We start from the raw sequence: 144,179 nt of genomic DNA, 5'->3' as shown, positions 1-144,179 counted from the left end.
GGAAAGGTGGGGTTTGAGATCAATCAGTACAGGTATTGGGGAAAGGTGGGGTTTTAGATCAATCAGTAAAGGTGATGAGGAAAGGTAGGGTTTGAGATCAGTCAGTGCAGGTGATGGGGATAGGTGGGGTTTGAGATCAATCAGTACAGGTGATGAGGTAAGGTGAGGTTTGAGATCAATCAGTATCGGTAATGGGTAAAGGTGGGATTTGAGATCAATCAGTATCGTTGATGGGGAAAGGTGGTGTTTGAGATCAATCAGCACAGGTGATGGGGAAAGGTGGGGTTTGAGATCAATCAGTATAGGGGATGGGGAAAGGTGGGGTTTGAGATCAATCAGTATCGGTAATGCGGCAGGTTGGGATTTGAGATCAATCAGTACAGGTGATGGGGAAAGGTGGTGTTTGTGATCAGTCAGTACAGGTGATGGTAAAAGGTGGGGTTTGAGATCAGTCAGTACAGGTGATGGCGAAAGGAGTGGGTTGAGATCAATCAGTACAGGTGATGGGGAAAGTTGGGATTTGAGATCAAGCAGTACAGGTGATGGGGAAAAGTGGGGTTTGAGATCAATCATTACAGGTGATTACGAATGGTGGGGATTCAGATCAATCAGTACAGGTGATGGGGAAAGGTGGGGATTGAGATCATTCAGTTCAGGTGATGGGGAAAGGCGGGGTTTGAGATCAATCGGTACAGGTGATGGGGAATGGTGGGCTTTGAGATCAATCAGTACAGGTGATGGGGAAAGGTGGGGTTTGAGATCAATCAGTACAGGTAATGGGGAAAGGTGGTGTTTCAGATCAATCAGAACAGGTGATGGGGAAAGGTGGGATTTGAGATCAATCAGTATCTGTGATGGGGAAAGATGGGGTTTGAGATCAATCAGTACAGGTATTGGGGAAAGGTGGGGTTTTAGATCAATCAGTAAAGGTGATGAGGAAAGGTAGGGTTTGAGATCAATCAGTACACGTGATGGGGATAGGTGGGGTTTGAGATCAATCAGTATCACTGATGGGGAAAGGTGGGGTTTGAGATCAGTCAGTACAGGTGATGAGGAAAGGTGGGGTTTGAGATCAATCAGTACAAGTGATGGGGAAAGGTGGGGTTTGAGATCAATCAGTATCGGTGATGGGGAAAGGTAGGGTTTGAGATCAATCAGTACAGGTGATGGGGAAAGGTGGGTTTGAGATCAATCAGTAAACATGATGGGGAAAGTTGGGGTTTGAGATCAATCAGTATCTGTGATGGGGAGAGGTGGGGTTTGAGATCAATCAGTAATGGTGCTGGGGAACGGTGGGGATTAAGATCAATCAGTACAGGTGATGGGAAAAGGTGGAGTTTGAGATCAATCAGTACAGGTGATGGGGAATGGTGAGGTTTGAGATCAATCAGTACCGGTGATGGGGATAGGTGGGGTTTGAGATCAATCAGTACAAGTGATGGGGAAAGGTGAGGTTTGAGATCAATCAGTATCGGTGATGGGGAAAGGTAGGGTTTGAGATCAATCAGTACAGGTGATGGGGAAAGGTGGGTTTGAGATCAATCAGTAAACATGATGGGGAAAGTTGGGGTTTGAGATCAATCAGTATCTGTGATGGGGAAAGGTGGGGTTTGAGATCAATCAGTAATGGTGGTGGGGAACGGTGGGGATTAAGATCAATCAGTACAGGTGATGGGGAAAGGTGGGGTTTGAGATCAATCACTACAGGTGATGGGGAATGGTGAGGTTTGAGATCAATCAGTACCGGTGATGGGGAAAGGTGGGGTTTGAGATCAATCAGCATCAGTGATGGAGAAATGTGGGATTTGTGATCAATCAGCATCAGTGATGGGGAAAGGTGGGGTTTGAGATCAATCAGTACAGGTGATGGGGAAAGGTGGGGTTTGAGATCAATCAGTACAGGTGATGGGGAAAGGAGGGGTTTGAGATCAATCAGTATCAGTGATGGGGAAATGTGTGGTTTGATATCAATCAGTTTCGGTGATGGGGAAAGGTGTGGTTTGAGATCAATCAGTTGCAGTGATGGGGAAATGTGGGGATTGAAATCAATCAGTAGCAGTGGTGGGGAAAGGTGTGGTTTGATATCAATCAGTAGCAGTGATGGGGAAAGGTGGGGTTTGATATCAATCAGTACAGGTGATGTGGAAAGGTGGGGTTTGAGATCAATCAGTATCTGTGATGGGGAAAGGTGGGGTTTGAGATCAATCAGTACCGGTGAGGGGGAAAGGTGGGGTTTCAGATCAATCAGTACAGGTGATGGGGAAAGGTGGTGTTTGAGATCAATCAGTACAGGTGATGGGGAAAGATGGGGTTTGAGATCAGCCAGTACACATGATGGGGAAAGGCTGGGGTTTGAGATCAGTCAGTACCGGTGATGGGGAAAGGTGGGGTTTGAGATCAATCAGTACACATGATGGGGAAAGGTGGGGTTTGTGATCAATCAGTACCGGTGAGGGGGAAAGGTGGGGTTTGAGATCAATCAATATTGGTGATGGGGAAAGGTGGGGTTTGAGATCAATCAGTTCAGGTGATGGGGAAAGGTGAGGTTTGAGATCAATCAGTACAGGTGATCGGGAGACGTGGGGTTTGAGATCAATCAGTACAGGTGATGGGGAAGATGGGTTTGAGATCAATCAGCATCGGTGATGGGGAAATGTCGGGTTTGAGATCAATCAGTATCTGTGATGGGGAAAGGTGGGGTTTGTGACCAATCAGTACAGGTGAAGGGGAAATGTGGGGTTTGAGATCAATCAATACAGGTGATGGGGAAAGGTGGGGTTTGAGATCAATCAGTACAGGTGATGGGGAAAGTTGGGGTTTGAGATCAATCAGTACCGGTGATGGGGAAAGGTGGGGTTTGAGATCAATCAGTACAGGTGTTGGGGAAATGTTTGTTTTGGGATCAATCATTATCGGTGATGGGGAAATTTGGGGTTTGAGATCAATCACTACAGGTGATGGGGAAAGGTGAGCTTGAGATCAGTCAGTATTGGTGATGGGGAAAGGTGGGGTTTGAGATCAATCACTATTGGTGATGGAGAAAGGTGGTGTTTGAAATCAGTCAATATTGGTGATGGGGAAAGGTGGGATTTGAGATCAATCAGTATCGGTGTTGGTGAAAGGTGGGGTTTGAGATCAATCAGTACAGGTGAATGTGTAATGTGGTGTTTGAGATCAATCAGTACCGTTGAAAGGGAAAGGCGGGGTTTGAGGTCAATCAGTATCCGTGATGGGGAAACGTGGTGTTTGAGATCAATCAGTATCAGTGGTGGGGAAAGGTGGGGTTTGAGATCAATCAGTATCGGTGATGGGGAAATTTGGTCTTTGAGATCAATCTGTACAGGTGGTGGGGAAAGGTGGGGTTTGAGGTCAATCAGTATCGGTGATGGGGAAAGGTGCGGTTTGAGATCAATCAGGACAGGTGATGGGGAAAGTTGGGGTTTGAGATCAATCAGTACAGGTGATGGGGAAAGGTGGGGTTTGAGATCAATCAGTACAGATGATGGGGAAAGATGGGGTTTCAGATCAATCAGTACAGGTGATCGGGAAAGGTGGGGTTTTAGATCAATCAGTATCGGTGATGGGGAAGGTGGTGTTTGAGATCAACCAGTACAGGCGATGGGGAAAGGTGGGGTTTGAAATCAATCAGTACAGGTGATGGTGAAAGGTGGGGTTTGAGATCAATCAGTATCGGTGATGGGGAGAGGTGGTGTTTGAGATCAATCAGTACAGGTGATGGAGAAAGGTGGGGTTTGCGATCAATCAGTACAGGTGATGGGGAAAGGTAGGGTTTGATATCAATCAGTATCTGTGATGGGGAAATGTGCGGTTTGAGATCAATCAGTATCGGAGATGGGGGAAGGTAGTGTTTGAGATCCATCAGTACAGGTGATGGGTAAAGTTGGGATTTGAGATCAATCAGTATCTGTGATGGGGAAAGGTGGGGTTTGAGATCAATCCGTATCGGTAATGGGTAAAGGTGGGATTTGAGATCAATCAGTATCGTTGATGGGGAAAGGTGGTGTTTGAGATCAATCAGTACAGGTGATGGGGAAAGGCGGGGTTTGAGATCAATCAGTATAGGAGATGGGGAAAGGCGGGGTTTGAGATCAATCGGTACAGGTGATGGGGAATGGTGGGCTTTGAGATCAATCAGTACAGGTGATGGGGAAAGGTGGGGTTTGAGATCAATCAGTACAGGTAATGGGGAAAGGTGGTGTTTAAGATCAATCAGTACAGGTGATGGGGAAAGGTGGGATTTGAGATCAATCAGTATCTGTGATGGGGAAAGGTGGGGTTTGAGATCAATCAGTACAGGTATTGGGGAAAGGTGGGATTTTAGATCAATCAGTAAAGGTGATGAGGAAAGGTAGGGTTTGAGATCAATCAGTACACGTGATGGGGATAGGTGGGGTTTGAGATCAATCAGTATCACTGATGGGGAAAGGTGGGGTTTGAGATCAGTCAGTACAGGTGATGAGGAAAGGTGGGGTTTGAGATCAATCAGTACAAGTGATGGGGAAAGGTGGGGTTTGAGATCAATCAGTATCGGTGATGGGGAAAGGTAGGGTTTGAGATCAATCAGTACAGGTGATGGGGAAAGGTGGGTTTGAGATCAATCAGTAAACATGATGGGGAAAGTTGGGGTTTGAGATCAATCAGTATCTGTGATGGGGAAAGGTGGGGTTTGAGATCAATCAGTAATGGTGGTGGGGAACGGTGGGGATTAAGATCAATCAGTACAGGTGATGGGAAAAGGTGGAGTTTGAGATCAATCAGTACAGGTGATGGGGAAAGGTGGGGTTTGAGATCAATCACTACAGGTGATGGGGAATGGTGAGGTTTGAGATCAATCAGTACCGGTGATGGGGAAAGGTGGGGTTTGAGATCAATCAGCATCTGTGATGGGGAAATGTGGGATTTGTGATCAATCAGCATCAGTGATGGGGAAAGGTGGGGTTTGAGATCAATCAGTACAGGTGATGGGGAAAGGTGGGGTTTGATATCAATCAGTTTCGGTGATGGGGAAAGGTGTGGTTTGAGATCAATCAGTTGCAGTGATGGGGAAATGTGGGGATTGAAATCAATCAATAGCAGTGGTGGGGAAAGGTGGGGTTTGATATCAATTAGTCGCAGTGATGGGGAAAGGTGGGGTTTGATATCAATCAGTACAGGTGATGTGGAAAGGTGGGGTTTGAGATCAATCAGTATCTGTGATGGGGAAAGGTGGGGTTTGAGATCAATCAGTACCGGTGATGTGGAAAGGTGGGGTTTCAGATCAATCAGTACAGGTGATGGGGAAAGGTGGTGTTTGAGATCAATCAGTACAGGTGATGGGGAAAGATGGGGTTTGAGATCAGCCAGTACACATGATGGGGAAAGGCTGGGGTTTGAGATCAGTCAGTACCGGTGATGGGGAAAGGTGGGGTTTGAGATCAATCAGTACACATGATGGGGAAAGGTGGGGTTTGTGATCAATCAGTACCGGTGAGGGGGAAAGGTGGGGTTTGAGGTCAATCAATATTGGTGATGGGGAAAGGTGGGGTTTGAGATCAATCAGTTCAGGTGATGGGGAAAGGTGAGGTTTGAGATCAATCAGTACAGGTGATCGGGAGACGTGGGGTTTGAGATCAATCAGTACAGGTGATGGGGAAGATGGGTTTGAGATCAATCAGCATCGGTGATGGGGAAATGTCGGGTTTGAGATCAATCAGTATCTGTGATGGGGAAAGGTGGGGTTTGTGACCAATCAGTACAGGTGAAGGGGAAATGTGGGGTTTGAGATCAATCAATACAGGTGATGGGGAAAGGTGGGGTTTGAGATCAATCAGTACAGGTGTTGGGGAAATGTTTGTTTTGGGATCAATCATTATCGGTGATGGGGAAATGTGGGGTTTGAGATCAATCACTACAGGTGATGGGGAAAGGTGAGCTTGAGATCAGTCAGTATTGGTGATGGGGAAAGGTGGGGTTTGAGATCAATCACTATTGGTGATAGAGAAAGGTGGTGTTTGAAATCAGTCAATATTGGTGATGGGGAAAGGTGGGATTTGAGATCAATCAGTATCGGTGTTGGTGAAAGGTGGGGTTTGAGATCAATCAGTACAGGTGAATGTGTAATGTGGTGTTTGAGATCAATCAGTACCGTTGATGGGGAAAGGCGGGGTTTGAGATCAATCAGTATCCGTGATGGGGAAACATGGTGTTTGAGATCAATCAGTATCAGTGGTGGGGAAAGGTGGGGTTTGAGATCAATCAGTATCGGTGATGGGAAAATTTGGTCTTTGAGATCAATCTGTACAGGTGGTGGGGAAAGGTGGGGTTTGAGGTCAATCAGTATCGGTGATGGGGAAAGCTGCGGTTTGAGATCAATCAGTACAGATGATGGGGAAAGATGGGGTTTCAGATCAATCAGTATCGGTGATGGGGAAGGTGGTATTTGAGATCAATCAGTACAGGTGATGGGGAAAGGTGGGGTTTGAAATCAATCAGTACAGGTGATGGGGAAAGGTGGTGTTTGAGATCAATCAGTACAGGTGATGGGGAAAGGTGGGGTTTGCGATCAATCAGTACAGGTGATGGGGAAAGGTGGGGTTTGCGATCAATCAGTACAGGTGATGGGGAAAGGTGGGGTTTGATATCAATCAGTACAGGTGATGGGGAAAGTTGAGGTTTGAGATCAATCAGTATCTGTGATGGGGAAATGTGCGGTTTGAGATCAATCAGTATCGGAGATGGGGGAAGGTAGTGTTTGAGATCCATCAGTACAGGTGATGGGTAAAGTTGGGATTTGAGATCAATCAGTATCTGTGATGGGGAAAGGTGGGGTTTGAGATCAATCAGTATCGGTAATGGGTAAAGGTGGGATTTGAGATCAATCAGTATCGTTGATGGGGAAAGGTGGTGTTTGAGATCAATCAGTACAGGTGATGGGGAAAGGCGGGGTTTGAGATCAATCAATATAGGAGATGGGGAAAGGTGGGGTTTGAGATCAATCAGTACCGGTGATGGGGAAGTTGGGATTTGAGATCAATCAGTACAGGTGATGGGGAAAGGTGGGGTTTGAGATCAATCGGTACAGGTGATGGGGAATGGTGGGCTTTGAGATCAATCAGTACAGGTGATGGGGAAAGGTGGGGTTTGAGATCAATCAGTACAGGTGATGGGGAAAGGTGGGATTTGAGATCAATCAGTATCTGTGATGGGGAAAGGTGGGGTTTGAGATCAATCAGTACAGGTATTGGGGAAAGGTGGGGTTTTAGATCAATCAGTAAAGGTGATGAGGAAAGGTAGGGTTTGAGATCAGTCAGTGCAGGTGATGGGGATAGGTGGGGTTTGAGATCAATCAGTACAGGTGATGAGGTAAGGTGAGGTTTGAGATCAATCAGTATCGGTAATGGGTAAAGGTGGGATTTGAGAACAATCAGTATCGTTGATGGGGAAAGGTGGTGTTTGAGATCAATCAGCACAGGTGATGGGGAAAGGTGGGGTTTGAGATCAATCAGTATAGGGGATGGGGAAAGGTGGGGTTTGAGATCAATCAGTATCGGTAATGCGGCAGGTTGGGATTTGAGATCAATCAGTACAGGTGATGGGGAAAGGTGGTGTTTGTGATCAGTCAGTACAGGTGATGGTAAAAGGTGGGGTTTGAGATCAGTCAGTACAGGTGATGGCGAAAGGAGTGGGTTGAGATCAATCAGTACAGGTGATGGGGAAAGTTGGGATTTGAGATCAATCAGTACAGGTAATGGGGAAAGGTGGGGTTTGAGATTAATCAGTACAGGTGATGGGGAAAAGTGGGGTTTGAGATCAATCATTACAGGTGATTACGAATGGTGGGGATTCAGATCAATCAGTACAGGTGATGGGGAAAGGTGGGGATTGAGATCATTCAGTTCAGGTGATGGGGAAAGGCGGGGTTTGAGATCAATCGGTACAGGTGATGGGGAATGGTGGGCTTTGAGATCAATCAGTACAGGTGATGGGGAAAGGTGGGGTTTGAGATCAATCAGTACAGGTAATGGGGAAAGGTGGTGTTTCAGATCAATCAGTACAGGTGATGGGGAAAGGTGGGATTTGAGATCAATCAGTATCTGTGATGGGGAAAGGTGGGGTTTGAGATCAATCAGTACAGGTATTGGGGAAAGGTGGGGTTTTAGATCAATCAGTAAAGGTGATGAGGAAAGGTAGGGTTTGAGATCAATCAGTACACGTGATGGGGATAGGTGGGGTTTGAGATCAATCAGTATCACTGATGGGGAAAGGTGGGGTTTGAGATCAGTCAGTACAGGTGATGAGGAAAGGTGGGGTTTGAGATCAATCAGTACAAGTGATGGGGAAAGGTGGGGTTTGAGATCAATCAGTATCGGTGATGGGGAAAGGTAGGGTTTGAGATCAATCAGTACAGGTGATGGGGAAAGGTGGGTTTGAGATCAATCAGTAAACATGATGGGGAAAGTTGGGGTTTGAGATCAATCAGTATCTGTGATGGGGAAAGGTGGGGTTTGAGATCAATCAGTAATGGTGCTGGGGAACGGTGGGGATTAAGATCAATCAGTACAGGTGATGGGAAAAGGTGGAGTTTGAGATCAATCAGTACAGGTGATGGGGAAAGGTGGGGTTTGAGATCAATCACTACAGGTGATGGGGAATGGTGCGGTTTGAGATCAATCAGTACCGGTGATGGGGAAAGGTGGGGTTTGAGATCAATCAGCATCAGTGCTGGGGAAATGTGGGATTTGTGATCAATCAGCATCAGTGATGGGGAAAGGTGGGGTTTGAGATCAATCAGTACAGGTGATGGGGAAAGGTGGGGTTTGAGATCAATCAGTACAGGTGATGGGGAAAGGAGGGGTTTGAGATCAATCAGTATCAGTGATGGGGAAATGTGTGGTTTGATATCAATCAGTTTCGGTGATGGGGAAAGGTGTGGTTTGAGATCAATCAGTTGCAGTGATGGGGAAATGTGGGGATTGAAATCAATCAGTAGCAGTGGTGGGGAAAGGTGTGGTTTGATATCAATCAGTAGCAGTGATGGGGAAAGGTGGGGTTTGATATCAATCAGTACAGGTGATGTGGAAAGGTGGGGTTTGAGATCAATCAGTATCTGTGATGGGGAAAGGTGGGGTTTGAGATCAATCAGTACCGGTGAGGGGGAAAGGTGGGGTTTCAGATCAATCAGTACAGGTGATGGGGAAAGGTGGTGTTTGAAATCAATCAGTACAGGTGATGGGGAAAGATGGGGTTTGAGATCAGCCAGTACACATGATGGGGAAAGGCTGGGGTTTGAGATCAGTCAGTACCGGTGATGGGGAAAGGTGGGGTTTGAGATCAATCAGTACACATGATGGGGAAAGGTGGGGTTTGTGATCAATCAGTACCGGTGAGGGGGAAAGGTGGGGTTTGAGATCAATCAATATTGGTGATGGGGAAAGGTGGGGTTTGAGATCAATCAGTTCAGGTGATGGGGAAAGGTGAGGTTTGAGATCAATCAGTACAGGTGATCGGGAGACGTGGGGTTTGAGATCAATCAGTACAGGTGATGGGGAAGATGGGTTTGAGATCAATCAGCATCGGTGATGGGGAAATGTCGGGTTTGAGATCAATCAGTATCTGTGATGGGGAAAGGTGGGGTTTGTGACCAATCAGTACAGGTGAAGGGGAAATGTGGGGTTTGAGATCAATCAATACAGGTGATGGGGAAAGGTGGGGTTTGAGATCAATCAGTACAGGTGATGGTGAAAGTTGGGGTTTGAGATCAATCAGTACCGGTGATGGGGAAAGGTGGGGTTTGAGATCAATCAGTACAGGTGTTGGGGAAATGTTTGTTTTGGGATCAATCATTATCGGTGATGGGGAAATTTGGGGTTTGAGATCAATCACTACAGGTGATGGGGAAAGGTGAGCTTGAGATCAGTCAGTATTGGTGATGGGGAAAGGTGGGGTTTGAGATCAATCACTATTGGTGATGGAGAAAGGTGGTGTTTGAAATCAGTCAATATTGGTGATGGGGAAAGGTGGGATTTGAGATCAATCAGTATCGGTGTTGGTGAAAGGTGGGGTTTGAGATCAATCAGTACAGGTGAATGTGTAATGTGGTGTTTGAGATCAATCAGTACCGTTGAAAGGGAAAGGCGGGGTTTGAGGTCAATCAGTATCCGTGATGGGGAAACGTGGTGTTTGAGATCAATCAGTATCAGTGGTGGGGAAAGGTGGGGTTTGAGATCAATCAGTATCGGTGATGGGGAAATTTGGTCTTTGAGATCAATCTGTACAGGTGGTGGGGAAAGGTGGGGTTTGAGGTCAATCAGTATCGGTGATGGGGAAAGGTGCGGTTTGAGATCAATCAGTACAGGTGATGGGGAAAGTTGGGGTTTGAGATCAATCAGTACAGGTGATGGGGAAAGGTGGGGTTTGAGATCAATCAGTACAGATGATGGGGAAAGATGGGGTTTCAGATCAATCAGTAAAGGTGATCGGGAAAGGTGGGGTTTTAGATGAATCAGTATCGGTGATGGGGAAGGTGGTGTTTGAGATCAACCAGTACAGGCGATGGGGAAAGGTGGGGTTTGAAATCAATCAGTACAGGTGATGGTGAAAGGTGGGGTTTGAGATCAATCAGTATCGGTGATGGGGAGAGGTGGTGTTTGAGATCAATCAGTACAGGTGATGGAGAAAGGTGGGGTTTGCGATCAATCAGTACAGGTGATGGGGAATGGTGGGCTTTGAGATCAATCAGTACAGGTGATGGGGAAAGGTGGGGTTTGAGATCAATCAGTACAGGTAATGGGGAAAGGTGGTGTTTCAGATCAATCAGTACAGGTGATGGGGAAAGGTGGGATTTGAGATCAATCAGTATCTGTGATGGGGAAAGGTGGGGTTTGAGATCAATCAGTACAGGTATTGGGGAAAGGTGGGGTTTTAGATCAATCAGTAAAGGTGATGAGGAAAGGTAGGGTTTGAGATCAATCAGTACACGTGATGGGGATAGGTGGGGTTTGAGATCAATCAGTATCACTGATGGGGAAAGGTGGGGTTTGAGATCAGTCAGTACAGGTGATGAGGAAAGGTGGGGTTTGAGATCAATCAGTACAAGTGATGGGGAAAGGTGGGGTTTGAGATCAATCAGTATCGGTGATGGGGAAAGGTAGGGTTTGAGATCAATCAGTACAGGTGATGGGGAAAGGTGGGTTTGAGATCAATCAGTAAACATGATGGGGAAAGTTGGGGTTTGAGATCAATCAGTAATGGTGGTGGGGAACGGTGGGGATTAAGATCAATCAGTATCTGTGATGGGGAAAGGTGGGGTTTGAGATCAATCAGTAATGGTGGTGGGGAACGGTGGGGATTAAGATCAATCAGTACAGGTGATGGGAAAAGGTGGAGTTTGAGATCAATCAGTACAGGTGATGGGGAAAGGTGGGGTTTGAGATCAATCACTACAGGTGATGGGGAAAGGTGGGGTTTGAGATCAATCACTACAGGTGATGGGGAATGGTGAGGTTTGAGATCAATCAGTACAGGTGTTGGGGAAATGTTTGTTTTGGGATCAATCATTATCGGTGATGGGGAAATTTGGGGTTTGAGATCAATCACTACAGGTGATGGGGAAAGGTGAGCTTGAGATCAGTCAGTATTGGTGATGGGGAAAGGTGGGGTTTGAGATCAATCACTATTGGTGATGGAGAAAGGTGGTGTTTGAAATCAGTCAATATTGGTGATGGGGAAAGGTGGGATTTGAGATCAATCAGTATCGGTGTTGGTGAAAGGTGGGGTTTGAGATCAATCAGTACAGGTGAATGTGTAATGTGGTGTTTGAGATCAATCAGTACCGTTGAAAGGGAAAGGCGGGGTTTGAGGTCAATCAGTATCCGTGATGGGAAAAGGTGGAGTTTGAGATCAATCAGTACAGGTGATGGGGAAAGGTGGGGTTTGAGATCAATCACTACAGGTGATGGGGAAAGGTGGGGTTTGAGATCAATCACTACAGGTGATGGGGAATGGTGAGGTTTGAGATCAATCAGTACCGGTGATGGGGAAAGGTGGGGTTTGAGATCAATCAGCATCAGTGATGGGGAAATGTGGGATTTGTGATCAATCAGCATCAGTGATAGGGAAAGGTGGGGTTTGAGATCAATCAGTACAGGTGATGGGGAAAGGTGGGGTTTGAGATCAATCAGTACAGGTGATGGGGAAAGGAGGGGTTTGAGATCAATCAGTATCAGTGATGGGGAAATGTGTGGTTTGATATCAATCAGTTTCGGTGATGGGGAAAGGTGTGGTTTGAGATCAATCAGTTGCAGTGATGGGGAAATGTGGGGATTGAAATCAATCAGTAGCAGTGATGGGGAAAGGTGTGGTTTGATATCAATCAGTAGCAGTGATGGGGAAAGGTGGGCTTTGATATCAATCAGTACAGGTGATGTGGAAAGGTGGGGTTTGAGATCAATCAGTATCTGTGATGGGGAAAGGTGGGGTTTGAGATCAATCAGTACCGGTGAGGGGGAAAGGTGGGGTTTCAGATCAATCAGTACAGGTGATGGGGAAAGGTGGTGTTTGAGATCAATCAGTACAGGTGATGGGGAAAGATGGGGTTTGAGATCAGCCAGTACACATGATGGGGAAAGGCTGGGGTTTGAGATCAGTCAGTACCGGTGATGGGGAAAGGTGGGGTTTGAGATCAATCAGTACACATGATGGGGAAAGGTGGGGTTTGTGATCAATCAGTACCGGTGAGGGGGAAAGGTGGGGTTTGAGATCAATCAATATTGGTGATGGGGAAAGGTGGGGTTTGAGATCAATCAGTTCAGGTGATGGGGAAAGGTGAGGTTTGAGATCAATCAGTACAGGTGATCGGGAGACGTGGGGTTTGAGATCAATCAGTACAGGTGATGGGGAAGATGGGTTTGAGATCAATCAGCATCGGTGATGGGGAAAGGTGGGGTTTGTGACCAATCAGTACAGGTGAAGGGGAAATGTGGGGTTTGAGATCAATCAATACAGGTGATGGGGAAAGCTGGGGTTTGAGATCAATCAGTACAGGTGATGGGGAAAGTTGGGGTTTGAGATCAATCAGTACCGGTGATGGGGAAAGGTGGGGTTTGAGATCAATCAGTACAGGTGTTGGGGAAATGTTTGTTTTGGGATCAATCATTATCGGTGATGGGGAAATTTGGGGTTTGAGATCAATCACTACAGGTGATGGGGAAAGGTGAGCTTGAGATCAGTCAGTATTGGTGATGGGGAAAGGTGGGGTTTGAGATCCATCACTATTGGTGATGGAGAAAGGTGGTGTTTGAAATCAGTCAATATTGGTGATGGGGAAAGGTGGGATTTGAGATCAATCAGTATCGGTGTTGGTGAAAGGTGGGGTTTGAGATCAATCAGTACAGGTGAATGTGTAATGTGGTGTTTGAGATCAATCAGTACCGTTGAAAGGGAAAGGCGGGGTTTGAGGTCAATCAGTATCCGTGATGGGGAAACGTGGTGTTTGAGATCAATCAGTATCAGTGGTGGGGAAAGGTGGGGTTTGAGATCAATCAGTATCGGTGATGGGAAAATTTGGTCTTTGAAATCAATCTGTACAGGTGGTGGGGAAAGGTGGGGTTTGAGGTCAATCAGTATCGGTGATGGGGAAAGGTGCGGTTTGAGATCAATCAGTACAGGTGATGGGGAAAGTTGGGGTTTGAGATCAATCAGTACAGGTGATGGGGAAAGGTGGGGTTTGAGATCAATCAGTACAGATGATGGGGAAAGATGGGGTTTCAGATCAATCAGTACAGGTGATCGGGAAAGGTGGGGTTTTAGATCAATCAGTATCGGTGATGGGGAAGGTGGTGTTTGAGATCAACCAGTACAGGCGATGGGGAAAGGTGGGGTTTGAAATCAATCAGTACAGGTGATGGTGAAAGGTGGGGTTTGAGATCAATCAGTATCGGTGATGGGGAGAGGTGGTGTTTGAGATCAATCAGTACAGGTGATGGAGAAAGGTGGGGTTTGCGATCAATCAGTACAGGTGATGGGGAAAGGTGGGGTTTGATATCAATCAGTATCTGTGATGGGGAAATGTGCGGTTTGAGATCAATCAGTATCGGAGATGGGGGAAGGTAGTGTTTGAGATCCATCAGTACAGGTGATGGGTAAAGTTGGGATTTGAGATCAATCAGTATCTGTGATGGGGAAAGGTGGGGTTTGAGATCAATCCGTATCGGTAATGGGTAAAGGTGGGATTTGAGATCAATCAGTATCGTTGATGGGGAAAGGTGGTGTTTGAGATCAATCAGTACAGGTGATGGGGAAAGGCGGGGTTTGAGATCAATCAGTATAGGAGATGGGGAAAGGTGGGGTTTGAGATCAATCAGTACCGGTGATGGGGAAGTTGGGATTTGAGATCAATCAGTACAGGTGATGGGGAAAGGTGGGGTTTGAGATCAATCGGTACAGGTGATGGGGAATGGTGGGCTTTGAGATCAATCAGTACAGGTGATGGGGAAAGGTGGGGTTTGAGATCAATCAGTACAGGTAATGGGGAAAGGTGGTGTTTCAGATCAATCAGTACAGGTGATGGGGAAAGGTGGGATTTGAGATCAATCAGTATCTGTGATGGGGAAAGGTGGGGTTTGAGATCAATCAGTACAGGTATTGGGGAAAGGTGGGGTTTTAGATCAATCAGTAAAGGTGATGAGGAAAGGTAGGGTTTGAGATCAATCAGTGCAGGTGATGGGGATAGGTGGGGTTTGAGATCAATCAGTACAGGTGATGAGGTAAGGTGAGGTTTGAGATCAATCAGTATCGGTAATGGGTAAAGGTGGGATTTGAGATCAATCAGTATCGTTGATGGGGAAAGGTGGTGTTTCAGATCAATCAGTACAGGTGATGGGGAAAGGTGGGGTTTGAAATCACTCAGTACAGGTGATGGTGAAAGGTGGGGTTTGAGATCAATCAGTATCGGTGATGGGGAAAGGTGGTGTTTGAGATCAATCAGTACAGGTGATGGGGAAAGGTGGGGTTTGCGATCAATCAGTACAGGTGATGGGGAAAGGTGGGGTTTGATATCAATCAGTACAGGTGATGGGGAAAGTTGAGGTTTGAGATCAATCAGTATCTGTGATGGGGAAATGTGCGGTTTGAGATCAATCAGTATCGGAGATGGGGGAAGGTAGTGTTTGAAATCCATCAGTACAGGTGATGGGTAAAGTTGGGATTTGAGATCAATCAGTATCGTTGATGGGGAAAGGTGGGGTTTGAGATCAATCAGTATCTGTGATGGGGAAAGGTGGGGTTTGAGATCAATCAGTATCGGTAATGGGGAAAGGTGGGATTTGAGATCAATCAGTATCATTGATGGGGAAGGTGGGGTTTGAGATCAATCAGTACAGGTAATGGGGAAAGGAGTGGTTTGAGATCCATCAGTACAGGTGACGGGGAAAGTTGGGGTTTGAGATCAATCATTACAGGTGATTGCGAAAGGTGGGGATTCAGATTAATCAGTACAGGTGATGGGGAAAGGTGGGGTTTGAGATCAATCATTACAGCTGATTGCGAATGGTGGGGATTCAGATGAATCAGTACAGGTGATGGGGAAAGGTGGGGTTGGAGATCATTCAGTGCAGGTGATGGGGAAATGTGGGGTTTGAGATCAATCGGTACAGGTGATGGGGAATGGTGGGCTTTGAGATCAATCAGTACAGGTGATGGGGAAAGCTGGGATTTTAGATCAATCAGTATCGTTGATGGGGAAAGGTGGGGTTTGAGATCAATCAGTATAGGTAATGGGGAAAGGCGGGATTTGAGATCAATCAGTATCGTTGATGGGGAAAGGTGGTATTTGAGATCAATCGGTACAGGTGATGGGGAATGGTGGGCTTTGCGATAAACCAGTATCGGTGATGGGGAAAGGTGGTGTTTAAGATCAATCAGTATCGGTGATGTGGAAAGGTGGTGTTTGAGATCAATCAGTACAGGTGATGGGGAAAGCTGGGATTTGAGATCAATCAGTATCGTTGATGGGGAAAGGTGGGGTTTGAAATCAATCAGTATAGGTAATGGGGAAAGGTGGCATTTGAGATCAATCAGTATCGTTGATGGGGAAAGGTGGGGTTTGAGATCAATCAGTACAGGTGATGGGGAAAGGTGGGGTTTGAGATCAATCAGTATAGGTGATGGGGAAAGGTGAGGTTTGAGATCAATCAGTATCGGTGATGGGGAAAGGTGGGATTTGAGATCAATCAGTATGGGTGATGGGGAAAGGTGTGGTTTGAGATCACAATCATTATCGGTGATGGGGAAATTGGGGATTTGAGATCAATCAGTACAGGTGATGGGGAAAGGTGGGGTTTGTGATCAGTCAGTACAGGTGATGGGGAAAGGTGGGGTTTGAGATCAATCAGTACAGGTGATGGGGAAAGGAGTGGTTTGAGATCCATCAGTACAGGTGATGGGGAAAGTTGGGTTTTGAGATCAATCAGTACAGGTAATGGGGAAAGGTGGGGTTTGAGATTAATCAGTACAGGTGATGGGGAAAAGTATGGTTTGAGATCAATCATTACAGGTGATTGCGAATGGTGGGGATTCAGATCCATTAGTACAGGTGATGGGGAAAGGTGTGGTTTGAGATCATTCAGTACAGGTGATGGGGAATGGTGGGGTTTGAGATCAATCGGTACAGGTGATGGGGAATGGTGGGCTTTGAGATCAATCAGTATCTGTGATGGGGAAAGATGGGGTTTGAGATCAATCAGTACAGGTATTGGGGAAAGGTGGGGTTTTAGATCAATCAGTAAAGGTGATGAGGAAAGGTAGGGTTTGAGATTAATCAGTACACGTGATGGGGATAGGTGGGGTTTGAGATCAATCAGTATCACTGATGGGGAAAGGTGGGGTTTGAGATCAGTCAGTACAGGTGATGAGGAAAGGTGGGGTTTGAGATCAATCAGTACAAGTGATGGGGAAAGGTGGGGTTTGAGATCAATCAGTATCGGTGATGGGGAAAGGTAGGGTTTGAGATCAATCAGTACAGGTGATGGGGAAAGGTGGGTTTGAGATCAATCAGTAAACATGATGGGGAAAGTTGGGGTTTGAGATCAATCAGTAATGGTGGTGGGGAACGGTGGGGATTAAGATCAATCAGTATCTGTGATGGGGAAAGGTGGGGTTTGAGATCAATCAGTAATGGTGGTGGGGAACGGTGGGGATTAAGATCAATCAGTACAGGTGATGGGAAAAGGTGGAGTTTGAGATCAATCAGTACAGGTGATGGGGAAAGGTGGGGTTTGAGATCAATCACTACAGGTGATGGGGAATGGTGAGGTTTGAGATCAATCAGTACCGGTGATGGGGAAAGGTGGGGTTTGAGATCAATCAGCATCAGTGATGGGGAAATGTGGGATTTGTGATCAATCAGCATCAGTGATAGGGAAAGGTGGGGTTTGAGATCAATCAGTACAGGTGATGGGGAAAGGTGGGGTTTGAGATCAATCAGTACAGGTGATGGGGAAAGGAGGGGTTTGAGATCAATCAGTATCAGTGATGGGGAAATGTGTGGTTTGATATCAATCAGTTTCGGTGATGGGGAAAGGTGTGGTTTGAGATCAATCAGTTGCAGTGATGGGGAAATGTGGGGATTGAAATCAATCAGTAGCAGTGATGGGGAAAGGTGTGGTTTGATATCAATCAGTAGCAGTGATGGGGAAAGGTGGGCTTTGATATCAATCAGTACAGGTGATGTGGAAAGGTGGGGTTTGAGATCAATCAGTATCTGTGATGGGGAAAGGTGGGGTTTGAGATCAATCAGTACCGGTGAGGGGGAAAGGTGGGGTTTCAGATCAATCAGTACAGGTGATGGGGAAAGGTGGTGTTTGAGATCAATCAGTACAGGTGATGGGGAAAGATGGGGTTTGAGATCAGCCAGTACACATGATGGGGAAAGGCTGGGGTTTGAGATCAGTCAGTACCGGTGATGGGGAAAGGTGGGGTTTGAGATCAATCAGTACACATGATGGGGAAAGGTGGGGTTTGTGATCAATCAGTACCGGTGAGGGGGAAAGGTGGGGTTTGAGATCAATCAATATTGGTGATGGGGAAAGGTGGGGTTTGAGATCAATCAGTTCAGGTGATGGGGAAAGGTGAGGTTTGAGATCAATCAGTACAGGTGATCGGGAGACGTGGGGTTTGAGATCAATCAGTACAGGTGATGGGGAAGATGGGTTTGAGATCAATCAGCATCGGTGATGGGGAAAGGTGGGGTTTGTGACCAATCAGTACAGGTGAAGGGGAAATGTGGGGTTTGAGATCAATCAATACAGGTGATGGGGAAAGCTGGGGTTTGAGATCAATCAGTACAGGTGATGGGGAAAGTTGGGGTTTGAGATCAATCAGTACCGGTGATGGGGAAAGGTGGGGTTTGAGATCAATCAGTACAGGTGTTGGGGAAATGTTTGTTTTGGGATCAATCATTATCGGTGATGGGGAAATTTGGGGTTTGAGATCAATCACTACAGGTGATGGGGAAAGGTGAGCTTGAGATCAGTCAGTATTGGTGATGGGGAAAGGTGGGGTTTGAGATCCATCACTATTGGTGATGGAGAAAGGTGGTGTTTGAAATCAGTCAATATTGGTGATGGGGAAAGGTGGGATTTGAGATCAATCAGTATCGGTGTTGGTGAAAGGTGGGGTTTGAGATCAATCAGTACAGGTGAATGTGTAATGTGGTGTTTGAGATCAATCAGTACCGTTGAAAGGGAAAGGCGGGGTTTGAGGTCAATCAGTATCCGTGATGGGGAAACGTGGTGTTTGAGATCAATCAGTATCAGTGGTGGGGAAAGGTGGGGTTTGAGATCAATCAGTATCGGTGATGGGAAAATTTGGTCTTTGAAATCAATCTGTACAGGTGGTGGGGAAAGGTGGGGTTTGAGGTCAATCAGTATCGGTGATGGGGAAAGGTGCGGTTTGAGATCAATCAGTACAGGTGATGGGGAAAGTTGGGGTTTGAGATCAATCAGTACAGGTGATGGGGAAAGGTGGGGTTTGAGATCAATCAGTACAGATGATGGGGAAAGATGGGGTTTCAGATCAATCAGTACAGGTGATCGGGAAAGGTGGGGTTTTAGATCAATCAGTATCGGTGATGGGGAAGGTGGTGTTTGAGATCAACCAGTACAGGCGATGGGGAAAGGTGGGGTTTGAAATCAATCAGTACAGGTGATGGTGAAAGGTGGGGTTTGAGATCAATCAGTATCGGTGATGGGGAGAGGTGGTGTTTGAGATCAATCAGTACAGGTGATGGAGAAAGGTGGGGTTTGCGATCAATCAGTACAGGTGATGGGGAAAGGTGGGGTTTGATATCAATCAGTATCTGTGATGGGGAAATGTGCGGTTTGAGATCAATCAGTATCGGAGATGGGGGAAGGTAGTGTTTGAGATCCATCAGTACAGGTGATGGGTAAAGTTGGGATTTGAGATCAATCAGTATCTGTGATGGGGAAAGGTGGGGTTTGAGATCAATCCGTATCGGTAATGGGTAAAGGTGGGATTTGAGATCAATCAGTATCGTTGATGGGGAAAGGTGGTGTTTGAGATCAATCAGTACAGGTGATGGGGAAAGGCGGGGTTTGAGATCAATCAGTATAGGAGATGGGGAAAGGTGGGGTTTGAGATCAATCAGTACCGGTGATGGGGAAGTTGGGATTTGAGATCAATCAGTACAGGTGATGGGGAAAGGTGGGGTTTGAGATCAATCGGTACAGGTGATGGGGAATGGTGGGCTTTGAGATCAATCAGTACAGGTGATGGGGAAAGGTGGGGTTTGAGATCAATCAGTACAGGTAATGGGGAAAGGTGGTGTTTCAGATCAATCAGTACAGGTGATGGGGAAAGGTGGGATTTGAGATCAATCAGTATCTGTGATGGGGAAAGGTGGGGTTTGAGATCAATCAGTACAGGTATTGGGGAAAGGTGGGGTTTTAGATCAATCAGTAAAGGTGATGAGGAAAGGTAGGGTTTGAGATCAATCAGTGCAGGTGATGGGGATAGGTGGGGTTTGAGATCAATCAGTACAGGTGATGAGGTAAGGTGAGGTTTGAGATCAATCAGTATCGGTAATGGGTAAAGGTGGGATTTGAGATCAATCAGTATCGTTGATGGGGAAAGGTGGTGTTTCAGATCAATCAGTACAGGTGATGGGGAAAGGTGGGGTTTGAAATCACTCAGTACAGGTGATGGTGAAAGGTGGGGTTTGAGATCAATCAGTATCGGTGATGGGGAAAGGTGGTGTTTGAGATCAATCAGTACAGGTGATGGGGAAAGGTGGGGTTTGCGATCAATCAGTACAGGTGATGGGGAAAGGTGGGGTTTGATATCAATCAGTACAGGTGATGGGGAAAGTTGAGGTTTGAGATCAATCAGTATCTGTGATGGGGAAATGTGCGGTTTGAGATCAATCAGTATCGGAGATGGGGGAAGGTAGTGTTTGAAATCCATCAGTACAGGTGATGGGTAAAGTTGGGATTTGAGATCAATCAGTATCGTTGATGGGGAAAGGTGGGGTTTGAGATCAATCAGTATCTGTGATGGGGAAAGGTGGGGTTTGAGATCAATCAGTATCGGTAATGGGGAAAGGTGGGATTTGAGATCAATCAGTATCATTGATGGGGAAGGTGGGGTTTGAGATCAATCAGTACAGGTAATGGGGAAAGGAGTGGTTTGAGATCCATCAGTACAGGTGACGGGGAAAGTTGGGGTTTGAGATCAATCATTACAGGTGATTGCGAAAGGTGGGGATTCAGATTAATCAGTACAGGTGATGGGGAAAGGTGGGGTTTGAGATCAATCATTACAGCTGATTGCGAATGGTGGGGATTCAGATGAATCAGTACAGGTGATGGGGAAAGGTGGGGTTGGAGATCATTCAGTGCAGGTGATGGGGAAATGTGGGGTTTGAGATCAATCGGTACAGGTGATGGGGAATGGTGGGCTTTGAGATCAATCAGTACAGGTGATGGGGAAAGCTGGGATTTTAGATCAATCAGTATCGTTGATGGGGAAAGGTGGGGTTTGAGATCAATCAGTATAGGTAATGGGGAAAGGCGGGATTTGAGATCAATCAGTATCGTTGATGGGGAAAGGTGGTATTTGAGATCAATCGGTACAGGTGATGGGGAATGGTGGGCTTTGCGATAAACCAGTATCGGTGATGGGGAAAGGTGGTGTTTAAGATCAATCAGTATCGGTGATGTGGAAAGGTGGTGTTTGAGATCAATCAGTACAGGTGATGGGGAAAGCTGGGATTTGAGATCAATCAGTATCGTTGATGGGGAAAGGTGGGGTTTGAAATCAATCAGTATAGGTAATGGGGAAAGGTGGCATTTGAGATCAATCAGTATCGTTGATGGGGAAAGGTGGGGTTTGAGATCAATCAGTATAGGTGATGGGGAAAGGTGAGGTTTGAGATCAATCAGTACAGGTGATGGGGAAAGGTGGGGTTTGAGATCAATCAGTATAGGTGATGGGGAAAGGTGAGGTTTGAGATCAATCAGTATCGGTGATGGGGAAAGGTGGGATTTGAGATCAATCAGTATGGGTGATGGGGAAAGGTGTGGTTTGAGATCACAATCATTATCGGTGATGGGGAAATTGGGGATTTGAGATCAATCAGTACAGGTGATGGGGAAAGGTGGGGTTTGTGATCAGTCAGTACAGGTGATGGGGAAAGGTGGGGTTTGAGATCAATCAGTACAGGTGATGGGGAAAGGAGTGGTTTGAGATCAATCAGTACAGGTAATGGGGAAAGGTGGGGTTTGAGATCAATCAGTACAGGTGATGGGGAAAGGTGGGGTTTGTGATCAGTCAGTACAGGTGATGGGGAAAGGTGGGGTTTGTGATCAATCAGTACAGGTGATGGGGAAAGTTGGGTTTTGAGATCAATCAGTACAGGTAATGGGGAAAGGTGGGGTTTGAGATTAATCAGTACAGGTGATGGGGAAAAGTATGGTTTGAGATCAATCATTACAGGTGATTGCGAATGGTGGGGATTCAGATCCATTAGTACAGGTGATGGGGAAAGGTGTGGTTTGAGATCATTCAGTACAGGTGATGGGGAATGGTGGGGTTTGAGATCAATCGGTACAGGTGATGGGGAATGGTGGGCTTTGAGATCAATCAGTACAGGTGATGGGGAAAGGTGGGGTTTGAGATCAATCAGTACAGGTAATGGGGAAAGGTGGTGTTTCAGGTCAATCAGTACAGGTGATGGGGAAAGGTGGGATTTGAGATCAATCAGTATCTGTGATGGGGAAAGGTGCGGTTTGAGATCAATCGGTACAGGCGATGGGGAAAGGTGGGGTTTTAGATCAGTCAGTACAGCTAATGGGGAAAGGTGGGGTTTGAGATCAATCAGTACAGGTGATGGGGAAAGGAGTGGTTTGAGATCAATCAGTACAGGTGATGGGGAAAGTTGGAATTTGAGATCAATCAGTTCAGGTAATGGGGAAAAGTGGGGTTTGAGATCAATCATTAGAGGTGATTGCGAATGGTGGGGATTCAGATCAATCAGTACAGGTGATGGGGAAAGGTGGGGTTTGTGATCATTCAGTACAGGTGATGGGGAAATGTGGGGTTTGAGATCAATCAGTACAGGCGACAGGGGAATGGTGAGCTTTGAGTTCAATCAGTACAGGTGATGGGGAAAGGTGGTGTTTCAGGTCAATCAGTACAGGTGATGGGGAAAGGTGGGATTTCAGATCAATCAGTATCTGTGATGGGGAAAGGTGGGGTTTGAGATCAATCGGTACAGGTGATGGGGAATGGTGGGCTTTGAGATCAATCAGTACCGGTTATGAGGAAAGCTGGGATTTGAGATCAATCAGTATCTGTGATGGGGAAAGGTGCGGTTTGAGATCAATCAGTTTCGGAGATGGGGGAAGGTGGTGTTTGAGATCAATCAGTATCTGTGATGGGGAAAGGTGGGGTTTGAGATCAATCAGTATCTGTGATGGGGAAAGGTGGGGTTTGAGATCAATCAGTATCGGTAATGGGTAAAGGTGGGATTTGAGATCAATCAGTATCGATGATGGGAAAAGGTGGTGTTTGAGATCAATCAGTACCGGTGATGGGGAAGTTGGGATTTCAGATCAATCAGTACAGGTGATGGGGAAAGGTGGGGTTTGAGATCAATCGGTACAGGTGATGGGGAATGGTGGGCTTTGAGATCAATCAGTACAGGTGATGGGGAAAGGTGGGGTTTGAGATCAATCAGCACAGGTAATGGGGAAAGGTGGTGTTTCAGATCAATCAGTATAGGTGATGGGGAAAGGTGGGATTTGAGATCAATCAGTATCTGTGATGGGGAAAGGTGGGGTTTGAGATCAATCAGTACAGGTATTGGGGAAAGGTGGGGTTTTAGATCAATCAGTAAAGGTGATGAAGAAAGGTAGGGTTTGAGATCAATCAGTACAGGTGATGGGGATAGGTGGGGTTTGAGATCAATCAGTACAGGTGATGAGGAAAGGTGAGGTTTGAGATCAAGCAGTATCGGTAATGGGTAAAGGTGGGATTTGAGATCAATCAGTATCGTTGATGGGGAAAGGTGGTGTTTGAGATCAATCTGCACAGGTGATGGGGAAAGGTGGGGTTTGAGATCAATCAGTACAGGGGATGGGGAAAGGTGGGGTTTGAGATCAATCAGTATCGGTAATGCGGAAAGTTGGGATTTGAGATCAATCAGTACAGGTGATGGGGAAAGGTGGTGTTTGTGATCAGTCCGTACAGGTGATGGTAAAAGGTGGGGTTTGAGATCAGTCAGTACAGGTGATGGGGAAAGGAGTGGGTTGAGATCAATCAGCACAGGTGATGGGGAAAGTTGGGATTTGAGATCAATCAGTACAGGTAATGGGGAAAGGTGGGGTTTGAGATTAATCAGCACAGGTGATGGGGAGAAGTGGGGTTTGAGATCAATCATTACAGGTGATTACGAATGGTGGGGATTCAGATCAATCAGTACAGGTGATGGGGAAAGGTGGGGATTGAGATCATTCAGTTCAGGTGATGGGGAAAGGCGGGGTTTGAGATCAATCGGTACAGGTGATGGGGAATGGTGGGCTTTGAGATCAATCACTACAGGTAATGGGGAAAGGTGGTGTTTCAGATCAATCAGTACAGGTGATGGGGAAAGGTGGGATTTGAGATCTATCAGTATCTGTGATGGGGAAAGGTGGGGTTTGAGACCAATCAGTACAGGTATTGGGGAAAGGTGGGGTTTTAGATCAATCAGTAAAGGTGATGAGGAAAGGTCGGGTTTGAGATCAATCAGTACACGTGATGGGGATAGGTGGGGTTTGAGATCAATCAGTATCACTGATGGGGAAAGGTGGGGTTTGAGATCAGTCAGTACAGGTGATGAGGAAAGGTGGGGTTTGAGATCAATCAGTACAAGTGATGGGGAAAGGTGGGGTTTGAGATCAATCAGTATCGGTGATGGGGAAAGGTGGGGTTGATGGGGAAAGGTAGGATTTGAGATCAATCAGTACAGGTGATGGGGAAAGGTGGGTTTGAGATCAATCAGTAAACATGATGGGGAAAGGTGGGATTTGAGATCAATCAGTATCATTGATGGGGAAGGTGGGGTTTGAGATCAATCAGTACAGGTAATGGGGAAAGGAGTGGTTTGAGATCCATCAGTACAGGTGACGGGGAAAGTTGGGGTTTGAGATCAATCATTACAGGTGATTGCGAATGGTGGGGATTCAGATCAATCAGTACAGGTGATGGGGAAAGGTGGGGTTTGAGATCAATCATTACAGCTGATTGCGAATGGTGGGGATTCAGATGAATCAGTACAGGTGATGGGGAAAGGTGGGGTTGGAGATCATTCAGTGCAGGTGATGGGGAAATGTGGGGTTTGAGATCAATCGGTACAGGTGATGGGGAATGGTGGGCTTTGAGATCAATCAGTACAGGTGATGGGGAAAGGTGGGGTTTGAGATCAATCAGTACAGGTGATGGGGAAAGCTGGGATTTGAGATCAATCAGTATCGTTGATGGGGAAAGGTGGGGTTTGAGATCAATCAGTATAGGTAATGGGGAAAGGCGGGATTTGAGATCAATCAGTATCGTTGATGGGGAAAGGTCGGATTTGAGATCAATCGGTACAGGTGATGGGGAATGGTGGGCTTTGCGATAAACCAGTATCGGTGATGGGGAAAGGTGGTGTTTAAGATCAATCAGTATCGGTGATGTGGAAAGGTGGTGTTTGAGATCAATCAGTACAGGTGATGGGGAAAGCTGGGATTTGAGATCAATCAGTATCGTTGATGGGGAAAGGTGGGGTTTGAAATCAATCAGTATAGGTAATGGGGAAAGGTGGGATTTGAGATCAATCAGTATCGTTGATGGGGAAAGGTGGGGTTTGAGATCAATCAGTACAGGTGATGGGGAAAGGTGGGGTTTGAGATCAATCAGTATAGGTGATGGGGAAAGGTGAGGTTTGAGATCAATCAGTATCGGTGATGGGGAAAGGTGGGATTTGAGATCAATCAGTATGGGTGATGGGGAAAGGTGTGGTTTGAGATCACAATCATTATCGGTGATGGGGAAATTGGGGATTTGAGATCAATCAGTACAGGTGATGGGGAAAGGTGGGGTTTGTGATCAGTCAGTACAGGTGATGGGGAAAGGTGGGGTTTGAGATCAATCAGTACAGGTGATGGGGAAAGGAGTGGTTAGAGATCCATCAGTACAGGTGATGGGGAAAGTTGTGTTTTGAGATCAATCAGTACAGGTAATGGGGAAAGGTGGGGTTTGAGATTAATCAGTTCAGGTGATGGGGAAAAGTGGGGTTTGAGATCAATCATTACAGGTGATTGCGAATGGTGGGGATTCAGATCCATTAGTACAGGTGATGGGGAAAGGTGTGGTTTGAGATCATTCAGTACAGGTGATGGGGAATGGTGCGGTTTGAGATCAATCGGTACAGGTGATGGGGAATGGTGGGCTTTGAGATCAATCAGTACAGGTGATGGGGAAAGGTGGGGTTTGTGATCAGTCAGTACAGGTGATGGGGAAAGGTGGGGTTTGAGATCAATCAGTACAGGTGATGGGGAAAGGAGTGGTTTGAGATCCATCAGTACAGGTGATGGGGAAAGTTGGGTTTTGAGATCAATCAGTACAGGTAATGGGGAAAGGTGGGGTTTGAGATTAATCAGTTCAGGTGATGGGGAAAAGTGGGGTTTGAGATCAATCATTACAGGTGATTGCGAATGGTGGGGATTCAGATCCATTAGTACAGGTGATGGGGAAAGGTGTGGTTTGAGATCATTCAGTACAGGTGATGGGGAATGGTGGGGTTTGAGATCAATCGGTACAGGTGATGGGGAATGGTGGGCTTTGAGATCAATCAGTACAGGTGATGGGGAAAGGTGGGGTTTGAGATCAATCAGTACAGGTAATGGGGAAAGGTGGTGTTTCAGGTCAATCAGTACAGGTGATGGGGAAAGGTGGGATTTGAGATCAATCAGTATCTGTGATGGGGAAAGATGCGGTTTGAGATCAATCGGTACAGGTGATGGGGAAAGGTGGGGTTTTAGATCAGTCAGTACAGCTAATGGGGAAAGGTGGGGTTTGAGATCAATCAGTACAGGTGATGGGGAAAGGAGTGGTTTGAGATCAATCAGTACAGGTGATGGGGAAAGTTGGAATTTGAGATCAATCAGTTCAGGTAATGGGGAAAAGTGGGGTTTGAGATCAATCATTACAGGTGATTGTGAATGGTGGGGATTCAGATCAATCAGTACAGGTGATGGGGAAAGGAGGGGTTTGAGATCATTCAGTACAGGTGATGGGGAAAGGTGGGGTTTGAGATCAATCAGTACAGGCGACAGGGGAATGGTGAGCTTTGAGTTCAATCAGTACAGGTGATGGGGAAAGGTGGTGTTTCAGGTCAATCAGTACAGGTGATGGGGAAAGGTGGGATTTCAGATCAATCAGTATCTGTGATGGGGAAAGGTGGGGTTTGAGATCAATCGGTACAGGTGATGGGGAATGGTGGGCTTTGAGATCAATCAGTACCGGTGATGAGGAAAGCTGGGATTTGAGATCAATCAGTATCTGTGATGGGGAAAGGTGCGGTTTGAGATCAATCAGTTTCGGAGATGGGGGAAGGTGGTGTTTGAGATCAGTCAGTATCTGTGATGGGGAAAGGTGGGGTTTGAGATCAATCAGTATCTGTGATGGGGAAAGGTGGGGTTTGAGATCAATCAGTATCGGTAATGGGTAAAGGTGGGATTTGAGATCAATCAGTATCGATGATGGGAAAAGGTGGTGTTTGAGATCAATCAGTACAGGTGATGGGGAAAGGCGGGATTTGAGATCAATCAGTATAGGAGATTGGGAAAGGTGGGGTTTGAGATCAATCAGTACCGGTGATGGGGAAGTTGGGATTTCAGATCAATCAGTACAGGTGATGGGGAAAGGTGGGGTTTGAGATCAATCGGTACAGGTGATGGGGAATGGTGGGCTTTGAGATCAATCAGTACAGGTGATGGGGAAAGGTGGGGTTTGAGATCAATCAGCACAGGTAATGGGGAAAGGTGGTGTTTCAGATCAATCAGTATAGGTGATGGGGAAAGGTGGGATTTGAGATCAATCAGTATCTGTGATGGGGAAAGGTGGGGTTTGAGATCAATCAGTACAGGTATTGGGGAAAGGTGGGGTTTTAGATCAATCAGTAAAGGTGATGAGGAAAGGTAGGGTTTGAGATCAATCAGTACAGGTGATGGGGATAGGTGGGGTTTGAGATCAATCAGTACAGGTGATGAGGAAAGGTGAGGTTTGAGATCAAGCAGTATCGGTAATGGGTAAAGGTGGGATTTGAGATCAATCAGTATCGTTGATGGGGAAAGGTGGTGTTTGAGATCAATCAGCACAGGTGATGGGGAAAGGTGGGGTTTGAGATCAATCAGTACAGGGGATGGGGAAAGGTGGGGTTTGAGATCAATCAGTATCGGTAATGCGGAAAGTTGGGATTTGAGATCAATCAGTACAGGTGATGGGGAAAGGTGGTGTTTGTGATCAGTCAGTACAGGTGATGGTAAAAGGTGGGGTTTGAGATCAGTCAGTACAGGTGATGGGGAAAGGAGTGGGTTGAGATCAATCAGTACAGGTGATGGGGAAAGTTGGGATTTGAGATCAATCAGTACAGGTAATGGGGAAAGGTGGGGTTTGAGATTAATCAGTACAGGTGATGGGGAGAAGTGGGGTTTGAGATCAATCATTACAGGTGATTACGAATGGTGGGGATTCAGATCAATCAGTACAGGTGATGGGGAAAGGTGGGGATTGAGATCATTCAGTTCAGGTGATGGGGAAAGGCGGGGTTTGAGATAAATCGGTACAGGTGATGGGGAATGGTGGGCTTTGAGATCAATCAGTACAGGTGATGGGGAAAGGTGGGGTTTGAGATCAATCAGTACAGGTAATGGGAAAAGGTGGTGTTTCAGATCAATCAGTACAGGTGATGGGGAAAGGTGGGATTTGAGATCTATCAGTATCTGTGATGGGGAAAGGTGGGGTTTGAGACCAATCAGTACAGGTATTGGGGAAAGGTGGGGTTTTAGATCAATCAGTAAAGGTGTTGAGGAAAGGTAGGGTTTGAGATCAATCAGTACCCGTGATGGGGATAGGTGGGGTTTGAGATCAATCAGTATCACTGATGGGGAAAGGTGGGGTTTGAGATCAGTCAGTACAGGTGATGAGGAAAGGTGGGGTTTGAGATCAATCAGTACAAGTGATGGGGAAAGGTGGGGTTTGAGATCAATCAGTATCGGTGATGGGGAAAGGTGGGGTTGATGGGGAAAGGTAGGGTTTGAGATCAATCAGTATCTGTGATGGGGAAAGGTGGGGTTTGAGATCAATCAGTAATGGTGGTGGGGAACGGTGGGGATTAAGATCAATCAGTACAGGTGATGGGAAAAGGTGGAGTTTGAGATCAATCAGTACAGGTGATGGGGAAAGGTGGGGTTTGAGATCAATCACTACAGGTGATGGGGAATGGTGAGGTTTGAGATCAATCAGTACCGGTGATGGGGAAAGGTGGGGTTTGAGATCAATCAGCATCAGTGATGGGGAAATGTGGGATTTGTGATCAATCAGCATCAGTGATGGGGAAAGGTGGGGTTTGAGATCAATCAGTACAGGTGATGGGGAAAGGTGGGGTTTGAGATCAATCAGTACAGGTGATGGGGAAAGGAGGGGTTTGAGATCAATCAGTATCAGTGATGGGGAAATGTGTGGTTTGATATCAATCAGTTTCGATGATGGGGAAAGGTGTGGTTTGAGATCAATCAGTTGCAGTGATGGGGAAATGTGGGGATTGAAATCAATCAGTAGCAGTGGTGGGGAAAGGTGGGGTTTGATATCAATCAGTAGCAGTGATGGGGAAAGGTGGGGTTTGATATCAATCCGTACAGGTGATGTGGAAAGGTGGGGTTTGAGATCAATCAGTATCTGTGATGGGGAAAGGTGGGGTTTGAGATCAATCACTACCGGTGATGGGGAAAGGTGGGGTTTCAGATCAATCAGTACAGGTGATGGGGAAAGGTGGTGTTTGAGATCAATCAGTACAGGTGATGGGGAAAGATGGGGTTTGAGATCAGTCAGTACACATGATGGGGAAAGGCTGGGGTTTGAGATCAGTCAGTACCGGTGATGGGGAAAGGTGGGGTTTGAGATCAATCAGTACACATGATGGGGAAAGGTGGGGTTTGTGATCAATCAGTACCGGTGAGGGGGAAAGGTGGGGTTTGAGATCAATCAATATTGGTGATGGGGAAAGGTGGGGTTTGAGATCAATCAGTTCAGGTGATGGGGAAAGGTGAGGTTTGAGATCAATCAGTACAGGTGATCGGGAGACGTGGGGTTTGAGATCAATCAGTACAGGTGATCGGGAAGATGGGTTTGAGATCAATCAGCATCGGTGATGGGGAAATGTCGGGTTTGAGATCAATCAGTATCTATGATGGGGAAAGGTGTGGTTTGTGACCAATCAGTACAGGTGAAGGGGAAATGTGGGGTTTGAGATCAATCAATACAGGTGATGGGGAAAGGTGGGGTTTGAGATCAATCAGTACAGGTGATGGGGAAAGTTGGGGTTTGAGATCAATCAGTACCGGTGATGGGGAAAGGTGGGGTTTGAGATCAATCAGTACAGGTGTTGGGGAAATGTTTGTTTTGGGATCAATCATTATCGGTGATGGGGCAATGTGGGGTTTGAGATCAATCACTACAGGTGATGGGGAAAGGTGAGCTTGAGATCAGTCAGTATTGGTGATGGGGAAAGGTGGGTTTTGAGATCAATCACTATTGGTGATGGAGAAAGGTGGTGTTTGAAATCTGTCAGTATTGGTGATGGGGAAAGGTGGGATTTGAGATCAATCAGTATCGGTGTTGGTGAAAGGTGGGGTTTGAGATCAATCAGTACAGGTGAATGTGTAATGTGGTGTTTGAGATCAATCAGTACCGTTGATGGGGAAAGGCGGGGTTTGAGATCAATCAGTATCCGTGATGGGGAAACGTGGTGTTTGAGATCAATCAGTATCAGTGGTGGGGAAAGGTGGGGTTTGAGATCAATCAGTATCGGTGATGGGGAAATTTGGTCTTTGAGATCAATCTGTACAGGTGGTGGGGAAAGGTGGGGTTTGAGGTCAATCAGTATCGGTGATGGGGAAAGGTGCGGTTTGAGATCAATCAGTACAGGTGATGGGGAAAGTTGGGGTTTGAGATCAATCAGTACAGGTGATGGGGAAAGGTGGGGTTTGAGATCAATCAGTACAGATGATGGGGAAAGATGGGGTTTCAGATCAATCAGTACAGGTGATCGTGGAAGTTGGGGTTTGAGATCAATCAGTATCGGTGATGGGGAAGGTGGTGTTTGAGATCAACCAGTACAGGCGATGGGGAAAGGTGGGGTTTGAAATCAATCAGTACAGGTGATGGTGAAAGGTGGGGTTTGAGATCAATCAGTATCGGTGATGGGGAAAGGTGGTGTTTGAGATCAATCAGTACAGGTGATGGGGAAAGGTGGGGTTTGCGATCAATCAGTACAGGTGATGGGGAAAGGTGGGGTTTGATATCAATCAGTACAGGTGATGGGGAAAGGTGGGGTTTGAGATCAATCAGTACAGGTGAAGGGGAAAAGTGTGTTTTGAGATCCATCAGTACAGGTGATGGGGAAAGGTGGGGTTTGAGATCAATCTGTACAGGTGAAGGGGAAAGGTGTGGTTTGAGATCAATCAGTACAGGTGATGAGGAAAGTTGGGTTTGAGATCAATCTGTACAGGTGAAGGGGATAGGTGTGGTTTGAGATCAATCAGTACAGGTGATGGCGAATGATGGGGTTTGTGATCAATCAGTACAGGTGTTGGGGAAAGGTGAGTTTTGAGATCAATCAGTAGCGGTGATGGGGAAAGGTGGGGTTTGAGATCAATCAGTTTGGGTGAGGGGGAAAGGTGGGGTTTGAGATCAATCAGTACAGGTGATGGGGAAAGGTGGGGTTTGAGATCAATCAGTACAGGTGATGGTGAAAGGTGGGGTTTCAGATCAATCAGTATCGGTGTTGGGGAATGTTTGTGTTTGAGATCAATCAGTACAGGTGATGGGGAAAGGTGGGGTTTGAGATCAATATTGGTGATGGGGGAAGTTGGGGTTTGAGATCAATCAGTATGGTGATGGTGAAAAGTGTGTTTTGAAATCAATCTGTACAACGGATGGTGAAAGGTGCGGATTGATATCAATCAGTACAACGGATGGTGAATGGTCAAGTTTGAGATCAATCAGTATTGGTGATCGTGAAAGGTGAGTTGGAGAACAAACAGTACAGGTGATGGGGAAAAGTGGGGTTTGAGATCAATCAGTACAGGTGATGGGGAAAGGTGGGGTTTGAGATCAATCAGTACAGGGGATGGGGAAAGGTGGGGTTTGAGATCAATCAGTACAGGGGATGGGGAAAGGTGGGGTTTGAGATCAATCAGTACAGCTGTTGGGGAAAGGTGAGTTTGAGTACAGGTGTTGGGGAAACGTCGATTTCAGATTAAACAGTACAAGCGGTGGGGAGACATGCGTTTAGTTCAATCGCCGTAGATAATGGGCAAAGGTGGGGTTTTAGATTAATTAGTAAAGGCGATTGGAAAGGGGGTTTGAGATCAATCGATATAGGTGATCGAGAAAGTCTGAATTCAACCAGGAGAGGTAATGTGGAAAGATGAGATTTGAGATTAATCAGGAGAGTCGGTGAGGAAAATTGAGATTTGAGATCAGTGTAGGCAATGGGGAAAGGTGGGCTGGAGATCAATCAATACAAGATCTGGGGAAAGGTGGGCTGGAGATCAATCAATACAAGATCTGGGGAAAGGTGGGCTGGAGATCAATCAATACAAGATCTGGGGAAAGGTGGGCTGGAGATCAATCAATACAAGATCTGGAGAAAGGTGGGTTTGTTGATCCGATTCCGACAATCTTTTATTCATATTTTGGAAGCTATATTTTTCTTATTCATATGCTGTGCTCTTCCCTTTATTAGTACAATCTACCCTCACAGACCTAATCCCCCTGGAGGTTTGTCCCTGGTATGTGGACGAAGTTTAACCTTTTCAGAGCTTCACCGTCCCTAGCTCAGAATCAGCATTATTTGATGATCTGCGGAATGTAGCTGATGTGATGCGCATTGGAGATAAATGCACCAGCTGTAATTGCTGTTTTTTGCCAGTGCCCGCTCCCAAACAATCTCTTGTGTATTGCAGTTGAAAAAAGATCAAAATTCCCTTCGACTAATAAAAACACTTCTTGTTTTGTCATGCACAAAATTCCAGTCATCACTTGGCGTGCTCCGATTGCACCCTGTTAAATGTTGCATGTGATATCTGTGTAACGCAAGTTAGAATATGCGATTCATTTTAAAACCCCTTGAATGCTGTGACTGACGAGGGACAGGAAATGACCCTCTGCTCCATCCAGCTTGTCAACTTGTTTTGTTACTGTTAAAATAAAGGCACGTGAGTAAAATGTAAAAATAAAATAGTTTTAATTTTACTTTAACTCGAGTGTGTTATTAATCAGTTCATCATTTTGTGGGTGATCCGCACTACCTCATTACAATTGAAAGTGTTAGTTAACCCTTGACACGCTGTGTCTGCCTCTCGGAATAAAAAAAACAGGCTTCTAAGCTTTACCTCGAACCAGGATCTCGGATTGTTTAAACGTGTAGGTTTTCGCTGGGCTCTCCCGGGTCATCGGGGTTCTTTCCGTCTGTCACATACACGTCTCTATTTTTCAGTTTTTATCATTTCTGTTGTTGTATTGCAAACAAAAAAGGGGTTTCTGCAATGATAAGTCCTATGAACGCCTTTCTCGAGTGAGAACAGGGTGTCCCGGAGTGTGTTAATATTGGGGCTTCCCATACACTGCAAAGTTTGACTGCAATTAGTTTAAAGTTCTGATCGGTAGAAGAGACGCTTCGGAGAATCTACCCGTTTCAAACGATTGGTTCTTTACTCCGCAAGGTTACACAGCCCCGAATCGTGTTTATGCTTCTTTCGGTTTTAATATAATTCTGTCAGCCAGATGTCCCAAAAGTCCTTGGAACCGTTGAGTGAAAGCTCGGAGTGAAGTGGACACTCAACAGATGCAGCAAATGCCGACTATCATTTGACTTGACCTGCACACAGGATGGAACATGTCTTTCTCTGTATCGCCCAGAAGCGAAATTGTCGGAGGTAATGAAATTAGACGCGTCTGGTCTCCTGGGCAACTCGCATTTATAGCTCCGGCTTTATCGCTTCCTCTGCTTCTCCAAGAGCGGACAACTAACCTGAAAACATCCACCCCCACACACCCCCCACCCCGCCACCATCCCGCCGTCTGCACGTAGCACCTCAAGTGAAAAGATGGGAAAGGGTCTATTCAAAGGTCTACCCGAGTGGTGTGGAGAGCCTGACTTCGTGGGGGAATCTCGCTTCATATAGGACTGCATTACAAGAAAGAGACTTGAGAAGCTGGGGTTGTTCTCCTTTGAGCAGAGAAGGTTAAGAGGAGATTAGATAGAGTTGTTCAAAATAATGAATGGTTTTGATGGAGTAACTAAGTAGAAGCTGTTTCCAGTGGCAGAAGGGTCGGTAGCCAGAGGACACGGATTGAAGGTGATTGGCTAAAGAACCGGAGGAAACTTTTTTTACGCAGAGAGTTGTTATGATCTGGAATGCACTGCCTGAAAGGGCGATGGAAGCAAATTCAATAGTAACTTTCCAAAGAGAATTGGATCAATACTTGAAGGAAAACCTTTTACAGGCTCTGGGCCGAATGGCCTCCTTCTGTGCTGTATCAGTCTATAGTTCTATGATTATATAAGGAATGACACATGAGGGAGAAAGGAGTAGAAGGATATGCTGATAGGTTTAGGTGAAGAGAGGTTGTGGAGGGACTGGTGTGGAGTATAAAGACCGGCATATACCAGTTGGACCGAATGGCCTGTTTCTATGCTGTAAATTCTTTGTAATTCGCATTGAGGGGAGGGGGGAAACTTTTTAAAGAACTCTTTGATTAGGTTTTTTTTGAAGGGAGATGGGGGGATGGGGACAGATTTGCTGTTTGCTCGACATTCAGGAAATCCAATAAATGGACGCGATGGGGTGTCAGATAAGTAAATGAGAGCAGTTGACGTAAGGAAGAAGATGCAGCTTCCTTATAAATAGAAGCGGAGGGGACGAAGGCTCGGTCACAAGTTGGCGAACTTGCACGAACGCTCAATGATGCCCACGTCGAGTTCCTCGTCGGCCAAGGGGTTCCGCAGAGCAATTTCGGAGCTGGATTCCAAACAAGCCGAGGCGGTGAGATTCCAATTCTACTCTTAGATTGACTGGCTCTCTGTAGAAATAACGATTGTGTGCATTCATTCTCTCATGCTGGGGTCAGTCTGTGCGCACCGGCTGTATCCGTACCTCTCTCCTAGTGCATGCACTCACTCGATTTGCAGAGTTGAAAGATTTTTGTCCGCAAGGTATAGATACATACATTTTAGTTATATATAGCCAATAATAAAAACAGATTCCCGAGAATTCGGCATCCTGCCGATTTCTTTCATGGGTTTAAAAACACAGAAATTTCATCATTTTCAACTGAAAAAAGTAAAGCATGTATAGCAGCTGTTGGTGTTAAATTATAATTCAAGAGAATCTCATCTTGAATTGACAGGAACCCCTTACACGCAATTCCTTTTGTTTAAAATTGGAATTGTATTTTCACTGGGTAGAAATCGCCAAGCCGAGACGCCGCGCCCATAATCGGGACTGGTGAAGGGTAAGAGAGTGGACTGGTTTACCTGGAGTTTATTTAACTCAATGCCAGATGGACACTGCGCTGCCCAACAGCGGCGCGGTCGATAGAATCACACGGAAGCTCGAAGAGAACGGGGTAGCACTTCAAGTGAATGATAGGAAAGGATCTATTCAAAGATAGAGCCTTACGTTGCTTCCTATGTATTTGATGCTGTTGTGATATTCTGTTTATAATGCATATATACACACAGCCAGAACAATTCCGTAAAAACCCACAGAGGGAAATAACATTTACAACAAGATATTGTGCTTATATCCGAATTATTAAATCTATAACAATAATATGAATTGGGGGCATGAGATTGGGTTTTAATCAGGATGACTCCATGGCCCTCTCGATGTAATGCTGAGCTCACCTGGGATTAGAACTTTTAGAGTCTAACTCAGTGTTTTCCTACAGGGAGTTTATTTCAAGTTACAGAGGTCTGGAGGTACCTTGGAATAAAATGTTCCATCGTCACAAGCAGTTAGTCCAGTTACTGAGCCAACGAGAAGCTACATTTTCTCTTTGAGGTTATTCTTTTGTATCTTCACAAAGGTTTGGGAGATGATCGTTACTCTCTGTGAGTAACCGTGTGGGGTGTCTTTGCTCCAGGAGATACGACCCCCTTCCCCTCTTGGGGCGACTGATTGCAAACGATTCCCCCTCCCCATGTCCCTGAGTTACCCACTTCATCGAAACTCCCGAATCTGAAGAATTCGGGCTGTCTGCTGGCATAACGTCCAATTCAAGTCAAACCCTTGAGATAGATTCCAAAAAAGAGATGGATAGCGTAAAGTTTAACATTTAAAATAAAAGTTTCTGAAGAAATAGAAAGTAAAGGCCAACAAAACTTACAGGCTTTCTTCAAACGGACCCCTTTCTGGTCACTTTTCACGATGTGCTACTGAACAGGACCATCCACTGACTGCTGTGTGTAGTTTCTGGGCAGCTGCAGGGTGCACTGCTCGGTACTGACTGAATGTACTGTTAGTCTGTGCATTAACACAGGAGGGTCTCTGCAGGTTCTTAATCCTACTCCCACATCCCAGGTTACGGGGAGAACGTTACGCCGGTGTTACACCTTATTCGATTTTGTATAAAAATGATTCCATGATTTCATTTTCAGCCATAAATCCGAAAGGAAATATAATGCTATCCATCTCCCCTTCCCTGTCTATAAATTATCGCCGATCTCTCCGTTTCTCTTTGTCCAATATATGTTTCGTTTCCTTTACGTGCCTGTTATCAGTTAGTGCAACACCACCATCAATCTGAAATAAAAGCAGAAAATGCTGGAAACACTCAGCGGGTTCGGCAGCATCTTTAGAGAAACAGTTTTCGGTCGGTCAATCTATCTGATCCGTCCTTCTGTCTGTTCCTTCAACTCTTCATCTCAGTCTCTCTCTGCTCTGTCTCACACAATGATCTTTTTCTGTCTTTCACGGATCCTCTCACTGAATGTATGTGTGTGTGGACGTGTCTGTGTGATCTCTCTGTCTCCGGGGTAGAGTGTTTTCCCCACTTCTCTCTTTCTTACTCGGGAATCCCTCTCTCTGATCCTCTCTTTCTTTGATTTCTCTCTCTGTCTAATTGACTTTCTGACCCCTATCCTCTGATCCATCGCTTTTTTTCTTTAATTCCTCTATCTTTTTTCTTTCTGTTGTCTCTTTTTGATTCCTGTCTGCCTTTGACTACTCGCTCTTTGACTCCTATCTGTCTGATTCCTCTCTCTCTCTGGTCTCCTCCTGGTCATCTTTGACCCTGTCTCTCCTTGATTGGTCTCAGACATAATTTCTTCTTTATTCCTCTCTATCTTGCTTCTGTCTCTTTCTGATCCTTTGTCTCTGATCCTCTTATTTTCTCATCCTCTCTTTCTTTGTTTCCTCTCTTCCATTACTCTTACTCTCTGGTTAGTGCCATTTTCTCCCTCTCCTCTTTGATTCATCTCTCTAATCCTTTCAGGTGTCAATCTTGGCTCACTGGTCGCACTCACACTCTGAGTTAGAAGGTTAAAGGTTTAAGCCTCTCCAGAGACTTGAGCACACCTTAGTGCTGCATTGTGGGAAGTGCCACCTTTTAGCTGCGATGTTAATCTGATGGCATTGGGCCATCCGGTGAATATAAAAGGTCCCATGGAACTATTTTGAAGAACAGGGGAGGTGTCCTTGCCAACATTTAACCCTCAACCACATCACTAAAAAAAGATTCTCTGGAGTTCTGACGAAAAGTCATCAACCTGAAACGTTAACTCTGTTTCTCCCTTCACAGATGCTGCCTGACCTGCTGAGTATCTCCAGCATTTTCTGTTTTTATTTCAGATTTCCACCATCTGCAGTTTTTTCTTTCTGTGTTCTCTGGTTATTTGTTGCATTACTGCTGTGTGTTGACTGTGGAGCACTTTAGATGGCCTGAAGATGTGAAAGGTGCTATATAAATGTAAATTTTTTCCATCTCTGATCCTCTGTCTCCTCTCTCTATGATTCCTCTCTGTCCATCTCTTTGATTCCTTTCTCTATTTTCTCTCTGAGGAAAGGTTGGACAGGCTAGGCTTGTATCCACTGGAGTTTAGAAGAGTAAGAGGTGACTTGATTGAAACATTTAAAATGCTGAGGGGCCTTGACAGGTTGGATGTGGAGAGGATGTTTCCTCTTGTGGGAGAAACTAGACCTAGGGGGTCACTGTTTAAAAATAAGGGGCCGCCCATTTAAGACAGAGATGAGGAGAATTTTTTTCTCACAGAGGGTCGTGAGTCTTTAGAACTCTCTTCCTCAGAGGGTGGTGGAATATTTTTAAGGCAGAGGTGGATAGATTCTTGATAAGTAAGGGGTGAAAGGTTATCGGGGTTGGGCGGGAATGCAGAGTAATCAGATCAGCCATGATCTTATTGAATGGCGGAGCAGACTTGAGGGGCCGAGTGGCCTACTCCTGCTCCTATTTCGTATGTTCATATGTATGTTCATATTCTTCTCTCTTTGATCCTCTTGATTTGTCTATTAATTCGATCTCAGATTCCCCCTCTGTCTTTCTGATCCTTTGTTTGATTCCAGTCTGTCATTACTGTCTGAATCCCTCGCTGATTCCTCTCTTTTTGAAACTTGTATTCTCTGATCCGTTATTTCAAATTCCCCTTTCACTGATCTTTTCTTTCTGATTTTTCTTGGATTTATCTCACTGTCAGTGTGGTACTACTCTCTCTCAACCATCATGTTTGTTTCCTCGTTCTGGGATATCTGATTCTCCATTCTGCTGCTCCCCATTTTTGATTCCCTTCTCTCGCTATGGTTTTTCTCTCCAATTATTTTTCTAATTCTCTCCCTCTGATTCTCTCTGTCGGATTCCTTTCTTCCATTGACCTCTCTTTCTTTCCAATCCTTTCTCTGATACTCTCTCTGATTTTACTGTTGTTGATCCTCTATGATTAATTCTCTCTCTCTCTCTGATTCTTTCTCACTTTGATTTGTTCTCTATGATCCTTTCTCTCTCTGGTCCTCTCTCAATTCTTTGTTCTTCTTGTTTTGAGACTAGTCTCTTTGACCCCCTCGCTCTCTCTGTCCTCATTTTATGATCTGCTCCTGTTTATTCTCTCTCTCTTTCTGACCCTGTCTCTTTGATTCATCTCTCTCTGTTCTTCTCTGATTCTAATTTCCCTGTGTTCACTTTCTTTTCACTCTCTGTTAGTCTGACTATTAATTCCTATCTCTGATACCACTCTCTCACTTTTGATCCTTTCCTTCTCCGATTCCTCTTTCTTCCTCTGATCATCCTCTCACCCTATTCCTATTTCTTGGAGTCTCATCTCTGATTCCTCTAATTCCACTCTTTTACACCCTTTTCTCTGATGTCTCATTCTGGGATCCATCCCTCTCTCTTTCACTGATCTTTTTATTCCTCTCTTTCTGATCTTTTGCACCTATCCATCGATCCCCTCTCACCCTGATTCTATCTTTCTGATCTTCTTTCTCCAGTTCTTCTCTGATTTCTATCCCAGTTTCTGATTCCGCTTATGTTCTCTCCACAATTCTTTCTTTCTTTGATTTTCTCTCTCTATCGCTCTGATTCCTCTCCCTCATTTTCAACTCTCTTTAATTTCCCCTCTCTCTCTGATCCTCTGTCTGAACTGCTGGAGGTGTTCATGAAGGGTTTTGATAAATCCAGTAGGGCAATTTATTTCCACTGGCTGATGATTGGGTTCAGGAGGGCATAGATTTAAAATCATCACCAAAAGAACAAAGGAAATGGTTAGCAGAACTGTTTTTACATAAAGGGTTGTTAGAAAATAATACACCTCTTCTCGCTTAGATTTTTCTTCTCTCATTCCAATTTCCAATACTCTCTGTTTCCTCTCCCTCACTTTGTTCGTTTATTTCTCTTTGATTCCATTCTTTCTATCTGATCCTTTTTCTACAGTCTTCTCTCTCTGCCTCATCTCTGCATCAATCCTCTCTAATGCTTCTCTCCACCTGAACCAGTCTCTGATACTCCCTCTGATCCTTTCTGTTTAAGTCCTTTCTTTCTGATTCAGCTGATTCTCTCTCTCTCTTTATACCTTTTGCTCAGATTTCTCTTCTCTTTGATCCTCTCACTCTCTGATCCTATCACTCCTTGATTCCATTTTCTTAGGGATCTCCCTCCCCATCCTCTCTCTGTTTGACTTATCTGGCTAATTGAAGCTGATTCCATGATTTCTTCTGATTCTTTCGCTGATTCTTTCTCTCAGACTCTCTTTCTCTGATACTTTTATCATATCTCTAATCCTCTTTGATTTTTCTCTCTGTGAATCTTTTCTCTCTCTCTTTTATTTTTCTCTGCCTTGACCTCTCTTTTTTGTTCTCACTTTTCATTCTTCTCTTTGGTCCTCTTTCTGATTCCTCTTTCCCTCTGATTCCCTCTCTTTCTCTTTGGATTCTCCCTTTGGTTTTTCTCTTTCTCCGATCCTCTGTCTCTTATTCCTGTCTATCCCTATCTCAATCTGATCCTTCTAATCCTGCGCATCTCTCTGATTCATTTTATTTTCTGCTTTGGACTGAACTCTGCTCTTGCCCCTGTATTGTAGGACCTTGCTGGCTTCATTCTGACCCTGTTTCATGTTCTCTGTTTGCTGGTGTCAGTCCCCCCATTTCATCGGGCGCAGACAGTCCCTGATTGAAGATGCTCGGAAGGAGCGAGAAGCCGCCGCTGCCGCCGCCGCCGCAGAGTCGGCGGATTCTGGGGACCAGCTGGTATTTGAAGAAGAGGACGGCAGGGCCATGGTTAACTTATTCTTCACACTCCGCTGCACCAAGAGTTCTTCGCTCTCCCGTACCCTCAAAGTGTTCGAGGTAATGTCCCATATTAACCATCGTGTGCAATGAACAAAAAATACTGTCGATATATAAGATACGATGCAAGTGTTTAAAATACCCAGGCTGGAGCCCGAGTGAATCTGAGACCAAGTGAACGATCACGGTCTTTCAAACTCTTAAACAATTACTTAGAAAATGAGGTTGAAAGCTGAAACGTATATTACAGCTTTGATACCTATACCGGCTGCAGTAGCTATCACTCTCAGGTCCCTCAGTGAAAGGCAGGGCTCACATACTGGAGTTACACTGATGGCTGTTGGCCGCACTGAGGTCAGTGACGAAGGAGAACTGCACATTAGTGCCCGGGTGGTGTGACTTCAGGCAGAGCCAGGCTTGGGCAGAGCAGGAAAGTCTTTGAATTCACAAGGGAGCTGTGACTGAGGGAGTTTGCTGGGACCTGTATTCTGGTGGGCTTGTAGTGATTGAGTGGAATTTGTTTGAACTTGTGCTTGTTTGTTCATCACATTTCTAATAACTGCTGTTATTAATCGATATAAAGAAAGTGCAGATAAGAGTGCCCACTTTCTAGTAACATTAAAAACACTGAAAAGTCTGTTTGTAAAGAGTCCCAAATGGGCACTTTAACATGTGCTTCCACCCGGTGTTAACTCAGGCTGGTTTAGAGTTAGCCTTTCCACTCTTGGACTCCAGTTGACCCAGTTAGACCTGACTTCTGCCGTTTTTGCATTAATATCCACTTGAAAACAGACATGAACTCAAAAGTGTATCTACTGTAAGTGTAACCTAATCCAGCAGTTACCTGCAGCATAACCCTACACTGCCAGAGTATAACTTCTGTGACTCATGAATGCAGCAGTGTAAGGGTTCCTCCAGGAGGACATCTCACTTGAACTTGGCACCTAGTGCAGTATAACTCCAGTACAGTACCCAGTGCAGCATAACTCTAGTATGGTAGCCAGTGCAGTATAACTCCAGTACGGTACCCAGTGCAGTATAACACTAGTACGGTACCCAATGCAGTATAACTCCAGTACGGCACCTAGTGCAGTATAACTCCAGTACAGTACCCAGTGCAGTATAACTCCAGTACGGTACCCAGTGCATATAACTCTAGTATGTTACCCAGTGCAGTATAATTCCAGTACGTTACCCAGTGCAGTATAACCCCAGTACGTTACCCAGTGCAGTATAACTCCAGTACGGCACCCAGTGCAGTATAACTCTAGTATGGTACCCAGTGCAGTATAACTCCAGTACGGTACCCAGTGCAGTATAACTCCAGTACGGTACCCAGTGCAGTATAACTCTAGTATGGTACCCAGTGCAGTATAACCCCAGTACAGTACCCAGTGCAGTATAACTCCAGTATGGTACCCAGTGCAGTATAACTCCAGTACAGTACCCAGTGCAGTATAACTCCAGTACAGTACCCAGTGCAGTATAACTCTAGTATGGTACCCAGTGCAGTATAACTCCAGTACAGTACCCAGTGCAGTATAACTCCAGTACGGTACCCAGTGCAGTATAGCTCCAGTACAGTACCCAGTGCAGTATAACTCCAGTATGGTACCCAGTGCAGTATAACTCCAGTACAGTACCCAATGCAGTATAACTCTAGTATGGTGCCCAGTGCAGTATAACTCCAGTACAGTACCCAGTGCAGTATAACACTAGTACGGTACCCAGTGCAGTGTAACTCTAGTATGGTACCCAGTGCAGTATAACTCCAGTACAGTACCCAGTGCAGTATAACACTAGTACGGTACCCAGTGCAGTATAACTCTAGTATGGTACCCAGTGCAGTATAACTCCAGTACGGTACCCAGTGCAGTATAATTCCAGTACAGTACTCTCATGCTGGTAAAACCAGACTTTACGCCTGTTTTTACCAGGCGTAGATATTTAAAGGTTTTCAGCAGGTGGAAGTCATACAGAAAGCGGAACTCCCTGCCCGCGGAGACCCTTTTCCCGGGCATGCGTGTGATCTGTCAAGAGGATTCTTGACCGATCACAGGTGCCGGGTTTTAGCGCATGCGCTTCGCATGCCTAAATCCGGCACTTGCACGGCCCCTATGGGTGTGTATACACCTTGTACGCACCCATGGGGGTCGGAAAATCCGGCCCGTTACAGTGATCGGGGTTCATTATTACACCTGGGCTACAGAAAAATGGTGCGTCAGGCAGTGAAAGACAGTTCGTAAGAGATGCTGGCCGTGATACTGCTCCACAATTTTGGATGCAGGGAGACTGAAGGAAAATGCAGGCAATGAGAATGACCACCACCTCACTGCTCAACCTGCATTTCCCTCCCCCTACCCCCATAGGGACCACCGCTTGCCCCGTTTTCCTCATCTGCTGCATGTAACTGATGGTAAGGGGCATGGGGCACACACCCCTAGCAGATATCCCTCTGTGTTACTGCCACTTCCATGGGTTGCCATACGGAAGGTGGTGGTAGGCTCCAGGAGTAGTCCTGCGCTGACTCTGTGAAGGGAGAGGGTCTTGTAGCAGCCTCAACTCCCTCTAGTTTGGCCCCCAACGGATACTTGCTGAAGGTCCCAGTCTCAGTCAGGGACTAGAGTGGGACCACCTCCAATCTTTGTGAGGAGGCAATATCCTTATTTTTGAATTGATATTTATTTTTTCCCCTTCTCTTTTAATTCTCCCCCAAGACATACTCAATTCTCTGGCTATTGACCATTTGTTAACACCATCTTTAGGTGACTGGGTGGTGTGTGGAGAATGATCCTCATTATCTTAGCTTCTAACTAAACCACTAGCATTTACCCTGACATCAGGGTCAAGTACAGCAATTTGCTGGGTGGAAATTGTGGGCATATTACTCCAGAGCACAGCAGAAAAGAGCGTCAGTGCATGATTTTCCCAGTCTGTGCTGGGTTGGCTGATTTCAGCTGGGACAGCTTTCAAGGGACTACAATTAGCCTCAGTAACTCTGGGACTGAGGAGGGAAACATCATCCAGAGTTCCAGCTCCTGGTCCCTATGCAGTGACTTCTGCTGGAAGAACATGTGTGTGACCATCGGGTGAGGCTGTGCTGAGGTGCCCCTGTCAACAGAAGAACCGACCAACACTCACTATTTAGGATCAAACATGAATAGTAGTCACTTGAATGAAGTACAGGAGCATATTCAGTGACAATAGAAGTGTACCTCAACAACAGTCATTGGGGGTCATTTTAACATTGAACGATAGTGTAAAATGAGCAGTATTGGACAGCCACCATGGAAATGAAAATCGGGAGAGGTATATAACAGGCGCCTGAATTGATAGCACCCATTTTACACTATCATTGAAAGTCAAAATTACCCCCATTGTCTTCAGGAGAGGTTGGCGTTTCTTTCCTAATTATAGTGGAAATGGTGCTGTCACTAGAAAGAATAATAAGTGCCATGATTTCCTCGGGATGGGGGGTGGGGGTCGTCCCGATCTGCCGCCGTAACTTCGACACGTAAATGAGGCCTTCTGCTGAAATTACGATGGCCGATTGGAAGAACCACAGGAGGGATTTCCCAGCCAGAGTTTCCTATGTAAGAGTTTGCAGCGGTGCAGCATTTTGGGATTGAGAACCCGAAAGTGAAAGGTCGTACTGCAGGACATGGCCAAGGTTGTAAGGAGTAGAAGAAGTGAATCAAGAGTGCCAAGCTGGGCTTTCAATGTCTACAAAGGATTGTAGGGGGGAGGGTAGATTGAGGGAAGCGAGGAGTCCCACAGTGTAGAGGTCCTGGGACAGAATTGATTAAAGCAGGAGTTGCTACAGTGAGTCCTCATTTAGACAGAGTGAGGATGCAGGGAGGAGGAAGAGCGTGTAGGATGCATTTCCAGGAAAATAAAAGTTGCAACAAAGTCGGACCTGTGTGCAGAGCCACTGACACTAATGCACAGTTTCAAATTGGAGTAATTACCTTAAGAAAGGGTCAGAGATCTGCAGTCCCACATGAGTGATATGTGAGATAGCAGCATTCATTTCAAGGCCCCTTCTGGCAAAACAAATAAATTGTTAAAACAGATTCAGGTATAATAGTATTTGTATGCTAAAGAACTGCCTCTGGGGCTTTCGCCAGGAACCAGCCCTACATTATTGTAGTCACACAGAAGGTAATTTAATATTCAATGGCAAGTTTTTTTTCCATCGAAATTGATTGAACAAGAAGCTTTAACAAGGGTAGCAGGCTGAATAACAAACATGCAGAAATTGAATTCAGATATAGCATCACATTTATGTTGATTATGTCGATAATGTGAATTAACAACTTATTTTTCCTGATGTTGGAGATGAATTGAGGGTATTCAAGGAATTGAAGTCACTCGTTTTAGTATATTCTTCCCTGATTACCTGTCCGTGCTCAGTTGGCTGATCTCTATTAAGGTGGCAATAGGGGTACTGCAATCGGCCTCTGGACTAGGGAGGAGAAAAATCAGAGATGGCTTACACTCCTGCTTGATCTCCAGTAACTCCTGCTGGAGAGTGAACAACAGATTTGGGTTTGGTCGTGTTGTCCCCATATTGCCGAATAACCCGTTGGCATTCAGGTCAGGGGTTATCTGGTCCCCTTTGATTGAGGTGCATCTTTGATGGGGCGAATCTTCCGCTCACCATGGCGATGCGTCCTTGACCCCAGCTGAACTACTGACCTCGGAGGCTAGTAACACTATCAAGGTGGGCTCTCCAGAATCCACCAGGGAGTTGCACTGAAAATTGATGGGGGATATTTGGAGCACCAAGCCTCAGGGGACTGTCACAGTGGAGGTTACAAGCCAATTTGGACCAGAAATTTGGGTCAGAGGCTTCCTGCGGGTGCAAACCTCCGACCTGCACTTACCTAGTGTGCCGGCCGTTGTGCTGTGGGCCCGCGTGGGATTCTGATCCTGAGCCTCCTCCAACTGCCGGCGCGCAGTGCTTGCGTATCCCAGGGGCGCAGTTAGTTCGAAGCGTCCCCTGGGATCACGTGGGCCATGGAGAGCCAATGGTAGCAGAGAATGCCCATTCATAAATTTGACAGGAAGACCTGTCAAAACTATAAATACAAATCAGCCCCAAAACATAACTAAAACTTCAAATAAATTTTTTAAAAACATCACACTTTTAAAATAACTATAAATTACATAAAATAACTATTTTAAACAATAATTTAAATTTTTGAAAAAAATGAATTACAGTTTTTAACGGGGCTAAAAATAAACTTACCTTTCTTTAAAGTATTTAAAAATAATAAACCTGTGGAAAAAATGTTTTAATTTTACTTAATTCACCACTTACCTTGTTAAAAGCAGGCCTTGCGCCTGCTTTTTAAAAGCATAGCTCCTGGAGACTTACCCTCCCGGAGAAAGCTGCAAAAAAAACGGAAGTTCCAGGCGAACGCACTGCCTCTCTGTCGCACGCATTCGACCTGTGAACCCCTTCCTTTAAGGGAGCGGAAGTTCCGGTTTCCCACGCAGGCACAGTGCATGCACGAAACCGGCACTTTCGTTGGGCCTACGGGTGAGTACCCAGCGCGTACTCCCCTGTGGGGACCCGAATTTCTGGGCCATTCTTTTTTTTAAATTGCTGGTTCCTTTTTGATCTGTGCAGGGCAGCACACTGAGAGTGCTTGCACAGGCTCTGGCTCCCCAAAAAAGTTCTTCAGCCCCTCTGCTGACCTCAGAATGCTGGATGGCTTGGCCTAATAGGCAACCTTTATGTCTTGTGTTCAAATGGCCCTCATTTGCATTTATTTAACATACACTTGCCCACATATGGGTGGGCACTTTCTGTGCCATCAGTGGGGTGGGGTGGGGAGGGGGTGAGATGTGCACAAAGGCAGAGACGTGGCAGGACATGTACCCGAACAAATATCTGCCCATTCTTGTCCCAGATCCACCAAAAAATCAGCAGGGGGGTGTTGGAAAATCTAGGCCTCATTGTCTAGGCCCGTATATGAAGAATGGCCATTTGGATAAGGTACTACAATATTATTAGTGCCAAAGGAGCCATATCCTCAGGAAGCTTTAGGAATAGGAGTCAAGGAGAGAACTTGGCAAAAAGAAGAGGAGAGAGTGGTCTGAATTTCAAACTGTCCAAAGCCAACAGGGGAACACTCCTGCCCTGTATATATGTTTGTAAAATAAAGTAACCATTCACAAGCATTAAAGATAGTGAAGGAGCTGCCAAACCATCTTTACAACTGCAATAAAAAGAAACACTGTGAATACTGGAAAAGCACATGAAGTGGATTAGTCAGCATCTAGAATAAAGCATGTTAACCCACGTTACAGTGGTGTAGCTTTAGAATATTTGTTAAAGTGTTTAAGAATAAAGTATAAAATCTCAGACTCCTGGGAATGAGTTGAAGACTACACTTCAACCAAAAGCTTTCAACTACACATAGAACTACTTGATCTTCGCAGTCTAATCTAGCAACAATTCAGCCTCAGTACCAACAGCAGCAGAATCCTGAGATTGAAATGATCGGCTTCTGCTCAGTCCCAAATTCTTGTTTTCTATGTGATACTTTAAATAATTTTAAAAAAATCAAATGATCATTTCTTAGGTGTATGGAGCAGGAACTGAGCAAGGTAATTATGTGGAGACAATGTAACTTAAAAGAAAGGGTCTTAAAACTGATTATGATGCTTGACCTTAAGTGCTAAAGCAGTGCAAGCTTTTCAAATATCATTTATTGGGTTATGTATTATTAGCACACAATATACAGTATTATATACTCAGAATAAATGGTGTCAGGGAGTCCTTTACGAAACTGTAATACACTTCAGTGATTCAGATGATTTTGCTGGTTTATGATACATTGCTTAAATGCACCAGATAATGCAGTATTAAGCCACAGAGGCCAGAATGATCCACGATATTTTCTGCACAGGCTAATCTCAGCCAGGGCAGCAGCTAGGACTCCACAATTGGCCTCAGCAGCCCTAGGGGAGAGGAAAAGCCCAACTCTTGAATATGATTGAGTGACTCCTGCTGGAAAGTGCATGTGGGTGGATGGCGGGTGAGGACAGCATGGGCTCAGCCGCAATGCTTCTTGGGATCAAATAGCCTGCACATGAATAGCAACCATGTTGGTAAGATACCAGCAGCTGGCCAGCACTTGTACACCCGTAGTTCCTTCGATTGGGGAGGGAGAATACTAGAGATGGCGAAACCTTTATACTGAGCACTATGACAATGGTAATTCTCTGGCATTGATGTCGCCATGACTACATGGACTGGTTATCAGTGTCTATCCTGAAAGTGGCTGTTAGCAAAAGCAGTACTGATTCACACCCTGAGTGGAGCCACCCCTACAACTTCAGCGTGTATACATTGTAAGGAAAAAAATATACATATCATGGAGTGCTTTAAAAGCTGTAATCTCATCTCAGGATTCAGACACTGGTTCTAAACCTTTAAAACTTTGCTCCAGTGCTTTCTGATGTCTCCCAGACCTCTCACTGAGATTACTGGCTTGTGTCTATAATGCTTTCCCTGTCAGTATATAGTATTCACCACAATGCTGTGCTATATCAGAAGTTTTTTTTTAAATCACTTTTAAAGAAGCTCCAAAAACGTGGTCAGTCTCCATCCATCCATCCATTTATCAAAACGTTACACCTAGCTCATATTTGGTCTGTCATGTCACACTTCTGGTGCCGCACTTGCGATGTCACATTCAATTTCTTGCAACAAATTACAGTTGTCAGAAGTAGCACTCTCGCCTCTGAGTCAGAAGATTGTGAGGTCAAGTCCCACTCCAGAGACTTAAGCACAAGATCTAGCTGACTTTCAGATGAGATGTTAAACTGAGGCCTTGTCTGCTCTCTCAGGTGAACGTAAAAGATACTATGATTCGAAGAAGAGCAGAGGAGTTCTCCCTGGTGTCCTAGCCAATATCTATCCCTCAACCAACATCACTGAAAAGATTATCTGGTCATTATCGCATTGTTGTTTGTGGGATCTTGCTATGCACTTCAAAGTACTTCATTGCAGCCACACAACCTCAGACGCACACAACGTCCTGAGATAGGAATATGCACCTATGAAAATTTTACATATGCGTGTACTTCCTGCCTATCACACTTCAGATATCACACATTGTCTAATGTAAATTCCTGCGTCACATTTTAAAAATAAACAAAGGCTGTCATTTTGAAGTACAGGAAAAAAAACACTCCAGGAACAGAAATAACAGAGCTACAATTTCTGCAGGTCTTCCCACAAGTAAAGCCAGGGTTCTGATCTCCAGTCTGAATAGTAATTGACCATTGAATAAAACCTTAACAGCAATTAGACTTTGTAGCCGAAAAGGGACACACACTTTAGTAACAGAATAATACATTGTACATTACATTGTATAACACTCCTGTATTTAGAATATAGCATATTATTTGATCATGAGCAACATCACGGGAGAGTCACTAGTTGTAAAAAATGTGATTTTTTCTAAAGCTGTATGTGAGACAACAGAGAAAAAATTTGCATATTTTCACAAAAATGTACCTTGACACATCTGTTAGTGTTAAGACCACTCTTGACTTTGCCATTGGTGAGACCAAGTATGGAGTATTCTGTAAAGTTTTGCTCACCCTACCTCAGAAAATATATAAATCTATTAGAAATGTTCAGAGTAGAGTGACCAGGATGATTCCAGTTTTAAGGGATCAATTTATGAAGAAAGGCTTAAGTGACTGGAGAAAAGATGGAGAACATATGATACAGGTCTTCAAACTATTGAAAGGTTTCAGGGCGGAGTAGACAAACTACTTATCTAGGGAAATGAATTAGGACTAGAGGACATGAATACAAATCGCACAAACTTCAGGCAAGGTTAGAGCTTAGAAAAAAATATTTCCTTGCTATTGGATATGTTGAACAAGGTCCCAGAGAATGCAGTTGAATCAGGGTCCATTTGGAGGTCCTTTAAGAGGCAGTTGGAGTGACATATGTTGAGTGGAGGGAGCGATAGAAATATTATCATTGCTTATTTACAGCCGAGTTCTGGAAAGGAACTCAATGTTACCTACAGTGGGAGATCAACGAGTAGTGTGAGAGAGGGGTCTAAAATACAATAATCTTACATGGGATCTAGCTGGATTGGGTTCTCTGTGCAAAATTACCCTTTCTTATTCTGGATTTTATAATGTAATAACATGGAGTCATGTTCTGTTTGTTTAAATATGATTTTTTTTTTCTCATTCTGTTATATAGACTTTTGAAGCTAAGATACACCACATTGAAACAAGGCCAGCCAGGAAATCTAAAGATAACCTGGAGGTATTAGAATTCTTCATCCGTTGTGAAACAAACAGCTCGGATATCAGCACCTTGGTCAGTTCTTTGAAAAGAGTTGCTGAAGATGTAAAAACAACAAAAGAAGAGAAATGTAAGAATAATGATCTTTCACTCTATCTAACCATTGTGCGTTTCCTCTTAGACCGTACAACCGCAACACTTTTTGGGCGGAAGTACCGCCACGGTCGCTAAATTCGGCTTACCGCCCTGCACAGGAAGTGGAGCACAATCTCGGGCACTCCACTTCCTGGTGGGGCGGTAACCGAGGCGATGTCAGGGTGCGATCGGCAGCTAAAGGGAAGGGCCATTGCTCACTCTGCAGGGCCTCCGATGGCCCATTCTAGGCCACTAGGGTGGCATGGTGCCGCGGCCGCAGCCTGGCACCGAGATGTGGTGGCGGGCTGCGCGATGGCGGCCAGGACCACGCCACGGCCCACCACGGCAGCCAAAAAAAATGGTGGCAAGGGTCACGGCCGCACCCCCCCTTTAAATACTGCCCCCGCGAGCGGAGGTCGGCCTGGCTCGTGATTCGTGAAGCTGGTGCTGACACCGTCTGCAGCAGCCTCGCAGGGCGCAGCCGAATTTCTGCCACGGGGTGGTAAGGGAAGGTGGCAGGATGCTAAGGTGTTGTGACGTATGACGTTGACGTCATTGCTGGTGGCGCAATAGCCCGGGGCGCTACTGGCAGGGGCACGGCGCTAACGGGTAGTGTCTCAGCAACACCCCGTTGAATATCTCGGAAGGCACTTTTTTCACCCTCCCCCGGGGCGATAAGCCCTTTGTGCCCCATTAGTGCCCCCCAGAGGCGCTAAACGCAAGCGCAAAGGAGTCAATTTTCTAGCCCTTAATCTTTAGGAGTATCATCAATCATTTCCCAGTCACGCTCTACACAGAGCCCATTTCTTTTCGAATTTTCATTCATTTTTTCCCGCATCCTCCACAATTTTCTCCTCTCCTCTGCTGAAGGAATTATTTCATGCTGGGATACAGTTCCATGGTTACTGACTGTCCCCAGACACTTACCCAACTGGGTATTGTGAGCCTTAACAATGAGTGTTGGTATCACAACTGAGCCAACTAAAATCCAGCAGGATATTGGGGGGCGGGGGGTGGGGGTGGAAACTGGACATCAATCCCAAGCAGGAATCCTGGATGATATGTTTTACCCTTCGTAGCTCAAGGTTGCTGAAACACCTTGACTTCTGTACCAACTGAGATCAGATAACTTAGCAGAGACCAGGGATTAACCCTGACCTTCATGATCTGCAGGACGAAGTACCAACAACAACAATATGCATTTATATAGCACCTTTTATGTAGTAAAATGTCCCAAGGTGCTTCACAGGAGAGTTATCCATCAAAATTTGACACTGATCCATATATAAGGATATATTAGGACAGGTGACCTGGTCACAGAGATGGGTTTTAAGGAATGTCTTAAAGGAGGAGAGAGACCTAAAGATGTTTTAGGGATGAAATTCCAGAGCTTAGGGCCTAAGCAGCTGAAGGCACGGCTTCCAACGGTGGAGCGATTAAAATCGGGGCTGTGCAAGAGGTCAGAATTGGAGGCGCTCAGATATATCGGATTTTTGTAGAGTTGGAGCAGATCACAGAGGTAGGTAGGGGCGAGGCCATGGGCCATGGAGGTATTTGAAAACAAGGAGGAGAATTTTAAAATCGAGACATTGCTGGACCGGGAGCCAATGTAGGTCGACAAGCACAGGGGGTGATGTGTGAACGGGACCTGGTGCGAGTTAGGATACGGGCAGCAGAGCTTTGGATGAGCTTAAGCTTATGTAGAGTGGAAAATGGGAAGCTGGCCAGGAGTGTGTTGGAATAGTCAAGTCTAGAGGTAACAAAGGCATAGATGAGGGTTCCAGCAGCAGATGAGCTGAAGCAGGATTGGAGACAGGCGATGTTATGGAGGTGGAAGTAGGTGGTTTTGGTGATGGATATGTGGTTGAAAGGTCATTTCAGTGTCAAATAGGGCACCAAGTCCTACCAGATCAGGTACTGTATTTTACTAACCAGACCATTGGTGGAACTCCCGTTTCTGTTTAAAAAATCCAAACCATGCACCTGTGGAACTACTTCCCAACTTGAATCACCGCCTCCTGGAGAGGAGTGACACGAGGAGAAAATCAGAAAGAAAATTGGAGGGTTAAAAAAAACCCAGGCAGTCATATTACTGAAATAAAAACAGAAAATGCTGGACGTACTCAGCAGGCCAGGCAGCATCTCTGGAGAGAGAAACAGAGTTAACGTTTCAGGTCAATAACCTTCCGAAAGATCATCGACCTGAAACGTTAACTCTGTTTCATTCTCCACAGATGCTGCCTGACCTTCTGAGTATCTCCAGCATTTTCTGTTTTTATTTCAGATTTCCAGCATCCACAGTATTTTGCTTTTGTAGTAGTATTACTGAACTTTTTTTGAATATGGTGCTTAAATAAGACAGTAGGTCATTGTGGCTGTTAGCAAGATACAGGCAGCAATTGAATTAAAAGGTTCCGATGGCCTGGTCATAAACTGGGAGGATGAGAACTATAAAGCTAAATTATGTCTTTAAAGAAATTGCATTGATATAGATTGATATATTAACCAGAAACTTAACTGGACCAGCCACATAAATACTGTGGCAACAAGAGCAGGTCAGATGCTAGGTATTCTGCAGCGAGTGTCTCACCTCTTGACTCCCCAAAGACTTTCCACCATCTACAAGGCACAAGTAAGGAGTATGATGGAATACTCTCCACTTGCCTGAAAGAGTGCAGCTCCAACAACATTCAAGAAGCTCGACACAATCTAGGACAAAGCAGCCCGCTTGATTAGCACCCCATCCACTACCTTAAACATTCACTCCCTCCACCACCGGCATACCTTGGCTGCAGTGTGTACCATCTACAAGATGCACTGCAGCAACTCGCCAAGGCTTCTTTGGCAGTACCTCCCAAACCCGCGACCTCTTCCGCCTAGAGGGACACGGGCAGCAGGCGCATGGAAACACCACCACCTCGAAGTTCCCCTCCAAGTCACACACCATCCTGACTTTGAAGTATATCGCCAATCCTTCATCGTCGCTGGGTCAAAATCCTGGAACTCCCGAACAGCACTGTGGAAGTACCTTCACCACATGGAATGCAGTGGTTCAAGAAGGCAGCTCACCACCACCTTCTCAAGGGCAACTAGGGATGGGCAATAAATGCTGGCCTTGCCAGCGATACCCAGATCCTATAAGCGAATAAAAAAAAAATGTAAAAATTCAGTATTGACCATTTTAGGGCACTAACTTTAGGGGAGGGCCCAAGCCCACAACTCTGTGGGGACCTACCTGGACCAACGAGGAGTGGGGTGCCGTGCCAGCAGCCCAGCATACAAGAGGAGTGCTGGGTTGCCAGATCGCGGCACAGACCCCGCGTTCAAAGACGCAACGGGCCACGACAAGTAAGTCGGCCGATTTTTTTTTTTTTACCCTGCCCGCCACCTCCCCTTTACTTAGTGCCCCGCGAGCCTCCTGCTACTCCGTTCCCACCCCCTGTCATTGCCCGCTGCAGATTCAGGGAGCGCGGGCCAATTTTACAGGTGGGGCGAAAACAGGGCACTGCACATGGTGATGATGTCGTCATCACTTGTGCGGTGGAGCGGGGTGCTACCGGTTACCGCCACTGCTAAACTCCCATTGACTTTAGCGGGTGTCGTTAGCGGCACCATTTCCAAGGCAAAAAGTTGTTTGCGACCCGTTAGCGCCCCCGGATGCACTAAGGGGAGTCGATAAGGTACCCAATTTCTAGCCCATACGGCTGGATTTTACCAGCCCTGAGGAGGCGGGTCAGGAGGCGGGATTGCTGGGAAAATCCCGAAAAATGTGAGCGGGTCCCAAATCCGCTCCCAACCCGCCTCCAACCAATCTACCCGGGAGTCGGGTCCCTGATTTGCGCTGGGACGACTGCTAGCGGCGGGAAGAGGATTATAGCCACTTAACTGCCTGTTCACAGGTAGTTAACAGGCAGTTAAGAGGCTTTTTCCAATTTTTTGACTGCTGCTGTGGGCTTCCCAACGTCAGGGAACCCCACCGGGGTAAGTGAGGCATGCTGTGGGTCTGTTGTTAGGTTGGTGTTTGGATGACAGCTGCAGAAGTGGTGTGAAGGATGCAATGAGACACTGGTTAGTATCAGAGGTAAGGAAATGTTGTGAAAGTAATTTTTAATGTGGTTAGATGTTTCTGCAGGTGACAAGCTGTGCTGTGTTTGTGTAGCCTCATCTCATCAGGAGAAGTGACAGATGGCTTCTGCAATCTCAGCCTCAGCTGCCATCTGTTTTATTCTAAGGAGAGAGTACTTGGAGAGCCAGGGTGCAAGGGCTCACCTTTGGACAGTGATTGTCAGTGTTTGACAGCACCTCAATGCTGTCAAACACTGTCAAATCATCTGTCAAACAAGTGTGGTGCATATGCCTTTAAGAAAACCGGCAGATGAAGCATTATCAACTGATGTCATGTGACAACGGCTTTCCCTTAATTGGCCGGCGAGCCCGCAGGGTGGGCTTAACAAGGCCAATCAGGGAAAAATAGTGTCCGTTCGTCAGATGTCACTGGGGGTGGGACTGGAACCCGAAAACCAGCAGTCCCGCCTTGAACTTGGCCTGGAAGGTAAGATTCCGACCTATGGGCTTTATCATGTCTCTCAAGAATAGTCCAGGGCGCTTCACATGCAATGAATTGAAGTGTTGTCAATGTTGTTATGGTTGGTGCATGTGACAGCCATTTTACACACCTCAATGACCCACAAATAGCAGTCAGATGAATTCCAAGTTAATCTGTTTTTGCTGTTAGTTGAGGAAAGATTGTTGTCCAGATGACCAGGAGAGCTCCCCATTCTTTCTCAAATAGTGCCGTGGGATCTTTAATTTCCCACCCGAGACAGGCATATCAGCACTCCATCTACTGACAGTGTAGCATTCCCTCAGTGCTGCACTAAAGTGTCAGCATAGTTTATGTGCTCAAATCCTGGAGTAGGGCTTGAAACCACATCCTTCTGACTCAGAGATGAGAGTGCTACCAACTGAGCCAAGCTGACACACTGCGAGGCATTGCTTATGCTTTCTGCCATATAAACAGTTTATTTAATTTGTTTGGATTTTTTTAACCTTTAAGCAGCATTCAGGCTGAACACAGTAGGTTCTGTATATACATAATATCTATATATATATATATATAAAAGAGTTTGTCTCTCTGTCTGTCTGTCTGTTTGTCTGTCTGTCCGTCTGTCCGGCTATACAATCAAAAGTTATAGAGCGTACCTACACATATGTTATATCAAAAGAAAGCTTATCATTAGGGGAGTCTAATAGGCATATTTACTTTTTGGTCAGACAAAAATTGTTCGGACAGCATACAAAAAAGGTTCAAAAAACGGCAACATTCTGCTCATTAGCGTTGAGTGACGTGATGGTTGATCAATCATACAGGGGATTAACCTGATGGTTGACCAATCGGTGCGTCATGAGGGGCATTTCATTGTGTGTGTGGGCGGGCCTAATCCTTCTGAGCTGAGGTGAGTGGCCGCCATCTTGATTCCTAATTCTTGATTTATTTTTCCCACTTTCTGTGCGTTTATTTTTCCCACTTTCTGTGTGTGTGGAGGGGAAATTTACTTTTTTTCAAAAACAATTAATTTGTAAATATTTTTTCTAAGCTGGTTAATTTTCCTACCTTTCACCCTTTTTTTCCCTCTTGACTCGCTGCCTCCGCCGGGTGCCGCAACCTTAGAGGGTTACCCCACCTGCAGGCCTTGAAGCCTTGGCCTCTCCTCGCCAGCCACGCTAGGAACCGCCCGTCCCGCTGGGCCCAACCCGCGATCGCCGCCATCTTGATAAAGGCTGGCGGTGCGGGACTGAGCCAAGCGTAGCCATCACCGCCATCTTAGTAAAGGCTGGCGGGGTGGGAGTCAGCGCGCGCGTCAACATCGGCGGTGGCCCGGAGCGCGACCTCAGCTAAGGTGAGTCTGGCCGGGCCTCACGCGCTAGGCCGCGCACCGGCCGGCCCAAAGCCGCTGATCCGCACACGGCGGCTTCGGCTCACCATGGCCGGGCGCTCAGGAAAGGCAGACAGAGAGGGGGAGGGAGGGACAGAGAGGAAATCAGGGAGAGACAGGGGGAGGGAGAGGAGAGGGGGAGCGAGAGGAGAGGGGGGGAGGGAGAGGAGAGGGGGGGAGGGAGAGAAGGGGGGGAGGGAGGGAGAGGAGAGGGGGGAGGGAGGGAGAGGAGAGGGGGGAGGGGGGGAGAGGAGAGGGGGGAGGGAGAGGAGAAGGGGGGAGGGAGAGGAGAGGGGGAGGGAGAGGAGAGGGGGAGGGAGAGGAGAGGAGAGGAGAGGAGGAGGGAGAGGAGAGGGGGAGAGGAGAGGGGGAGGGAGAGGAGAGGGGGAGGGAGAGGAGGGGGGAGGGAGAGGAGAGGGGGAGGGAGAGGAGAGGGGGTGGGAGAGGAGAGGGGGAGGGAGAGGAGAGGGAGAGGGAGAGGAGAGGGAGAGGGAGGGAGAGGAGAGGGGGAGGGACGGTGAGGAGAGGGGGAGGGAGGGAGAGGAGAGGGGCAGGGAGGGAGAGAGAGTAAAGCAGGGAGAGACAGGGGGAGGGAGAGAGCGAGGGTGAGGGAGGGAAAGAGTGAGAGGGAGGGAGAGCTCGCCTTCATCCTTCCTTCCTTCCTTCACAGGGGTCCATCGGGCCAGGCCTGAGGTGTTCCTTCCCCCCCTCTCTCTCCAGGCTAATCCCGAACTAAATCCAGCACTCTCTCTCTCTCTCTCTTTTCCCCCCATCTCTCTCTTCTCCCCCCCATCTCTCTCTTCTCCCCCCAGTCTCTCTCTCTCTCCCTCCCCTCTCTCTCTCTCCCCCCCCAGTCTCTCTCTCTCTCTTCCCCCCAGTCTCTCTCTCCCCCCCCAGTCTCTCTCTCTCTCTCTCTTCCCCCAGTCGCTCTCTCCCCCCTTCCCCCCAGTCGCTCTCCCCCCCAGTCTCTCTCTCTCTCTCTTCCAACAACAACATGCTCTCAAAAAACCCTCGGCACCGCTGGGCACTCCAGCTAGTATTAAATATACCTGTCTTTCAATGTACTATTTAGAATACCTGCTCTACACTATACTATATAATACACAGGCTCCAATCAATATATGTGTTCCAATAAACACTCCAAACCTCCACACCTTTGGTAAGTATTTATGTAACATATTGAAAAACTGATCAAGTGAGGCTAAAAGAACTAGGCAGCAATCCTTCCCATCTATCTTCATGCCCCAGAGCAGAGTTTATGCTTGGCATGGATTCTGCAATTGCACCAAAGAAAGGATTAAACAACATGAAACAACTGCTGCGCCTCTGATATCTCTGATAATTACATTATTTCAATGGCTCGTTTAGTCAGAATCCATTGCATTCCTTATGGGATTCTCATTGAGACAAACAGTCTTGCTGCAGGTACACACTGGGGACATGCAGCATTACCCTGTCCTTGCTTACTGCCTCTATTTATCATGCTGGGTTTTCATTTGAAAATACTACAGGATTATTCTTTCCATTACTGGCTCTGTGTAAGTCGATTACCTTCAGTAATGCTCTGGTTCCTATAGCACAGGTCTTCTCCAAGTACTGGGATGTTACAGCTATTTATCTGTTTTTGCATTTTGTCTCCTGTTTCTGCCTCCAGTTCATTGGTTTCCAAAAAAGCTATCAGATTTGGACAGATGCCATCAATTAGTTACAAAATATGACCCGGACCTGGATCTCGATCACCCGGTAAGTTTGGAGAGTTTATTTGAAGGGATCCTTGCTGGGGAGATGGGGGTCAACCAAGCACTTTCAATGTAAAGGGTTAGGGTTAGATGAATAGGGTGGGAGGAGGTTCGTGTGGAGCATAAACACTGGCATAGACCAGTTGGATCGAATGGCCTGTTTCTGTGCTGTACATTTTATGTGAAACATTTCTCTTCTGTCATTTCTGCTACAATTAAAGATGAATTACCAAACAATCACAACATATTATAAAAGGAGATAACTTTATCCCTTATATAATATAAAATAAAAGCAGAAAATGCTGGAGATACTCAGTAGGTCAGGCAGCATCTGTGAAGAGAGAAACAGAGTTAACGTTTCAGGTCGATGACCTTTCGTCAGAACTGGAAAAAAGGAGGAAATGGAACAGATTTTTAAGCAAGTGTAGGAGCTGGGAAAGCGGGGAGGGGATGAAAGAACAAAAGTGAAGATCTGTGATAGGATAGAAGGCAGGAGAGGTTAAGAGACATTAAGAGATATTCAAGGCAAAAGGAGATGGTAATGGGACAGGTTAAGAAACAAAGGATGGCTCTAGATGAAGTGTAAATTGCGCTGGCAGAATGAAAGACAGCTGCCCTGTGGGAGAGAAGAAAAGAAAACACAAACAAAAAAAAGAGTGTGGAGAAAAAAATATATATGATAGGGGCCGAGGTTATGATCTGTAATGTAATTTTATCCCTTACTGGCCATCTTTCACCTTGCTCATTGCTTTCATGTTGTATGCTTTAGAATTGCTGCTTACAAGTAGGATTATACACTTTGTGTAAAACGTTCCTCAGCATAACATAGTTCAGTTCTGCACCACCATGTAAAACAAGCTTACTGCCCTATATCGTGGTATCTCTGGAGCAAATACTTCAGAGGAGTGCTGCATCAAAGAGAAGATTTCACGCTCCTGGCAATGAAGTGGCAGGACCGCAATGTGTGCTTCCACTGGCAGAAGCTCGTCAAAGCAGGGTGGGGATGGCGAGAAATCGCAAGTGTCATCAGCCTGCAGGCTACAGGTAAAAGAATGTGGCCACTTAAAGGTAAGGTGTCAAAAGTATGTTCAGCCTTTTCAAAAGCTGCATGAATCTAAAAATGTATTTTTCAACCTTTCCAAAGGCTGGGTGGAAGATAAGGAATGGTTTGCAAAAACCAAGGGAAAGCACAAACAAAGGTGTCAGCAGGTAACAAAGTCTACAGATAAGTGATGAAGCCCTGCAGTTTGATGAGTGGCGAAGTGCAGGTAGTGTTGCTTGACACCAACTGTGAGGAGAGTTGTTCTAAATGGCACTCCAGGGCATACTTCCTAGAGGACAGTAGTGCAGACAGAATCAACACGGTGTGCACTACCCCCAGGGAACATAGGAAGAAGAAAATGGCCACCTTAAGAAAAGTAAGACTACCCAATAGCATCATTTAGTTGGTTCAAGTATACATACCACAAATAGTTGCTTGTCAGTGTGCTCACACTTACTGCTGGTCCATGCTGAACCCTCACACAACATTACAGCTCTTTCATTCCTTATCGTGCATAGCCATACTCCAGCAGGGCATGCATTCAAGCTGCAACTTACAATTCAACTCTTCGCACACTAGGGCTTCAACATAAAATCATTGCAACACAACCTCCCTGCATGATGCATGGTCACTCACTGACACACAGGATGGACTGCAGGCTGCCACAGGCCTGTCACTGTGCACCATCAACACTTCAAGACTACTTCCCTGCTTGCATGACAAGATGGCCCATAATACAAGAAAACAGACCCGAACTGGAGGAAGACTTGGACATTATATACTCTCAACTTTCTTGGAGGAAGCCACCATGGATATCTTTGCATAAAAGAGTATCAATGGATGAGGGGAAGGTGAAAACTCGGACCTCCCCCAACCTCAGGGTGGATTCTATTCTGCTCTTTTGTCTTGCCCCCTTCTTATTTCCTTCCACACAGGTGTACACAGAATAAAAAATATCACATTCAGTATCTTAAAGTGGAAACTGTTGGAAGGCCTGTACGGGAGCAGAAGTTCTTTGGTGCCATTGTAGGCCTGGAGGAGTAGCCCACCAACGTCTATGTCACAGAACCAGACAGTGACTCACAGCACTCTGCATCCTTCTCACTGAAGCCTGCAAGCACCAGCATAGCATACACACATCCTGGAAAATACAGTTAGGGAGCTTGAGGAAGTAGCACCAGATGACTCAGAGCGCATTGGGGAGGAGGAGCGAGTGGTAGAGGCAGTGGTACTGGAGGAGCAGAAACCCACTGGGAAGGAGCGAGTGATAGAGGCAGTGGCACTGGAGGAGCAGAAACCCACTGGGGAGGAGGAGCGAGTGGTAGAGGCAGTGGTACTGGAGGAGCAGAAACCCACTGGGGAGGAGGAGCGAGTGGTAGAGGCAGTGGTACTGCAGGAGCAGAAACCCACTGGGAAGGAGTGAGTGATAGAGGCAGTGGCACTGGAGGAGCAGAAACCCACTGGGGAGGAGGAGCGAGTGGTAGAGGCAGTGGTACTGGAGGAGCAGAAACCCACTGGGGAGGAGGAGCGAGTGATAGAGGCAGTGGTACTGGAGGAACAGAAACCCAGTGGGAAGGAGGGGTGAGTGATAGAGGCAGTGGTACTGGAGGAGCAGAAACCCACTGGGGAGGAGGAGCGAGTGATAGAGGCAGTGGTACTGGAGGAACAGAAACCCACTGGGGAGGAGGAGCGAGTGGTAGAGGCAGTGGTACTGAAGGATCAGAAACCCACTGGGGAGGAGGAGCGAGTGATAGAGGCAGTGGTACTGGAGGAACAGAAACCCACTGGGGAGGAGGAGCGAGTGATAGAGGCAGTGGTACTGGAGGAGCAGAAACCCACTGGGAGGAGGAGCGAGTGATAGAGGCAGTGGTACTGGAGGAGCAGAAACCCACTGGGGAGGAGGAGCGAGTGATAGAGGCAGTGGTACTGGAGGAGCAGAAACCCACTGGGAAGGAGGAGCGAGTGGTAGAGGCAGTGGCCGTAGCCATCCTCTCCTCTACGGTAGCCATCCTTTCCACGGAGGTAGCCATCCTTTCCGTGGCGATGCGTTCATGCGCCAATGACTCCACAAAGGCTCTGGTCATGGTCGCTACGGACTCCTCCATTTGCTCCACACTCACAGCGACCCTAGAGACAAAACCTGCCAGAGACTCCTGCATCTGTTCTTGGAGTTCCATCACCGCTGATCTCATGGATGGACCCAGAGGCAGAGGGTCGACATGCTGCTGAGCTGAGCTGGCAGAGTCCTGCGCTCTCCGACTAGGACTCTCCACTGCTGTCCCTGTCTCCACAATCTGCTGATGCTCACTTGTGAGCTGTGATACACCAGGTGACAACACTACTCTATGTCCCGAAGGTCCCACTGAGGTGTGAGTGTCTGCGCTGGTGCTGGGTGCGCAGATTTCTGGTGACGCTGCGCCCTCAGAGGTTGCAGCTTCCTCTGAGGAGTCTGGCTGCTCAGCCTCTTCTTCCTGGCTAGGGGGGACGGATGCTTGTGATGGTCCTGTGGGGGATTAAAGGAAAGAGTCAGAGATGTGAGGCCAAGGTTACATGCACATTGCTTTTTGCAGATGCTCATAAGTCCATCTGTTAGAGCTTCACAATCATTATCAGCGACTCATGCAATGTCAAAGAGATGGGAAACTTTTCTGTCACCAGCTTGCTGTGTTGCACCCGTCTGTCCGTCCCCCACATGCGCATCATCCGCCAGTCCCACTATTTCGAGTGCCGCCTCCTCCCAGGGGGTCAGGTGGACTATAGAGGCTGTCCCTCCTCCTGTCCTCGCTTGCTCTCTTTTGTTGTGAGTTCTCTTTTCTTGCAATGAGGGAGACAAGTGGAGGTTGAGTGAGAATGAAGGAGTGAGTGTAGAGATTGCACAGCATACATACTTAGAAGGAGACAAAGATGGAGTGAGGTGGCAAGACCAAGGGCCCTCCCTGTGTGTTGTCAGTTATTTTCATAGCATCAGAGTGATGGGGAGTGTGAGGGCTGCATGGTGGAATAGTAATGTGAACATAGAGAGAGAGGGAATGGGTAAGGGTGCATGGATGTCAGCGTCAAGTGGGATGTGGAGGAAGAGATTGCTAAAGCTGAGTGCTGGTGAGGAAAGGCAATGGGGGTCAGACTGAGGGTGATGGGAAATTCATACTCACATTTCCAGTGCGCTGAAGGTCATGAAATCTTTTCCGGCACTGAATCCAGGTTCGCCGTGTGACTCCCAAGAAGTTGACCTCCTCAGCCACCTGCATCCACACTGCCTTTGTGTGCTTGGGAGGCCTCTTCCTCCCTGAGGAAGGGAAGAGCACCTCCCTGTTGGCCCTAGCCCCATCCACCAATGCCTGCAAGGCCACCTTGTCGAAATGAGGAGCTGATCTAGGCCTCCCGCTTGTCATCTTTCCTGCAGGTCCCTCTGATACCAAATGGAGAAAGCGTGGAAGCCTGCAGAAGAAGCAAGGCTTGCTGTGAACCTTAAATGCAGCAGCAATGATGACGTCATCGGAGGGGTCTTTCAGTCATGAAAAACCCAGTTGCAAAGGCTTCCCACACGTTGGCAATCAATTGGTCACTTAAGTTAAAATTGCATCAATCTCCCACATCCATTTAGATTCATGTGGGAAACACGAAATTCGGATAACACGACACCATCCTGCACCTGAGTTAAAATCCTGCCCAATATCTCCAAGTTTGCAGACGACACAAAGCTGGGTGGGCGTGTGTGCTGTGAGGAGGATGCAGAGAAATTCCAGTACGATTTGGATAGGTTGGGTGATTGGGCAGATGCATGGCAAATGCAGTATAATGTGGATAAATGTGAGGTTATCCACTTCGGTGGCAAAAACAGGAAGACAGATTATTATCTGAATGGCAATAGGTTGGGAAAAGGGGAAGTGCAACGAGACCTGGGTGTCCTTGTGCACCAGTCGCTGAAGGTAAGCATGCAGGTGCAGCAGGTGGTTAAGAAGGCAAATGGTATGTTGGCCTTCATAGCAAGAGGATTCGAGTACAGGTGCAAGGATGTCTTGCTGCAGTTGTACAGGGCCTTGGTGAGACCACACCTTGAGTATTATGTGCAGTTTTGGTCGCCTTATCTGAGGAAGGATATTCTTGCCATGGAGAGAGTGCAGCGAAGATTCACCAGACTGATGTACCCGATGGCGGGGGAGTCCAGAACCAGGGGTCACAGTCTTAGGATAAGGGGTAAGCCATTTAGGACTGAGATGAGGAGGAATTTCTTCACCCAGAGAGTGGTGAACCTGTGGAATTCTCTGCCACAGAAGACAGTTGAGGCCAATTCATTAAATATATTCAAGAAGGAGTTGGATATATTTCTTGAGGCTAAAGGGATCAAGGGATATGGGGAGAAAGCAGGGACAGGGTACTGAATTTGGATGATCAGCCATGATCTCATTAAATGGCGGAGTGGGCTTGAGGGGCCGAATGGCCTACTCCTGCTCCTATCTTCTATGTTTCTATGTAATGGATATGAATTATACTGCAAATTGACTGAAGTTGGAGATGTACCCCTGAGGTAGCTGGGAAGAAAGAAAAAGAAAAGAAAGACGTGCATTTATATAGCGCCTTTCATGACCTCACATCTCAAAGCACTTTACAACCAATGAAGTACTTTTGAAGTGTAATGTGGGAAACCCGCAGCTAATTTGCGCACAGCAAGCTCCCACAAACAGCAGTGTGATAATGGCCAGATAATTTTTTTTAGTGGTGTTGGTTGAGGGATAGATATTGGCCAGGACACTGGGGATAACTCCCCTGCTCTTCTTCAAAAAAGTGCCATGGGATCTTTTACATCCACCTGAGAGGGCAGACGGGGTTTCGGCTTAACGTCTCATCCAAAAGACAGCACCTCCGACAGTGCAGGACTTCCTCAGCACTGACACTGGGAGTGTCAGCCTTGATTTTGTGCTTATGTCTCATGGGGTGAGACTTGAACCCACCACCTTCAGACTCAGAGATGAGAGTGCACACCCACTGAGCCATGGCTGGGAAGGAGCTGCAGCACTAAAAGTTCAATGCTACAGCCATTGGCAAGGCAGTCACTGTTGCCAATGTTTTCTGCAGATAAGATACCAGCAGATGGCACTGTTGCCCTTGCATTGCGGAGCCTGTAACGTCATTTCTCATTGTGCCTGGGTCTGTGCATAGATAAGGGTGGGTGCAGGCAGTCTACCTCTAGTGCAGCTGAACCTGCCTCATATCCATCCCTTTGTCCTCCTTCTCCTCCTTCAAAAAAATTAAGAGAAGAGCACACAATCCAGTGCCCCTTTGATTGCAGCAATGAAAGATACAGCAAAGCTGCGGATGTTGGAAATCTGAAATAAATACAGAAAATGCTGGAAATACTCAGCAGGTCAGGCAGCATCTGTGGAGAGAGAAACAGAGTTAACGTTTCAGGTCAATGACCCTTCATCAGAACTGATACAGCAAAATATAGCAATACAGCTTTAAATACTCACTTCCTGCCTGCTCTTTATTGCCCATTTTATGTGAGCGAGCTGAATGCATATAAATGCATTTTGTGTTAGAGCACTTTAAGCTAGTCTAAAGATTATGCACTGGGCGAATCAGATTGGGATGTGGCAAAACCGTTTCCCAGCTCAATTTTCTAGCCCTCACTTATACATTCCATGCCAGTAGAAGGAATTCCATTTCGTTCTGAAGGAATGACAATTTACCCTTCTGGTGCTTAGTATTTCTGAATTCCAGATCATATCCCAGAAATACCCTCACCAAAAAGGCCAAAACTGTAATAATACATAATAATAATGACATATATTAAACAACATTGTAAAATCTTTTTGATAAAATTGCATTTTGAAGATTGGTTTTATTGCAGCCCTGGACAATATTTGCAGCTGTACTGTTTACAGTCATTTCCCTACATCGCCAACAGAGGGCAACAAAGGAGGTGCTGTTTGATCAGGGAACTCGCCAGCACTGTTGCCAGGAGGGAGAGTCTCAGAGTGCTATTATTCATTTGTCGTTGTCACATCACAAGCAGGTGATGCAAGATCATTCTGTGGATGTTATACGACATCTACGTGGTACGAATGAGACCATTGCGCCTGTTTATGAACAGTCACAGAAGTCTCACAACTACTTTACATGGGGGAACAACGTCTCTTTGTCACTTACCACCTCCTCCAACTGACATTGTGTGGATACTGAAACGAAAAATGAAAATTGTAGTGTCCGTGTGTTGATAAAGACACTAAAGACAGGAGTTGGTTCATAGGTATTTACTAAGCAAAGTCTGGGGGGGGGGTTTCTAAAGGATATACACAATACACAGGCTTATATAGCCCAATTGGCAATTACCGGCATTACGCACACCTGGGGCTCTTATAGGCACATACACCACAATTCCTCCCCTTTTAGCTAACCAGTACATCATATTTTAAGTAATTATTAATTACATGTTATATGCAAAATAATATACATTGCTGTAATTAATTCATTATAAGTTAGTCTCTCAGGAGGCTTCCTGACTTGGTCCGGATAACGCCTCGGGGGTGTAGTAGTTTCTGGTGGTGTAGTAGGTTCTTCTGGCAAGGCTGATTCGGCTTGAATGCCAGTGTCGGGTTCATCGGGTTCCAGTATCACCGGATCGGAGGTAGATATGGGTATCTCTACTTCATCGTTTTCGGATGACTTTATGATTTGGTCAGCATGGCACCTTATTATGCTTTCTCCAATGTCCACGGTATACATCGTGCAAATAGTTCCAGGCTGCCATTTCTCGGTACGGTAGTCCCGGGCCAAAACTTGTTGACCTATCTGGAAGGTTCTAGTTGGCCTTTCATTCATGCCTTGAAACTGCCGGTTCTCCACGTCCCTTCTGATGTTGGGCTTGACCAAATCCAGCTGGCATCTTAGGTTTCTATTGAAGAACATCATGGCGGGAGTTTGGTTGGTAACCATATGTGTTGCATTCCTGTATGCGAATAAGAAGTTATCCACCTTGTGCTGAAGTTTTATGTCTTCATTACCCATGGCCTTTATGGCCTTCTTGAAGGTCTGGACAAACCTTTCAGCCAATCCATTGGTGGCGGGATGGTATGGGGCGGACATGTAGTGCTTAACCCCATTGTTTTTTAAGAACTTTCTGAATTCTTCGGACACAAATTGCGGTCCATTATCAGAACAGATCTGTTCTGGTAGCCCATTCCTGGCAAATATGGTCCTTAATACTGTGATGGTTTTTTCCGTGGTGGTGGAGGACATCTTTATTACCTCCGGCCACTTGGAGTGTGCATCAACCGCGATTAAGAACATTGAGTCCATAAATGGACCAGCAAAGTCGATGTGTACCCTTTGCCAGGGAGATGAGGGCCACTCCCATGGATGTAGAGGGGCTTGTGGTGGATTGTTTTGGACCTTCTGGCATCCTAGGCAGCTCTTGGTCATTTCTTCGATGTCTCCATCGATACCTGGCCACCATACAAATGCCTTGGCTAGGTTCTTCATTTTCACTCCACCCAGATGCCCCTCGTGAAGCTCCTTTAGCACTTTATCCTGGAGTTTGGGTGGAATCACCACTCTGGATCCACACATCAAGGTTCCTCGGCACACTGACAGCTGTTCTCTTCTTTGCGAGAATGCTGGCAACAGTGGTTCGCCATGTGCTGGCCATCCCTTCACTGTTAAATCGTAGACCCGTGAAAGAGTCGGGTCATTTCTCGTTTCCCTTTCAATGGCAGAATTTGTTACTGGTAGACATTCCACGATGGTAGAGTGGAACATCTCCATTGGGTCTACTGTAGGTGCCTCTTCTACCGTTGGCAACGGTAGGCGCGATAAACCGTCAGCATTCCCATGCTGTTTTGATCCTTTGTATTCTATGTTGTATTGGTGTGCCCCTAGAAAAAGGGACCACCGCTGTAGCCTTTGTGCTGTCATAATGGGAACACCCTTTTTAGGGTTGAATATATGAGGGGTTGATGGTCAGTCAACAAGGTAAATTTTTGTCCGTGTAGGTAATGGTTGAATTTCTTTACTCCCCATACCAGGCTGAGTGCTTCCCTGTCAATTTGGGCATAGTTACGCTCAGCTGAGTTCAATGAGCGTGACGCAAAAGCTATCGGCCGTTCCGAGCGATCAGGGAATTTATGCGATAATACTGCTCCTATGCCGTAAGGGGATGCATCACACGCCAGTCTGATTGGCAGTGATGGGTTGTAATGAGCCAAAACTTCTTTGGATGTGATTAAGTCTTTGCATTTATGGAAGGCATTTTTGCAGTCTTCGTTCCATTTCCAAATTACTCCTGTTTGTAGCAGTTCATTAAGAGGGTGTAGAAGAGTTGATAAGTTCGGTAAAAATTTATGATAGTAATTTATTAATCCCAGGAACGACCTTAATTGTGAAACATTTTCAGGTGCTGGGGCTTTTATGACTGCCTCAATTTTTTCAGGTGACTTATGCAACCCTTCCTTATTTATTATGTGGCCACAATATGATATTTGATTTTGGAAAAATTCGCACTTGGGGCGATTTGCTCGTAGGCCCCGTTCTCTCAGCCTAGTGAGCACCTGCTCTAAATTGGCAAGGTGCTCGTTGTCGTTTTCTCCTGTTACAAGGATGTCGTCTAGGTAGCATTGAGTCCCCGGAATCCCTTGGAGGACTTGCTCCATAGCTCTTTGCCAGATAGCTGGAGCGGATGCTACTCCGAAAACCAGTCGATTGTACTGGTACAGACCTTTGTGTGTATTTATTGTGAGATACTTTTTAGAGGCCTCTTCAACCTCCATCTGTAGATATGCCTGTGCCAAGTCAATTTTGGTGAAACGTTTCCCTCCGGATAGTGAGGCGAAAATATCTTCTATCCTCGGAAGAGGATACTGTACCGTGTGAAGGACCGGGTTTACAGTCACCTTGAAGTCGCCACAGATGCAAATTTTTCTCTGTTCTTCAGATCCATCATCCTTCAATGCTTTCTTCATGACTGGGACGATGGGTGTTGCCCACTCGCTCCAATCTATTTTAGATAATACGCCTGCCTTTTCCAAATTCTCCAGCTCTGCCTCAACTGCTGGACGAATTGCGTATGGCACCGGTCTTGCCTTAAAAAACTTGGGAATTGCTGCATCTTCCACTTTTATTGAGGCGGTGATGCCTTTCAAGGTTCCTAGTTTCTCTTGAGATACTTCCTTGGCGTTGGCCAAGATGTCTTTCAATCGTTCAGGTATGATGTCATCATCATTTTTTTCCTTACTGGTCACAGTCAGTGCCTGAAAGGAGTGCCAGTCTAAACGTATTTTTCTGATCCATTCACGTCCCAACAGCGGTGGACCACCATCTTGTAGAACGTATAAATACAACTTCTGTATTTCCTTGCCGTTGTATACAACAGGCACCCTTATTTTTCCTTTGGGGTATACTTTCTGCCCCGTATATGTTTTCAAGATAATGGATGTATCTTTTAAAAGGTATATGCGGAAATAGCCGCTCGTAATCCCGTCGATTTATGATGGTCGGAGCTGATCCTGTATCTAGCTCCATTTTAACTGGGGACCCTGCTATTGTGAGGGTAACCCAAATGGTCTGGTAATCTTCTTTGGCAATTACATTATGTAATTTGAGAGAGCTTAGTCTCTTGTTCCCGGAGCCGCTATCGCTCTTCTGGTCTTCGGAGCTACTGTCCGTCATCATTTGTACCTTTCTGTGCTTTTCCTTATTGATTCTTTTCCCGTTAGTGGATTTTTTATTTTCAGATCGGCACACACGTGGAATGTGTCCCATCTTTCCGCATCGCCTGCATGCTTTTTCCTTGAACCAGCAGTCCCTCTGGTCATGGGTGGATCTGCCGCAGCGATAACATCTCTCGAAACCCCATGTCATTTCATGGGTGCCGAAGTCCTGTGGCCTTTGCTGTATCTTTGCAGCTCCTATTGCACTGAAAGCCTTGTCCAGTGTTAAATCTTTCTCAGAAGATACCTTTTTTTGTGTTTCTACACTTAGGGGATCGCAGATGAATTTGTCTTGCAGAGAATCTGCCAGTCCTGCCTCGAATTGGCAGTGTGGGGTATCAACAATCTCCTCAAAATTCTTGTCCATCGGTTCGGCTGGAGTGATTAAGTTTCGTAACAGCTTGTATGTCTTTGCGCCCATTAGATCCAGAAGCACTGAAGCTTTTTTTTCATCTTCTATTCCATTTGCGGTGCAATATACCTCCACTCTTTCCACATATGTGGTCCAATCCTCTATCTCGTTATCAAAAACATCAATATTGCCATAATTAGGCTCTATTTCGCTATCAAAAGCATCAATATTGCCAGACTTAGGCATTTCAGAAAAGATATGGCGCTTCCCGCGCTTTTTTTTTCTTTTCTGTAGCAAAGATATGGCGCTTCCCGCGCTTTCCCGCCGCTGCTGCCGATAACAACGCTGTTTACTGCGGTTTCCGTTCTCTTTATTTTTTTTAATTTACTGTTGGAGACTCGTTCCCGCCGGAGGTCTGAATGCTGACCTGCTTGCCGCGCCGGCTGTCTCCCGAGTGCTCCCTCCCAGTCCATTATTGCTTGCCTCCGATTTCGCTGCCTGTCTCAGCTGTAGAGCCCGCCGCTGGAGCCCCAGCCTGACGCCCAGCAAGGATTAGCGCAGTACCTGCCACCAGCTTGGCCAGCTGGTGAAACCACAGCTTCTCTCACTTCCTTGAGTCTTCTGGACGCTGGAGGAATCGATGTCCTTGAGGTGCTGCCGAATTGCAGGTAAGTCCGTTTCCACTTCGTCGCCACTGTAGTGTCCGTGTGTTGATAAAGACACTGAAGACAGGAGTTGGTTCATAGGTATTTACTAAGCAAAGTCTGGGGGGGGGGTTCTAAAGGATATACACAATACACAGGCTTATATAGCCCAAGTGGCAATTACCGGCATTACGCACACCTGGGGCTCTTAAAGGCACATACACCACAAAAATCATAAAATATTGTAATAATAAAACAACGATGGTATGAATGAGCCTGACCTCCCCCACCGCCCCCCACCCCCCCGCCCCGAACCCCCCCATTTCCTGATTTTCCTGAGCTACTCGTCATTTAAGACCATAAAGCAGACGTGGGCGGATTACTGCATGGGCCTGCAGGGCCTGTGCCCAGCCAAATATGCAGCCCCCAGTTAAACTCACCATAATGCAGGAAAACTGCAAGCATCTGCAGGATCAGTTTCACTTAAACATAATGGCCCAGAAATTAAGCATAATGGCCCAGAAATTCGGGTCGGGGGCTTCCCGCTGGTGTAAGCCCCCAACCTGCACTTAGCTTGCGCGCCGGCCGTTGAGCTGTGGGCCCGCGTGGGGTTCCGATCCTGGGCCTGCTCCAGCTGCTGGCGCGCAGTGCTTGCGTATCCCAGGGGCGCAGTTAGTTCGATGCGTGCCCTGGGATCACGTGGACCATGGGGAGCCAATCGGAGCAGGGAATGCTTCATTCATAAGTTTGACAGGAAGAGCTGTCAAAACTTATAAATACTACAGACCCCAAAACATCATTAAATCTACAAATAAATTTTAAAAAAACATCACATTTTTAAATAAACTATAAATTACATGACATAACTAATTTAAACAATAATTTAAATTTTTGAAAAAAATAATTTTATTTTCTAACGGGGCTAAAAATAAACTTACCTTGCTTTAAAGTATTTAAAAATAATAAGCCTGTGGAAAAAATGTTTTAACTTTAATTAATTCACCACTTACATGTGTAACTTCTGGAGACTTAACCTCCCGGGAAAACCTGCAAAAAAAACACAAGTTCAAAGCACACGCGCAGCTTCTCCCGCGCACGCGTTTGAACTCTGAACCCCTTTCCATTGGGCCTACGGGTGAGTACCCCGTGCGTACTCACCCATGGAGACCCGAATTTCTGGGCCAATATATTGCGATATGATTTACTTTATTATTAACGTATGCGTAAACATCCGGTGGGCCTATTTCTTTGTGCATTTTACTCTATGTATGTGTTTTAATGGATCGAGGAAGGGGTTGTGTGGAGGGTTGAAAGGATTCTTGCTCCGGCTCTGCCTACCAAGGTCCCCATTCAGTGAAAGGCTGACATGCAAGATCGCAGTGGCTTAGCCCTCTGGCTCAGGATTGTATTCTCACACTTGCATTGGCCGTGGCATTAATTCCCAGCATTTCTCTCCGGTAGGAAAAGTAAGAGCAAGCTTTGGGGGCTGTGCTATCCCAACAGCCATCCATGAGGCTTTGTTTCATAGGGGATGATTTTGCCAATGGGGACGTGATGGAGGCGGGACTGTTGCTTGTCGGGTTTTAGTCCCGCCTCCATCGACGTCCGGCCAACCCACGCTATTTTCCCTTGATTGACCGCGTTAAGCCCGCCCAGCGGGCTTAGCAGGCCAATTAAGGGAAAGCCGGTTAGAGGTGACATCAGCAAGTGACGTTTCATCTGTCAAGAGCTTTTGACAGATGAATTGTCATCATTTGACAGCTCTGTGAAGCAGTCAAACACTGACAATCTGCCTTCTAAGTTGAATCCTGGGACACAGGCTTACTTAGAGATCTGTCCTGAGCAGAAAGCAGAAGGCTGATGCATTTGAGAATGCAGTGGCAATTCTGGTTTCTCTGTCGGTGAGATGAGGGACTTCCGAGACCTGAAGGGGTGAAGCCTGGAGGAAGAAGCAAAGGTAAGTAAAGCTTTTAAAACACTTAAGACTCACCTCACACACTTACCTCTGCACACATGCACCCATCACTCACCTGCACACCGGACATCTCGGCCCCTCCGACCTCCGCAGATCGACGGCCCGCCTCGCTGACCCTGGCGAGGTTCAAAGCCATCGGGCGGCCCGCACTTTAGGGCTCAAAATAGGGATTATCAAAAAAACTGCCTGTTAACAGACAGTTAATTGGCACTAATCCCCTTCCCGTCTCGAGGGGGGTTGGGCACCCGCCCCCAGATTCTGCCATTTTCCCGGCAATCCCACCTCCATACCCACCTCCCCAGGGCTGGCAAAATTGCTCCCATAGTTTCAGTTCCAATCCAGATAGTCTTGGTTTCAAAGTATTCCATGCTCTCTATTGCTCTCAACCAAGAGAAAACACTTATAAATTCCAACATCCAAGGAACTGTGGAGAGGGAAAGAGAAAACAGCACTGGAGAAAAAGAATGAGAGAAAGAGAGGAAAGGGAAATGAGGAATAAAAGCAGAGAAAATTAGGGAGAAAGGAGGAACAGGGGATAAGAGAGAGGAGAGAACCTATTCACGCTATTTGACTGCCCCTAGAAGACTATGTGACAAACAACACTGTTTTCAACTGTATTTATGTTTTTAGTGAGAGGCATTGCCTCAGATTTTTGGCTTGTAAATAAACATCTCAAGCCCAGAGTTTGTTAAACATTGACTAACATTACCAAGAGGATAGATGGGGAAGAATCTACCAGATCTTCAGGCTCCTTTCCATTAGCTGCAGGAGATATGGCACAGTCAGCCGGGGATGAACGTCTCATCCAGTTGTACGTACAACCTGGGCTTGTGGAAGGGTTCTACTTAGCACCTTGCACTACCTGCTGCTACAGCCTGTATCTGACGTCAAGCAGCTCTCGGCCTACACATGTTTGATGCAAACAGAGCACAACATCTAACATTTTAAAGCTATTTTTAATTGCTGTTTGTGGTCTACATTAATGATTTGGATGTGAATGTAAAAGGTATGATCAGTAAGTTCGCAGATGACACAAAAATTGGTGGGGTGGTAAATAGCGAGGAGGGAAGCCTCAGGCTACAGGACGATATAGATGGGTTGGTCAGATGGGTGGAACAGTGGCAAATGGAATTTAACCCTGAAAAGTGTGAGGTGATGCATTTTGGACAGACTAACAAGGCAAGGGAATACACAATGAATGGTAAGACCCTAGGAAAGACATAGGATCAGAGGGACCTTGGTGTGCATGTACATAGATCCCTAAAGGCAGCAGAACAGGTGGATAAGGTGGTTAAAAAGGCATATGGGATACTTGCCTTCATTAGCCGAGGCATAGAATATAAGAGCAGGGAGGTTATGATGGAGCTGTCCAAAATGCTGGTAAGGCCACAGCTGGAGTACTGTGTGCAGTTCTGGTCGCCACACTATAGGAAGGATGTGATTGCTTTGGAGAGGGTGCAGAGGAGATTTACCAGGATGTTACCTGGCTGGAGCGCTTCAGCTACGAAGAAAGACTGGACAGGCTGGGGTTGTTTTCCTTTGAGCAGAGAAGGCTGAGGGGGGACCTGATTGAGGTGTACAAAATTATGAGAGGCATAGATAGGGTAGATAGAAAGGAACTTTTCCCCTTAGTAGAGGGGTAAATAACAAGGGGGCATAGGTTCAAGGTAAGGGGCAGGAGGTTTAGAGGGGATTTGAGGAAAAAAAAATTCACCCAGAGGGTGGTTGGAATCTGGAACTCACTGCCTGAAAGGGTGGTAGAGGCAGGAACCCTCACAACATTCAAGAAGCATTTGGATGAGCACTTGAAATGCCATAGCATACAAGGCTACGGACCAAATGCTGGAAAATGGGATTAGATTAGACAGGGCTTGATGGCCGACGCGGACGCGATGGGCCGAAGGGCCTCAGGGCCTCTTTCTGTGCTGTATAACTCTATGGCCTAGAAATTGGGTTGGGGCGCCAAAGTGGCGCAAAAGTCACCTGAGCGCAGGATTTAGCGCAGCGATCGGAGTAATTCCGATCGCCAGACATTCAGTTACCGTGCCGCTCGAGGGACACGGGGCGAGGCTCGAGGCGCTCCATGTCCCTCTTAGGGTGCTGAAACTGATTATCGCAGCGCAACGTGCTGCAGCGCCACACGCTGCGGCACGGCACGCTGCGGTACTGCAGGCCTTCCTCCCACTGTTAAGGGGGAGGTGCCTGCAACAGCGCGATCCCTGATCGCGAGTGCCGGCAAATGAGCCCGGCACCAAGGAGAAGTGCCGGGCTCTCGGGAAACAGCCGACAATGCCGCGGGGGGGGGGTGGTTAGGAGGCCAGGGACGGAGGTGCTGGCAGGCGGCCGCCGAAAAAGCGGCCGCCCCGCACCTCCACCTTAACTTGCGCCGCTGCCGGCACAGTAAGGCCCCGTGAACCGGGCGCGGGTAGCGAGCGGCGCAACTGCGGCGTTCGCTACCAAATATCACGAACGGGGCACGAATGGGGTGCTGTGCACACCGATGACGTCATCGGTGGCGGCGCAGCGCAAAAGCCTAACGCCACCATTAGCGCCCCTACTGAATATCGCAGGAGACGCAGCCAGTGGCGCTACAGCCACTGACTGCCTCTTTAGGCGCTAACAGGTGGCGCTACTCACCAAATTTCTCCCCCTATGACTCTATGACAACATGGTTCAATGCAATATAAATACCACTCACAGCCTAAATGATGGTTTATTTAAAATAAACCATCTTTTGACAGTGCGCTGCTACTTAACCCAGGCCCCCTTTAGGCTAGTCAGATTATGCGGTCTACCATCACTCGGTAGTTTATTTTGTTTTGTCACCGCTGGTTCCTATCATGTATCCTGAAAGCAAGAATCTGCCAAAAAGATCAGCGTAACTTTTTATGATTTGTTTTCACCGAACTACAGAACAGGGTCTAAATTCCTACAAACTTTCAGCTTCGGCCCAGCGGAGCTCAGGAAGTTTACGGGACTCTACCCAGACTCAACATTCTATCGAAGCACATCGTGTACTTTACATCTGTTTCTGTGCACTCAGTTTACTGTAGCTGCAGCCAATCTCTCTCTCTCCACACGTTTATTGTAAGTGCGCGCATTTGCTTGTGGTTTGGAGTGGACAGTCTGGTTTTATAGCCACATCTTGGGTGCCCAGAAAATCCTAAAATGTAAACCGGACTCCAAAGGGGGTGATTTTCAAAGGGACCTGAGCAAGGAGCATACCCCTGGAAGTTGCACATCCTCAAGATTAAGGAAATGCAGTGGCTGTGTTAATGTGGATTTTCAGAAAACATTTGATAAGGCACTGTAGAAGAGACTAATGGCCAAGAGTCCAAAGATGTGCGGGTTAGGTTGATTGGCCATGATAAAAATTGGCCCTTAGTGTTAGGGGGGATTAAATACGTGGGGTTACGGGGTTACGGGGATAGGGCTTGTGTGGGATGGCTGTCGGTGTAGGGACCGGGTGCTAGGGTTTGGATGATCAGCCATGATCTCGTTGAATGGCGGAGCAGGCTCGAAGGGCCGAATGGCCTACTCCTACTCCTACCTTCTAGGTTTCTATGTTTCTATGTTTAAGATAGTGGCACGTGGAATTAAAGGGGAATATGGCCACAAGGATGATAGGGTAAAAGGACTGGAGAAGATTTTTAAGCAAGATTTCTTGCTTAAAAATCTGTTCCATTTCCTGCTTTTTTCCAGTTCTGACAAAAGGTCATTGACCTGAAACGTTAACTCTGTTTCTCTCTTCACAGATGCTGCCTGGCCTGCTGAGTTTCTCCAGCATTTTCTGTTTTTATTTCAGATTTCCAGCATCTGCAGTATTTTCTTTTTGTAAAAGGACTGGAGAGATGCAGTGAATGGTGCTCCACAGGCATCATCTGTGTTGGGCCCCTCTTATTTACATTGGCCCAGAAATTCCAGAACGGGGCTTGCAGCGCGTGCAAGCCCCATATTTGCACTTACCCCGCGCTCGTGCCGATCAGCTTCTGGGATGCCTGAACTTGCAGAAATAGAAAGCACATTCCCGGGCAGCGTATGACGTCACGCCGCCCAGGAGTGCAGCCAGCGCGAAGCCAGGAGCGTGCAGTGTAAGTGAGACACACCCCTTGAGGTCTCAGTTTCACTGGACACGCCCCCAATGTTTCTGTCAAGCTGCTAAGGATTTTTACATGCAAAGCAGCAGTTTAAATAGGTTTTTGGAAGCTTTTTGAAGATTTTGGTAACTTTTATAAACTTTTTAAAATGTTTACATTATTTTGAGTAATCTGAAGTAGTTTTAAAGAGAATTAAAGCAATTTAAAGACTTTTAAAAGCCCTAAAAGAATTTTTTTAATTCCATTTATTTATTTAGCAATGACGTCGTCATACGTGTCTTCACACTGTTCCCTTTGGGGAACTGTATGAAGTGGTGGAAGGATTTATGGCCATGATTAACGCTCATTCCGTGACCGTAACCATCTTTGAACCAGCCATTAGGGCGGTTAGTCCTATGGCGGGAGGGTTTTACGGGCTCCCACAAGCTATACAAGGAGGGGGGGCCACCCACACCCACGGACGCAAATATCCCACTGGATGTCAACCCAGAATTTAGAGCCGGAGCTCCGACTCCACTTGCCGGGACTGTCTGGAGCGGGGTTCGAAACCCTACCCTGATCTGGCCCAGCGGCGGGGATCCTACCGCTATGACAAAGGCCCAATCCAATTAGCAATGTGAAATGGCAGCATAGGGCTCCAGTCACGGGGAGGGAAAAGGCGCAGGAAACGTATGGGTGTCACCTTTTGTGTGGAGTGGGCCTTTTGCGTAGCAGTAAGCATCCCCGCTGCTGGGCCAGAAGGAGTAGGGTTTTGAACCCCACTCCAGACAGTCCCGGCAAGTGGAGTCGGAGCTCCAACTTTAAATTCTGGGTGGACATCCAGCGGGATGCTTGCGTCCGTGGGTGTTGGTGGCCCCCCCCCCCTCAGATGGGTTGTGGGAGCCCGTAAAACCCGCCCGCCATAGGACTAACCACCCTAATGGCTGGTTCAAAGATGGTTACGGTCACGGAATGAGCGTTTATCACGGCCATAAATCCTTCCACCACTTCATACAGTTCCCCAAAGGGAACAGTGTGAGGATACGTACGATGATGACCTCTTGCGCAATGCACCTCCTTGGACCCTCAGTCGCAGATGCGAGGGGGCAAGTTGTGCAATTGTTAAATTTTTTATTTTATTGACATGTAAAATGTTGGCCCAGTAATTCCCTTCCAAATGCGCTAGTACGGTCGGGGTACTTATGCATCTGGCCGGATGAAATGCCGGTTTTCAGCATGCACAGTGCATGTGGGGAAAACCGGCATTTCCTGTCCTCTGAACGAAGGGGTTCAGAGGCAGAACGCGTGCGACTGCACAGGCAGCGCGTGCGCAGTATAATTCGCCGCTTTCATTAATGCTTTCAGTGAGGTCCAGTCATTACAACTTACATATGAAAAAAGCATGGGTACAGTTGCTCCAGAGGCTGCGGAGGAAGATATTTCTTATCGTGGAGCTTCTGAAAGTATGTATGTCTGTATATATTCCTTTGCGTGTTATGTATGTATTCCTTTACTTATGTGTATGAATGTATTATTTAATTATGACTTTCAGAGAAAGTAACTTATTGGAAAATCATAATTAAAAATATACATTCATACACATTAGTAAAGGAATATAAAATATACATACATATACGTAAAGGAATATATGTGGACATACATACATAACTCATTCTCACATTCCATTCACACAGCCACAATTGCTCCTTCTACCTACCGTTCTGAAAACCCGTTTAAAAAAAAAAATTAAAGTTTAAAACTTAGTTAAAATTTCTTAAAATAACTTCCCTCCCTTTCCCAAACCTAAATATTGCATTTCATAAGCTCCTCCATAAAATATATCTCCTTCCCCAGCCAATGAACAACTTTACACTTGCTTTTTTCAAGTGCAAGTTCTAGGGACTTACCCTCACTGAATCCATCAGTGAAATCTACAAAGTTCACTGCGCAAGCACTGCCCTGTGCAGTCGCACGCGCTGTGAATAGACCTCGGGTCTGGAAATGCCGGCGTTCCCCGCATGCGCTGTTCCTGCTGAACGCCGGCATTTCCAACGGCCAGATGCGTGAGTAACCCGACCGTACTCACGCTTCTGGCCTGGAATTTCTGGCCCAATATATACATAACTGATCTGACCATTGGGACTGAGGGAGTACCATTAACACTTGCTGATGACACCAATTTGGGGACGTATAGCAAATTGTCATGATGGCTGTGAAATACTGCAGGAGGAATTAGATAGACTGATGCAACTCAATATAGAAGAATGTGGTCATACATTTTAAAATAGATAAAGAAAATATGCCTTAGGCAGGAAGGATTTAAAAGGTTGAAGGAGGAGGAACTCTTGGTGTGCAGATACAAACATCATTAAAGGTGACAGCACAAGTGGGTAAAGCTATATAAAAAAAAATGGCAAATTGAAACCTTAATCTTGTACCCAGAGGCATAGAATACAAAAGCAAAAAGGAAATGTTTAACTTTTGCAAGACCATAATTAGGCTGCATTTGAAGTTTGTGTGCAGTTTGGGCATCCCATTGTAGGACGGATGTAAAAGCAATGAAATGGTGTCGAGACGAGGGGTTACTGTTATGAAGAGAGACTTAGGAAGTAAAGATTTTCTCCACCAAGGTTTAGAAGATTAAGGGGTGACTTGACATAAATCTTTAAGATCATGAAGACTTCTGATGCAGTGAATAGTGGTGATTGTTTCCACTGGCTGGCAAGACGGTAACAAGAAATCAGAATTTAAGATAATCAGAAAAATAATTAAAGGGTTAGAATTTTTTTTTTCTAAAGACAGTCGAATTCTCTGCCACAAACCATTGTTAATTCTTCTTTAAAAACAAGGGAATCCTCTACATTGGGGAGACCAAACGCAGATTGGGTGACCGCTTTGTGGAACACCTCCGTTCAGTCCGTAAGGGTGACCCCGAGCTTCCGGTCGCCTGTCATTTTAATTCACCGGTCCATTCCCACTCGGACCTCACCGTCCTTGGCCTCTTGCATTGTTCCACGGAAGCTCAACGTAAACTCGAGGAACAGCACCTCATCTTCCAATTAGGCACTTTGCAGCCTTCCGGACTCAATATCGAGTTCAATAATTTCAGATCATAACCTCGGCCTCTATTACTTTTTTCCTTTTAATTTTTTCCACCCCTTTGTTTTGGGTCCTCCTTTCCCTCCCCCCCCCTCCTTTCCTTTTGTTTCTCCCTCTCACCTGGCAGCTGTCCTTATCCTGCCAGTACACTTCACACCTAATCTCAGCTGCCTTTTGTCTCCACGGGCCCACTACCATCTCATCTGGCTTCTAATACCTTTTATTGTCTCCTTTTCTTCTTTTGTTCGATCGCAGCTTTGCCTTCGATCTTTTTATTTTCTCTCCAGTTTTGAAGAAGGGTTTCAACCCGAAACGTCAACTCAAATTTCTCTCCACGGATGTTGCCTGACCTGCTGAGTTTTTCCAGCATTCTCTGTTGTTATAAGGGAATCTGATGGTTGCTTATATAAAAGGAATATTAAAGGGTATGGGGAGTGAGCAGTAGAATGGGATTAGACTGGGTGACTCAGGTGGAGAAAAACACCATTGATCAAATTGCCAGTTTCCATGTAGTGACATTTTATCATTCTATTTTATGATTTTCTCCTTCGGAGAGGTAGTGTATTTATATACACTGATTGTTCGCTGCAAGTATAACACTATAAACCTACAAATTCCAGTGGACAATTAAGAGACAAATGCTTATCATATTCAAATGACATTCCCCTGAAGCTATTAACCCATTTTAAATTAATGGGTTAGCACCTGCATTAAAATATTGGACAGTGTAATGTCATATCAACATGTAAAGCATTTGTTCGCTAATTGCCAACAATCATTTCTAAGCTTTAATCTCATCAGAATTCGTGCGATCTCTTAAGAATTCTGTCAGTTTTTTGCTAAATTTAGACCTAGTGGATTTCAGCAAGAGAAAATGTTGCCATTGACTCAATTATTAAAGTCAGCAAGGATCCTCTCTCTCAGGGTAGAACCGCGCTAGATGGCAACACAGATAGAGATAGAGCTATAACACCAAGCCACATTCTCCGATCTGCATTCCTGTCACCCAAGTGTCTGTGCTGAGAACCTCACTTCACTTAAGTCACCCTGTATTATCACCCAAAGATCATTCATTGGCACATAGGAATTGCTATACCAAGATATACCTTGGTCTATCTAGTTTGCCTTCTACCATCCTGGTAGTCGCATAATTCATTGATAATGGAGTTGTTGACAAATTATAGCAATCAATCTCTATCAATTAGTTTACAACATGCCCAGACATGACCTGAAGTATACTGATGTATTATTACAGATAGTGAAGAATGTTCACACAAGTTCTGCCACCTTACTGGATTGTAGAATGTAACACTTTCACCTTGTTTCATTATCATTCTTGTATTTTCATGATTTACTGCAGGGATACTCTGATACTGAATACAGGGAACGACGGAAACAAATTGCAGAAATTGCATTAAACTATAAACAGTAAGTTCATTGTGCACTCTTGTGATCCCACTTCCCATATAGTTAGAATTTGTACAGTCTCTTTCACTGACTTTCCTTGTTTACTGTAATGATGGAAAACCATGAGTATTAACTGCTCCTTGTCTCCACAGTGGTGGGCCAATCCCCAGAGTAGAATACACTCCAGAGGAAATTGCGACTTGGTTAGTTTACTTCTTTAATATTTTCTACTGAGATTCCTTAGGGGTAAAATTCTTCCTGTCAGTGAAAGAAATGGGTGTGAATACAAAATGGGATAGCCATAAGAAATATCAAGGTCAACAAGAGGCCATTTGGCCTGATTAAGCTCATCGCTGTAGCACCCCACCTCTCCTGTTCTGCCATTCAGCCTTGTTTCGAATGTCAGTGATGTTTCCCCTCTACTACCCCTTGTGGCAGATTGTTTCACATTGATACCTTGGGTTAAATTATCTACAGGAGGAATTTCACCCCCTCTGTACCTAACCTTGTCTATATATGAAACCTGAAAGGACTTGCTATTAATAAGGCAATTCTGTCAATATGCATGTTGCTCTAACGTTTCTTTGGTAAATTGTGCTTTGTCCATCAAACTGAGGGATGTCAGCATTGAGGAAGGAAGTGGCTTCCCATTTCAAGCAGCCATGTCAGGTTCAAACACTTCCAGGTCAGGTGACGTTCAGCCAGCTGCAGAGTGACATCGCTCCAACCGAAAAGGGTGGTTTTTCAACCTCAGAAGACCATCTCATATTGGAGTTTTTTCACTTTCCACTCGAGCTATTTGTCAGCTGCTATTGGTCACCTTTGAATGTTGAGTTTTATTTTTAATGGGTATGCAGTGGTATCATAAACCAGAACAGGGGAGAGCAGCACACTGGCGTCACGGGTCTTCATATCAGTGCTGCACTCCTGGAACCACATAATGGCCCAGAAATTCGGGTCGGGGGCTTCCCGCAGGTGCAAGCCCCCGACCTACCCTTACATATCGTGCTGACATTTGAAGACTGGGCCTGCGTGGATTTCCGGTCTGTGGCCCGGTTCAGCTCCCAGCGCGCTGTGCGTGCGTGATCCAGCGGCATACTTAGTGCGATGAGCCGGCTGGGATCACGTGAGCACTGGGCAACCAATGGGAGTTTACAAAAGTCCATTCATGAGTTAGACATAAGACCTGTCAAACTCATGAAAACTCCGGGCGCCCAAAACAGTACTTAAACTTTAAATAAAAGTTTTTAAAAATCCCACTAATTAAATTAACTATTAATAACTTTAAAAAAACTATTTTAAACAATTATTCAAATTTCTGCCAAAAATTTTTTTTCAAGAAATCAGGTCCAAAAATACACTTACCTTACTGTAAACTCTTTAAAAATAATAAACCTGTGGAAAAAAAATTATAACTTTAATTATTAGACCACTTACCTTTTAAAACGAAGTCCTTACGTCTGCTTTTTACATTCGTAAAAAGTGGAGGCCTTCACGCACAGACAAACCTGTCAAAAAAAACGAAGTTCAACGCGTACTCGCTGCCTCCAATGTCGCAAGGGAACCGCCTCTTAACCCCTTGGTTCAGAGGAGAGGAAATGCTGGTTTTCCACACATGCGCTGTGCATGCTGAAATCCAGCACTTCCAATGGGCCCACGTGTGAGTACCCCGTCCGTACTCACGCATTGGGACCGGAATTACTGGGCAGCACGGTGGCATAGTGGTTAGCACTGTTGCCTCACAGCGCCAGGGACCCGGGTTCGAATCCAGCCTCGGCGACTGTCTGTGTGGAGTTTGCACATTCTCCCCGTGTTTGCGTGGGTTTCCTCCGGGTGCTCCGGTTTCCTCCCACAGTCCAAAGATGTGCAGGTTAGGTTGATTGGCTATGATAAATTGACCCTTAGTGTTAGGGGGATTAAATGCGTGGGGTTACGGGGATAGGGTGGGATATGTGTCGGTGCAGGCTCGATGGGCCGAAATGGCCTCTATCTGCACTGTGGGGTTTCTGTGTGATTCTGTGTGAATATATTTAACGTTATCCTTATTACATCAGTAGCTTAGTAAGAAGGAGTAGATCAGCAACAAAGAGAAGCTTGTTAGACCACTAGTGTAGCAAAAGGCCTTGGAATGGTCCGGTGCTCACTGAGTTAATCGTATGCATTGTTGCCCTTTTTGGTGTGTTGCTGTCCAACAGGAGAGAAGTGTACACGAACCTGAAGACTCTGTATCCAACACACGCTTGTACTGAACACCTGGAGGCCTTCAGACTGTTGGAGAAACAATGTTGTTACAACAAAGACAACATCCCTCAACTTGAGGATGTCTCCTGCTTCTTGAAAGGTTTGTGCTAATTTAAATTTTAATATCTGATCAAAGAGACTTAATATTTTAAATATCTTGATTACATCAACAACTTGTATTTATATAGCACCTTTAACGTAGTAAAATGTCTCAAGGCACTTTGCAGGAGCGTTATCAAACAAAAATTGACACCAAGCCAAAGAAGGAGACATTATGACATTATGACCTGGTCAAAGAGGTATGTTTTAAGCTGAGTTTTAAAGGATGTGGAGAGGTGAAGAGGCTTGGGAAGGGAATTGCAGAGCTTAGGGTCTAGACGGCTGAAGGCACGGGTGCCAATGTTGGAGCTAAAGAAGTTGGGATTCTGATTCATAAATGCTTCAACTAATCAATTGAAATTCAATGCTTGAATCTGTAGGCATCATCTCGACTTGAGTCATAATAGGACATATCAATTCAGCCTCACTCTTTTAAACTACATTGCAATAGCATTGATTTCAGTCTTTGGTGAGTCAGACTGTACACATACACAGCTACTGGTCTCAGACTAGACATGAAATAAATTCCATGTAATAAGATACAGAGCTGTCAGACTGGAGTTATACTGCTCACTGCACCTTGCTGCAGGTTACACTGAGGTCAGCCACAAAGGAGCTCTGCGCATACATACTTGGACGTAGGTATGGACATCTGCCCTCAGGCTGTGTAGTGTTAGAAGCCAGTGACGAGGATTGTCAGTTTGCTCATAAATTAAAAAGAATCCAAACAAAGTTTTAAAAGTTCCCAGAAGTTACACTTTCACATCAATGCACGCCAAAACCACATGCCAATGTAACGGCACCTTTAATAACCTCAGCCAAGGTGATGTTAGGGTGGGAAGGGAAAATCTGTCAGGTTTTCCACTCCTGCTTGCTGTTGGTGTGTAGAGGGTCAGTTCCATACTGATCAGTGAACTGTACCTAAGCCGCCAGGAGAGTTGCCTTAAAAGTTATTGGGAGAAAAATTTGTTCACGCCTAAAATCAGGGATGCAGGGGGTGCAGGGAACGTTCCCTGCACCTGAATGGATAGGCCCAGTACGCACCTAATATTGGGCATCAGGCCTCATTATCATTGGACTGGCGAGTTGCAGACACCTAATGGGCATTCCTAGGCAGCTCACCAGAGAAGAGGCCTCGATGATCGGGATGCTACAATACTGGCAGTGGCCCTCAGATAAGTCCTCCAAGGGGTCAAAGACAGCACAGGAGAGAGTGGGGTGACTAGGAGGCGTGATCGGGATGGAGGAAACCAGGAGGAGTGTGACCAGGGGTGGTTGGGGGGGTGGGGGGAAGAGATCAGGAGGGAGGGTACCGGTGGCAGCGATCAGGGCAGGGCGATCAAGGTCATGTTCGATGTGGTGGAGGGCGAGTGGTGGCCATCAGCAGTCTGCGTGGTTTGAAAAATACTTACCATAATGTGGAGCTGGGAGGATCAGGAGTGTCCCACATTATGGTAAGTATTTTTAACAAACTTACCTTTTTAGTGGCGGCCTGCAGTGGCCTCTTTAACAACTCTTTGTTAGGCAGCATGTAAACGTGGTTTACCTGAATGCAGCCGGTGCTATCATTAGCTGCTTCAGAGTAAATCAATATTGCAGAGTAGGCCCCTTGTTTGCATATGCAAAGTGCCTAGCACCTGTTTCAGCTGAGGGCCCTTTCACCTTTTTTTTGCCCATACCATAATTAGCGTGCGCTTCCTGCCCTCCATATTGGAGGCTTGGGTGCCCAGTTAGCACCAGAAAAATGGGTGTACACCATCGAATTTCTAGGCCTCGATATCCTGTAACAATTTTCATCTATAAACTTATAAAATCAAAAGTTTAACATTTATCTAACCAAAAGAAAGACTGCTGCTAATTTTATTACATGTTGTGATTTAGCGTAACATGTGTTTCATGTTTGTCCGTTCCAGAACACTCGGGGTTTCAGCTGTGCCCTGTTGCTGGGTTACTTTCGGCCCGGGACTTCCTGGCGAGCCTCTCCTTTCGAGTTTTCCAGTGTACGCAATACGTAAGACATGCCTCCTCGCCAATGCACACTCCTGAACCGTAAGTAAACATTTAAAATAAACACAGGTAGCAAGTTCTGGAAATGAATGACTGAAAATGCGTATGGAAACAAGTGCTGGAAATGCACAGCAGGGCTGTCAGCACCTGATGTTTTAGCTGGCGACCCTGTCCGTTTTCATTACGCTGCTGACAGATCTTCTGTGAATTTCCAGTATTTTAAGTTTTTATTTCTAGTTATGAATGTCTGTGCCATTATTGGGCAAGATGGACTGACCCATGACTGTTGCTCCATACATAACGCACAGCACATTTAAAAACTCTCATGCGTCAGGTGCTGACCTTTCTGCAAAATGTTTACTTGGGTAACTTTGCATCAGAATCGCTGGGTTTTATATATACATTTAAAAAATGCACGCAGTAGATAAGTGCTACAAATGGCCTCAGTACCCATGGGCTAGGGAGCGGAGAAATCATCAGATCCTAATCTCTATCCAATGATCTTCACAAAGAAGTGAACGAGTGGGTATGGAGTGATGGGAGGATGGGCCTCGGCTGGGATGTTTTCCATGACAGACGCGGGGGCCGGAATTCTTTTCGGGGAAGCGGGTTGGGGGCGGGCGAGGGGTGTGAGGCGGGTGGGAAACCCGGGCTTCCCACAGGCCCTGTCAGGATCAGCAGGGCCTAATTTGAATGTGAGGCCTCAGTTTCCCACCCGCAGCCAGCCAGCCTCAGTTGTGAGGGTTCAGTCCGGGGGAGGGATTGCTGGAGGGGGGGGTTGGGGATCGCGGGGTGGAGGGGGCATCAGAGATCGAGAGGGGATCGGAGATCGGCGGGAGGGGGGTCGGCAATAGGGAGGGGGGGGCAGAGGATCGGCGGGGGGGCTGCAGGATCAGCAGGGGATCGAGGATCTGGGATCGGCAGGCGAGGGGGGGTGGTTGGGGATCGGGGGGGGTCAGGCTATGGGGGGGTGGCCGCGTATCATGCGGGATCAGGGATGGCTGGGTGGCGGGGTGGGGTCAGACAGGGATTGGTGGGGGGCGGTGTGGGGTGGGTTCCGGAGCATCGATGGGGGCCGGAGGATCGGGAGTGGCCTTATCATCATCATTGGGGGAGAGGCCTGGGGTGGGGGTGGGGGAGGCCTGGGAATGCGATCAGAGGCCCCGTGGTGGGGTCTCCAATCGCGGGGAGTGGGTATGGCAGGGATCCACTTACCTTCTGGATGCAGCAGTCCCCGCCTCTGTTTAAATGCCGGGTCTCACGAATTATGTGAAACCCGTCCCCAGGATGGAGGAGAAAACAGAGGCTTCCAGGCTCATTACTATATTTAAATTGACGCTCCATTCCCTGGCAGCAGGTTGATCACCTGACCCCCACCGCCACCCGTCACAACCCCATCCCGCCTCTGGCAAAACCGGAAGTGGGCGGGTTGGAGGCGGGATCAGGTCAGGAATCCCATTTTTAAGAATTTAACTGCCTCCACACTCCAAACTCACCCATTTTTTGATGGGAAAATTCCGGCCGGGGTCATTTTGACTTTGGCCGATAGTGTAAAGCACGTAATATCAGCTTGATATCAATGGATACCAATATCAGGGAGTTGTTTAACGGGTGGCCGTACCAATATTACACAGTCGTCTAAAGTCAAAATGATGCCCTCTGTCTAAGCTCACTCATCACGAATTGTCACTTGAATGAGGTACCAGAGGGCAACTGGCAACATGGAACCCAAATCGTGCCCAGCATGTTACATCTTCAGAAGAGATGGGGAGAAAAGAGGTGGGGAGGGGGGGGTGGAAATGTCATCTCCAGTTAACCAGAAAGGAATAGCTGAATTGCATGTCATGCAGGGGAACTGTTTAATTCCTGCTATAGGAATTTTGCTGGGGCAGCGTGTACAAGCAAGGGGTGTGTATGTTCGTGGTAGATTTAAATTTGTAATTCAAGCTCTTCACTCCACATGCTGTGTAACTGCGGTCAGTGTACTTTGGTGGGTCAGGTTTCCCTGCAAACATTTAACCCCCTCAAACAGCAGCCCTCCTCGGGGTCAAGATTTTCCTTTGGTTTACAGTTGGCCACAGTAGATATTTGTGCACAGCAAACGTTATCATCTAAACAGTTTAACAATGTAATTAATCTAATAGGATTAATATCAATTTGTGAGAAGGCTCATTATCAACTAGTACAAGGAACATTAGCAGCCCATTGTCTTTAAGACAGGCAAGGTCTGAATGTAGCTACATAGACCCCAACAAGCTCAGACAAGTACTGACAAGTACCGAATGCCTGGCATTTTGAGGCATCAGGGAAGTTGAGGGCCATATACTGATGAAACCGCCAAACCCTCAAAACATTTTCAGACACCTCCCAAACTTTCCTCTGAGTCTCCCACTTCTCCGTTATGGTCTCCTTGGCTGCTGTCTTATACAGACAGATATTTTTTCTCTCGTATTTTTGTTTCAGCTGCTTCTGGCTGTTCAGCGATTGGATTAGCCCATTGCAATCATGTGTCGTGCATGGAGCTGACAATCCAATTGTTCAAATGTGGAGGTGTTGGAGGCTGAGGTGTACTGTAACCACTCATCAGAATTTATTGAAAACTCTCAATGCCGAAGAAGGGCAAAATAGTAAAACCTTGTAACCAAAGCTTTGCTCTTTGAACATAAGAACATAAGAAATAGGAGCAGGAGTAGGCCATTCGGCCCTTCGAGCCTGTTCCACCATTCAATGAGATCATGGCTAATCTTCTGCCTCAACTCCATTCACCGATCCTATCGCCATATCCCTTGATGCCTTTACTAGTCAGAAATCTATCGACTCCTGTTTTGAATATACCCAATGAGTGAGCCTCCACAGCCCTCTGGGGTAGCGAATTCCAAAGATTCACCACCCTCTGTTTGAAGAAATGTCTTCTCATCTCAGTCCTGAATGTCCTACCCTTTATCCTGAGCCTGTGGCCCCTGGTTCTAGACTCCCCAGCCAAGGGAAACATTCTCCCAGCATCCACCCCATCAAGCCCTGAAACTGAATCAAAGGAACGTTCAGTGGCTCTGTAACTCTTGTCAACTTGGATCTTAGCATTTGATAACTTCTGAGCACAACCCCCTTCCCCACGACCATCTCATGCCCCCACCCCCTAACAGATGGTGTTGACTATCTCCCAGTGAATGACTTGCATAAAAGAAGCCCTGGGAACATAAACGACTGAGGTTTATGGGAAATTTGTAGGAGGGGTTCCACCTTGGTGTCAGGAACCTTTGGAAGCATGAGACCCAGAGCTGAGGAAACTTTAAATTAAAAGCTTCTGGAAACTTGAGATTCTGATTTAGTAGAACTTCAACAGGTAAATCCCCACAATCCTTCACTCCTTTCATATCATCTAAATCTAAATAACCCATTTCCCATTCATAAGGAGTAGGAATACACATCCAAAGCCAAAGATTCAGTTCAAGCAGAGGTATGTGCTGCCCCTGTGTAGGGGGAAACACGTGTTTAATAGACTGAAGTGGCCATTGATGGATGTGCCCGCCAATGTAAATATGCAAGGTGTCCTGATGGAAAGGATCTTGAATAGGGTCTTAGGCTACCTCAGGTATGGAGCTACTGTGTCTGAAAACTGTACCAACTCAGGACAGGATAGGACAATTGCGAGATGGTAAATGCCGGGAAGCTATATCACCTATGAGAAGCTATCTCATAGGTGATAAAGGACTATTGATGGTTGCCTCAGACCCCAGGCTTTTTAGACTTTAGTATCCCAAAGGGATAAAACGTGAGAAGACCATTGTCTGACAGACAGGGAACCATGGCAGTTAGTGTTTGGTGTTTGGGACACTCTGCCCGAAATGCCAAGGGGGCATTGCCATTGGAAGGACACTTACTCTCAGTATAGTTCCTAAAGAAGGCTTCATCTGTAGAGATTGGTTCAATTCAAGATGCAGGAAAACAACGTCTTCAGAGGCCTGTCTGAAGAAATCCGTGGCAGTTATAATATTGCCTCAGAGCAGAATGGTGTGAGAGTAGGTGAGTGGAGCTTTGTAGTGTGTCTGGTACTGATCAGTACCAAAGAGGGCTAGGAGTTTGCTAATGGCTGGATGAGGTACAGTACAGACGCATGAATAAACAAAGCTGACTTCAGTGGGGTGAAGGTTGGTGCCAGCTCTAAACCGGGATTGGGAGTTGAAAGAAGCTTTGTGGTATCAGTAGGCATGGAAGAAAGAGTGAATCAGCTAGAACCAACTGGACAGGTAAGGCTAGTGAACTGGGGCTGGGAGAAAGATAGCAGATCATTTTTGCAACACCAATTTGACAAACAGCACAAGAAAATTGGAGGAGCTGAGGGGAGTTGGTGAGTTATTTACCCCTTCGGGCCATTTATCAGCACTGATAAGTGCTGTAGAGACTGATAAGGACACATCGCTAAACTAGGTAAGGCAATAAGCCATTGAAGTAAACTCGCAGTCTAAAGCAGACAATCTATGCATTCCATGTTTGTTTTGCATTTTTTAGGTTTGTCATGCTTGTCCCTTTGAAGGTCAGGGAGTGGAAGAGCCTAAGGGCACAGGGAAAAGCCAAGGCAGGACCGACAACTATTAACATTGTGTTCTGAAGCAGGCATTTGATAGACATCATACCTGCCTGTTACTGATAATTGAGTTTGACACTCTTAGCACTGCTTAAATCCTTTGACAGGGATTGATGCCGGTATCCTGTCAGTTTGAATGACTGTTAATTTCAAGGCTTCTTGAGTTTATTCATGATATTGTTTTGTCTCTGCTTTCTTCTTCCATTGTAAAAAGAATAGGATGGTCTGATGAAGAAAATCTATTGTACCTAACTTGATAACCAGATCCAGAAGCTGAAGTAATTCAAACAATATCAGGTAGTGAAGGCCGCAATAGCAGAAATGGGGAAAAATGAACTGTCTTTTAGAGAGCATAGGAATTGCTAATCACCTATCAACAATTACATTTCTGACATTGTACTTTGCATGTTAAGCATGTGACTCCCCAGGACCAATAGGATGAGAGACAGACTCTTTTGGTTTCTGGAGAAGAATGTACCCAGTACAAGATGATAGAATTTCCCTGAAACACAGGAAAAATCTCCCTAATATCATGAGCTTACCCATCCTGGCTCCAAGCTGGCAACCTTCACCCCACTGGACACCTATACTTGATATGTATGGTACTTACATATTGTTAACTGAACACTAGATGGCCCCCGATGAGAGTAAGCACATTGTAGCAGTCCTCTTCTTCTTAGGCAGTCCCTCGGAACCGAGGATGACTTGCTTCCACATTAAAAATGAGTTCGCAGGTGACTGATGAGTCTAATGCGGGACCTACAGTCTCTGTCACAGGTGGGGCAGATGGTGGTTGAAGGGGCGGGTGGGTGGGGTGCTTGGGTTGACGTGCGCTCCTTGCGCTGCCTGCACTTGGCTTCCGCTTGCTCCCGGCGAAGAGACTCGAGGTGTTCGGCGCCTTCCCGGATGCTTCTCCTCCACTTTGTGCGGTCTTGGGCCAGGGATTCCCAGATGTCGGTGGGAATGTTACACTTTTTCAAGGAGGCTTTGAGCGTGCCCTTGAAGTGTTTCCTCTGCCCACCTGGGGCTCTCTTGCCGTGCCGGAGCTCCGAGTAGAGCGCTTGTTTTGGGAGTCTCGTATCGGGCATGCGGACAATGTGACCCATCCATCGGAGCTGATCGAGCGTGGTCAAAGCTTCGATGCTGGGGAAGTTAGCCTGAGCAAGAACACTGACGTTGGTGCGCCTATCCTGCTAATGGATTTGCAGGATCTTGCGGAGGCAGCGTTGGTGGTACCTCTCCAGTGCTTTGAGGTGCCTGCTGTATATGGTCCATGTCTCTGAGACATACAGGAGGGCGGGTATCACTACTGCTCTGTAGACCATGAGCTTGGTGCCGGGTTTGAGGCCCTGGTCTTCAAACACTCTCTTCCTCAGGCGACCGAAGGCTGCACTGGCACACTGAAGGTGGTGTTGGACTTCGTCGTCGACGTCTGCACTTGTTGACAGGAGGCTCCCGAGGTATGGAAAGTGGTCCACGTTGTCCAAGGCCTTGTCATGGATTTTGATAATCGGGGGGCAGTACTGTGTGGCGGGGGCAGGTTGGTAGAGGACCTTTGTCTTACGGATGATTAGTGTAAGGCCCATGCTCTCGTATGCTTTGGTGAAGGTGTTGATGATGGTTTGGAGTTCGACCTTCGAGTGAGCGCAGATGCAAGCATCGTCTGCATACTGTAATTTGACGACAGAGGATGGGACGACCTTGGATCTGGACTGGAGGTGACGGAGGTTGAACAGTTTCCCGTTTGTTCTGTAAATTAGCTCCACTCCAGTGGGGAGCTTACTGAGGGTGAGATGGAGCATTGCAGCAAGGAAGATCGAGAAGAGTGTTGGTGCGATGACACAGCCTTGCTTGACCCCGGTTCGTACATGAATTGGGTCTGTAGTGGAACCGTTGGTCAGGCTCACGGCTTACATGTCGTCGTGAAGCAGGCGGAGGATAGTGACAAACTTTTGAGGGCAGCCGAATTTGAGGAGGACACTCCATAATCCCTCATGGTTGACAGTGTCGAAGGCCTTTGTGAGATCAAAGAAGGCCATATACCTTTGGTGCTGTTCCCTGCCTTTCTCTTGTAATTGACGTGCGGTGAAAATCATGCCCATTGTGCCCCCTAGTGGGCGGAATCTGCATTGCGACTCTGGGAGGAGCTCTTCGGCCACTGGGAGAAGGCGATTGAGGAGGATTCTTGCGATGACTTTCCCTGTGGCAGACAGCAGAGAAACTCCTCTGTAATTACCGCAATCAGACTTGTCACCTTTCTTGAAGATGGTCACAATTACGGCGTCTCTGAGATCCCCTGGCATGCTCTCCTCCTTCCAGATGAGAGAAATTAGTAATTAATCACAATTCTCTTGTATTACTTTTGATTTTCTTTGATGGAATGTTCTAAAGGGTCTTGGAAATAAAAGCAGTTGGTTATTACCACACCAATGCAAGTGTTGATTCAGTCATAGTATAACTGAGGTAATTTATAGTGCTTATTAATAGGAAAAAAATTGGACATAGTAATCTGAAAAGAGAGATATAGAGGGAATTCCAGTTTTCTGACATCACTTCACTCCTTCTCTTCCAAGGTCACTCACTCTTTACTGGGTTACAGTTCCATAGGTACTGTTCACCTTCCAGTAACTCAACCAAGTGCCCATTATTCATGTCTGAGCCTTGATGCTGTGTCAATAGTCTAATTGACAGCAGTGGACATCACAGCCAGCTTCTGCCCTTACTTGATACTACAGGGGTACTTTCAGTGGGGTGACTTTCCTGATCTAAAGTTAATGAGGCCAATTGTAGCACCTCGACTGCCATCCTGGCTGAGATCAGCTAACTCAACACAAACCAGGAAATGAACCAGAGATCATCGATTGCTTAATGCTCTGGGTGACGCACTTCCCCATTAGACCATCAGGGGAGCTTTCGATAAGGTCCCACATAAGAGATTAGCGTGCAAAATTAAGGCACATGGGATTGGGGGCAAGGTATTGACTTGGATAGAGAACTGGTTGGTGGACAGAAAGCAAAGAGTTGGAATAAACGGGTCGTTTTCCGAGTGGCAGGCAGTGACTAGTGGGGTGCCGCAAGGATCGGTCCTAGGACCCCAGCTGCTCACGATATATATTAATGATCTGGACGAGGGAATTGGATGTAATATCTCCAAATTTGCAGACGACACAAAGCTGGGTGGGAGGGTATGCTGTGAGGAGGATGTTGTGAAACTCCAGTACGATTTGGACAGGTTGGGTGATTGGGCAGAAACATGGCAAATGCACTATAATGTGGATAAATGTGAGGTTATCCACTTTGGTGGCAAAAACAGGAAGGCAGATTATTATCTGAATGGCAATAGATTGGGAGAAGGGGAAGTGCAAAGAGACCTGGGTGTTCTTGTGCACCAATCACTGAAGGTAAGCATGCAGGTGCAGCAGGCGGTTAAAAAGGCAAATGGTATGTTGGCCTTCGTAGCAAGAGGGTTCGAGTACAGGAACAAGGATGTCTTGCTACAGTTGTACAGGGCCTTGGTGAGACCGCACCTTGAGTATTGTGTGCAGTTTTGGTCGCCTTACCTGAGGAAGGACGTTCTTGCCATGGAGGGAGTGCAGCGAAGATTCACCAGGCTGATACCTGAGATGGCAGGAATGACGTATGAGGAGAGATTGTGTCGATTGGGCTTATACTCACTGGAGTTTAGAAGATTGAGAGGGGATCTCATCGAAACCTATAAAATTCTGTCAGGCCTGGACAGACTAGATGTAGGAAGGATGTTTCTGATGGCCAGGGAGTCCAGAACCAGGGGTCATAGTCTAAGGATAAGGGGTAAGCCATTTAGGACTGAAATGAGGAGGAATTTCTTCACCCAGAGAGTGGTGAACCTGTGGAATTCTCTACCACAGAGGGCGGTGGAGGCCAGTTCATTAAATATATTCAAGAAGGAGTTGGATATATTTCTTAAGGCTAAAGGGATCAAGGGATATGGGGAGAAGGCAGGGACAGGGTACTGAATTTGGATGATCAGCCATGATCTCATTGAATGGCGGAGCAGGCTCGAGGGGCCGAATGGCCTACTCCTGCTCCTATCTTCTATGTTTCTATATTGTATATTAATCAACAGATTGTGGGCATCAGTCACAGTGGACTCATACTACCAACTACCCCTCTCCCAGACACACCTTCCTGACTTAATAGGGGAAAGCAGAAGATCCATCCACAGACCCTCCTACTGGAATTTAAAGGGCCAGTTCAAACTGGATGGAATCTTGGGTTCTATGCCAAATTCCTGGCTCTCCTCAGTGGAAAGCAGCCACGGTGCCTACTTATTTCAGGGATTCACTTTCTAGGCTCACAGGTGAGGAATGGTCTCTTGGGCAAGGGACTGAAGGGCATATGATGACAGCGGTACTATCTCCCACCATAATCCAGTGCTGCAAGAGGAATTTGGAGCGAAAAATAGTAAAAAATAATATCATGAAGAATTTTTCTTTCTGTTGATCAAGATGGAGGTATAATATTGGATGGCATTAATCTTCTTACTCTTCAAATTTAGGGATTGCTGCCATGAGCTACTGGGACATGTGCCCATACTGGCTGACAAGACATTTGCACAATTTTCTCAGGTAGTGCCATCTTCCTCTGTTGTGAATATTTATCATGTACAGCAGAAAACATGCAACATGAGTGGAATTCAATTAGTTATTCTCATTAGAACAGAGAAAGTTAAGGGGAAATTAACAGAGATGTTCAAAATAATGGAGGCTTTTGATAGAGTAAATAAAGAGAAACTGTTTCCACTGGCAGAAGGGTCGGTAACTGTAGGACACAGATTTAAGATCATTGGCAAAAGAACCAGAGATGACATGAGGAGAATTTTTTTTACGCAGCGAATTGTTGTGCTCTGGAATGTACTGCCTGAAAGGGTGTTGGAAGCAGATTCAATAGTAACTTTCAAAAGGGAATTGGATAAATACTTGAAGGGGAAAAAAACTGCAGATCTATGGTGAAAGGGCAGGGCAGTGGGACTAATTGGATAGCTCTTTCAAAGATCGGGCACAGGCACGATGGGCCGAATTGCCTCCTTCTGTGCTGTATCATTCTACAATGATCTGTGTGATTTTGATCTTAATTGTGCAGCAGTATGTGTCATTATTTTTCCATTGCCTTGGGGTGCTGTGGTATCTGCCCTGCAAAATAAATAGGATGGATACCACAACACTGGTAGCACCAGCACATTGCTGAATTGCTTCCAGGTAGAAGCTGATCTTCGATCTAAGTTGGCAGGCAGGACATACTTTATCCTGTGCATTATGATATATGTATCCTATTCACTCGACATATGAATATAATTGCAATTAGTTATAGAATTCAGAACTGACACAGAAGCCATTCTTTACACCTGAGATGCTGACAATTATCCAACCCAATTGTTAAAGAATTAGCGTCACTGTGCTGTGGAATGTGCAGCCAGGTTCCATTTCTGGAACGACTTGACCACCGATCATCTCTTTGAACCCTTCTCCCTGCGCCCTCCACTGTCATCTTTAATAAGTGTGAGGAGCTCATAGATTTCCTTGCCACCTAGAGACTATTATTCAGCAGCCTCCTTTGCTTCTCCCTTTCCCATGACTTTAAGCCAAGAGAATGATGAGGCCACAGTTTGAGTACTGGATGCAGTTTGGGGGCCCCGTTGCAGAAAGGACATTAAAACTATAGACTGCAGAACGTGTAGATTTACCAGATTGATGCCAGGGATGAGAACGTACTTGTTATGAGGAGAGACTTGAGATACTGGGACTATTTCCATTGGAGCAGAGATTTGATAGAATTGAAAGAGTTTTAATAGGATGAATAGGAAGATTGCAGGGCAGTGGGATTAGTTTGGGATATTAGTGGAGAGTTCTAGGATTTGACCCAGTAACAGTGAAGGAGTGGCAAAAACTTTCCAACTCGGGATGGTGTGTGACTTGGAAGGGAACTTGGAGGTGATGGTGTTCCTGCTGCCCTTGTCCTTCTAGGTGGTTGAGGGTCCTGGTTTTGCACTGGGGAAAAAGGTGACCAGGCTGGTAGAGATTCTAAATATAGGAGAAAAAAAGACTCCTGAATAATAAAGAAGAAAAGCATCAATTAGTGAACAGTGCCTGTATTGCCAGTTGAGTTACTTTGCCTGTGATTACTGTACTGTCTAACTCTTTCTGTCACCTCAGAACATTGGCCTCGCCTCCCTCGGAGCAACTGAAGAGGAAATTGAAAAGCTTTCCACTGTGAGTTTTACCGTATTCACACCTGCATGCAATTCATGTTGATTGTTAAATTATTTTCTCAAATAAGCAATATAAAGAGAACGCCCCCAAAATGACCTCATTGTGCCCTCACACTGCCCAGAGAAAGGCTGGGTAATTATTCTTTGGAGCCTGTCTATTGCAGCTATACTGGTTTACTGTGGAGTTTGGACTGTGCAAGCAAAATGGAGAAATTAGAGCGTATGGAGCTGGCCTGCTGTCATCCTACGGTGAGCTAATTGTAAGTGATATTGTAATAATGTGGTTGCTTTTTAAAAAAATTCTCAACAATCATTTTTCTCCGTGTTAGTTTTTTTCCTCAATTTACAGATTTTAAAGAGTTTTCTTAAGTGACTTTTTTGTTTTCTGGTTTTCTCCTACGTTCTCCCCTCACTCACGTTAGGGAATGATCCGATTTTCAGGCACTGACACTGCCAGCCCTCCAGTACTTTGCCTTAGTGGGTATCACGCATGCCAACCTTGAAACTGCGGCGAAACAGCACTGGTCCCAAAACTGAGCCCTGGGCTACATCACTCAGTATTTCCCCCGCTCATTTTCTACCCTTCAGCCAACATCCTGGGGATCACCATTGACCACATAAATACTGTGGCAACAAAAGCAGGCCAAAGGCTAGGTATTCTACAGTGAGTGTCTAACTTCCTGACTCCCCAAAGCCTTTCCACTATCTACAAGGCACAAGTCAGGAGTGTGTTGGAATACTCTCTACTTGCCTGGATGAGTGCAACTCCAACAACACTCAAGAAGCTCGACACCATCCAGCACAAAGCAGCCCATTTGATTGGCACCCCATCCACAATTCACAATTCACAATTCAAATCGCTTTATTGGCATGATAAGTTACATCTTATGTTGCCAAAGCATCAAAATACATTTATGGTTTAGCACATAAACGCAGTTCTATTCATACAGTGTATAAACAGGTATATCCCTGAGTGTATAAATATACATTCGCATTGTTTATATATATTTTCTTAGTTTACTGGTTGTCCCTCTGTTCATGGCAAGCTGTAACATAGTGTGCCGCCAGTGTTATACACCTTAAACATCCACTCCCTCCGGCTGCTGTGAGTGACATCTACAAGATGCACTGCAGCAACTTGCCAAGCCTTCTTCGGCAGCACCTGCCAAACCCACGACCTCTACCACCTAGAAGGACAAGGGCAGCAGGTGCATGACAACACCATCACCCCCCAGTTCCCCTCCAAGTCACACACCATCCTGACTGGAAATATATCGGCGTTCCTTCATCGTTGCCGAGTCAAAATCCTGGAACTCCCTCCCTAACAGCATTGTGGGAGTACCTTCACCACACGAACTGCAGTGGTTCAAGAAGGCAGCTCACCACCACTTTCTCAAGGGCAATTAGGGATGCACAATAAATGCTGGCCTTGCCAGCGACGCCTCATCCCGTGAACACATTTTTAAAACATTCCTTATCGATGCCCAGGATTTACCCTGAATCCCCTTGCTTTGAGTTTGACTAATAGCCTGACATGTGGAATTTTATCAAAAGCATTTTGAAAGACTACACCATGTTGTAGAGGTTTCCACGATCCATTAGGATGTCACTTCCTCAAAGAGGTTGAGGAGATTGGTTAGGCAGCATCTTCCCCTTCTGAATCCATGTTGACTGCTGTTAACTATTGTGCAGATAATGCTCAGGTTTACTCTTGATAATCCAATACAAAAAGAAAATACCGCAGATGCTGGAAATCTGAAATAAAAACAGAAAATGCTGGAAATACTCAGCAGGTCAGGCAGCATCTGTGAAGAGAGAAACAGAGTTAATGTTTCAGGTCGATGACCTTTCATCAGAACTGGAAAAAAGCAGGAAATGGAACAGATTTTTAAGCAAGTGCAGTGGCTGGGAAAGGGGGGAGGGGATGAAAGAACAATAGGGAAGGCCTGTTGTTGTGTATTTATGAATGTTGTATTTGAATTGTCCCACATAGCTTACCGTAGTTGTGATGTGCAATGCACTATGGGAAATAGAGTGCATGAAGTGGAGAAGATTCTCTGTAAAGATGGCTGTTAACTGAACTCTGTCTCCTGCGTACTCTTTTAATTGTTGTATAAGCAAGGTTATTAAACTCTTGAGATTTAACAAAAGTGGCGACGAGGACGTCTGAACTTACGTGGCTCTGCTGTGCGGAAGATAGTCGGGTTTTACGTGTTTGAAACTGTTATTTTTGCCGTGGACAGTTAAGTAAAGTGAGGCTGGCTCGAGGATAAAGGAGCTTGAAATGGCGGGAAGACGAGACGGAGTATAAGGTACTAACGACTTGAGGAAGGGGAGGAAAAACAGTAGCCCAGAAATTCGGGTCGGGGGCTTCCCGCGGGTGCAAGCCCCCGACCTGCACTTACCTTGCGCGCCGGCAGTTGAGCTGTAGGGCCCCCGTGGAATTCCGCTCCGGGGCCTGGCCCAGCTGCTGCCGCGCTGTGCTGGCATGTCCCAGGGGCGTAGTTAGTGCGATGCGTCCCCTGGGATCACGTGAGCCATGGGCAGCCAATCGGAGGAGGGAAAAGCCCATTCATAAGATTGACAGGTAGACCTGTCAAAACTTATAAATACTACGGGCCTAAAATAGCAGTAAACCTTCAAATAATTTTTTTTTTTAAATCACACTTTTTAAATAAACTATAAATTACATTAAATAACTATTTTAAACAATTTAAATTTTTGAAAAAAATAATTTTATATTATAACGGGGCTAAAAATAAACTTACCTTGCTTTAAAGTATTTAAAAATAATAAACCTGTGGAAAAAATGTTTTAATTTTAATTAATTGACCACTTAACAATCTGTGAATTGAAGCACTTAACTGAAAATGATTTTAGTTGAGTTCAGCATTGGAAGGATCCTTAGTGAATGATAATTAGGAGCCTGAGAGAAGGAAAATGGCTGGAATTATCGGTAACATTGGACCGTTTGATGAGAATGTCGAACAATGGAGCTCATACACAGAATGATTTGAATACTTCACACAAGAAAATGACATTGGAGGGAACAAAGTAGTACCTACATTGTTCAGTGTGATGGGACCAAAGACTTTCAATCTTTTGCGTACTTTAGTGCATCCAGATAAACCAGGGACTAAACAATATAGCGAAATTGTGGAGATACTAAAAGGGCATTTTTCACCCAAACCCCTAGTCATAGCTGAGAGGTTTAGGTTCCACAGGCATAACCAGGAAGGAGGAGAAACAGTGACCATGTTTGTAGCTGCACTAAAAAGACTATCAGAGCACTGTGAGTTTAATGACGTGCTAAATGATACTATAAGAGACAGGCTAGTGTGTGGTATGAGAACTGAAGCCACACAGAAGAGACTATTAACGGAGAGTAATCTGACTCTACAAAAGGCCGTTGAAATCAGTATTTCCATGGAATTGGCAGCTAAGAAAGCTCAACAGTTGGGTGCAACAGAAAAAGTGCACAAAGTAAGAACAGAGAGCCAAGGGCCATGCTTCCGTTGTAGCAAAACGGGGCATCTTGCGTCTGCATGCTGGTGTGTGGACATGGATTGCCACAGCTGTGGTAAAAAGGGACATATTCAGCGCGCATGCAGAAATAAAAAGGACACAGAGAAAACGTCAAAGACGGAAGGAAAAAAAAACATTCAGGCAAAAGACAAAGAAGCATGTCCGCTCTGTAGAACAGGACAAAACAGAGGCAAGTGACACTTCAGAGGAGGAACTATTACTGAACGTGCTGACTGTAGCTGGGGATTCGCATGGCTACTGGGTCTCACCCTTGTTAGAGGGGCAGCCTGTGCGAATGCAGATCGATACTGGGGCAGCAGTATCTCTTATGTCAGAGACAGTCTACAAAAAGGCATTAAAGCACCTTCCACTTCAGCCAGCTAACATAGCATTGAAGACATATACCGGTGAAAGAGTAACCGTGAGAGGTATCACTGAGGTCACAGTTCAGTTGAATGGACAAACTAGGAAGTTACCACTCTACGTAGTTAAAGGGCAGCATGGTGGCATAGTGGTTAGCACTGTTGCCTCACAGCGCCAGGGACCCGGGTTCGAATCCGGCCTCGGGCGACTGTCTGTGTGGAGTTTGCACATTCTCCCCGTGTTTGCGTGGGTTTACTCCGGGTGCTCCGGTTTCCTCCCACAGTCCAAAGATGTGCAGGTTAGGTTGATTGGCTATGATAAATTGACCCTTAGTGTTAGGGGGATTAAATACATGGGGTTACGGGGCTAGGGTGGGATATGTGTTGGTGTAGGGGTTACGGGGATCGGGTGGGATATGTGTCGGTGCAGGCTCGATGGGCCGAAATGGCCTCTATCTGCACTGTGGGGTTTCTGTGATTGTGATTCTGTGAGACTACCCCTCCCTGCTGGGACGTTCGTGGATGGAGAGAATAAAATTAGAATGGTTATCAGTCTACATGATGTCACACAATGATCCAGGCTTACCCGCCATCTTAAAGAAACATGCAGAAGTCTTTAATGGAGAACTGGGTAGCATGAAAGATATTACTGTGAAGCTTCGTATTAAGCAGGATAGCAAACCCAAGTTCATGAAGGCACGACCCGTACCTTATGCCATCAGACCAAAAGTCGAGGCTGACTTAGAAGCCCTAGTTGAAAGCGGAGTACTAGAACCAGCCAGCGTGAGTGAATGGGCAATGCCCATCGTACCAGTGCTCAAGAAAGGGGGTGGAGTTAGGATATGTGGAGATTTTAAAGTAACTGTTAACCCTGTATTGTCAGTGGAGCAATACTCGCTTCCCCATATTGATGATTTGTTTGCGGGACTTGCTGGGGGCCAGAAGTTTAGCACAATTGACCTCTGTCAAGACTACCTGCAAATGCATGTGGATGAACAGTCACGAGAAATGCTGACTATTGTGACGCACAAGGGCCTATTTAGGTATCATCGACTTCCTTTCGGAATTACATCAGCTCCAGCGCTTTTCCAACATGCTATGGACCAGATCCTTAGTGGATTGCCTGGAGTCCAGTGCTACTTAGATGATATCTTAGTTACTGGGTGCGATGACCAAGACCATCTGCGTAACTTGGACGCAACGCTACAGAGACTGAGGGATTACGGACTCAGAGTTCGCAAGGATAAATGCGATTTTTTTCAGGCATCAGTTGAGTACCTCAGTCATGTGATCGACGCCACAGGCCTTCACAAGGCACCGTCCAAGACCAAGGCAATCGTGGATGCCCCAGCACCTGAAAATATCAGTCAGCTGCATTCTTTTTTAGGGTTACTGAACTACTATGGACGGTTCATACCGAACCTAGCCTCGATGCTGAGGCCGCTGCATTGGTTGCTATGTAAAGACAAAAAGTGGGAATGGACTAACAAGTGCCAGGAGGCGTTCATGACAGCAAAGGACACGCTCCTGAAGTCAGAGGCTTTGACGCATTTTAACCCTTCATTACCAATACAGTTAGCTTGCGATGCATCGTCATATGGTGTGGGAGCGGTCGTTTCTCATATCATGCCAAACGGAGAAGAGAAGCCGATAGCATTCGCATCTAGGACTTTGAACAGAGCTGAAACTAACTACGCCCAAATAGAATGAGAAGCACTGAGCATCGTTTTTGGCGTTTGCAAGTTTCACCAATATTTGTACGGGAGATAGTTCACCCTACTAACAGATCACCACCCTCTCACAACCATCTTCGTGCCACATACAGGGATTCCGTCACTTGCTGCGGGCAGAATGCAAAGGAGTGCGCTGCTGTTGTCTGCACACACATTTGACATTAGATATCGCAAGTCTGACCTGCACGGCAATGCTAAAGGTCTTTCCAGGTTGCCGCTGCCTGTCACCAAGCCTATGACGGGTAGCATGGACATCTGCTATTTTAGGCAGGTGGAGAACGCGCCTGTTACTTTGACACAGGTCCGACGAAACACCAGAAACGACCCAGTGTTGTCTGCATTGCTGGACATTATCATCAGGGGCAAGCTTGACAGCGATGACCCAAACCTGAAACCATATCTCTTAAGGAGAAACGAACTGTTGGTGCAGTCTGGATGTTTGCTGTGGGGGAGGAGAGTGGTTATTCCACCATCGCTACGGAAAGCAGTGTTACAGCAACTACACTCCGGACACTGCGAAATGGTTCATATGAAAGAAATAGCGAGGAGCTACTTCTAGTGGCCGGGTATGGATGGACAGATTGAGGACAATGCTAAAACCTGTTCCTCATGTCAGAGAGTTCGTAATGTGCCACAGCTTGCACCTCTTCGCCCCTGGGACTTTCCGGAGGAAGCATGGCACCGCATTCATGTAGACTTTGCAGGTCCATTCGAGGAGAGAATGTTCCTGGTGGCTGTTGACGTGCACAGTAAGTGGCCAGAGGTTGTTATAATGAGGTCCACCACCGCTGAGAAGACCATCGAGAAGTTAGGTGAGGTGCTCAGCCGATTTGGATCTCCGATGCAACTTGTCTCAGACAACAGTCCACAGTGGGTGTCACAAGAAATGGCTACATTCCTGCAGGTGAATGGCGTACAACATATCAGGGCTGCACCATACCACCCTGTGACCAATGGTCTAGCTGAGAGGTTTGTTCAGACCATGAAACACTCTCTAAAGGCATCGCAAGGCCAAGGAACGCTTCATCAGCGTCTGAATAGTTTCCTGTTGAGTTACAGGAACACACCACATGCGACCACAAAAGCATCACCTGCCACTCTACTGCTCAAAAGAGAGCTACGAACCAACTTTGACCTGCTGAAAACACCAAAGGTGAAAGACGTGGTACAGTATCAGCAGGACAAGCAGATCAAGCGACGTGAACAACGCTCCAAAGACAGAGTCTTCAGTCCAGGTGAACATGTGTTGGCACGGAACTACAGTGGTGGACCTAAGTGGGTTCCTGCTACTGTCATTGCACAGACTGGTCCAGTATCCTACACTGTACAGACACCCGAGGACATTGTCTTGAAGAGACACACCGATCAACTTCTACGAAGTGCAGCAACACCCACTGAACCACCAACAGCAGTTTATCTGCCATTGGGTGACGCTGTGGGTCATCCACCTTCTACACCGAGAGGCTCACCTTCTGAGGAAGCAGCCGCTTCAGCCCCTATCTCATCAGCAAGGGAGACCTGTATACAGGCACCTCAGCCGCCTACACCTGTGTTGACGTCACCTGTGAGAGAGAATGAACTGGAGAACCAGGTTGACCGCCGGTATCCTACCAGAGCGCGGCGGCCCCCTATACGTTTGAACTTATAGTTCAGAGGCTTATCCTTTATCTGTGTTTTATTGTGTTATTATTGTGTTTTAAAAATTTTGAATTATTATTGTGTTTTTAAATTTTATGATTCTATTGGGACATTTAATGTAAGAGGGGAGGAGATGTTGTGTATTTTGAATGTTGTATTTGAATTGTCCCACATAGCTTACCGTAATTGTGATGTGCAATGCACTATGGGAAATAGAGTGCAGGAAGTGGAGAAGATTCTCTGTAAAGATGGCTGTTAACTGAACTCTGTCTCCTGCGTACTCTTTTAATTGTTATACAAGCAAGGTTATTAAACTCTTGAGATTTAACACCTGTGATAGGCTGCAAGGCAGGAGAGATTAAGAGACATTAAGAGATATTCAAGGCAAAAGGGGATGGTAATGTGACAGGTTACAAAACAAAGGATGGCTCTAGATGAAGTGTAAATTGTGCTGGCAGAATGAAAGACAGCTGCCCTGTGGGAGAGAAGAACAGAACAAAAGTGTGGATGAAAAATATATATATATGTTATGATCTGAAATTGTTGAATTCTATGTTGAGTCCAGAAGGCTGAAAAGTGCCTAATTGAAAGATGAGGTGCTGTTCCTCGAGCTTACGCTGAGCTTCCATGAAACAATGCAAGAGGCCGAGGACGGTGAGGTCTGAGTGAGAATGGAGCGGAGAATTAAAGTGACAGGCGACCGGAAGCTCGGGGTCCCCCTTACGGACTGAATGGAGGTGTTCCGCAAAGCGGTCACCCAATCTGCATTTGGTCTCCCCAATGTAGAGGAGACCACATCGTGAGCAGCGAATACAGTATACTAAATTGCGAGAAGTACAAGTAAATCACTGTTTCACCTGGAAGGGGTGTTTGGGGCCCTGGACAGTGGGAAGTGGGGAGGTATAAGGGCATGTGTTGCATCTTCCGCGCTTGCACGGGAAGGTGCCGGGCGAAGGGGAAGGGGTGTTGGGGGCGATAGAGGAGTGGACTAGGGTGTCGCGGAGGGCGCGGTCCCTACGGAATGCTGAAATGGGAGGTGAGGGGAAGATGCGTTTGGTGGTGGGATCATGCTGGAGATGGCGGAAATGGCGGAAAATGATACGTTGAATGTGGAGGCTGGTGGGGTGAAAGGTGAGGACAAGGGGAACTCTATTGTGATTCCGGGAGGGAGGGGCAGGGGTGAGGGCAGAAGTGCGGGAGATAGAACGGACATGGTTAAGGGCCATGTCAACCACTGTAGAGGGGCATCCTTGGTTGAGGAAAAAGGAAGACATGTCGGAAGCACTGGTATGGAAGGTGGCATCATCAGAGCAGATGCGGCGAAGACGGAGAAACTGGGAGAATGGAATAGAGTCCTTACAGGAGGCGGGGTGGGAGGAAGTGTAGTCCAGGTAGCTGTGGGAGTCAGTGGGCTTGTAGTGAATGTTGGTCAATAATCTATCCCCAGAGATGGAGACGGCGAAGTCGAGGAAGGGAAGGGAAGAGTCGGAGATGGACTATATGAAGGTGAGGGAAGGGTGGAAATTGGAAGCAAAGTGAATGAAATTATCTAGTTCAGGGCGAGAGCAGGAAACAGCACTGATACAGTCATCAATGTATCGGAAAAAGAGGTGAGGGAGGTAACCTGTGTAGGACTGGAACAAAGAGTCTTCCACATATCCCATGAAAAGGCAGGCATAGCTAGGACCCATGCAGGTTCCCATAGCCACACCTTTGATTTGGAGGAAGTGAGTGGAGTCAAAGGAGAAGTTGTTCAATGTGAGAACAAGTTCAGCCAGGTGGAGGAGGGTGGCGGTGGATGGGGACTGGTTGGGCCTCTGTTCAAGGAAGAAGCGGAGCGACCTCAGGCCATCCTGGTGGGGGATGGATGTGTGGAGGGAGTGTACGTCCATAGTGAAAAGGAGGCGGTTGGAGCCAGGAAACTGGAAACTGTTAAAGTGGCGGAGGGCGTCGGAATTGTCACGGATGTAAGTGGGAAGAGACTGGACAAGGGGCTAAAAGATAGAGTCGAGATAGGAAGAGATAAGTTCCGTGGGGCAAGAACAGGCTGAAACGATGGGTCTACCAGGGCAGTCCTGTTTGTGGATCTTGTGAAGGAGGTAGAAGCGGGCTGTGCGGGGTTGGGGAACAATGAGGTTGGCGGCCGTGGGAGGAAGGTCTCCAGAGGAGATGAGGTCAGTGACAGTCTTGGAAATGGTGGCTTGATGTTTGGTAGTGGGGTCATGGTCTAGGAGGAGGTGTCGGAGAGTTGGCGTTCAGCTTCCGCTAGGTAGAGGCATTCCATTTCCTGCTTTTTTCCAGTTCTGATGAAAGGTCATCGACCTGAAACTTTAACTCTGTTTCTCTCTTCAAAGCTGCTGTCTGACCTGCTGAGTATTTCCAGCATTTTCTGTTTTTAGTTCTTGATAATCTAGGCTGTTTGCAATCTCCTGGTGCCTCCTCAGCGTCCAGTGATTACTTCATAATGATTGTCAACACCTAACAAATTGCCCAGGTCTCTCTCAGCTCTCTGGGAAAAATATTGTAGATTCTTGGGGACCTATTTGTTTGAGTCTGTCTCAGATTTACATCTCATTTATATCAAACTCATTGATTATCTCTTTTTGGAGAGAGCATGTTGTTCATATCTTCCATTTTAAATATTTGAGGGATGTAGTCATTCAGAATATTTACTATTCTGTGTTCATCCTCAGTTTCTAACCCATTTGCAATTTTTAGGGCTTTCACCTCTTCTCTGATTGCCCTCTTAGTGGGGCACTCTTCCTCCCCTGTTTCACCCCACCATCAGGTGCATCAGGTGAAGACAGTATTGGGCTTGGCTCTGATGTCCCAATACTCGAACAGTGTGCGCTCACACATAAAGAATGTGTGAATTTGGCAAGACACCAAATGGCTGTTTGCACCCATGGATCTATAACCCAATAAGTCAGCACCTGGTAAAATGTATTTTAAAATGCATTTGTATTGGGGGATCTGGTGATGAGGAACAATGCTTTGCTTTTTTTTAATATTATGTGCAAAATTCCATATGTCTTTGGAACTGTTTTAAAATAAAAATGAGGCTTTCTGTTCCTTAATGTAAAAAGCAGACGTTAAACCTGCGTTACACTTAGAAACATAGAAACACAGAAGATAGGAGCAGGAGCAGGCCATTCGGCTCCTCGAGTCTGCTCCGCCATTCAATGAGATCATGGCTGATCATCCAAATTCAGTACCCTGTCCCATGGCTGATCATCCAAATTCAGTACCCTGTCCCATGGCTGATCATCCAAATTCAGTACCCTGTCCCTGCCTTCTCCCCATATCCCTTGATCCCTTTAGCCTTAAGAAATATATCTAACTCCTTCTTGAATATATTTAATGAATTGGCCTCCACTGCCTTCTGTGGTAGAGAATTCCACAGGTTCACCACTCTCTGGGTGAAGAAATTCCTCCTCATCTCTGTCCTAAATGGCTTACCCCTTATCCTGAGACTGTGACCCCTGGTTCTGGACTCCCCGGCCATCGGGAACATCCTTCCTGCATCTAGTCTGTCTAGTCCTGTTAGAATTTTATAAGTTTCAATGAGATCCCCTCTCATTCTTCTAAACTCCAATGAGTATAAGCCCAATCGACCCAATCTCTCCTCATACGTCATTCCTGCCATCCCAGGTATCAGTCTGGTGAATCTTCGCTGCACTCCCTCCATGGCAAGAACATCCTTCCTCAGATAAGGCGACCAAAACTGCACACAATACTCAAGGTGTGGTCTCACCAAGGCCCTGTACAACTGCAGCAAGACATCCTTGTTCCTGTACTCGAACCCTCTCGCTACGAAGGCCAACGTAACATTTGCCTTCTTAACTGCCTGCTGCACCTGCATGCTTACCTTCAGCAACTGGTGCACAAGAACAGAAGGTTTGGTTGACGGATTTTCGCCTGACACTGACTCTGAATGTTTTGTACGCAGCACGCACTGTCTGATGAACCCGAGTTGCGAGAGTTTGACCCCAACACTGCTGCGATGCAGCCCTATCAGGATCAGACTTACCAGCCGGTGTATTTTGTATCTGAAAGTTTTAATGATGCAAAAGACAAACTGAGGTAAGAGGCTTTTGTCAAAGTGCAACAGTGCAATGCATACGCAGTTATTATGGCCAAAACATTTGCATTGATGTCGTGGATGATTCACTAAAGATGTCTCTCCTACTCACTATCACCTCATTTTTGAGTAGGATATTGTTACTGGACCAGTAATCCAGGGGTCTGGACTAATAATCCAGAGAACATGAATTCAAATCTCACTATGGTATTTTTAAAAATCTAGAAAAAAAGCGAATTTCACTAAAAGTGGCCATGAAGCTGTCGGATTGTCGCTAAAAACCCAACCGGTTCACTGATGTACTTTGGGGAAGGAAAACTGCCATTCTTACCCAATCTGACCTATATGTGACGCCATTCCACACCAACATGGTTGAATTGTACCGGCTCTCTGAAGTGGCCGAGCAAGCCACTCAGCTGTATCAAACCGCTCAATGATTCAAGAAGAAGGCCCATCACCACCTTCTCAGGGCAACTAGGAATTGGCATTACATTCCAGCCTTGCCAGTAACAACTGCCTCCTAAAATAAAATATATATTATTCAAAGCCATGTAGCAAACATCATTCTTTATTGGATGTGCTCTCCAGCCTCTCTGAGCACCATTTATAACCCAGTGATAAGAGGATATGTGGCAACAGTGTGAGGGGATTTGCCATCCATTTTCTTCTCTTCTGGGATTAAGATACAAGAAGAGGCCTGGGAGCAATTGGCTTCAGCATTCCTGGGCTAGAGAAAGAAAACTAGACCAGGGTTTCTGTTGCTCATCACTATCCAACAACCCCTGATTTTTTTTTTTAAATGAATGTGTAGAGATAATGGGTGCGGTCAGAGCTGGGCTCACTTGTGATTCTCCAAGCATGGGTAATGCTTTCACGAGAGGAGCGGTAAAGGGAGAAAATTGGCAGGAAAATTAGAAGGGAAAGTCAGTCGCTTATAATATGCACCCTAGGCTGTTGAGGGAGTCAGAAAGCAGTCAACAGAGGCAATGACCACAATTTTTTAATCCTCCTTCAGTACACAACTTGTGCCAGGTGAACTGGATGGCAGCCAATGTAACAGGTCTGTTAAAGGAAAGAAAAAAATTGCATTTATATAGCGCCTTTCACAATCTCAGGACGTCACAAAGTGCTTTACAGCCAATGAAGTGCTTTTACAGTGTAATCACTATTGTAATGTTCTATAATGGAGAGAAGACTAAACCAAGTAACTATAACCCAGAAAATGCTGGAAATACTCAGCAGGTCAGGCAGCATCTGTAGAGAGAGAAACAGAGTTAACGTTTCAGGTCGATGACCCTTCGTCAGAACTGGAAAAAGTTGGAGATGTAACAGGTTTTTAAGCAATAGTGGGGCAGGGAAAGGGGGGAGGGGAGGAAAGAACAAAAGGGAAGGTCTGTGATAGGATGGAAGACAGGAGAGATTAAGAGACAAAAGGGATGATGGTGCAAGGCAAAAGGAGATGGTAATGGGACAAGTTAAGAAACAAAAGATGACTCTAGATGAAGTGTAAATGGCACTGGCAGAATGATCAACAGCTGATGGTGAGAGAAAAAAAATGATAGGGGTAGAGGTTATGGTCTGAAATTGTTGAACTTGATGTTGAGTTCAGAAGGCTGTAAAGTGTCTAATCAAAAGATGAGGTGCTGTTCCTCGAGCTTACGTTGAGCTTCATTGGAACAGTGTAAGAGGCCGAGGACAGAGGGATCAGAGTGGGAGTGGAGCGGAGAATTAAAGTGACAGGCGACTGGAAGCTTGGGGTCACCCTTACGGACTGAATGGTTATTTCTCAATTGGAAAGGGTTGGAAGTGTAGAGCAGGGGTCAGTACTGAGGCCACTTTTGATCTCAATATTTAGTGAGAACAACACTTACGTTTAAACCCAATTGGTCACTTCCTCAATAAACTAAATTAAATTTGTCAAACACAACTTGCCCTTTAATTCTATCTTGAACTTGTTATAGTTCAAACTTTGTGGATTTTATCCTCATTGATTAAAACTATTCTGAAATGTAAAAGGTTATGGTGTAAAAGTTTTGTTGACACACTGTACTCAGCATTTAATAATCTGAATCAAAACAGTTGTATGCACTGATCATTATTTCTGACGGAAATGTGGCTTTTGTGCTTATAGAAAGTATGCAGCAAGTATTAAGCGGCCGTTTTCAGTGAAATATGACCCATTTTCCAAGACCGTGGAAGTACTGGACAATCCTCAGAAAATCAGGAAGTCGCTGGACGATCTGAAGGATGAGCTAAAGATGCTGGCTGATGCGTTAGATATATTATCCTAGCCTCTGGCTCTGTGCACGCCACAGAATGCAGCTGTGTTCCATCTATATTACTGTTACATTGTAAGCTTCATCATTTGTGGGTCAAAATTTTTAGCTTTCATTTTGGTGTAGCAATGTGTGCCGGTACTAATATACAGTCCAAGCAAATGATGGGTTTGCTTCACTGCCACTGCTGGATGGATTTTTTCTTTGCTTCCTTAATAGTGCAGTGTTAGAGGGGCTATGGGGAGTGAAATTAGTCTTTGCCATAATGTAAAATGGGCTCGTAGCGAGTCGGCAGCCTGGGGGAAGGAAATGGAGCGCGGTGTGAAATGGCTGTCGATTCGCTATCGGTCTGTTTTGCAATACTGAGGAAGACTAATTTCACCTCCCATCCCGGTTCCAAATCATGACAGTGGATAGACCTATTTGAATGGATGGGGTTCTACCTTGTTTTGTGCTGTCTCTCCGATCCCCTTCCCCCATATTGTTCTTAAATGTTGCTTGTTGGAAGTGACTCCTGCTGGGAGATGGTAGATACCAATCTGATGATTGGATGTGGAAGAATTAATGGCTGAGGTACCCGCCTAGACCGAGGTCCCGGTGAAAGTTCTTATTATCTGGTTATTTTCATTGACACTCAGACACTTTGATAACCAACATCCAAATTGTGCCCCTTCTAACAACTCTGATATGGTCGCCAGAGCAAATAGAAAACTTTGCTTCTGCACGGGGAGCTTAGTATGCTAGTTTGAGTGAGGTTGGGGGGAGGTGGGGAGAGGGGGAACAGGGAGTTGAAAATCCTCCCAAGCACAAACATTAGGCAATGGGAACAGAGGCAGTGCCACAATGCAGAAAATTCAGCCCACATTTTATTTCAGTAGGTCAAAAAGTTTTGATATCCAACATGAATCATAGAACCTTACAGCACAGAAGGAGGCCATTCAGCCCATCGAGCCTGTGCCAGCTCTTTGAAAGCGCTGTCCAATTTAGTCCTGCACCCCAGCGATTTCCCCATAACCCTTCAAATTTGTCCTCTTCAAGTACATGTCCAATTGCCTTTTGAAAGCTCCTATGGAATCTGCTTCCATCACCCTTTCAGGTAGTGCGTTCCAGATCATAACAACCCTCTGTGTGAAAAAAATTCTCCTCATTCCTCCTGTAATTCTTTTGTCAATTATTTTAAATCTATGTCCTCTGGTTACTGGCCCACTTGCCAAAAGAAACATTGACTCCCTACTTGCTTTATCAAAATCCCTCATCATTTTGAATACGTCTATTAGGCCTCCCCTTAACGTTCTTTGCTTTAAGGAGAACAATCCCAGCCTCTCCAATCTCTCCACAACTGAAGTCCCTCAGCCCTGGTATCATTCTGGTAAACCTCTGCACTCTCTCTCCAAGGCCTTGACATCCTTCCTAAAGTGCGGTGCCCAGAACTGTAAACAGTACTCCAGCTGAGGCCTAACCAGTGTTTTGTAAAGGTTTAGCATGACTGCCTTGTTTTTGTATTCAGTGCCCCTATTTACAAAGCCAAATATCCCATACGCTTTCTTAACCACTTTATCAACTTGCCCTGCCACCTTGAAAGATTTGTGAATATACACCCCCAGGTCCCTCTGCTCTTGCACCCCCTTCAAAATAGGACCATTTAGATTATAACTGTCTCTCCATATTGTTTCTCCCAGAATGCATCACTTCACAATTATTTGCATTAAATTGCATCTGCCATATGTTTGCCCATTTCACCAGTCTGTCTATGTCCTCCTGAAGTCTACTACTATCCTGCTCAATATTATCTACGTTACCAAGTTTTGTATCATCCGCAAACTTCAAAATTATACTCCTTATACCCAAATCCAGGTCATTTATATATAAGAAAAGCAATGGCACTAATACCGACCCCTGGGAAACTCCACTGCATACTTCTCTCCAGTCAGAAAAACATCCATTCACCACTATTTTCTGCCTCCTATACCTTAGCTAATTACGTACCTAAGTTACCATTGTCACTTTAATAACATGTGCTTCTATTTTCTGAATAAGTCTGTTATGTGGTACTTTATCAAATGCCTTTTGAAAGTCCATATATACAACATCTACTGCGCTACCTTCATTAACCCTCTCTGTTACTTCATCAAAGAACTCAATCATGTTAGTCAGACAAGATTTGCCTTTAACAAATCCATGCTGGCTGTCCCTTAATAACCCATGCGTCCCAAGTGAGAATTAATTTTGTCCTTTAAAATACCTTGGTGTCTCTGTTAATGACGACGCAGCTTTCTGCTTTAAATGCTATTAGTAACAAATGTGCGCGATGCATTGAGAAGTTGACCTGATTCCTCTGCTGTGTCTGTCAATTGCTCACATAGCCAACCCTCCTTCAGAGTGTGCTTTCCCACCAGCAAGCCTGTCGCCTGTTGCATTGACTTTTGCTGTTCTCTTCCCTGCATTATGTGGCAATGGTCAAGCCCTTGTCTGTCCCAGGAATCTTCAGCAATTGGGATAGGATGTTGTCGCTGCTCTGTTAATGTAATAAACAGTGTCTTGGTTGGAAAGAGAAAAATCTGTAATTTTGTATTGAATGACATCGGCAAAGACTTCGCGAAATGGCCACATGAGAAAACATTTACAAGCCAACGTCAGAGGTAAAAGGACAATGTCGGAAATCTGAAATAAAGATATAAACAGAAAATGATAGAAAGGCAAAGCGAGACAGTTAGAATCCGAAAGAAAAATAAATAGATTAACACTTCCTTCATCAGAGCTGGCAGTGTCAGCATGCAGAACCCCCTGTTATAGCACTGACATCTGCAAGTAAAAAAATACCAAAGATCAAAGGGGGTGAGGAAGAGAGAGAGAATAACAAGTAGTACGAGCCCAAGAGACAAGTGGTTAGTAGCTAGGGTTGCTAAATGCCAACCCGCCTGGATTGTCCTGGAGTCTCCAGGAATTGGAAGGTTAATCTCCTGGGCGTCGCTGTGAGCAACTCAGGAGAAAATGAGGATGTAGAGTTTGCGGTTCGTGCTGTTACGTGTCACGCCTGTGGTTTGCGTGAGTGGGACTTCTCATGCAACAGCCTCAAGTTCTGCCGCCAAACCCTCCATGCCTCCCAGAACTCACAAAAGACTGTGGTCAGGGGTCATCACCGGGGAAACAGCATGGGCAAAACGAGTGCAATCGCCAATTTTGGACAGAGACCAAAAATCAGACAAGATAGGGATCCACAAAATGGAGTCACAAAATGTGTTAAGCCAGAAATAAAGAAATCGTTTAAACAAATTCTAAAAGCAGAATTAACATTAAACTATACTTCTTAACATGGATGTGTTATAGGAATAGAATGCAAAAACACATGCATTACCACGACTGGACTACTCTATTTTATTTCCCATTTAAAGCATTTGACCAAACTGGGATTCTTCAACAGGTATTTGTTTAGCCTGAACGAGCTTCATTTGAAATAAAATTGAGGTGACGTGACACCATTGTGTTTCAATAAACATAACAAATATCAACACGTACAAAAATGATTCAAAGTGCATGCGAGATAAAACAAATTGGCCTAGAAATTCAGTAGCTCCCCGTTTGGGGTGCCAGCCTCGCCAGGGCGCCAAAAGTAGCGCCCCAGAAATAGTCGCGGCCACCCGCCAGAAATTCACTTTGCGTGCCCCAGAGGGAAGTGCGGCACTACTGGAGGCGCCCCGCATCCCTCTTGGGGCGCTGCAGCTGAAGATCGCTGCGCCACGTGCCGCAGCGCCACACACTGCAGCACAGCGCACTGCGGTACTGCAGGCCTTCCTCCCCTTCTTAAAGAGGAGGGGCCTTGTGCAGTGCGATCGAGGATCGTGAGTGCCGGCAAAAGAGCCCGGCACCAAGGAGAAGTGCCGGGCTCTTGGAACGCAGTCGGCACTCCGCGGGGGGGCTCAGGAGGCCGGGGACGGCAGCACGGACAGGTGCTGGCAGGCGGCCAGCAAAAAAAATGGCCGTCCCGCACCTCTCCTTTAATTAGCGCCTCTACCGCCACAGGTAGGTCCCCTGAAACGTTCGCAAATAGCGTCTGGTGTTAAAGCAGGGGGCGCAACTAAATATCGCGATCGGGGCGGTAACGGGGCGCTGTGCACACCGATGACGTCATTGGTAACGGCGCAGCGCTAACGGCTAGCACCACCATTAGTGTCCCGCTAAATTTAGCGGGAGGCGTGGCCAGTGGCTTCCGACCCACTTAGTGCCCTCTTAAGGCGCTAACGGGTGGCGCAGCCCACTGAATTTCTAGGCCTTTATGTTTTTGTTTGCTAAATAAACTGCTATAAAATCCAGTCCATAAATCAAATCTTTCAAATTTAAGAAAATAACGTGGAAGTTTTACAAAAGAACAAGCCTAAAAATGTGGGTGCGCCTTTGAAAAGAAACAGAAGACATGACAGAGTTCAATCTACTTTCACACAAAATGGCGAACCTTCAAATATTCTTGTATTTTTTTTCTAAAAATACTGTTAAGCGTGAGCAAAGATACTCAACTACAGGGGACCTAACTTTTATAAGGTAAATCCAATAACATTTGCAAACTATGGGCAAATTCCACCCGATCCAATGTTACTTGATCAAACCTCCAGGACTACATCCAGCCAGAGATGACAACCCTATCAGTCGATTTGACTGCTGCCTCTTCCTCGCACATCCCCTCGCTTTTCTTCAACATGTCCAAAGCAGGGCTTAAAAAAGTGAATTGTTGGTTACAGATATGTCAATGTTAAAATCACAGGCTCTATGTGCAAAACTGATGAGCTGTCACAAAATGACTTACTGAGACAATCCCATGGCTTTTGAAATATATAACGATGAGCTCAATAGTACCACAAGCAGTATGATTATTTTAAACTTTAATCTATATATTGTTACCAAATCTGTACCACTGCCGGCACTCCAGCTGGTAGAGTACACCACTGCAGGCACTCTATCTGCCCGAGTACACCACTGCCGGCACTCCATCTGGCAGAGTACACCACTGCCGACACTCTATCTGGAAGAGTACACCACAGCCGGCTCTCTATCTGGCCGAGTACATCACTGCCAGAACTCTATCTGATAGAGTAGAACACTCTCGGCACTCCATCTGGTAGAGTACACCACTGTCGGCATTCCATCTGGTAGAGTACACCACTGCCAGCATCTACCTGGAAGAGTACACCACAGCCAGCACTCCATCTGGTACAGTACACTACTGCAGGCACTCCATCGTAGAGTACACCAACGCCGGCGCTCCATCTAGTAGAGTACACCACTGCCAGCACTTCATCTGGAAGTGTACAGCACTGCCGGCACTCCCTCTGGTAGAGTACACCACTGCCGGCTCTCCATCTGGCAGAATACACCACTGCTGGCACTCCATCTGGTAGAGTACACCACTGCCGGCACGCCATCTGGTAGAGTACACCACTGCCGGCTCTCCATCTGGCAGAATACACCACTGCTGGCACTCCATCTGGTAGAGTACACCACTGCCGGCATTCCATCTGGTAGAGAACACCACTGTCGGCATTCCATCTGGTGTAGTACTCCCCTGCCGGCATTCCATCTGGTAAAGTGCACCACTACGGGCACTCTATCTGGTAGAGTACATGACTGCTGGCACTCTATCTGGTAGCGTACACCACTGCCGGCATTCCATCTGGTAGAGTACATCACTGCCATCACTTTATCTGGTAGACTACACCACTGCTGGTATTCCATCTGGTGTAGTACACCACTGCCGGCATTCCGTCTGGTAGAGTACGCTACTGCCGGCACTCTATCTGGTAAATTATACCATTGCTTGCACTCCATCTGGTAGTGTACACCACTGCCGGCACTCTATCTGGCCGAGTACACCACAGCCAGCACTCTATCTGGCCGAGTACACCACTGCCGGCACTCCATCTGGCAGAGTACACCACTGCCAGCACTTCATCTGGAAGTGTACAGCACTGCCGGCACTCCCTCTGGTAGAGTACACCACTGCCGGCTCTCCATCTGGCAGAATACACCACTGCTGGCACTCCATCTGGTAGAGTACACCACTGCCGGCACGCCATCTGGTAGAGTACACCACTGCCGGCTCTCCATCTGGCAGAATACACCACTGCTGGCACTCCATCTGGTAGAGTACACCACTGCCGGCATTCCATCTGGTAGAGAACACCACTGTCGGCATTCCATCTGGTGTAGTACTCCCCTGCCGGCATTCCATCTGGTAAAGTGCACCACTACGGGCACTCTATCTGGTAGAGTACATGACTGCTGGCACTCTATCTGGTAGCGTACACCACTGCCGGCATTCCATCTGGTAGAGTACATCACTGCCATCACTTTATCTGGTAGACTACACCACTGCTGGTATTCCATCTGGTGTAGTACACCACTGCCGGCATTCCGTCTGGTAGAGTACGCTACTGCCGGCACTCTATCTGGTAAATTATACCATTGCTTGCACTCCATCTGGTAGTGTACACCACTGCCGGCACTCTATCTGGCCGAGTACACCACAGCCAGCACTCTATCTGGCCGAGTACACCACTGCCGGCACTCCATCTGGCAGAGTACACCACTGCCAGCAATCCATCTGGTAGAGTACACCACTGCCAGCACTCCATCTGATAGAATGCTCCACTTCCGGCACTCCATCTGGTAGAGTACACCACTGCCGGCACTCTAACTGGTAGAGTACACCACTGCTGACAATCCATCTGGTAGAGTACACCACTGCCAGCATCTACCTGGAAGAGTACACCACAGCCAGCACTCCATCTGGTACAGTACACTACTGCAGGCACTCCATCGTAGAGTACACCAACGCCGGCGCTCCATCTAGTAGAGTACACCACTGCCAGCACTTCATCTGGAAGTGTACAGCACTGCCGGCACTCCCTCTGGTAGAGTACACCACTGCCGGCTCTCCATCTGGCAGAATACACCACTGCTGGCACTCCATCTGGTAGAGTACACCACTGCCGGCACGCCATCTGGTAGAGTACACCACTGCCGGCTCTCCATCTGGCAGAATACACCACTGCTGGCACTCCATCTGGTAGAGTACACCACTGCCGGCATTCCATCTGGTAGAGAACACCACTGTCGGCATTCCATCTGGTGTAGTACTCCCCTGCCGGCATTCCATCTGGTAAAGTGCACCACTACGGGCACTCTATCTGGTAGAGTACATGACTGCTGGCACTCTATCTGGTAGCGTACACCACTGCCGGCATTCCATCTGGTAGAGTGCATCACTGCCATCACTTTATCTGGTAGACTACACCACTGCTGGTATTCCATCTGGTGTAGTACACCACTGCCGGCATTCCGTCTGGTAGAGTACGCTACTGCCGGCACTCTATCTGGTAAATTATACCATTGCTTGCACTCCATCTGGTAGTGTACACCACTGCCGGCACTCTATCTGGTAGAGTACACCACAGCCAGCACTCTATCTGGCCGAGTACACCACAGCCAGCACTCTATCTGGCCGAGTACACCACTGCCGGCACTCCATCTGGCAGAGTACACCACTGCCAGCAATCCATCTGGTAGAGTACACCACTGCCAGCACTCCATCTGATAGAATGCTCCACTTCCGGCACTCCATCTGGTAGAGTACACCACTGCCGGCACTCTAACTGGTAGAGTACACCACTGCTGACAATCCATCTGGTAGAGTACACCACTGCCGACACTCTATCTGGTAGAGTACACTACTGCCAGCACTCCATCTGGTAGAGTACACCACTGCCGGCACTCTATCTGGTAGAGTACACCACTGCCGGCACTCCATCTGGTAGAGTACACCACTGCCGACACTATCTGGTAGAGTACACCACAGCCGGCTCTCTATCTGGCCGAGTACATCACTGCCGGAACTCTATCTGATAGAGTAGAACACTCTTGGCACTCCATCTGGTAGAGTACACCACTGTCGGCATTCCATCTGGTAGAGTACACCACTGCCGGCATCTACCTGGAAGAGTACACCACAGCCGGCACTCCATCTGGTACAGTACACCACTGCAGGCACTCCATCGTAGAGTACACCAAGGCCGGCGCTCCATCTAGTAGAGTACACCACTGCCAGCACTTCATCTGGAAGTGTACAGCACTGCCGGCACTCCCTCTGGTAGAGTACACCACTGCCGGCTCTCCATCTGGCAGAATACACCACTGCTGGCATTCCATCGGGTATAGTACACCCCTGCCGGCATTCCATCTGATAAATTTCACCACTGCGGGCACTCTATCTGGTAGAGTACACCAATGCTGGCAATCCATCTGGTAGAGTACATCACTGCCGGCCCATCATCTGGTAGAGTACATCACCGCCATCACTCTATATGGTAGAGTAAACCACTGCCGGTATTCCATCTGGTGTAGTACACTACTGCCAGCATTCCATCTGGTAGAGTACACCACTGCCGGCACCCCATCTGGTAGAGTACGCTACTACCGGCACTCTACATGGTTAATTATACCATTGCTTGCACTCCATCTAGTAGTGTACACCACTGCCGGCATTCCATCTGGCAGTGTACACCACTACCGGCACTCCATCTGGCAGTGTACACCACTGCCGGCACTCCATCTGGTAGCGAACACCACTGCCGGCACTCCATCTGGTAGAGAACACCACTGCCAGCACTCCATCTGATAGAATAAACCACGGCCGGCACTCCATCTGGTAGAGTACACCACTGCCGGCAAACCATCTGGTAGAGTAAAGCACTGCCGGAACTCCATCTGGTAGTGTACACCACTGCCGGCACTCCATCTGGTAGAGTACACCACTGCCGGCATTCCATTTCGTAGAGTACACCTCTGCTGGCACTCCATCTGGTAGTGTACACCACTGCCGGCACTCCAGCTGGTAGAGCACACCACTGCCGGCACTCCAGCTGGTAGAGTACACCACTGCCGACTCTCCATCTGGTTTAGTACACCACTGCTTGCACTCCATCTGGTAGTGTACACCACTGCCTGCACTCCATCTGGTATAGTACACCACTGCCGACTCTCCATCTGGTTTAGTACACCACTGCTTGCACTCCCTCTGGCAGAGTACACCACTGCCGGCATTCCATCTGGTATAGTACACCACTGCCGGCATTCCATCTGGTTTAGTACACCACTGCCGGCACTCCATCTGGTAGGGTACACCACTGCCGGCACTCTATCTGGTAGAGTACACCACTGCCAGCACTCTATCTGGTAGAGTACATCACTGCCGGCACTCCATCTGGTAGAATACACCACTGCTGGCATTCTATCTGGTAGAGTACACCACTGCTGGCACTCCATCTGGTAGAGTACATCACTGCCGGCATTCTATCTTGTAGAGTACACCACTGCCAGCACCCCATTAGGTATAAAATGATTGTTATTACATGTATGAGGCAAGTCCTCTCACAAGGATAAGGGGTAAACTATTTAGGACTGAGATGAGGAGGAATTTCTTCACCCAGAGAGTGATGAACCTGCGGAATTCTCTATCACAGAAGGCAGTTGAGGCCAACTTATTAAATATATTCAAGAAGGAGTTAGATATATTTCTTAAGGCTAAAGGGATCAGGGGATATGGGGAGAAAGCAGGGACAGGTACTGAATTTGGATGATCAGCCATGATCTCATTAAATGACGGAACAGGCTCGAGGGGCCGAATGGCCTACTCCTGCTCCTATCTTCTATGTTTCTGTGTTTCTATTATGGTGATCTTTTGATCCACGGTACTAGATAGAATGTTCCTTCCCATCACCGGTAAACCATTGAACAGTTAGTGTAGATGAAACTCGACTAAGGATGATGGGGACAAAAAAGGCAAGGTATTGGCATCTCAGGTGTGTAGTCTTCACCTCCCATGAGCTAATGAAGAATGTGGAAATTGTGGGGGTAAAAAGAGGCCCGCACTAATAGAAAGGTAAGTAAAATAGAGAGAAAAATAAAACAAGCTGTAAATGCATCTGAAATTAAAACAGAAAATCCTAGATAAGTCCCAGTGGATTGGAAGGTGGTAAATGTAACACTGCTATTCAAGAAAGGAAGGAGAGAGAAAACAGGGACTATGGGGACGATTTTCCCACTGGAGGCGAGATGGAGGCGGGTTTCAGTTTGGGTGGGTTTGAAACGCGCTCTATCTGATAGGTTTCAAAATTTTGCGATTTTCCCATGATTGTCTACTTGATTTCAGACGTGTGGGATGCCCTTGCTTAGTTAGTGTTTTGGGACTGAAACTCACTTTTCCAGTCTGATTTTATGGTTTCTTGCTCCCTTGGCTCATTCCACAGCATTTCTGCATCTCCTGCACTACCTCCAACATGTTTTAAGAAACCTAAGTCCAATTCCAAGGCAAGGGCCTACCCGAGGCTCTCGGATGAGGTGCTGCAAATGTTGTTGGGTGGGTGACAGCTAGCATGGAGGTGGTCTTCCACTCATCTCGGAGGAAGAGGCCTGCCAAAGAAATCAAGTGCGTGTGAGTCCAGCTGGCAAGGGATATAACCTCCAGATCTGTGTGCAGATTGGGTGAATGTTTCTATGTATTGATGAAATGCCATCCCTGTTGGAAAGCATTAAAAGCATTAAAATGATTTGAAGCCAAAATGTTGGCATTATGCCATCTGTTCTTTCGCCGTAGGCAGCTCCACATTGCGGGCACCGCCACACTTGCATTGTCAGGTTTGTGGCCTGAGTGAAAGGAGGCCAGAGAGTCCATTGTCAATGATGTCCTAGGATGGAGCAAAGGACATGTGCCAACTTGGGCAACCTATGCAAATCTGGCCATGATGAGTTCATCCCTTGCATCCCGGGCTCTGACCTCCTCCTCCACCTCCTCGTCATCCTCATCTGAGGTCCATGCAGAAAGACAATGAATGGTTCCCATGCTGCTTGTAGATGCCTCCTTTGGGGAAGCGCTCATTGCAAGCGGGGAGAGGGTCTTCTAAGGAGGTCCCACAGTTGATGGAGTCAAACTGCAGCACCTCCTGTAATGTATGTAATGTATATATACCTTAAGGGAGAGAACTACTTTTTACAGCTCCTGTATACTGTAGTACCGGCAGTGACCACACCTGTATATAAACCCTGAGTAGTGATCTGTAAAGTTAGTTCTAGAGTAACCCTCATTCAGTTAACACCTGTTGAATCGTTCCCTGCAGTCTGTTGTCTGATTATTGAAGGACACAACATTAAGATACACGGATCTAACACCTCCGACTTCAGAAGGCCTTCTAAAAGTGCTCAGAGACCTTTTAAAGCCAAGATCTGGCACCTGCATGTAATCCTTGCTGCAATAAATGATGTCTTGTTAGACCTGCAGCAGTGAGGAGGCCACCCACGAGTCAACCCGCCAGGTTTACCTGGCATGGTTCAGGAGGTGCATGGATCACACCGAAATGCTGGAAAAATTGTGAGGGCCTCTCAAAATAGGCTTAGAGAGGCCCTTAACAAACATTTAAGGATGTTAAATAGCGCAATGGCTAGCTGGAGGCGGGAGCATTTCCCGACCTCCAAAACCGGCACCGGCAAAATCCCACGGAGGCGGGTTCCGAACCCAACCTCTTTGAATCTGATTTTCCTGCCTTTCCCGCCTCCAAACCCGCCTCCTCCAATGTCAGAAAATCACTCCCTACAGGCCAGTTAGCCTGACATCAGTTGTCGGGAAAATGCTGGAATCCATTCGTAAGGAAGTGGTAACAGGGCACTTAGTAAATCATAATATGATTAGGCAGAGTAAACATGGTTTTATGAAAGGAAAATCATTTTTGACAAATCTATTAGAGTTTTTTGAGGATATAACTAGCAGGGTAGATAAAGGGAAACTAGTGGATGTCGTATATTTGGATTTCCAAAAGGCATTCGATAAGGTGCCACACGAAAAGTTGTTACACAAGATAAGGGCTCATGGGGTTGGGGGTTAATATATTAGCATGGATAGTGGATTGGTTAAAGGACAGAAAACAGAATAGGAATAAACAGGTCATTTTCAGGTTGGCAGGCTGTAACTTTGGGTGCCACAAGGATCAATGCTTGGGCCTCAGCTATTTACAATCTGTATTAATGACTTAGATGACGGGACTGAGTGTAGAGTATCCAAGTTTGCTGACAATACAAAGCTAGGTGGGAAAGTAAGCTGTGAGGAGGACACAAATGGCTAAAAATTCAGGAGCTTAACGCCACCTGTTACTGACAAAAAATGGCGAAAGAGCGGCAGCTGGTGGGTCCCGCAGCATCCTCCATTTTTGACATCCCAGTAGCGCTGCTGGTAAGTAGTAACGCCCTGCAAAAAAAATGGTGGAGTGGTGATGTCAGTCGGCGTGCAACGCCAATTTAACATCACCACGGCCAACTTCGACCCTAGCACTGAGTTTCAGGTAAGTTTAAATTTAAACGTTTGGACTGGGTTTTTTGATTTTATTGAAGTAGTGGCTTGCTGCAATAGATGTTTTTTAAGTGTATAGGGAGTGCTGCTGGATGCTTGCAAGGCCTTGGATGTAAAGGAAGGCCTCTGAGAAGACAAAAAATGCTGTAAATACTCAACAAGTCAGGCAACATCTGTGGCGAGAGAATCAGAGTTCATGTCTCAGACCGAGATGCTGCCTGACCAGCTGAATATTTCCCGCATTTTATGCTGTCATTTCAGATTTACAGCATCCGCTTGCAGAGGGATGAGGAAGAAGCAGAAGAAGAGGAAGCTGAAGAGGAGGAAGCAGAAGAAAAGGAAGTAGAAGGAAGGATCCATCCCAGACAGCCCCTTTCTGGCCAGGATATCCGGGATGGAATGTTCCGCCTGCGGTCCCAGTGACCACAACTCCAATTTCTCTTTTAACATTAGTCTCACACCTTACCTTCCCTCTGTTACTGACCATATAATGTCTTCTTGGCCATGATACTGAAATAAAAGCCACCACAAAGCAAACTTTCCAATCCAACTTTATACATCTATCCATCCAATATAACATCAAGAAATCAACTCATCACCTTTATGCATTCTCTTAGTGACTGTCTTGTGTGTGCCTTTGCCTATCCTAATGATGTCACGCTACTCCAGTGGCAGCAGCATGGCTGGTGGAAGGCTGCTGACTTTCAGTGGGGGGACACAGCAAATGGCCTTGCTGGTTGACCACTAGGAGCTGGTGGCTGGGAGTGTCAAATGAATCTTCTTCTTCTTCTTCACTCTCCTCTCCCTCTTCTTGGTGAACCACTGGCTGGGCAGGCTGCATTTCTTGGGTGTTTGAAATGAGGAAGGCACAAGGGCGGAGTTGTGGTGAGGGGAGGGTGGGAAAGCAAAAGGTGCATGCGAGAAGGAGGATAACGTATGAGGATACCAGCATCTTGTATCCTTTCAGCCCTGCCACTGGCCAAGGGCTCAGCCATGCCCCTGCCAAGAATGGCCTGCACCGTCTCCTCCAAGGGGTTGAAGTGAAGCTAGGAATGGGAGATGTGCCTTGTCATTGGAGCAGGTTGTTGGTAGGTGAGTGATTGGGTGACAGGGAGGGAGTCGTGCAGTGAGCAGTGTGTGAGGCTAGTAATGCAGTTAGTAGGAGACGGCATTTGAAGATGCAATCACTGACCTTGACCAGTGATCTGAGGTCTTGAAGCTTCTTTGGACACTGGAGCCAGGTGGTGGTGGCGACACTGCTGGCAGTGACAGCCCTGGTGATGTACTCCCGCATCGTTTCTTCTGGAGGGCCTCCTGGCCCCTATGGATAGAGGACCTGTCTTGCAGTGTTGACCCACTGCACAAAGCTGGAGTACTGCATGGGAGAGCCTGGGTGCCCCTTCCCTGGCTTGCTGAGCCATTTGTGTTAGTGTTGAAGCACTTTACTGATTTTTTGAGGTTCAGAAGGGAATTCAGCATTAAGTGCTGAAGAATCCCATTTGGGACTTTTTTTTAATGGTAATTTTTTTATTGAAATGCAGTAAGGGCTGAAAGCTGCATTTTTTCACTGCATTGTAATTTTTATTAGTTCTGAATGCATTGCCCCTTTAATTCATAGCCCCTTTAATTGCCCATAATTCCTTGTGAACGCCACAGCCTTGCTCCCAGAGGCTGTAAGAAGCTGTAACGCCAACTGTGGATGGGAACTTCTGGTCAGAGGCCTCCATTAACACCACCAGGAGGGTGTTGCACGGTAAGTTAACACTGTACTACACATCGCCAGCCCACAGCACAAATCTTTGCCCGGTAGCACTGCGACCATTTTCAATGGCCATTAACTTGAGATGCCGGTGACACCAGCAATTCTCTTGGCGTACACAAATTTTCCCCCCAAAGAGTCTGCGAAAGGATATAAACAGGTTAAGTGAGCAAGAAGGTGGCAGGTGGAGCATAATGTGAGGAAATGTGAGGTTATTGGGGGAGAAATTCGGTATTTATCACCTCCGACTGCAAACTTGGCTTCTATTGCCCCCGGAGGTGATTGGAGTACTAAATCAGGTGCTACACACTTCTCTTAAGGCGCTAACGCCGAGGAGCGAGGCGCTACCTCAGAGTGCTGACAAAGCTCGTGATGTCAGTCAGCAATAGAACACAGACACACTGGCGCTGGCCAGTTCTTAAAGGGGAGGGTCGATCTTGCTTTCCATCCACACCCTGCTCATTGCAGCCTTGAATCTCGGCCTGGAGAGACCTGTACATCAAATCTGCTGGAAAGAACAATGGAGAGGCCCAGGGAAAGAGCTCAGAGTGCAGCCCCCATAGTCTCTTCTAAATCGATGCAAGGAAGGTCAAATCAAAATGAACCTGCAAAGTGCTGCTCAGTACCCAAAACTCCTTCACACAGTGTTGAATCTCTCCAGAAATCTCTCTCTCTCTCTCAGAATGCGTGGTGCAAAAATGTCACCGACAAAAAAAGGCAGGAAGCAGTCACCTTCCCGACTGCAAAACGTTCCCCTCAACCTGTCGTTGCTAGCGGCAGGTGGAAAGGCAGGGGGCGCCACTCAATATCCGGTCTGAGGCATTGCACGCTCAACTGACGTCACAATCTGCAGGCGCAGGAGATCGTGGCGGTAGTGTTTAGCACTGCCGCAAAATGTCTGGTCAATTTCGCGAGCGGCGCAAAAATCGCCGCGCCCGGGTGCTAGTTGCTTTGCATCCCATTAGTGGGTGGTGCAAAGCAACCAAATTTTTCCCCCATTCACTTTGGTAGGAAGAATAGAAAAGCAGAATATTTTTTAAATGGCGAGACACTATTAAATGTTGGTGTTCAGAGGGATTTGGGTGTCCTTGTACAGGAAACACAAAGTTAGCATGCAGGTACAGCAAGCAGTTAGGAAGGCAAATGGTATCTTGGCCTTTATTGCAAGGGGGTTGGAATACAAGAGTAAGAAAGTCTTGCTGCAATTGTACAGGGCCTTGGTGAGACCGCACCTGGAGTACTGTGCACCATTTTGGTCTCTGTGCCTAAGGAAGGATATACTTGCCTTAGAGGGAGTGCAATAAATGTTGACTAGATTAATTCCTGGGATGAGAGGGTTGTCCTATGAAGAGAGATTGAGTAGAATGTGCCTACACTCTCTGGAATTTAGAAGAATGAGAGGTGATCTCATTGAAACATATAAGATTCTGAGAGGGCTTGACAGGGTAGATGCTGAGAGACATGGGGTCACAGTCTCAGGATAAGGGGTCGGCCATTTAGGACTGAGATGAGGAGAAATTCCCTCACTCAGAGGCTTGTAAATCTTTGGAATTCTCTGCTTCTTCCCTTGCCTCTCAACTCAGGCACTGACAGACCTATCCCACCTCACAAGCAGCCCCTGCTGTAAATAAAATAGGGAATCCAACTACAGTCTGATGTTGCTAAAGTTGATGTTCATACCAGAGGGCTACAGAGTGCACAAGAGAGCGATATTGTTAATGAAGCTTGTGTTGACACTGGTTAGAGCAGTCCAGGAGGACGAAAATAGAGGGAATGGAAGGATGAGTTAAAGTAGCCAGTCACAGAGAAGTCAGGGTTACACTTGTGGGCAGAACGGAGATGTTCAATGAAGCAAGTCACCCCAATCTGTGTACGGTCTCCCCACTGTAGAGGAGAACATACTGTGAGCAGTGAATACATTATACTAGATTAGAGGATGAAAGAACTTGCATTTATATAGCACCTTTCACATCCTCTATACGCCCCAGAGTGCTTCACAGCCAATGAAGTAATGTTGAAGTGTAGTCACTGCTGTGATTTGCACACAACTTGGTCCCACACACAGCAATGAGACAAATGACCAGATAATCTGTATTTGGTGGTGTTGGTTGAGAGATAAATGTTGGCCAGGACACCGGGAGAACTCTCTGCATTTCTTGTACTTGAGATCTTTTACATCCCACCTGAGTGGGAAGACAGGGCCTCGGATTAATGTCTCTTCTGAAAGACACACCTCTGATAGTGCAGCACTCCCTCAGTGCTGCTCTGAAGTGTCAGCCTCGAGTATCTGGAGTGAGATGAATCTTGACATGCTGGCTCAGAGGAAGATTGTTACCACTGAGCCATAGCTGGAAGTAGATGTGAACTGCTATCTCACATGGAGCCCTGGACAGTGGTATGAGAGAAGATAAATGAACAGGTGCTGCATCTCCTGAGTCGTACAGGAAGGTGCCCAGGCAAGAACAGCTGAAAATAGGGGCTGCGGAAGAGTAAAACAAGCATATGATGAATGGGACCAGACTCTCCAGAAAGCAGAGAAGGGGAGGGGGGAAATGTGCTTGGTGGTGGGCCAGTATTGTAGGCTGAAATAAAGATATGTTTCGCATTTGGATCACAATACTGGGAGGTGCCATGTTGAGAGGGAGGAACTGAAAGAAATCAGTATTTGTAGGGAAATGGTGTTAGGGAAATGGACGGGATTGAAGGCCGATAAATCCCCAAAGCCTGATAATCTACATCCTAGGGTACTTAAGGAAGTGGCCCTAGAAATAGTAGATGCATTGCTGGTCATCTTCCAAAATTCGATAGACTCTGGAACAGTACCCATGGATTGGAGGGTAGCTAATGTTATCCCACTATTCAAAAAAGGTGATAGAGAGAAAACGGGGAATTATAGACCAGTAAGCCTGACATCGGTAGTGGGGAAAATGCTAGAGTCCATTATAAAAGATGTAATAGCAGAGCACTTGGAAAACAGTGACAGGATCGGACAAAGTCAACATGGATTTACAAAAGGTAAATCATGCTTGACTAATCTACTGGAATATTTTGAGGATGTAACTGGTAAAATAGATAAGGGAGAACCAGTGGATGTGGTGTATTTGGACTTTCAGAAGGCTTTCGATAAGGTCCCACATAAGTGATTAGCATGTAAAGTTAAGGCACATGGGATTGGGGGCAAGGTATTGACTTGGATAGAGAACTGGTTGGCAGACAGAAAGCAAAGAGTTGGAATAAACGGGTCTTTTTCCGAGTGGCAGGCAGTGACTAGTGGGGTACCGCAGTGATCGGTCCTAGGACCCCAGCTATTCGCAATATATATTAATGATCTAGACGAGGGAACTAGATGAAATATCTCCAAGTTTGCAGACAACACAAAGCTGGGTGGGCGTGTGTGCTGTGAGGAGGATGCCGAGAAACTCCAGTATGATTTGGACAGGTTGGGTGATTGGGCAGAAGCATGGCAGATGCAATATAACGTGGATAAATGCGAGGTTATCCACTTTGGTGTCAAAAACAGGAAGGCAGATTATTATCTGAATGGCAATAGATTGGGATAAGGGGAAGTGCAATGAGACCTGGGTGTCCTTGTGCACCAGTCGCTGAAGGTAAGCATGCAGGTGCAGCAGGCGGTTAAGAAGGCAAATGGTATGTTGGCCTTCGTAGCGAGAGGGTTTGAGTACAGGAACAAGGATGTCTTGCTGCAGTTGTACAGGGCCTTGGTGAGATCACATCTTGAGTATTGTGTGCAGTTTTGGTCGCCTTATCTGAGGAAGGATGTTCTTGCCATGGAGGGAGTGCAGTGAAGATTTACCAGGCTGATACCTGGGATGGCAGGAATGACGTATGAGGAGAGATTGGGTCAATTGGGCTTGTACTCACTGGAGTTTAGAAGAATGAGAGGGGATCTCATTGAAACTTATAAAATTCTAACAGGACTAGACAGACTAGATGCAGGAAGGATGTTCCCGATGGCCAGGGAGTCCAGAACCAGGGGTCACAGTCTAAGTATAAGGGGTAAGCCATTTAGGACAGAGATGAGGAGGAATTTCTTCACCCAGAGAGTGGTGAACCTGTGGAATTCTCTACCACAGAAGGCAGTAGAGGCCAATTCATTAAATATATTCAAGAAGGAGTTAGATATATTTCTTAAGGCTAAAGGGATCAAGGGATATGGAGAGAAAGCAGGGACAGGGTACTGAATTTGGATGATCAGCCATGATCTCATTGAATGGCGGAGCAGGCTCGAGGGGCCGAATGGCCTACTCCTGCTCCTATCTTCTATGTTTCTATGTTTCTATCACGAAGAAGCAATCAGATAAGACACTTTGCCCAAACTACAATGTTTGTTCTTTGAAAATTTGCAGTGCATGCCTTGGATGATGACAAGTTAGCACAGTTTGGAGCCATTCAATCAAAAAGTTGTTGCATTCCTTGATTCACATTACAATCCCTTATCAGCTGCAAAAGACAGCAGACTGGTCTCATCTGCATTACATAAAGCCCAGAGCACTAAGAATAATTAAATAATTTGTGAAAAACAGTAACGTTTTCATGGGTTTTGACAACGCGTCTCCACCCACAACTACCTTTTCTCTTTCAGATGCTGTTGGGGCTACTGTAGAATTCCAGAATTTTCCAGCTTCGTTCCGGGCAGGATTTCATATTGTTCACCTTTGTGCCAGTAGAGGGAGCTGACAGCAAGGGTTATATTCAGCCAATTCAAGATAAATGACTTAACACGTCCATATGAGATTCCTCTGCCTGCTTTTTTTAACACTAACCTCAACCCCTTTATTTTAAATGAGCTAATACCTCCAGTAAAACAGAGAACAGATCAGTGTGGTATGAGTCTGTTAAATGTTCTTCGATTAATATTGCCACTAGTAATCTGTAGGCTTTGGAGGCTGGCTCATTGTTATCACTAAGTGGCCAAAATACACCTCATAAATAAGGTTGGATTCTGTACAGATTTAAAATATTAAGGGGGTGATTTTGGCCAAAAGGTGAAAACAGACATTAAATGGGTGCTGTGTTAATAAGTCATACTTGTTTGAAAGCCTGGATTTAGCACATAAGTTTGGTCCTAATTGTTGATTACCATAATTTGAGCTTGCCTGGAGGTACTAGAAACATGCAGGTTTAGCACTCAAATGCTGTTTAGATGCAATTTTCGTGGAGCAGTATATGTAGGCTCCTCACACCCACTTCCACTGAAGGTGTGGAGTGCGCTGGCTGGCATATAACAGCACGCTGAAGGATGGCTCAGTGATCGAGGCAGAGGGCGCACAGGTTCTCGGACACGGCGCTGGAGGTCCTGGTGGAGGAGGTCCGGAGGAGGAGGGATGTCCTGTACCCACAGGGGGAAGGAGTCCACATCACCCTGCTGTCACTCTCTCCTGCAGCATTAAAGGTCCTCTTCACAGCTCCAGCAGAAAGTGAATATGAAATGGTGAGTATCCCTTTAAATAGCGCTTGAAATCCACATCAATGCCTTGTTTACTCTCAAACAGCTGGTCGCTGTTAGGAGAGGGCGTTAGGACAAGCGCTGGCCACTAAAATGCCAAGCAGCCTCCTTAATGCGTGCTAGCCGGCATTTTAAGTGTCAATCAGCCCCTTAACAAGTCTCCGGGTGGCCGTTCCTAGTGCCAGGCTTCAACTCCTTTACCAAGATGGCGCCTTGCGCTAAACGAGGGCTAAATCGGCCTTTCTGCTTAAAACCCCCATCTTAGCCACTTCGGAGGCTCTTTAGTGCCTGAACGCGCTGCTAAAAATCGCTCCTTCAATCTATTAGTTGAGTGAGTTGAAAACGGAACTGGCCTAGGTGAATTGAAATCAAAAATTTGTAGGTAAAATAGTAATTGAACAATAGAAGGCCTTTAAAGAGGAGATGGTTCGGGCACAGCGTAGATGCATTCCCATTAGGGGGAAAGGAAGGGCATCCAAAGCTAGAGCACCCTGGATGACTAAAGATAGATAGGTTAAAATGAAACAGGAAAAGGAGGCTTATGACAATTGTAAGATTAATAATACTGCAGAGAGCCAAGCTGAATATAGAAAGTACAGAGGTCTAAAAAAGGGAATGAGCGGGATAAGAGAGTGTATGAGAATAGATTAGTGGCTAACATAAAAGGGAACCCAAAAGTCTTTTATAAACACATAAATAGTAAAAGGGTAGTCAAAGGAAGGGTGGGGCCGATTAGGGGCCAGAAAGGAGATCAGAGGTCATGGCCGAGGTATTAAATAAATACTTTGCATTTGTAAAACACAGCATCAGTTTCCACATGTACGCTGATGACACCCAGCTCTACCTCACCACCACCTCTCTCGACCCCTCCACTGTCTCTAAATTGTCAGACTGCTTGTCCGACATCCAGTGCTGGGTGAGCAGAAATGTTCTCCAACTAAATATCGGGAAGACCGAAGCCATTGTCTTCGGTCCCCGCCACAAACTCCATTCCCTAGCCACTGACTCCATCCCTCTCCCTGACAACTGTCGCAATCTTGTCACATGATGTCACATTTGACCCTGAGATGAGCTTCCGACCACATATCCGTGCCATCACTAAGACCGCCTATTTCCACCTCCGGAACATCGCTCGACTCCGTCCTTGTCTCAGCTCATCCGCTGCTGAAACCCTCATCCATGCCTTTGTTACCTCTAAACTTGACTATTCCAACACACTCCTGGCTGGCCTCCCACCTTCTACCCACCGTAAGCTTGAGGTCATCCAAAACTCTGCTGCCCGTGTCCTAACCTGCAGCAAGTGCCGTTCACCCATCACCCTGTGCTCGCTGACCTACATTGGCTCCCGGTTAAGTGATGCCTCGATTTAAAAATTCTCATCCTTGTTTTCAAATCCCTCCAAGGCCTCGGCCCTCCCTATCTCTGTAATCTCCTACAGTCCCACAACCTTCCGAGATATCAGCGCTCTTCTAAATCTGGCTTCTTGAGCATCCACGATTTCAATTGCTCCACCATTGGTGGCCATGCCTTCAGCTGCCAAGGCCCAAAGTTCTGGAATTCCCTGCCTAAACCGCTCTGCCTCTCTACCTCTCTCGCTTCCTTTAAGACACTCCTTAAAACCTACCTCTTTGACCAAGCTTTTGGTCACCTGCCCAAATATCTCCTTATGTGGCTCGGTGTCAAATTTTGCTTGATAATGCTCATGTGAAGCGCCTTGGGACATTTTACTCAGTTAAAGATGTTTTATTAATACAAGCTGTTGTTGTTGTCTTCATTAGAAGAGGATGCTGCCAATGTAGCAGTAAAGGAGGAGGCAGTAGAGTTATTGGATAGGATAAAAATAGATAAAGAGGAGGTGCTTCAAAGGTTGGGCGTCCTCAAAGTAGAAAAGTCATCTGGTCCAGATGGGATGCATCCTAGGTTACTGAGGGGAGTAAGGGTGTAAATTGTGGAGGCTCTGGCCACAATCTTCCAATCCTCCTTGGATATGGGGGTTACGCCAGAGGACTGGAGGATTGCAAATGTTACACCCCTTTTTAAAAATGGGAGAGGCATAAACCCTGCAACCACAGGCCAGTCAGCCTAATGTCGGTAGTGGGGAAACTTTTAGAGATAACAATCCAGGACAAAATTAATTGGCATTTGGAAAAGTATGGACTAATAAATGAAAGTCAGCACGGATTTGTTAAAGACAGACCGTGTTTGTCTAACTTGATTGATGAAGTAACGGAGAGGGTTGATGATGGTAGTGCGGATGAAGTTGTGTTTATGGACTTTCAAGAGGCATTTGACAAAGTACCACATGATAGAAAAGCAAAATACTGTGGATGCTGGAAATCTGAAATAAGAACTGAAAATGCTGTAAATACTCAGCAGGTCAGGTAGCATCTGTGGAGAGAGAAACAGAGTTAACGTTTCAGGTCGATGACCCTTCATCAGAACATGAAAATGTTAAAGATATAACAGGTTTTAAGCAAGTACAGAGGCAGGGAAAGGGGGGAGGGGAGGAAAGAACAAAAGGGAAGGTCTGTGATAGGGTGGAAGGCAGGAGAGATTTAAATGACAAAAGAGATGATGGTGCAAGGCAAAAGTGGGTGATAATGGGACAAGTAAAGAAACAAACGATGAGTCTAGAAGAGGTGTAAGTGGGAATAGCAGCAACAGCACCTGCTGGCCAAAAAAATGGGGGCAGAGGTTATGGTCTGAAATTGTTGAACTCTATGTTGAGTCCGGAAGGCTGTAAGTTGCCTAATTGAAAGATGAGGTGCTGTTCCTTGAGCTTACATTGAGCTTCATGGGAACAGTGAAGGAGGCCGAGGACTGACAGGTCAGAGTGGGAGTGGAACAGAGAATTAAAGTGACAGGCGACTGGAGGCTCAGGGTCACGCTTGGGGACTGAATGGAGGTGTTCCGCAAAGCGGTCACTCAATCTGCATTTAGTCCCCCCATTGTAGAGGAGACTGCATCGTGAGCAGCGAATACAGTATACTAAATTGAAAGAAGTGCAAGAGGAGTGGACCAGGGTCTCACAGAGGGAACGGTCCCATTCAGCATTCCGAAGGTGGCATCGTCAGAACTGATGCGACGGAGTCGAAGAAACGGGGAGAATGGAACAGAAACCATACATGAAGCGGGATATGGCTTCCACTATAAACCCACAGACTCCCACAGCTACCTTGACTACACTTCCTCCCATCCTGCTTTGGGGAGACCAAACGCAGATTGGGTGACAGCTTTGTGGAACACCTCCGTTCCGTCCATAAGTGTGACCCTGAGCTTCCGGTCACCTGTCACTTTAATTCTCCGCTCCACTCCCACTCTGACCTCTCCGTCCTCAGCCTATTACATTGTTCCAATGAAGCTCAACGTAAGCTCGAGGAACAGCACCTCATCTTTCAATTAGGCACTTTACAGCCTGCCGGACTCAACATTGAGCTCAACAATTTCAGACTATGACCTCTGCCCCCATTTTTTTGGACAGCACGTGCTGATTCTGCTATTCCCATTTACACCTGTTCTAGACCCATCTATTGTTTCTTAACTTGTCCCATTACCATCTCCCTTTGCCTTGCACCATCATCCCTTTTGTCTTTCAATCTCTCCTGCCTTCCACCCTATCACAGACCTTTCCTTTGTTCTTTCCTCCCCTACCTCCTTTCCCTGCCTCTGTACTTGCTTAAAACCTGTTATATCTGTAACATTTTCTAGTTCTGATGAAAGGTCATTGACCAGAAACGTTAACTCTGTTTCTCTCTCCGCAGATGCTGCCTGACTTGCTGAGTGTTTCCAGCATTTTATAGATTTGTTTGCAAAATTAAAGCCCATGGGATTTAAAGGACAGTGGCAGCATGGATACAAGATTGGCTCAGGATCAGAAAGCAGAGAGTTGGTCTTTTGCCAATCACCTTAAATCTGTTTGTCTCAGAGCAGAGAAGATTAAGGAGATTTGATAGGGTTGTTCAAAATCATGAATGGTTTTAATAGAGTAAATATGGAGAAACTGTTTCACTAGCAGAAAGGTCGGTAACCAGAGGACACAGATTTAAGATGATTGGCAAAAGAACCAGAGGCGACATGAGGAAATGTTTTTTACACAGTGAGTTGTTGTGATCTGGAATGCACTGCCTGAAAGGGCGGTGGAGGCAGATTCAATAGTAACATTCAAAAGAAAATTGGATAAATACTTGAAGGGAAAAATTTTTACAGGGCGCTGGGGAAAGAGCAGGGCAGTGGGATTAACTGGATAGCTCTTTCAAAGAGCCGGCACAGGCACAATGAGCCCAATGGCCTCCTTCTGTGCTGTATCATTCTATGATTCTATCTCCTTTTATAATGTGGGTCATAGGAACTTAGGAGCAGGAGTAGGCCATTCAGCCACTCGAGCCTGTTCCGCCACTCAATGAGATCATGACTCCTAACTCTATCCACCCACCTTGGCTCCATATCCCTTAATACCCTTAGCTAGCAAAAACCTATCGATCCCAGATTTAAAATTATTAATTGAGCTAGCATCTACTGCTTTTTGTGGGAGAGAGTTCCACTCTTCTAACACCCTATGCATGAGGATGTTTTTCCTAGCCTCTCCTGAATGGCCTGGCTCATATTTTAAGGTTATGTCCCCTTGTCCTAGACCCTCCCACCAGCGAAAAACAATCCTCTCCATCTACCCTATCAATTCCTTTCAAAATCCTAAAAACCTCACTTAAGTCACCCCGTAACCTTCTGTATTCCAGGGCACGCGAGCCTAGTTTATGTAATCTCGCCTCCTAATTTAACCCTTGGAGCCCTGGTACCATTCTGGTGAAGCTGTGCTGTATACTTTCAAGGCCAATATATCCTTTCTAAGGTGTGATGTTCAAAACTGTACACAATACTCCAGATCAATTTTCCCCCTAAGGTGCGTGACTGCGCGGCCAGGCATCAATTGCGTGGTCCCACGCAGGCTGCTCACCAGCTGCTGCAGCTGGAAGAGATACCGCGCATGCACAGCCGCGCAGCAAATTTAAAGGGGCGGTGCATGAAAAAAAAATTAGAGGGATAATTTCTCCAGATATGGTTCAGCTTTGTATAGCAAAACCTCCTCCCCTTTATATTCTAGCCCTCTAGTTATAAATTCCATTAGCCTTTCTGATTCATTTTTGTACCTGACTACTACATTATACTGATCTGTGTACATCAATCCCTAAATCTCTTTGGACCTGCACTGACCCTAGCTTTTCACCATTTAAAAGGTACTCAGATCTATCCTTTATTGGTCCAAAATGGATGACCTCACACTTACCTGTGTTGAAATCCATCTGCCACAGTTCTGCCAGCTCACTTAATCTATCAATGCCTCTTTGTAATTTTATGCTCCTGTCTACGCTACTTACTATGTCACCAATCATTGTCATTCATAGAATCATACAGTACGGAAGGAGATCATTCGGCCCATCATTTCTGTGCTGGCTCTTTGAGCGAGCTATCCAGTTAGTCCCACTCCCCTGCTCTTTCCCCATAGCCTGGCAATTTTTTTCCTTTTCAAGTATTTATCCAATTCTTTTTTGAAAGTTACTATTGAACCTACTTCCACCACCCTTTTAGGCAGTGCATTCCAGATCACAAGAGCTCTGTGTAAAAAAAATTCCCCTCATGTCCTTTCCACTTCTCGCAAAGCCTTTATTTAATTCTCTTAGAACTTCTGCCATTTTATATTTAAATTTCTGTGTGCAGTCGCATTAGTTATTTTGCCTTCAGTACTTCCCTCCCTCTCTTTCGTGGCATTTAGTTCTTCCTCTTTCTCCCTCTGCCAGTATTTTCTCCTCTCTTCTCTGCCATTGCTGGGTTTTCTAAGGGGACTGCACTGAGTGCTTGTCCCCACACCTCTTGGCGTTTGCTACTCTTTCTGTTGTTATCAGTGTTGGCTCAGACTTTACCAACTGACAGACGCAGTTAGAACGAGACTTATGAGTGACTAACAAGGGCTCTAAATTGACACTCAGACACTAACATCATCATCTGTAAATGACAGAGGCAAATGAACTAATCACATGTTTAGATCCCTTCCCTCATTCATGTTCCACCTTTGCTAGGGTCTCTCCTTCCAAACTTGCAGCTCCCCTGCTGATTGATTAGCTTCTAATGTGGCTCCTGCAAACTCTAATTATTCACATTCGAGACAGACTCCTGCCCATACATCAGGGACCTGATGGAATATGGGAGTCAGGTGGTCGGGTAGCAATCTATAATGCCACTGAATCATTCCAGGCAGCCTCAGGTGACCTCAGTCACATTAACCAATCAGCCGCGCACTGCTGCATCATCCAGGCTTGGGCTGATAAGTGGTAAGTAACATTCACACCAGACAAGTGCCAGGAAAAGACCATCTCCAACAAGAAAGAGCTGTACCACCTCCCCTTGATACTCAATGGCATAACGATCACCTAGTCCTCCATCTGCTGATACAACCTGGGGTCACCATTGACCAGAAATTCAATTGGACCAGCCTCAAAAATGCTGTGGCTACAAGAGCAGGTCAGAGGCTAGGTATTCTGTGGTGAGTGGCACATCTCCTGACTCCCCAAAGCCTCTCCAGCACCTACAAGGCAGAAGTCAGGAGTGTGATGGAATACTCTCCACTTGCCTGGATGGTGCAGCTGAAACAACACTCAAGAAGATCAACACTTCCAAAGGTGAGCACAGATCTGTACAATAAGGCAAAGTGTTGAAAATAAAGATTTCAATGTTTGACAACACATTAACAGAAAATTTCCATGACCATTGCACAAAACACCCAAGTGGCAGCACCTCCCAAACCCGCGACCTCTCCCACCTAGAAGGACAAGGGTAGCAGGCGCATGGGAACACCACCACCTCCAGGTTCGCCTCCAAGTCACACACCATCCTGACTTGGAAATATATCACCGATGCTTCATCGTCACTGGGTCAAAATCCTGGAACTCCCTCCCTAACAGCACTGTGGGAGTGCCTTCACCTCACGGACTACAGCGGTTCAAGAAGGTGGCTCACCGCCACCTTCTCAAGGGCAATTGGGGATGGGCAATAAATGCTAGCATTGCCAGTGACGCCCACATCCCATGAACAAATAAAAAAATATATACAATACAAAATGGCCATGTTCACCTGAACCCTGATCTTACAAAATAGACAAAAATAGAGCTATGCTCTATAGAAAGGCTCAGGCTCACCGGCACTAACAGCTCTGGGGAAATGACATGCGGAGTTTTGTATTAGGAGTCCCTCCACCTAACTTGAATAGACTACTGGCACAGGAAAAGCTTGCCCATAAAGTTACAGGGAATTTACAGCACAGAAACAGATTGTTTGGCCCAACTGGTCTATCCCGGTATTTGTGCTCCATGTGAACCTCCTCCCACCCGACTTCATGTAACCTTTCCAGGGAGCTTGGCCTGTAGCCCAAGCAAAATCAGGTTAAAACAGCCTATCCTGAAAATCCCACTGCAATGCAGATATCACCGCGTCAACTCTCAAAGACCAGCTTGAACTGAAGCACCTTGCTGCATCCGATGGAGTGCAGACTTTCTCAATATAGTTTTCAATTACTGCATAGAATGTTTACAGCACGGAAACAGACTGCTGTCCCATCTTGTTTGTGCTTTTCTCCACATGAGTCACCTAGTCTAATTCTGCTCTCCTCTTCACTCGTCGTACCTTTTAATACTCCTATTTTTCAAGAAACTAACTTCCTATTAAAATAATTCTACTTGGACACCTGCTTGTGCCAGAGAATTCCACATTCTAATTCTTGGTAAAGGCAATTTATTCTAACCTCCCTCTTATTTCGTTTAAATGCTTATTTTAAATTTATCATCTTGCCAACCAGTAGAAATAATCTATCACATATTTACCTTATCATAACCCTTCACAACATCTTGAAGTATCCTATCAGTGTTTAATGTTTAAAAATACTGCAGCAATGCTATTCCAATCACAGCACTGTGCCCTTCATTGTGTATAAATGTGGAAAGTGTCTTGTGACACATGCCAATTGTGACTGAGAAGGCAAGTCAGCAGGCTTAGGCATCTGCCTATACGGTTTTCACTATCTCCTCTGACCTTCCCCTCTCTGACCCTGAATGTCGGTCCTCAGCAAAGACCTCAGCCTCATCTCCTTACATCCCCACCTCAATGAATTTCGAGCTCAGCACGACGTTGAGCTCTTAATCCGTCGCCTTTGCCTCCACGCCCACTTCCTTGGCCAGGAGTTCCTCCCCCACACAGAGGACACTTTCCTCACGTCTTCAGATTTCTCGGTCCACCTGGATTGCTCCCCCGGGCCTCTTACCTTTTCTAGATCTATTCATTGGGAACTGCCGGCATTACATCAGTTGTCTCTATTTCCCTGCTCCTCTCACTCACTCTAACCTACATCCTTCTGAACTTGCAGCACTCCATTCTCTCAGATCCAACCCTAACCTTGTCATTGAACCTGCTGACAAGGGTGGTGCTGTTGTTGTTCATCGAACCGACCTCTACCTTGCGGAGGCAGAATGCTAATTCTTGACACCTCCTCCAACCTACATTCATGACTCTTCTGACGCCCTCCATCACTTTAACAATTTCCTGGCTCTAACTATCTACAGGGGTACAATTTTTTTTATTCGTCTATGAGATGTGGGCGTCGCTGGCAAGGCCAGCATTTATTGCCCATCCCTAATTGTCCTTGAGAAGGTGGTGGTGAGCCGCCTTCGTGAACCGCTGCAGTCCGTGTGGTGAAGGTACTCCCACAGTGCTGTTAGGTAGGGAGTTCCAGGATTATGACCCAGTGATGATGAAGGATCGGCAATATATTTCCAAGTCAGGATGGTGTGTGACTTGGGGAGGAACTTGGAGGTGGTGGTGTTCCCATGCGCCTGCTGCCCTTGTCCTTCTGGGTGGAAGCGGTCATGGGTTTGGGAGGTGCTGCCGAAGAAGACTTAGCAAGTTGCTGCAGTGCATCTTGTAGATGGTACACACTGCAGCCATGGTACGCCGGTGGTGGAGGGAGTGAAAGTTTAAGATGATGGGTGGGGTGCCAATCAAGTGGGTTGCTTTGTCATGGATGATGTCGAGCTTCTTGAGTGTTGTTGGAGCTGCACTCATCCAGGCAAGTGGAGAGTATTCCATCACACTCCTTACTTGTGCCTTGTAGATGGTGGAAAGGCTTTGGGGAGTCAGGAGGTGAGACACTCAGCACAGAATACCAATCCTCTGACCTGCTCTTGTTGCCACAGTATTTATGTGGCTGGTCCAGTTAAGTTTCTGGTCAATGGTGACCCCCAGGATGTTGATGGTGAGGGATTCGGCGATGGTAATGCCGTTGAATGTCAAGAGCGGTGGTCAGACTCTCACTTGTTGGAGATAGTCATTGGCTGGCACTTCTGTGGCGCGAGTGTTACCTGCCGCTTATCAGCCCAAGCCGGAATGTTGTCTAGGTCTTGTTGCATGCGGGCATGGACTGCTTCATTATCTCAAGAGTTGTGAATGACGCTGAACACTGTGCAGTCATCAGCGAACATCCCCATTTCGACCTTATGTTGGAGGGAAGGTCATTGATGAAGCAGCTGAAGATGGTTGGGCCTAAGACACTGCCCTGAGGTACTCCAGCAGCGATGTCCTGGGGCTGAGATGATTGACCTTCAATCACCACAACCATCTTCCTTTGTGCTAGGTATGACTCTAGCCAGTGGAGCGTTTTCCCCCCAATTCCCATTGACTTCAGTTTTACTAGGGCTCCTTGATGCCACAGTCGGTCAAATGCTGCCTTCATGTCAAGGGCAGTCACTCTCACCTCACCTCTGGAATTCAGCTCCTTTGTCCATGTTTGGACCAAGGCTGTAATGAAGTCGGGAGCCGAGTGGTCTTGGTGGAACCCAAACTGGGCATCAGGGAGCAGATTATTGGTAAGTGCCGCTTGATAGCATTGTTGATGACACCTACTCAGGAGTATGACGATATAGATTATCCATTCTGGCTGAAGATGGTTGCAAACACTTCAGCCTTGTCTTTTGCACTCACGTGCTGGGTTCCACCGTCATTGAGGATGGGGATATTCATAGAGCCTCCTTCTCCCATTAGTTGTTTAATGGTCCACCACCATTCATGACTGGATGTGGCAGGACTGCAGAGGTTTGATCTGATCCATTGATTGTGGGATCACTTAGCCCTGTCTATTACATGCTGCTTCCGCTTTTTAGCATGCAAGTAGTCCTGTGTTGCAGCTTCCCCAGGTTGGCACCTCATTTTTAGGGACGCCTGGTGCTGCTCCTGGCACCCAGAGAGTGGTGAACCTGTGGAATTCTCTGCCACAGAGGGCGGTGGAGGCCAGTTCATTAAATATATTCAAGAAAGAGTTGGATATATTTCTTAAGGCTAAAGGGATCAAGGGATATGGGGAGAAGGCAGGGACAGGGTACTGAATTTGAATGATCAGCCATGATCTCATTGAATGGCAGAGCAGGCTCGAAGGGCCGAATGGCCTACTCCTGCTCCTATCTTCTATGTTTCTATGCTCTTCTACACTTCTTATTGAACCAGGGTTGGTCCCCTGGCTTGATGGTAATAGTAGAGTGAAGGATGTGCCGTGCCATGAGGTTACAGGTTGTGGTGGAATACAGTTCTGCTGCTGCTGATGGCCCACAGCGCCTCATAGATGCCCAGATTTGAGCTGCAGTGTGTACCATGTCCAAGATGCACTGCAGCAACTTGCCAAGGCTTCTTCGACAGCACCTCCCAAACCCGCGACCTCTTCCACCTAGAAGGACAAGGGCAGCAGGCGCATGTGAACACCACCACCTCCAAATTCCCCTCCAAGTCACACACCAACCTGACTTAGAAGTATATCTCCGATCCTTCATCGTCGCTGGGTGAAAACCCTGGAACTCCCGACCTAACAGCACTGTGGGAGTACCTTCACCACACAGGACTGCAGAGGTTCAAGAAGGCGGCTCAGCACCTTCTCAAGGGCAATTAGGGATGGGCAATAAATGCTGGCCTTGCTAGCGACGCCCACATCCCATAAACGATTTTTTTTTAAAGGACGACCTGAGGGCTCTCCCTTTATTCCTTAAACAGAGGCACAACCAGTTCCCATCCACCACCACTCTCCTCTGCCTGGCTGAACTTGTTCTCACATTGATATACTTCTCCTTTGACTCCACTCACTTCTTCCAAATAAAAGGGCCATAATTTTCTGAGACAAGAATGGGTGGGTTGCAGAAGTGGGGGGAAGTGAAAGTTGTAAAAGTGTGAACCCTGACCCCAACCCACCTCCAACCCGTCCACTTTCACCTTTCACTCAGATGGGACGGGGCGGCGGGGGGGGGGCGCTGCCAACCTGCTGTCAAGAGGCAATTCAAATATGATAATGAAGCCTAAAGCCTCTACTTTCACCGGCTTTGCAGGTTTTACTGCAGGCGGCCGGGGATCCTGGGGCTCGGGATCCAGGTGGCTGCAACGAGGCGGCCTCAGCCTCGGGGAGCAATAGTTGTGGGCCGGGAGGAGCAGGAGAGCTTCCTCCCGGCCCCCCATGCACCCCCACCATCAGCCTGCTCCTCCCCGGGGTCGGGGATCTGACCCCCCTCCCCTGGGATCAGACCTTCCCCACCCCCCCCCGGGGCCTGGAACAACCCCCAGGGATCATGATTCGGCCCTGGGGGCCTTCTCCCGGGTCCCCCCGCACTGTGCAGGAAGGACCTGGGAAAATACAGCCCAAGATGTTTCTACGGGAATCCATATGGGCCCGAGCTAGGCCTGCCTTTTCATGGGATATGTGGACCATTCTTTGTTCCAGTCCTATTCTGGCCCCCTCTCTCACCTCTTTTTCCAATACATTGATGTCTGTATCAGAGCCGTTTCCTGCTCTCGTCCCGAACTGGAAAAATTCATCAACTTTGATTCCAATTTCCACCCTTCCCTCGCCTTCACATGGTCCATCCGTAATACTTCCTTTCCCTTACTTGACTTCTATGTCTCCATTTCAGGGGATAGGCTATCGACCAATATCCATTATAAGCCCATTGACTCCCACAGCTACCTTGACTACACTTCCTCCCACCTCACTTCCTGTAAGGACTCTATTCCATTCTCCCATTTTCTCTGTCTCCGTCACATCTGTTCCAATGATGCCACCTTCCATACCAGTGCTTCCAATATGTCTTCCTTTTTCCTTAACCGAGGATACCCCTCCACCGTGGTTAACATGGCCCTCGACCGTGTCTGTTCCGTTTCCTGTACTTCTGCTCTCACACTTTCCTCTTCTTCCCAGAACCACGATAGGGTTGCCCTTGTCCTCACCTTCCACCCCACTAGCCACCAATTCAATGGATCATCCTTCGCCATTTCTGCCACCTCAAGCGTGATCCCACCACCAAAGACATTTTCCCTCCCCCTCTCCTTTCAGCATTCTGAAGGGACCGCTCCCTCCGCAACACCCTGGTCCACTCCTCAATCACCCCCAACAGCACCTCCCCTCCCCATGGTACCTCCCTGTGCAAGCACAGGAGATACAACACCTGCCCTTTTACCACCTCCCTTCCCACTGTCCAGGGCGCCAAATACTCCTTCTGTAATGTATGTACCTTTAAGGGGGAGAACTACTTTTTACAGCTCCTGTATATCCTGTAGTACCGGCAGTGACCACACCTGTATATAAACCCTGAGTAGTGATCTGTACAGTCAGTTGCAGTTTGAACCCTCATTCAGTAAACACCTGTTGATCGTTCCCTGCAGTCTTTTGTCTGATTATTGAAGGACACAACATTAAGATACACGGATCTAACGCCTTCCAGGTGAAACAGTGGTTTACTTGTACTTCTTGCAATTCAGTATACTGTATTCACTGCTCACGATGCGGTCTCCTCTACATTGGGGAGACCAAACGCAGATTGGGTGACCACTTTGTGGAGCACCTTCATTCAATCTGCAAGCATAACCTTGAGCTTCCATTCATTCCTGTCATTTTAATTCTCCACTCCACTCCCATTCTGACCTCTTCATCCTCAAACTTTTACACTGTTTCAATGAAGCTCAATGTAAGCTCGAGGAACAGCACCTCATCTTTCTATTAGACACTTTACAGCCTTTGAACTCAACATTGAGTTCAACAATTTCAGACCATAACCTCTGACCCCTCAGATGGCAGCTGTTGCTGATGATTCTGATAATCCCATTTACACCTCCTTTAGACCCATCTTCTCTTTCTTAACTTGTCCCATTACCACCCCTTTATTCCTTGCACCATCATCCCTTTTGTCATTTAATCTCTCCTGCCTGCCACTCTATCACAGACCTTCCCTTTTGTTCTTTCCTCCCCTCCCCCTTTCCCTTCCTCTGTACTTGCTTAAAACCTGTTCCACCTCTAACCTTTTCCTGTATTGACGAAAGGTCATCGACCTGAAACATTAACTCTGTTTCTCTCTCCACAGATGTTGCCTGACCTGCTGAGCATTTTCTGTTTTTATCTCTGCCTATATTGTTCTGAACCAGCTGCCAGGAGGCTCATAACAGACTCTTTCTCCAATTTCCTCCTTCTCTTATTCTACACTTGGCTTGTTTTATGTCTCATCGCAGCAACACAACTGAAATCAGGAGCTCACTAGTGTGCAGGTATCATAGAATAGAACGGTTACAGCACAAAAGGAGGCCATTCATCCCGTTGAGCCCGTGCCAGCTCTCTGCAAGAGCACTTCAGCTAGTCCCACTCCCCCGCCCTTTCCCCGTAGCCCTGCACATTTTTTTCCTTCAGGGAATTATCCAATTCCCTTTTGAAAGCCATGATTCAGTCTGCCTCCACCACCCTTTCAGGCAGTGCATTCCAGATCCTAACCACTCACTGATAAAAAGTTTTTCCTCATGTCGCCTTTGGTTCTTTTGCCAATCACCTTAAATCTGTCTCCTCTGGTTCTCGAACCTTCCACCAATGGGAACAGTTTCCCTCTATCTACTCTGTCTAGACCCCTCATGATTTTGAACACCTCTATCAAATCTCCTCTCAACCTTCTCTGCTCGAACGAGAACAACCCCAGCTTCTCCAGTCTATCCATGTAACTGAAGTCCCTCATCCCTGGAAACATGATAGCAAACCCTCATCACACCAGAATGTACTGACGGCGTCCTTCAAACTGGTTAATCCTAATCTGGCTACATTTTCATGGTAGGATTACACTTTGTTTTACCTCAATCTACCTTTATTATTCCATTGCCTGGCAATGTTCAAGAAGGGGCATCAAAAGAAGGATCCACAATATACATTGTTGTTTTCAGTCTGTGAAATTTCCCACAGGAGCTCTTCCTAAATATTCCATGTTGGGTTTGGTTTTCCTCCATTAGGCAAGATATACCTGTATGCTGAACCAACAAGGACCCTCATAGCTTTTCCAATGGGACTTCTAGAAGGAGTATAGGGAAGCAACATTTTGGTCCTTTGATCAACAAAACCTCTCAATTATAGTCCAGAATGTCAGAAAGATTTAAAAGATGTAAAAGAGATTACTTTCCACCCAATGGCAGATGCAGTATAATGTGGATAAATGCGAGGTTATCCACTTTGGTGGCAAAAAAAGGAAGACAGAGTATTATCTGACTGGCAATAGATTGGGAAAAGGGGAAGTGCAACGAGACCTGGGTGTCCTTGTGCACCAGTCACTGAAGGTAAGCATGCAGGTGCAGCAGGTGGTTAAGAAGGCAAATGGTATGCTGGCCTTCATAGCGAGAGGATTTGAGTACAGGAACAAGGATGTCTTGCTGCAGTTGTACAGGGCCTTGGTGAGACCACACCTTGAGTATTGTGTGCAATTTTGGTCGCCTTATCTGAGGAAGGACGTTCTTGCCATGGAGCAAGTGCAGTGAAGATTCACCAGACTGATACCAAGATGGCAGGAATGACGTATGAAGAGAGATTGAGTCGATTAGGCTTATATTCGCTAGAGTTTAGAAGAATGAGAGGGGATCTCATTGAAACTTATAAAATTCTAGCAGGACTAGACAGACTAGATGCAGGAAGGATGTTCCCGAAGGCGGGGGAGTCCAGAACCAGGGGTCACAGTCTAAGAATAAGGGGCAAGCCATTTAGGACTGAGATGAGGAGGAATTTCTTCACCCAGAGAGTGGTGAACCTGTGGAATTCTCTACCACAAAAGGCATTTGAGGCCAGCTTATTAAATATATTCAAGAAGGAGTTAGATATATTTCTTATGGCTAAAGGGATCAAGGTATATGGGGAGAAAGCAGGGACAGGGTACTGAATTTGAATGATCAGCCATGATCTCATTAAATGGCGGAACAGGCTCGAGGGGCCGAATGGCCTGCTCCTGCTCCTATCTTCTATGTTTCTATGGTTCCTCCAAGGTTCTGCTGGGAACCTTGCTTTCCAGCCATGGAGATGGGCAGAGGTCAGGTGCACTCAGTACAAAAGCTTGATATGGGCTTTGCGTAGGTGACATCATCGCCAACATGGGGTCAGCTTCCACACGTGTGCCGATAAGACCCAGCTCCACCTCTCTTAACCCCTCCATTGCCTCTATGCTGTCAGATTTCTCTTCAACATGCAGTCTTGATGAGCCATAACATTTTACAGATAATCACAAAAGACTGCCTACTTCCTCCTCCACCTCTACTTCAGTCCATCCACCGCTGAAACCTTCATTCATACCTTTGACCCCTCTAGACTCAACTATTCTAATTTTCTCTTGGCCAGCCCCTTCAAGCCTCCCTAAACATCAGCTCCTCTAAAAGTCTGCTGCCCGTATCCTACCCTGCTCACCATCAT

At 46.4% G+C, this 144,179-nt stretch overlaps 1 protein-coding gene across 1 annotated transcript; it reads left to right on the top strand.

Moving 5' to 3' along the window:
- Positions 1-34,773: 34,773 nt before the first annotated feature.
- On the top strand, positions 34,774-111,343 carry th (tyrosine hydroxylase). Its single transcript, XM_086007655.1, has 13 exons — positions 34,774-34,872; positions 40,453-40,670; positions 49,855-50,029; positions 57,625-57,713; positions 79,962-80,029; positions 80,161-80,211; positions 82,204-82,349; positions 84,262-84,397; positions 93,478-93,547; positions 95,132-95,188; positions 95,352-95,447; positions 106,395-106,528; positions 108,658-111,343. The coding sequence occupies exons 1-13, from the start codon at positions 34,782-34,784 to the stop codon at positions 108,815-108,817; spliced, it is 1,491 nt and encodes a 496-aa protein (XP_085863781.1). The 5' UTR covers positions 34,774-34,781; the 3' UTR covers positions 108,818-111,343.
- The last annotated feature ends 32,836 nt before the right edge of the window (positions 111,344-144,179 follow it).

This window comes from Somniosus microcephalus, chromosome 15, assembly GCF_052327205.1.
Source record: "Somniosus microcephalus isolate GS21.2 chromosome 15, FLI_Smic_1.0, whole genome shotgun sequence".
Lineage (NCBI taxonomy): Eukaryota > Metazoa > Chordata > Chondrichthyes > Squaliformes > Somniosidae > Somniosus > Somniosus microcephalus.
Note: the sequence above shows the minus strand (reverse complement) of the source record. Positions and strands in the feature narration are given on the sequence as shown.

What these genes read in the sequence shown, in the direction of transcription:
- th (XM_086007655.1), top strand. Translation starts at nt 34,782, where the DNA reads ATGATGCCCACGTCGAGTTCCTCGTCGGCCAAGGGGTTCCGCAGAGCA. An exon ending in CCAGAGGAAATTGCGACTTG is followed by an intron (nt 80,212 to 82,203) that starts GTTAGTTTACTT and finishes GCTGTCCAACAG; the next exon opens with GAGAGAAGTGTACACGAACC. An exon ending in CCAATGCACACTCCTGAACC is followed by an intron (nt 84,398 to 93,477) that starts GTAAGTAAACAT and finishes CTTCAAATTTAG; the next exon opens with GGATTGCTGCCATGAGCTAC.